Genomic DNA, 122,504 nt, shown 5'->3' with positions numbered 1-122,504 from the left:
CAGAGCGAACTGAAGGGGTAATTTAAAAATGCCATTTTCACCTTCATTAATAACACACAATTATAGGCTACTACATTATAATTTTTATCATTTTCTGGTTCATAAATAATTGAAATTGTACAACAAATTTATTTCTCTGACACGCCCTTAATGTGAAACAGACCTCCCTTTTTAGAATATATTCTAGGTGAGCGATATATATATCCAGTTTCTAGAATCCCCCCACTCCAATGGACATTCCTTAAGAACAACAATGATAATAAATATGAATGTTTAAGTTGCAGTAGCTCAGGTCAACCTCCGTAGTGGAGTGGTTAGCACCACACACTATATGTCAGGGGTCCCGGATTCTATTTCGTTTCGGACATGGATGTTTGTGTTTGTTCCAATGAGAATACAAGAAAACAAAAAAATGACATATGAGAAAATGTTGATAACGGGGGATACTACTGCATAGTGGTATTCCTTAAAAAAAAAAAAGTTGTTTGGGTGCCTGACTACCATGCAAGAGACCCCGGGTTCGATCCTCGGTGGGGGAGAACAGATTTTTTCCACCTGTTGAAGCAGCTCCAGCACCCACCCAGCGTCATATAAAGTGGGTATCTGGAGGAAACTCGGGGAGGGGGGGTAAAGGATGCGAGGGACATGGTGCTCATCACATCACCCCCACCTTCGGCCATGATCAAGAATGTGTGGGGCTCTAACTCCACCCCCTATATACCTTCATGGCGTAGCGCAAAGCACAGGAGAGCACTTTATTTTGTAATAAATATAAATATACGAAGACTTATATTATGTACCTGTAACATAAGTAAAAGACATGTTAGTCTTCACAAAATATGTTATTACAATTAATGATCGATTTGTGTAATTTGGTTGCAAGAAAATTTTCAGCAGAAAGTAACTGTAAAAGTAACTTACAGTTACTTTTGAGGTACATCTAACTGTAACTGAGTTACTTCTTAAAATGAGTGACTGTAACTTTTTTTAAGCAAGTAACTGTAACTAGTTACCTTTTTAAAAGTAACTTTCCGAACACTGGTTATTATATACAGATGCACCACACTCAATCTGAAGTTTGTTTTAACTCCACTTTATGCATAGAGAAGCAAATTGAAATGACCTACAGTTTTAAAGTGGGGTCAGGACCACTGTGTGCCTCTACTGGATATCGAACACAGTACCCTTGGATTACAGGGCAGCAATGCCATCGGTAAGGCCCCTACACACACACTGTATCATGGAATTTCTATTTTCAAACTTGTTGTGAAGTACAAAAACAGAACAAATTGTAGCTCCAGGACTAATTGTCGTAGAGTGATGACATTGGTTTTGTTTTCTTTCTTAAGTGGAGTTAAAATGCATACATTGTGCCTCCCAATAATTAGTGTTAAAGGAAGAGGAAGAAGAAGTTGAAATTTTTCAATAAAAATGACATACCGCCAAATGGCATGGCCCACTGTGAACCCCCCTAACCCCCTCAATAGGCCAAAGTTATGTAGTGTGTGACAACCATGCAAAGTTTCATTGAAATCAGACTGATGCTTCTTGGCTAAAAAAAATAACATTGTGTAAAGCGGCAGTGTAGCCAGCATATGGAACAATATACAGAATTTTGCTTCTAGCATGAACCCTATGGACCAAATTAGGAGGTATGTACGATGACTATGAGGATATGTAATGCCCTTGCTGAAAGGAGAAGGAAAAACTGAAATTACGGCTTTCGGAAATTTTACATAATTATGGAAAATTTTGAACTTTGAGCCTTTGCCCTCGCTTTTCCTCCGGACCCTTAATTGTCTGACGTTACTTAAAATGTTGCTTTTTACTCATTCAGGGTGGCTACTCACCGGGATTTGTCCGTGAATTATTGGCTCCAGGAATTATGCGTGAATTCTATGTGAATTTTTCTCCGTAGACGTGAAAAATGGCAACTTTTATTAATCCCAATCCCATTGAATTTATACATATTTATTAATGCTCTGAGGCACGTTTTTCACAGTTTGGCTTTTATTTTTTATTGAGGAAGTCAGACAGAAGATTATTGCAAGACATCTTGAAGTTGATTAGGTAAATTAGAGAGTGAAATTCATATACAATTAAAGAAAATTCGTAGATTAGTATATCCCATAACATTTGTGCCCTGTGTTTGTAGATGTATTTAGAGTCAAGAGTATGGCAAATGTAAACTCCGCACCTTAAATTAAATATATATACCGTTGAATTGAATTGGAATTTTTGGATAAATTGGAATCACACAGACCCTTTATATTGTTAATATATATGTGTATGTCTGTGTGTGTGTGTGTGTGGTTAGAGGCGGTAATACGTAAGGTTGAAACAGAGAAAACATCTTCTTGTACCCTTGAATTTTAGGAAAGTTCGACTTGAAAACTGGGAATTATACTTGAATTTTGTCAAGGTCCTAAAGTAGCCACCCTGTCATTCTTGCGTATGGAATTTAAATTTTTCAAAAAGGTACAGTGTTTCATCTTCAATTTATCCCATAGTAAGAGAAGTGTATCTAAGGACTTTGAGAAACAGCGCTTCTTTTAACAAAGGAAATATTGTTTTGTAATTCAAATATATAATACTTTTAGAGGTAAACTAATGAACAAATAAGACAGAACTGAAATATAGTGTATAGTTTTCAAGATATGGCGTGTTAATTCTGCTACGTGTTCTGGGCAAATTTCGAACATCGGGCCTTTGCCCTCACTCCCCTCCTGAATCCTTACTTGCCGGACGTTGCTTAAAATGTTGCTTTTTACTCATTCTTGCTTGTAGAATGTAAATTTTTCAAGAAGATGCAGTAGTTTAGAAGTAAGAGTCTATCTTATATTATTATGGGGGGGAACTAAGGAAAACAAAGGATTTTTTTCAAACGGCACTTGTTAATAATAGTAACAATAGTATATTGTTTTGTAATTTGAGTATGTCATACCTTCATGTCTGTACTTGAGACCGTAAATGACAACGGAAATATCGTGTGTAGTTTACAAGAAATGGCATGTTAATTGTTGTGCTGCACTGTTGGCCAACATGTCAACCATCAGGCTGCTAAAGGTTAATCATTCAAAACTAACTCTATGTTATCTTCAGGAACCAATAACTTCTTTATAATTTTAATGCTTTTAGAAATAGTAGCACAAGATTTTCTGTCAAGTGCTCGGTGGTAGACTTTGTATAATTTAATCAGTCATTGTCCAACTGAAAATTTACCAGAGATTATTTGTGGAATTTCCACTTATTTTTGGAAATTAGCCACAGTGTGTTCATTTCATATACTTCCTCAGCATTCCTTCATGTCTACATTCAACCAGTCAAGTAATTTTTTCTTCAAACTTGAGACTTTAGTATAAAAGGTTCCTATGCTCTAAATATATTCACAATTTAAATTGTTTATCTAGAAATATATTTCGGGGGTGTCCGACAAAGTGTCTCAATAATAATAATTTATTTACAATAATTAAATTAAATTAGAATAATATTAATTAAATATGTACATTAATTAATATTGTATTGTTATTGTTACATGAATAAGTAAAAATGTGGTAAAAGAATAGAAAGATAACAGTACATATTCATTATCTAGCTTATGTATAGTTAAGATTGCCAAAATTTGTATTAAAAACAACTGTCCTGGCAAGGAAATAATGTCAAATAGATAATGAATTGAATATTATGGAATATCAAAAAGAAGTTAGATTTATGAAATGTAAAGTTCCTGATTAATATTTTATGGATATTTTCGTAGTGTGCATAGATCTTTGGAACTGTCCTTTAAAACCATATGATCCCAATTTCTTGCCTTCCAATCAGTTCGGCTGTAATCAGTAACCATGGATGTAACAAATGCTAAAAGAGTATATTTTGATTATTTTATTTTAGTACATGGTAAATCTTTCATGGGGGTCCGGACACCCCCTCCCCTAAATATGCCCTTGCCTGCAAGCAAACAATTCTGAAAGGGTAACAGTTACAACTAAGACCATCATTATTTTACCAAGTTTAAATAAATCAGTAAATTAATGTGTTTATTTTAGTATACTTTTTCCATTTGATTCTCCATTTTCCATAAGGCCCTGTAATTTTAAAATAGCTTTGAAAATTTATGAAATTCATTCCTCAAAACATTTCAAGCATGTTGAAGAAACTTTGACATATTCAAAATTAACATAAAACTAATTATGTGTTTTGTCTTTCAGGATCAGACTACTTTTGTTTGTGTTTGCATAGCAGAATTTCTGTCGCTCTATGAAACTGAACGACTTGTACAGGAACTTACAAAATATGGAATTGACACACACAACATTATTGTGAATCAGTTGCTCTTCCCTCAAAAAGGTGGCCCACCATGCAAAATGTGTGCTGCTCGCTGTAAAGTCCAAGAAAAATACCTTGATCAGGTAGGAGGTCATTTTACACTAATAATTGCATCACTGCATGGTCCTTTTTTCGTTAGTATTTCTACATCTTTCATTTTGTTTTTTAGTGCCAATGTAATTTCTTTTCTTATGCATTTTTTAATATAACATGGAAAACAAACATTTGCACATATTACTTTATTTTGAAAAATGAAAAAGTAATTTAAAAAGTGTTCTGATTTAATTACACCACAGTAGTTAAGTAAACTTACTCTACTTTCACAGCATCGAAACTAAAACAGAAATAAAAATTTCACTTTCACTAAAGTGTATCGTACCCAAGGCATTGGGTAGAAGTGACAAGTCTTCTGTTATTCTTAACCTACCAGGAAGCAGACATAGGAATGCTTAATAAATAATGACTGAAACGTTAGGTTATTGACTTGAGAGGCTGTTGTGTAATCAAAGGGGGAAAAGAGGTGGAATCGGCAGAGAGCGGGACAGTTGGCGACTGAGCAAGATGGAGTGAAGATCGGGAAATGAGAGAGCAAGGAATTTGGGGGACGATTATTGAACTGTGGTGCGTGAGCAGAGTGAATTCTGACAGGGAGGTCAGACGTGATAATTGAGATTATTGAGGACAATCTGTGGAAATATGCTTCATCCAAACGTGAGGCAAGTAAGATCCTTTTCCTAATAATGTCCATATCGATTCAGTCATGGAAAGTATAAAACTCATTTATTGTACATGTCGATTCTTGCCATTCTTCTCAAGTGCGAACTCTCGCACATCCCATATTTAGGCCAAGCGAGTGATGAATTTCTGAAGATGATTGATGAATAGCTACGCCACCCAGGAGACAATTCAGGGTCTCTGGTTCGATCCCGATGTAGTATTAACACTACGTTATGAAAGTGTACTCGGTTCTCCCTTATGTATTTTATACATGCAAAAGTTGTGTAATAATTGCAGGCCGAGTATAGCACATGTTGCCAAATTTCCATGATGCCTGTGGAATGTTTTTTCTGTTTATCACTTAAGGACTGCACTATGTCATTCATGGTCTTGAAGCGACATCCTAGTAGAGGATCTTGTAGCTTCCAAAACACCTCATGGGGTTGCTTTAGCACCCCAATCCCAACACTCAAGCAGTTGTCCAACTGAATTGCAACATGGCATCTTGCTTTGTGGTGCAGTACAATTGAATCAGAAGTGTTGGTTGTTTCTGACAAATAGCTGGACAAAGGCGATTCTCCAGAAAGTTACTGTGATACTCAATGTCCATGGTAACTACGTTCGGTACTGTGTGGCAAAGGTAATGACTTTGTAGTCGTAGGCAAAAACAGCATCATTTTAGTGTTGCTAAGTTCTCTGTGACACTTAACAGCATTTCTTTCACATGCAACTTAAATTTTGATGAATGTAATTTGTTCTTTTCGTGAGAATGTTGTTTTAGAGTGCACTACTTAATATGATTAGTCAGCCTAGTGCTGCCACATGTCAATCTGTGGAACTACGACATATCACATGTAGAGGCGGGAATAAAGCCATGATCTGAATCTATGATTAATTGAAGCTACCAGTGAAAAATGGAGGACATATTGTTGAGTAATCACTTTTTAAAAAAATGTTCTTATATTTTACTCTTGCATGTATACAGAGCAGCCTATATCACAAATGTCAAGGAATATAATATATGCAGTGGCATTTTTTTAGAACATCAATTCCATAAGGGTCAGTCAGTCAATGGAAAACAGGCCACCTTGCACGACTTGACGTGTAGATGCTGCAGCTCCATAAAACTGTTGTCCTGTCACTCGCATCACAGGCTTGTGTAAAGCAGTGTGAGTGTCAGCCGTGTGAAGTGCAGATGTGCATGGACTTACCATCCGGCATAACATGGAGGGTAGTAAGCAAGAGCAGCGAGCAGTAGGGTGGTCCATCATAACACAAAAATAAAATTTTCTCTGATTTGAATGCATAGTTGCTAGTTTTGTTCTGTGCAAAATTTTGTGGCAATAGAAAAATATTTATGGGTCGCTCAAACCTCTCAAAAATGTTCCATGCCGTCTATATGAAGTATATGTTAATATCTTGTTATAAAACTTAAAAGAAATATTATAAGTAGGGATGGGACCGATTAATCGGTACTCTATCAGTATCAATATCGGTGTATCAGTAAAATTACCGATTATTTTACCTATCTGATATATCGATAAATATCTGATAATTTAGTGCAAAATTCTGCCATTTTGTTGTAATTTTTATGGATAATTGCCATGCCCTACTTTCTAAAAAATAAATGTCTAAATATTCAACTTCTTTTGCACTGCAGTCACCTTGAAACACACATTTATTAAGGAGGTCAATGAACCTTTCAGGTTCTTCAAGGACCATTTCTAAATTTATATTGGATCAGTAGAATATCGGTAAATTTTATATCGGTATCAGCCAAAATTTCATATCGGCCCATTCCTAATTATAAGTATTATTTCTTAGCGTTCAAATAAATGTATTTAGCTAAGATGAAACAAGTGTTTGAAGCAGACCAACAACAACAGCAACAACAACAACTGCAACAGCAGTATTGATGTCATCCAGTTCATTGTTTCAATTTTGTGTGGTCTTTTCTTGTACAAGTGAAGGTGAAAAGGGAGGGGGGGTGAAGTGTTGCCTTGAATTTGTTCCAACCTTATATTATTATCAAGCATTCGGACAGAATGCTCATGGCAGCTGTTATTGCCACAGCTAATGGCCAGATTCTTGACAGCAGAACACTATTAAGTTTCACACTGAGGCACAAGCGAGCTGTCCATCAAGAAATGATTATATTCAGGTTGACTGATGATCTGTAAGGAACAGGTTTGAGGCCCACTTGCAGTATCTTGGGAGCTCATCTGATTCCAAGGAAAGGCAAGAAATGACAACCAGTCTTAAGGCTTGTGATGAAAACTGGAGTTCAGTATGCATCAAACTGACAAGAGTTCCAAAGCTTAGATATAAAATGTTAATTTGATTTGATAAATTCAGCCTTCCTTTGCACGTTAGGTTTGTGTCCAAGTGTTGATTTCAGGTTCCAAAATGAACCCAAGAGCTGGAGTGGCTCGCACAAATTCTAAAATGTCAAAGCAATCGTTCAGTCACTGAAGGTTGTCAACAATAGTGTTGAACGTTCAGTGGCTCTTATATCCAACTTTAATGAGTCTATAACAAGGAAATAAAGTGAAATGCAGATCCTAATTCAGGTCGTTGGGGACTATGGAAGTCATGTTTCAAACACTTCAAACACCATTTTAAAAATTTAACAACTTCCTTAATAAGTAGAGCCCGGAAGTTCAGGCATTTATTTTTGTTAAAATAGGCAGGCAAAAAGGCATTTATAATGTGGAAAATAGGCACTAAAAATGAAAAAAAAGGCAAAATAAACCGAAAAAATGGCACATTTGGAAGTCGCTTACTTTTATATATAATAATCTGGCAACATGTTAAAATCTACATTGGGAAGAGCATTTCAATTTTCTCCGTCTTGATTGCACATAACTACAAGGTGTTTTTTTAAGTTCTCAACATTCATTGATAGTCGTCTGTCAGAGAGAATATTTCTCATAATAGAAAATGATCTTTCTACTTCGACAGAAGTTATTGGAGGATACAGAAAACAAGCTAATGTAGCTGGACTCATTTTGGTAACAGCATTTTCACCTTTTAGAATATCACAAATTGTTTTCAATTGTTTCAAGTCCTTATTTGCACTCACTACCCGTTTGCACTTTTTCGCAACAGGTGACCCCTTTTCTCCTGGCACTTCCATCATCTGCTGCATAGATTCCTCGAAGATTTTCATGGATGCTATAAGAGTCTCACCTCTTTTTTCTAGCTTTGTAATTGTCTCTGGCAATGCACCATAATGTGCAAAAATAAACGACAGTTCATTCTTCAGTTCTGAATAGCACAGGAGTTTTTCACTTCACGAATTGAAGCCGCTTCATTTTCTGGATGAGCATCGATCACCTCACTGATTTTTTCAAGGTTGTTAGCTGCTGATATCCAGGTTCCCCATCTTGTCAAGACTGGTTGCGGAGGAAAACTAAGCTCAGGCATAACTTCCTGAAATTTTCGGGTTCGAGAGGGAGATTTCAGAAATATCTTCTTTGTGTTCGAAATCAACCTCTCCACTTCAGCAGTCAATCATGCAGAAGGAAATGTTAACCAAAAGGCTATATCCTAACTCAGCATGAAGTACTTTTTTCTCACACTTTTCTCCTTGAGCAATGTTGAAACATGCGTGAGTTCAATATTACTTAAATAAGGCGAAAATTATTCGCGTAATAAACGGAAGAAAAATAAATGCCAACATTTTTTTAAAAAAAAAAATGGTCAAATTTCATTGAAAAAGGCAGAAAAAGGCATTATAATTAAAAATAGGCAGTGGGGTCCCAAATAGGCAAAATGAAAAGGCTTCTAAAACATTCGAAACAACATAATAATCGTATATCCGGAAAAATTTTATCAATATATGCAGTAAATAATAAGAGGCATTTTGCCAAACTTCCGGGCTCTATTAATAAGATTATCTTTGGATTTTAAAGAAGTTGATTTGAAATGAACACCGACTGAATATTTAAATTATCTTAATATTTTCGTAATAAATTGCAATTGTTTAATAAATAATTGTAGCATTGTGATAAAAATTCATCGCATAGTGCAAGTACTACAATTTCTTTATTAATTATTGAATTATATGTATATCCCATATACGTTACATATACATCCTTATGGCAAAACTTCATGTCGCTTGAGGAACTTCTAAATTTTATTCAGTTAGGTAGATTATTTTGCAGTAAAATATGTTTGTGGAAAAGGAACAAAATTACAGGGTGTCTACTGACCTGGAAAACCTGGAATTAGCCTGCAATCTACTTTTGTACCTGGATAACCTGGAAAAAGCCTGGAATTTAACCAGAAACCTGAATTTTTCTCAAAATTACCATTTTCACTGCATATGTCCACTTCGCTTAGGGGCTTACGTTTTGTGAGTACGTGGATGGCGACCACGGGGATACCTGAGCAGAGTCTGTCACTGCCTCCACTTGCATTTTGGGGGGAATGCTGCGATTCAAGGGATTTATTCGTTAATTTTGAGGAAGACAGTGAAAGCTTGTTCCTGGGTAACCAAGTATGTATGACTATGAGTACATTTTGTAAAAATAAAGTAACTTGCTATTCCCCATCCAAGATGAATATGCAGAAACATGTAATTTTATAAATTAACATATGCTTATAATTTTTAGAACTTTTGTAGAAAAAACAAAATGTAAAAAATATACTACTACCAAGGGATATGAATTACACGTCAGTTAAAGGTGAGAACTCAGCTTGCTTTTGTTAGTTACTGCAAATATTTCTCAACTGGCCTTCTGGTAGGGGTTATTAACAATAACAATTTTTCTTTGTTTAAAAAAAATATAGACCTGGAAAATAATATAAATAGACCTGGACAAACCTGGAATTTAAAAACACATTTAGTAGACACCCTGAATTAGCAACTATGTGAAATTCAATTTTTTTTAAAAAAAAAAACACCCTAGTGAGCAGTCAGTGTTTCCTGGTGGCGGAAGGTGTTGGTATGCAAGACATTCACCGTCGGATGATGGCAGGGTATGGGGAACATTGGTGTAGGAGTGGAGTCGGAAGGATGGGGGGGGGAGGCGAAGAAGGAAGAATGTCAGTGCAGGATGAACCATAACCCGGACCATCAGTCACTGTAGCAAATTCAACGTTGAATGTCTCGCGTACTAATGCCTTCTTCCACCACCAAATGCATGACTGCTTGCTCCTCTTCCTTACTGACCTCCATGTAGAGCTGTGCAATATCAATTGGATATTGAATATCGGATATCGACAATACTGATTACATCGATATCCATATCGACTATGCCGATAATATCAATAACGACATCTAAATCAATTGTAGTGTTATCTACAGTAAGAGAATCAGAGAATTGTGTTGTTCTTTGTTGGAAGCAAAACTAATAGCCCCATAACACAATGGCATCTGTAGTTCTTAATCACACTAATTGAGGAACTGAAAATAAGCAAACTTGAATGGTGGTGCTGCATTCGGTACTTGTATTCCGTATGTAGAAGTTAAGTCAACCACAAGGTGGTTTATGATGACAAGTAAAGCGCTCGTTGCGGGTACAGAACTTGGTAGGTGAGTCATGAGATTTTGCTGCTATGTGCAACATCCAATAAAGATTCCTACATCCAGTAAGATTCCTACTTCATAGAACTTGCTGGTTACCTGTGTGTGCTCCATGGGGTTGCTATCGGTACAATACGGGAGATGGCATTTGGGAAAGGCTCGGTCTCAAGTTGTAAATGACTGCCTGGTTCTTGGTCTCGCCTCGATATGTAAACACCGGTCTAGGTCTCGATTTTGTATAAACAACATATATGGCATGTCATTTGTAATAACATTTTTCTGTTCAACACATTGTTTCAACGCTACGAGCAGTGACAACGCAAGGAGAGGCCCAGTCTCCTCCCAGAGAAAACTAGATAAATAAATAAGTGTTCTTTTAGCTTAAATATGAATTGTTGTATGGTGTTTAGAAGTTTTCTGCCTCCCCGCTCATTTTTCTGGCTCTGCTGCTGTCTACACACATTGAAAAACATTTGTTTGCTATGGCTGAAGAAAGAGCATAATAAAGCAAATTTGGTTCAGATAAAACTTTTGAATGTCATGAGGCGATGAGAAGACCGAGAAGGGGCATTTGTGAATCATGCACCATTTTGAACAGTTTGCTGTTGCTAAGTGGCATCAAGCACTACTGAAAGCATGTACAGATCAACATGTATTTTAATACCGACAAATATAAGAATGGCTATACAGACATTTGACGTCGATAATATCGATGCTTCGATATTTTGAAAGTATCAACTCTATATCGATATATTGCACAGCCATCCTCCATGATATGCAAGACAGCAAGTACCTGCATGTCTGTACTTCACGTGACTCGTACTGCTTCACACAAGCCTGCAACCAGAATGCCATAGCTGCGCGTGCACGGAAACATGCTTTAGTATTCTGTGCCTGCAACAGAGGTATATTTCTCAGTGTAGAGGTGCGTACTTGCGAGCAGCAGGAAGTTGAAATGGCTGCTGTAACAGAAAATCCCGCCAAATGCAAGGTGAGGTCGGTGATTATAGTTCTCAACGCAAAAGGACTGAGTGCAGCTGACATTGATCGGGAATTGTGTGCCATTTACGGATCAACAGTAATGAGTGAAGGAAAGGTAAGACAACGATGCCGTGCTTTTTGGGAAGGATGTTCAAATGTTCATGATGATGAGCAAAGCGGCAGGCCTAGTGTTCAGACAGATGCCCTTGTGCAACATGTTGATGAGAAAGTGCGATCCAATCACCGTTTCACCATTACTGATCTAAGCAAGGAGTTTCCTACAGTGTGTGTGTGTGTGTCTGTCTCTCTCTCTCTCTCTCTCCCCTCCCCCCCTCCTGATAAAACATTGCACAGAATTGTAACAGACAATCTGGGTTATCGCAAACTGTGTGTGAGGTTGGTGCCAAAAATGTTGACTGAAATCAGCACGTGTTTTTTGGCCCAGTGGAAGAAGGATGGGGATGACTTGTTTTCTCACATAGTGACTGGAGACGAAACCTGGATATCGTACGTCACTGGTGAGTCGAAGCAGCAATCCATGCAATGGTGTCACTCCGTTTCACCGAAACAACCGAGAAATTCAAGCAAACACCGTCACATTGCAAAATCGTGGCAACCGTGTTTTGGGACCAGAAGGGTGTAATCCTGGTGAATTTTCTGGAACTGGGACGAACCAGCACAGCAGATGTGTATTGCCAAACACTGTCTAATCTGCGACGTGCCATCCAAAACCGGCCAAGAGGAATGTTAAAGGTCTGAAATTCTGCTTATTCATGACAACACCCGCCCACACACAGCTGACCTTACTGTTGCGTCAATTCAAAAATTCCGGAGGAAACTTTTTAATCACCCACCATACAGTCCCGATCTTGCCCAAGTGATTACTTTCTGTTCCTTCGTCTCAAAAAGTGGCTTGCTTCGCAATGTTTCGATGATAATGAATTTCTCAAGACATCAGTTCTCGACTGGCTGAGATCCCTGGCAGCAGATTTCTACGCAGAGGGTCTACGTAAACTTGTTCCATGGTACCAAAAATGCTTGGAGTGTCATGGTGACTATGTAGAATAATAGCCAGGGTTTGCACTTGTATAGCATCAAAATAAAAAAAAAAAAATCTTGCTTGATTTTATTATCTATAATAACCAATCAGCCTGTTTTTTTAAATGCCCCTTGTACTAGGTGGCCTGTTTTCCACTAACTTGCCCTTATAATTAGCTTTAGTGGTCACTTTGGATTAATAAATGACTCCTGTTTCAGATTGCAGACTTGTATGTGGACTTCCATGTAACAAGACTTCCCTTACTTGACCATGAAGTTAGAGGATCCGATGAAGTGAAAAAGTTTTCAGATAACCTCATGGAACCTTATGCACCACAATAACTTTACATGGCAAATAATTTAATTGATTACTGCAATTTGTCTTTCATATGAGGGATGTTTATCTACCTGAACTGAAGAAAGAGTGAACATGTGTGCATCAAATGTGAATGAAATTAACTTTTTTTTTTTTTTTAAATAATGCAATTTGAGTATTAAGTTTTTCTTCTTTTCAAGTTTGAAATACACAAATATTTTAAGTTTTTTTCACCTTAAAATTGCAAAGAATTATCAAAAGTTTATATTCTGTTACTATTTTTGCAGCTTTCTTGAGTAATAGTATTAACATGAGCTTCTTTAATGTGAAAAAGGGGAAGTATGCGAAGTACAGGATGAGAAAAAGTAAATATTTTTTATTATTTTTCTGTAAGTGTGACTTTTTCTACTACATTAATGAAATATTTGCTAAATTTGTGTATGACTAATGGACTCCTTAACATATTATTTGGAAAATGAATTCGTTTTTCTACATTATTAGAATATAAATTTCATCTCTTACTGGATCTGTTTATATATATATGAATGTATATATTGTTTATAAATAGGATATTAATTTTGTAAGTAGTGTGTGTCAAAATTTTTAATATGCAGTAATGAATTTCATAAATTAAGACAAGAAATAAAAATGAAAAATTAGTGAATAGTACTTGTGTGTAAAAGGCTATTAGATGAAAATAAAGTATATTAAGTTTTCAAAAATTATTGTTCATTTCTAATAATTTCACTGGCATGTCAGAAAATATATTGTACAGTGAGAAATGCTATTAATAAATTTAAGATATTATTTTAGTAAATGAATAATGTAAATGATTTTCCCACACTTTTATTTGTGTAGGCTGTGACAGGCCAAATTAGCAGATATCCAAAAGTACATTCAGTGTGTGAAGTGTGACATCCATGGGGTCATACTGCACCATGCTGTACCTCACAGGCAGACAGTCGATGCAGTGTCTGCGTAGCTGGCAATGTGAGGTACTGGAACACCTGCTGTATTCACCGAATGCGTGCCTGTTGATTATGATCTCTACTAAAAAAAATATATCCTATACATTGATTTCCCTTCAAAATTGAATATCAGTCAGTTTTGACCCTAAATTTAAGCCATTTGCATTAGATGTGGTGAAAAAAGATACGGAACATAAAATGTAGCCTGAAATGTACTGAAAACAATGTTTTTTACCCCAGATTTCTATAATTTTTCTTAGCTGAGTTATCATAATTATCGCAACTGTCTGCATAGGCCAAAAATGTTGCAAGTCATGGAACAAAAATGGCTGCCATTTCCAAACGAAGTATAGTTTTAGAAAAATAATGCCTGTTTTGAACTACCTTTGTACAGGGGTTACAATGACAAACAAATGAAAAATTTTAAAAATGGTCGAGCGACCAGTGCTGGACAATTTGGTACGGATTGACCCTGAAATTTTAGGCAATTTCCAAAAATCGTAAAAGTTTCTTTAGAAGGAATAAAAAAACTAAAAAAATATTTTTTGTAGAGAAAGAGCATGTCTTTGCAATGATTTTCAACATCAAAAGTTTTTGGTTCCATCATACCCACATGATGAAAATTCAGGTTTTCGTAACCTAGTTTTCCCACCACAAAAATTAGGCTACAAATCCATTATTAGTCTTTTTATAGGCATTTGTAAAATTTTTTGAGTGCTGATGTATTTTTTTCTGAAATCCTCATTATTTCATTGAACTTTGTGTAAAATTTCAGAGAGATCAGATAATTGGTTAAGGAGAAAAGAAATAAAATATAAGCAAGGGTATCTTGTGTTGAGAGTCTCAAGAGTGACAGACAACACTGATTTGATGACATTTCAAAGTGCTGTAAAAAGAAAACCGTTTGAGATAGAGTGAAAAAAATTTAGGTGGTTTTTTTCAACCATAAAGGAAGGGTGTATAGCAAATTTCATCGAAATCGGAGTTGGTGGGTGTCATGACATCGTTGAAAATGGCTTGGAATGACCCAAAAGGAACCCAAGTCCAGAAATGCATCCAAAAAAGTTTGGGGCTGTCTATAACACCGGAATAAGACAACTGAAAGATGTGGCTTGTAGATTTAATATGGACGTTGCTACAGTGTATCGTAACACACTATGACAAAAACATTAAAGTAGGTGTTCAAAATGGAGGTTTCGATGATGGATAGGACGATGAGGTTCTGTTTCTTGGCCAGCTTGTTTGCGTGATCTAACCTCACTATATTTTTTTCTTGTGGGGTCATGTCAAAAGTGTAGTCTACGAGACACTGGAAGAGAGTGAATGGGACTTGCTGACAAGAATCCTTGCTGCCTGTGATACCGTCAGAACGACTCTATGGATGTTAGAGTGGAGTTTCTTACGATGCTGGGGGACGTCATTACGAACAACTACTGTAACGTTTTCATCGTAGAGTGCTACGATACACTGTAGTAATGTCTGTATTAAATCTGCAAACAGAATCTTAAGTTGTCTTATTCCACTGCCATAGACAGCCCCAAATAGTATTGGCTTGTAACTTTCCTATGATGCATTTCCGGACTGTTCCTAATCTCATATTGGTAATTTAAGGCAAGAATACAAGAGGAAATTGTCAGGATGCCTGTTGCAATGTTAGGTCGTATCATTGGTCAGTCATCTGTTGGATGTTATTTTCAACAAATAACTCAACAATGGCATACTCTGTACTATTCACCAGCTTCACTAAATGTTTCAAAGGTATCTGTTCTCTTTTATTAATCTCCGTTCCAAAATTTCCCATTCTTTTGAGCCACCGTGTATATTTTCTAGTATATTTATAGCACATGTAGGTATATAGTAGAGATGGATGATATCGGAAATTTGATATCATGATATATCAAGAAAATATCAGCACAGACAATACAATATTTTTTATGTATCATGATATTGGGATCGTCTTCACGTATATTGTCAGATATCATGACGATGTATTTCTGATGATACCAGGTGGTTATAATGAAAGTGACGGTGTTCAGAGTGGTACAGCACGGGCTGTAATGAGAGTAGCAGTCTGAAACTTCGTAGATATGATAATGAAGCAATGCGCTCGCGAATTATGCAAAAAAAAAAAAAAAGTTCCAATTCTCGCCACCAGGGTAAAAAATGGCGCTGTAAGCAGTCAAAACGTGGAATTTTCCGTAACTCTGACGTCAAAGTCGTTGACATTGCCTAACCATTGTGTGAGCTCCCTGGTTGTTGTTGGTGACGCTTGTTGCTTTTTTTTTCCTTTAGTGATGTGAATGTTCGCCGAACATTAAAAGTTTGATTTTTCCCGTGTAAAAAGCAATGGCTATTGCGAAGAAAGACCGTGCACTGCTAGTGAAGTTGTTTTACCAGAATGGGAGCAATAGTAACGCTGCACTGTGGAAATATCGCCAACAGAAAGGGCTGAGAAGATGGCCCATGTCAATTAATGGGCTGAAGAAGACGATGATGAAATTCGAGGAAACAGGTGAATTGGGTGTTGCACCAGGGAGAGGAAGGCGGCCCATCCCCGTGGAAGTTGTGGACGAAGTTGCTGTAGCTGTAGCTGACCGTGCAGCACATGCCTCAACTTCTGCAACCAGTGCTAGAGCTGTGGCACGTGAATTGTCACTCCCCTGGTCAACAGTTCGCAAGGTATTGTGGTGCATTTTACACTGGTATCCCTACAAGATTCAAATTGTGCACCAATTGAAACCCCAAGATATTCCACAACGCCGTGAGTTTGCCCATCGGTTTTTGGAACGCATGGAAGTGGATGACATGTGGCCGGGGAATATTCTGTGGACTGACGAGGCGCATTTTACTCTGGTCGGTACAGTGAATACTCAGAACTGTCGCATATGGGGTTCCACTCGTCCACATGTTGTGCAGGAACAACCATTGCACTCAGTTTACGTGACTGCTTGGTGTGGGTTCACTAGCTCCTTCATTCTTGGTCCGTTTTTCTTTGAGGAGATGACACCTCGAGGGCCTGTTAGGTGTACAGTGACATCTGCACGTTATAGGGACCTCCTTGTGCAACACGTGATTCCAGCTTTGCAAGAACGGAACTGTGAACACACCACCATTTTCATGCAAGATGGGGCACCACCACATGTCGCTCGCCACGTGAAAGATTTGCTGCGAGAAACCTTCACTAATGACCGCATCATCTCTAGGCAGTTTCCAGATGATTGGCCTTCCAGATCCCCCGACCTTAATCCATGTGACTTCTGGCTGTGGGGATATTTAAAAGATCGTGTCTATCAGGGACATGTCCGGTCTCTGCCTGATCTGAAAGCTAGCATACAACGACATGTCGCTCAGATTTCACCAGACATGCTTCGAGCAACTGTCGATCATGCCGTGTTACGAATGCAGCATGTTGCTGAATTGGGAGGCCATATTGAACAGTTCTTGTAACCATAGTTCCTAATAAACATGCCAGAATCATTGTTCTCGTGTGTTTGATCTTTCCTGCCTATTTCCTGTAACTATACCACGTTTTGACTGCTTACAGCGCCATTTTTTACCCTGGTGGCGAGAATTGGAACTATTTTTTTTTTTTTTTGCATAATTCGCGAGTGCATTGCTTCATTAGCATATCTACGAAGTTTCAGACTGCTACTCTCATTACAGCCCGTGCTGTACCACTCTGAACACCGTCACTTTAATTATAACCACCTTGTATATCATCTAGTTGCTATCACCAGGCCAAATTTTTTCAATGTCGCTATATATCGTCTAACATTAGTATATAGTATAATCATGGAGGATTTATAATGCACTGTCTTTTGCACCCAGTTTAACCAATGCAGAAGCTGATCAAAGTACTCTTGCATGTCACTACAGTAGAATTGTTCCAGGTCTTGCAGATCAATATCAATCTTAGGGCATTAGAGAATGGAGAACACAGCAGATTATTACGATAATATAATTAAATGCTAGTGTTGTATTCTGAAAATTTGACCTGGTTTACCTTAACAATATTATGTATTGTATATATTTATTAATATATTAATTAGATATAATACAGAAGTTTGGCAACTTCAAAATTTCCAGCAATTTATATGTTCATGAAAAAAGTTGATTTACCAGCAGTAAACCAAATAACCATGGATGCATGCTACAGGTAGATGTTTTTTCTTGCATTTATAACCTCCCCCCCCCACAAACTCACTCACTCGGAACCGCTTGCATACGTGGGATTTTTCCCCGAGGGGACTGGAATTATAAAAGTGGGTATAACATAGCTGCTTTCTAGGTAGGGGCAAAATAAACTATAATATATTTTGTAATCACCACTTAAAATCCTCATTTTAAAAGCTGTTCAAAGATAAAAATGGTAATCGAAATTCTTTTTTTTTTTTTCTTGTTCTTTACTGCTTTCATCCAAAACTTTCAAAATGGGATGTAGTCCCCATGAACTCTCCTGCCCCAATGTCACTGCTTGGGACAACAAAACACAACTGAACTATCACAATGACTGCATGCCACTCGCCTGACAATGAACCGTGCAAAAAAAATCTAAATCTGTAAAGTAATCTGCAAACTCTCTTCTTATATTGAGATGGCAACACTTAATCATGCTGGTGATCTGTATAGAACGCTAGCAGATGGTTTTCCGGAGCTGAGATCGAACCTCCCAGAACGGAGGGGCATGACAGGGGTGTATTCAGGCACTATACGAGGTGGCACAAAAGTGCTATGAAGCCAATAGCCCGGTATACATTTTAACAACGTGTGGTATACATACCATGCTGTAAACTTTTGAGCCTCTTAATGTGAAAAATTTCATTTCACTTCAGTGTGCTATTGAACTCCTTAAATCTATGAAATTTGTCCCTTTTTTCTTTTCATTTTAGCAAATTGATTAAAATGCTCTAGCACTGCAGCACGTATTATGCAGCCACCACTGCAGATAACATAGGAGAAAATGCCACTGGGAAACACAATGGCATGTGTATTAGTATTATTATTATTATGAGTGCCACAGAAATGAATGAAATCCAATGAGTGCAGTATTCACAAAAAGAGATACTGTACCTTCGCACCAAACTGCTGGGAGATTAAACTGGCCAACTTGCATATTGTCAGATGTAGATTAACCTGTTTTTTCTTCGGAAGAATTAATGACCCTTACTGTATGCTCCACTCTGCTTGGTCTCAACAGCACCAGGGGTGGATGGTTGGGTTTGACTTCCAGCTCTCATCACATTCTATGGACTTATCAGAATTTTCCTATGGATACCATTTTTAAACTTTGGTATTTCTCAGGACTTACTGAGTTTTCGTCTGTACAGTTACACCATACAAAACTGCACTGGCAGAGCTATTAACCCTAGTAAGCTAAAGCGTGGTGCTCATGTGGAGCTGTTTTCTTATTTCACCCCCCTTCCACTAATATCTTCCGCTCCCTGTCCGGTCTACATTAATTTGGATCGGAGAGACTAACAGGGAAGTATCGGTGTCCTTTTACAAGTGTTCCTTCAGTGTGTTTTTAATTTTGTGTCATCTGGCAGACGAAACAGTAGTGTCTACGTACACGCAAAACTTTTTTGCTAGAAATGCAAAAAAACAAACTAATGCAGATGCTCAACAACAAGAAAGGAAAATCTGTGCATTCTGACCCTCAAACAAGAGGATGATGACCAGATTCTTCTGCTGCCGTTGCTCCAAAGCCATGTGTGGTGAACAGCGGTCAAAGTGTTGTTTTGAGTGCACCCAAGACTTAATTGTAACATTACATTCCTGCCATGCTATTCATGTATTTTAGAAGTAAAAACTAACTTTTGTAGTAAATAAAATAGTTTTTGCAAAATTTAGGCTGTGTTTTAATACTGAGAAATCAGTAGACCAGGAGACGAATGGTTAGCTTTAACGTTTGGCACAGGACACGTTAGCTTTCTAGGGTTTATGGCATCAACAACAGCCAATCAATAAAATTGGACTTACCAGGTTCCTCCCAGTCTCTCTGTGTGTGTGTATGCAAGTGTGTTGAGAGAGGACAGTGGAACTGGTCTGTCAACCCCTTTCCCTTGAAATCAGCATCATTCCTTTCAATTCAAAAACAAGAGTGGAAAGCTTTGTTATTGTTAATAACTAAGGCCCACATAATTATGTAATTATATGTTTATCCTATTATGATTTTTTGATCATGTTGGTGTTTCATGCCAAATACATTTATTTACATATTTTAGTCCATGAGTACATATATTTCCATATTTCCTGACATTTTCTTATTTAATAAACATTTACAATACTAATCCCTGAAATGACATATGTAATGCCCACATATACAAAATGGAATGAATGGCACAGAACAGTCCGTTTTGAAATTGTTCAGTCCCACAGTTGCTTCTCTGGAAAGTGTGGAAGAATCATGTAGGGTGGGGTTGGGATGTGCAGTGGAGAAAAGAAGTCATCCCTCTTGGAGATAAACCTGGTTTACCATAGAATCTTAAGTATTAACTGGGTGCTAAGTGCAGCAATAGTTACAATGCACTGCAAACTTGTGTATGTAGCAGAAGATATATGCAAGTTTAGATACGCACCATTACTTCATGTGACGCGGAAAGATTATTTAATCAATACAAAGCCCTCTTAACATGATGACATGAAAATTTCAAACATATTTGTTATTCATTGTTTCTTACTCTTGCGGAAATCGTGTATTGGAAAAGCAACAAGAATATGTTAAATATTGTATTTGTGTTGGTTTGTCCTACTGCAGCAATTTATTTTGATAAAAATAAGATGGAAATGCTGGCAACATAATGCTTTTGATGCTACATATTTCTTACTTTTTCAATGCTTTCATTACATATTGTTGGATTTTTGATACATATATATGTTACAAATTTATCTGGACCCTATTAATAACAGTAATAAAGTTCAGTTAGTATTCAAACAGAATAACCAAACTAAAAACTTTGAGAGATCAAAAAATTGAGCATAAAATACAGGAACCATATTATGTTCTCATTCTACCTTATTATGAGAGAGGCCACGCAACATAAACTTTGACGGTAACAGTATGGTATAGGGAAAACACATTTCTTCAAATTTACAGGAGAAAGTACTTACGGAACTGAGTTTCTGTAGACTCGTGGAAGTGTTTTCTCCCTTCGTTCAACTTATTCGGCTGGTAAATCATATATTTTTCGACATTAATGTCTCTCCGATGCACAAAAGCTGTCGCATCCATTACATTCGACTACGTGAACCAAATGTTCTGTACATTCGATGACGTAACCCCCGGTCAGTGTTTCTAAACTCGCCAGTTTTGCCAGAACATGACAATTTTAACTATGCCTAACCTAACAGAACCTAACCTAACCTTGTGTGCATGGATCGTGGGGTTATTTATGAATGGTTTGTGGGGATATCCTGCATGGTTCATGGGGCTATTAGAATGGTTTGTGGGGCTACGCGTGCATGATTCGTGGGGCTATTAATGAATGGTTTGTGTATTTATGATTGGTTTGTGGGGCTATCTGTGAATGGTGTGTGGGGCTACACGTGCATGGTTCATGGGGTTTTCGAACCCGGAAAAAAAATACAGAATGAGTAACACGAAAGTAGGTATTTTTCGGTGAAGAAGGTTGCAAATGCAAACCCACTGATCATGGACAACGCTAGTCAAGATTTCTCCGCCATATTGTGTGTGAGGGGAACGAACAATAATTACTCGATATGTGGAAAATTGAAGCTATTTTCGTGAAAGAAGTGAAATCCCACCTTAAACAATGTTTCACAATGCTTAATAGGTAAGTACGAATGTAAAAAAATGACGAAATGAACGAGTGAAATATCTTTTCCCTATACCATACTGTTACCACTTTGACTAAAGTTATACCAAAATATAATAACTATGCATTGTAGCACACAAATCAACCAATAAAAAAATATTTTTTGAACTTTTAGGGTTCGGTTTTTAAGATTTTTGGTTTATTTAATTTATACAAAATTTCAGAATTTGCAAAAATATGACAACATTTTGAAATCTTTAGAGAGATGTAGATCAAACACTATTTGACCTGAAGAGCTCAAATTAGTGTAATTCTCTTCTTTTTTTAATTAACTTTAGTTTGAAATTGAACAGGACTATTGTTTTGGAATTTTGTACTCATTTTTTTTTTGAAATATATGTTTTAAAGAGATGTGTTGTGCCTTTAAAACACACAATTTTTTGTTACAAATTACAAAATTCAAATACCATAGTCATGTTGCATTTCAAACTACGAGAATGACACCAATTTAAGCTCTCTAGATAAAGTAGTGTTTGATCTACAGCTGTTTAAAGATTTCAAAATGTCATTTTTTTAAAATTATTGAGTTAATAGCTCAAAAGCAAAGCAAAAAAAGGTTAGAATTTAGAAAGTCTCCAATTTCGTTAATTTTCGGTATACTAACTAATTTTGGCGTCCTAATCACGAATCTGTTGTAAAAAACTGGGGGTCACGTCTGGAAATTGTACATTTTGATGAAAAATTGTTTGTTAGCGCCAAAAACCATCCACGGGTAGCTCCACAAACCATCCACGGGTAGCCCCACGAACCACCCATGAGTAGTCCCACAAACCATTGACGTTAGCCCCAAAAACCATCCACGGGTAGCCCCACGAACCATTCATATGAGGTTAGGTTAGGCTCCATTAGCACTCATTTCACCCCTAAATTCATCAAAAAAAAAAAATAGGGATCGTACTAGAATTGAACATCATAAATCATTTTCTTGTAAAATAACGGGATGGTTGGACTCAATGACAGGAGATGACATTTTTGTTCGTAAAACTACGCATATACACCTATATATATAAAAAATTCAATCGGCTTTTTTTCAAATTTTCAGACGTGACCCCCAGTTTTTTTTCAACAGATTCGTGATTAGGAGGTCAAAATTAGTTATTATACCGAAAATTAACAAAATTGGAGACCTTCTCTATATTGTAAATTCGCTCCATAAAAAAATCTATTTTTCAGTTTTTGTCAACTTTACAACTACTATCACTGTATAAAATAATATCAATTTCTGGCATGTCAAGGTTCAGTCCATCGTTTGATTTGACATGGAATGACTGAAATGTAAATATACAAGGGAAAACAGTTGTGCTGAACATCCACTGATCTGGTGGAATGAGTAGAAAAGTATCTCCAAGTATATAAAAATAATAAATTTGGAATAAAATTAGTTTATTTTTATCAGTTTATAATAGTTATTATCTACAATAAAAACCATTATAATTATTCTATTCCTAATCAATAAAATTTTCTGGTGATTCTACTTTCTATCTGAGTGTGAGTGATTAGTTTAACCTTTAAATTGTCAATAGCTTAAACATGACTGACATTGCATGCTTATCAACAATTTCAGATAAAGAAAAATTAAAGACAATTACCGAATGATTAGTCAGACAGCACATAATATGAAACTACGAATGTAGAAAAGAGTAACAGATAAATCAGTGAAACCTCATTATGAATCCAATTTCACTTCTTTAACTTGAAAAACCAAATCACAACTTGCTTTATGTTTTTTCCAATGTTTCACTTGACATTCTCGACCACAATACCACTCTTCTTTACACCGGGAACATTTTTTACTTGCTGGATCTCTACATCTTGCACATCTGTAGTTCTCAGGCATTAGAGCTTCCACAATGTCAAAGTTATAGGTGTCAACTAATCTTTTAGCATGTTCAAATACTTGTGCTTCATCACACTTAAATAGAACTTTAGCTTGATTTTGTGCTATTTCCTCCCATTTATTAGTTCCACTTTCCAAGATGGCTTTTCTTATCTCTGGAATAACTTCCAATAGAGGAAAATGTCGAGGTGGTGGTACATTTGTTATTGATAGTTTGTTTATGTAGTACTTCAAATCTAACATGGGAGGTATTTGATCGATTAGAGCATCATGGAGATAGCCCTGTAGTTTCAATAATTGTTCTTTTCTGAAATCATTGATTTGATAATATGACAAGCATGATGGTCCAAGTAATAGTTGCCGTATGGCTATCCAAGTCTGCCCTTCAGGTTTGATCACTTTAAGTTTGAATGTTGCATCTTCTTCTTCCCATTTTCCATTTTCATAAACAAAAAACTTACCACATTTGTTTTTTCTCCATGGTCGCTTTACTATAAGTTCAGTTAAGAGCAAAAGCACATCGTGAGTTTCATATAATTTCTGTGCTGCACTCAGAGGGAGGCACTGTAAATATTCTGATATGTAGCGTATGATAGAAATGCAACGAATTCCTATATCAAACTTCAGTTTATTACTTTGTAATACAACTTCATCTTTACTGGAACATGGTTCGTTAACTGTATCCACTTCATTAGTATCGAAAACAACCAGTTCTGCAAGTTTTGGCATGCAGTAATCTATAAGATCAATTACACAGTTTTCTAAACACTCGCAACTGTCTTCATGATATAATATAGTTTCCATTAGTGCAACTGCCAATGCTTCATGATAAAGAACCATATAGGGCAGAAAGGTAGTTGTAGGTTCTTCATTTATACTCAAAAGTATTGGAAACACTTTTTCTCTCCAAACAGATATACAAATTGCTTCATGCACAAGAATAGGTATTTTCCCGCATGAAATAAACATTTCTTTTACAACTTCGTTTGCAAGTTTACCCGCTTCATAAGCGGCTTGCAAATTCAATCTTTGTAATCGTTCGTGTGACTGAAACCACCTCGTAGTACCAAGTTCCTCAATATTACTCCGTTCTATGCTTTGAACACAAAGTTCTATTTCTCCAGGTAACATTAAATGTCCAGCACTTGCTTGCATTTTCACAACGTTTATCTAAAAAGAGAGAGAGGAAATTCAAAACTTATACTTGCATGAACTTATTACTGGAGTACACACACCAAACAACTCTACGGTAACTAAGCAACCATATAAATATCAGCGTTGCCAGAGTCATGCGCACAGAATCAGCTATGAGATTACCCTCCTCTTGGTCTGGAAATTGCGATTTTATTTCCGTCCAGAACAGTGGAATTATACACATTTATTATTATAATTCGCGGTAAAACTTTACTCTACCTGAGACAGATTCCTTCAAATTTACAGGAGAAAGTACTTACGCAAATAATTTTCTGTAGCGTTGTTGATGTTCGGGAATGTAGTTTTGATCCATTTTAATGCGAATGCATGTGGTTTTCTACGAAAATCTATTTCCGACGTGCTATTGCTGCTGCCGCCATTTGCTTTCTGCAAGAGAGCACAATACGCGATATTGCTGCTGCTACAAGCCGATGTTGTCCGTATATGCTAAATTGAACGAAAGGAGTGCTAATGGAACCTAACCTAACAGGCCTAACCTAACCTAGTAGGCATACCTCGTCCCCGTAAGTAAGTAAAAAAGTCAAATTAAATTCCTAAAGTGTTTTTAATTTTTTAAAAAATATTTCCGACGCGCTAAACGCGATATTGCTGCTGCTACAAGCCGATGTTGTCCGTATATGCTAAATTGAATGAAAGTAGTGCTAATGGAACATAACCTAACAGGCCTAACCTAACCTAGTAGGCATACCTCGTCCCCGTAAGTAAGAAAAAAAAGTCAATTTAAAATTCCTAAAGTGTTTTTAATTTTTTTTTTTTTTAAATTTTAAACTATGCTTGCCTTACCTAACCTAACATAACGTCAATGGTTTGTTCCTGAGGTGTTTTTTTTTTAAAATTTTGTAATTTTCAGGGTTGCAAGGTGTATGTAATTTATTGCATATGTTCGAGAATAACCAACTTTCTCCTTTGTCGTTAAAAGTGCCTTAGTGTGATAGCCTGAGGTGAAACACGTCTTTTAGTGACACGTGACACCAACAGTGTTGCCAGTGTCCCTCGTAATATTGTGAAAACATCGATTTTTGGAACAGCCCATTTATTCCCTTCTGCAATGTTTTTGAAAATTCGACAAAGTTCTTTTTCTGTCAAATTCAATAGATGGCCATCCAAATTGTTCGTTGGTATTGTGAAATGTTGCAATAATTTACCTTAATGAGTTCTGTGCATCAATACACACGATTTGCAAATATTTTTTTTCCGCCTTTGGCAACACTTTGCTTATTTGTTATTAAAACATGCATGTTCTAACATATGTTTGTCTCTCTAAATTTTCCCAATGTACAGGGCATTCTCTTGGCAGAAAGCGTTTCTTCTCATTCCGTTTCGCTATTCCGTTATACGGTCGTAATCACCGGGTTGCGTGACTTTTCGGACACTCTGTACTTTATGTTGGTAGTCAGCCCTTATTTTGTCATATTTTCCTACCTTTGACGTTCTTATTTTTAGGAATACTGGACAGAAGGGGGATTAACTCCTACCAACCCCTTGGCACGCCACTGGACTCGTGCATTCTTCGTAATTTCCTTGCCACATTTTTTCCCGTCCCGACGTTTGGGGATCTCGCACACCCATCGGCCCTGTTTTTTGGTTCCATTTTGTTGGTCTTGGAAGCACCTCTCTGGCAGCACTGTGGTTTTCTGCTTCTCACATCTCTTGAACACCTTTTAGTGATAAAGCCCCGCCTTTCGTGTATTAACGTAATCGAAAATTACATTTATTGTTACGGTCTTTTTAAGGCTATTAGCAAAAATACATCCAATTTTTGTGGACTCTTACTTCAAGAATAATATTTGTACATAGGAACTTAAGCTTAACATAACAACAAAATATATTCAGGCAAACATTAGAAAACGAAGGGCGGGGCTTGACCAATGAAAGGTATTTGAGAGCTTGAGAGTTGTGCGATAAAAGTCTGAGCACATGTTTTCTTTGATGTTGCCCTGCGACCAATTCTATGTCTTGAGATTGAAACAATTCTTCACCCATTAACGGGTACAATGATTAGGTCGTTAACTAAAAAGTATAGTAAGTAATTGCTTTGCTTAGTAAACTAAGTTGAGTCCATGTACTCTCATATAATCTGTGGATAAAACATAGCTATTTAGTGTCACATAACTTGACGAGTTGTTTTGTGTTTGCGTACTGATAACGGAACGACTTAAGATGACCGGATACCTCTCCGATGTTCTTCATATTTGGCATACTCACTAATTTAGGCCTCCTAATCACGAATCTGGGTACTAATCTGATTAAAATTTCAGTAACCACCAAACGTCTCTAATTCCCTTATTTTCGTATTTTTCACATTGATACTTACGTATTCTCCATTCCTAAGGGTTCTTCAAGTTCGCGTTTCGTTTTTTGCACGCAAATAATCTCAATTTTCGAAATATCGAGTATTTTTATTTTGTTCGCTTTCGCTTGCGTTACACGCGATATGGCGGAGAAATCTTGACTAGCGTAGTCCATGATCAGTGGTTATGCAGTGTTGCAACCTTCTTCATAGAAAAATACCTACTTTCGTGTTACTGATTTTGTATTTTTTTCCAGGTTCGAAAACCCCATGAACCATGCACGGATAGACCCACGAACCATTCATAAATAGCCCCACGAACCATGCACGGCAAGGTTAGGTTAGGTTCTGTTAGGTTAGGGGGAGCGAATTTACAATATAGAGAAAGTCTCCAATTTTGTTAATTTTCGGTATACTAACTAATTTTGACCTCCTAATCACGAATCTGTTGGAAAAAACCGGCGGTCACGTCTGAAAATTTCGATGAATTTAGGGGTGAAATGAGTGCTAATGGAACCTAACCTAACCTCGTGTGAATGGTTCGTGGGGCTACCCGTGGATGGTTTTTGGGGCTAACGTCAATGGTTTGTGGGGCTACCCGTGGATGGTTTTTGGGGCTAACGTCAATGGTTTGTGGGGCTACCCGTGGATGGCTTTTGGCGCTAACGAAAATTTTTGTACAATTTCCAGACGTGACCGCCGGTTTTTTCCAACAGATTCATGATTAGGAGGCCAAAATTAGTTAGTATACCGAAAATTAACGAAATTGGAGACTTTCTCTATATTGTAAATTCTAGCCGGTTAGGGAACATAGTTAAAGTTGTTTTTCAAAATTAGATATTTTTTTCGGGTTCGAAAACCCCACGAACCATTCATAAATTGCCCCACAAACCATTCACGTATAGTCTCACGAACCATTCATAAATAGCCCCACGAACCATGCACGGCAAAGTTAGTTTAGGTTTTGTTAGGTTAGGCAAACAGTTAAATTTGTTTTTCAAAATTAGAAATTTTTTTCGGGTTCTAAAACCCCACGAACTATGCACAGATAGACCCACGAACCATTCATAAATAGCCCCACAAACCATTCACGGATAGCCCCACGAACCATTCATAAATAGCCCCACGAACCATTCACGGATAGCCCCACGAACCATTCATATATAGCCCCATGAACCATTCATAAATAGCCCCACGAACCATTCATAAATAGCACCACGAACCATTCATAAATAGCCCCACCAACCATTCATAAATAGCCTTAGAGATACTGGGCGAATGGGGGGAGGGGGGTTATATCCCCCATCAACCTCACATTGAGCATGCCACTGATCCTGTGCACGTCATGTTGTCGCAAGTTCGTAATCAGAAATGATGAACAGTAACTCACGTTTATTTACGTTCTAGAACTGTTACACAGTTACAAAATCGCATATTTGGAAACACTTACCGGTTGTTACGTCATGAAACCCTCGCAAATATTTGGTTCACGTAGTAGACGAACATCAAGGGAACAGCTTTCGTGCATCGGAGTGACATTAATGTCGAAAATTACATGATTTATCGGCAAAAAAAATTCAACGAGGTGAAAACAAACTTCCAAGACCTTCCTAAAGTATAAATAAACCCATTTCGGTAAGTACTTTTTCCTGTAAATTTGAAGAAATACGTTTTGGGGATACGAAAATTTTACCCAAGTTTGGAAACACTGCACATCAGCTGACGATACTGCATAACAATGACGATAGACAATGTGAGTCAAGATTTGCCCGCCGAATTAGCAACGACCAATAAATAATTATATTGTTAAAAATAAAGCTTTCTTCATGGGAAAAAGAGTGATCCAAAGTTGAAAAATGGGTAACATTATAGTATAAGGGAAACAGATTTCTTCAAATTTACAGCAGAAAGTACTTACGGAAATCATTTTCTGTAGCGTTGTAGAAGTTCGTGAATCTAGTTTTGATCCATTTTAATGCGAAAACCTGTCGTTTTCTGTGAAAATCTGTCCGACACGCTGTTTCTGCTGTCGCCATTTGCTTTCTGCACGAGAGTACAATGTTCCGTGTGTTAAGATGACGCAACCCCATAGTCAGTATTTCAGCCTCGCCGTGTTTTCACTAGAACATGACTTATCGAGTATTTTTAATTTTTTTTTTTTTAACTATGCTTGCCTAACCTAACTTAACCTAACCTAACCTTACGGAAAATGGTTTTTGGGGCTAACGTGAATGGTTTTTGGAGTACTACTTTACTATACCGGAGACACCTATCAATGATTTATTTCACAATTTTTTACATTGCTAACATACTATTCTGCATTGTGGAACATTTCTTTAGGTGAAATGATGATTTTCTAACGAAAATAATGTCTATTTCTTACATTAACGAGTACTTACTGTTGTTCCTTATTTCCCACAAACCATCCACGGGTAGCCCCAAAAACCATCGACGTTGGCCCAAAAATTCACGGTAGCCCCACGACCATCATGGGGACTAGGTATGCCTACTAGGTTAAGTTAGGCCTGTTAGGTTAGGTTCCATTAGCACTACTTTCGTTCAATTTAGCATATACGGACAACATCGGCTTGTAGCAGCAGCAATAGTGTGTATTGTGCTCTCGTGAAGAAAGCAAATGGTGGCAGCAGCAATAGAGCGTCTGAAATAGATTTTCGTGGAAAACCACATGCATTCACATTAAAATGGATCAAAACTACATTCCCGAACATCAACAACGCTACAAAAAATGATTTGTGTAAGTACTTTCTCCTGTAAATTTGAAGAAATCCGTCTCCGGTATAGAAAAGTGTTACCGTTTTTGGGGCTAACGTGAATGGTTTTTGGGGCTAACGTCAATGGTTTGTGGGGCTAACGTCAATGGTTTGTGAGGCTAACGTCAATGGTTTGCGACGTATTAGCATAATTTCAAATCTGGTCACGAAAATAGGTATTTTCCTGTGAACAAGGTTGCAACACTGCGTAAATCAACAAAACACTCGCACAACGTGCCCTGAACCGGTACGCTATCGCCTGCCATAATATGTTACAGAACCGAAATAACAAGTAACAGTAAGTACTCGTAAATGGAAGAAATAGACATTATCGTTGTTAGAAATGCATTAATTCACTTTAGGAAATGTTCCTCATTCCAAAATAGTATGTTAGCAATGTAAAAAATATGATTTATAGGTGTTTCCCTTATACTATAATAGTACTGAAAAATGTTCTGCTATGAATATGAGGTAAATAGAAATGATTTTTTTTTTGAAAATAAACAAGTTATATGTTTCTCCGGCTTACCTAACTGGTACCCAGCCAATTTCTAACATGCCTTTAACAGGGACTCTGTAGATAAAGCTGGGGAGCCGGAGCGGATGCGGGACTGTGATAGCGGTTGGGGGCAGTAGGTCAATTACCCCACGGGTGAAGCCCGGAATCGGTGGGAAATTTGGACTAAAAAATTTCAAACAAAAATATTTTTTTAGTTTAAATTTGCCACCGATTTCGGGACGAAAAACATGAATACACCTTAAAGAATGCTCCGCGAAGCAGATAGGTAAGTAAAAATGTTAAAAATTGACAAAATGAAGAAGTTATAGGTGTCCGGGGATTATCAGATTTTTACCCGAATCTGAAGTTAAAAGTTGTCGGAAAATAAGGCGTTGGTTTTCGGAATGGAAACCGTCGATTTTCGCGAAATTTTTGTTTCACAAGCAACTATATATATATATTAGGGTGATGACTTTTTCATTTTTTTTCTCAAAAATTATTTCCTGTAGCACAAATGGATGAACTTTTGCCTATTAATGACTAAAATGTGGTATATTCCATTGAAATATTGAAAAAGGTCATGCAAAAACCATTTTTAAATTTTATGTATGCCATTTTACCATTTCGTAATATTGTATTAACAATATTTATATATAATATAATTCAGCAAATGGAGTTGTGTAATAATTTATGCACCAGAGAATTGTATGGAATATTCCAGAAAATCATAGAACGCTGTGCGCCGTCCGGCCGGACTGAGATGTCATGGTGACGTAATTACTCGGGAAGCTTCTGTACAGTACTAAAATTTTCTTCAGCTGTTTCGCAGTGTGGTATAAACTGCTATATAAGCGAAGTGTTCAAAGCGGGTAGTTGAGTTTTGAGCTGCTCAGATGAAGAAGCACTTGGTGAGCACGCTTCATCAGGAGAAGTGGAGCATACACTTTGACGGCAAACACATTGATGGCTTTGAATATCAGGCCGTGCTCCTCAAGAATGAAGCAAAATAAATTAAGTTGTCTGTACTCAAATTGAGAGATGAGAAAGCTCAAACAATCGCAGAAGGACTCCAGTATGTGTTAGAGGAGTTCAACCTGTGGGGATCAATTGTGATGATTGTTGCCGACACAACAAACGTTGAATACCGGCAAGAAGACAATCGTTGTTGTTCGGCTGCAGCAAATGTTCGAAGAGAAAGGTTACCCCAAACCCAAGTTCATCAGTTGCCAGCACCATGTGCTGGATCGCGTTCTTCGCATTGTCATGGACAATGAGCTCCATGGTTCGACTAAATCACCAAACATCGAGTACATCTTTGTGCAGGATTTGATGAGCAATTATGATAAATTGAAAGCAGCCTTCAGCAACGGTAAAACTGAGATAAAGGAAACAGGCGGCTGGAGAGAACACATGAAGTTTCTCTACAACTTCAGTCATGTCTTCCGTCACTTCACTGACAGGAATGAGATCCCCTTCGTGAAGTTTCAACAGATCCCAACATCAGCAATGCACGATGTAACTCTCGTGCCATTCTAGCCCTTCTTGCGTTTATTCTGATGCCTGAAATCCGGAACAGGTTGCGTAAAATTTGTTCATTCATTTCCTACTCATGGGCTGACAATTGGTTCAGCAGTCAATTGTTCCGTGCTGAAGATTTTGATGAACTATCTGCAGTTCTGAATGACTACCCAACAGGTCTCAAATGCTTGAAAACCCACTGGAAAACAGATGAATCTCCAATCAACATTGCCCGAAGCAACCAGTGCTGTGAGCGTGCGATCAAAGTTATGCAAGACTTGCACGACTCCTGCCGCAACAAGAACAACCTCCCACTGAGATTCATCCTGTCCAATGACATTATCGTGAATAATTGACTTCCTTGTGTGTTTGATGACCCTATATAAAGTTGTATATATGTGACTCTAAAGCTTGTGTTCAATTTTATATCTGCTTACGGTGACTTCAAAAAATGGGCAAGAAAACTGATAAATAGAATTTTTAAAATCATTTTGTGCGTGAGTTTTTTTTATCTAATTAACTTGAAAGTAAGATTTTATCTAATCTTTAATAAAAGCTCATCAAATTATGATACAGGGAAATGAGGTTGTAAAAAAGTCATCACCCTAATATATATATATTCCTGATACTACCAAGACACAATTTGGTAAGACACTACTTTACGTCCTTTTCCTAAGGAATACGTCTCATACATCGTTGGAAAGCTTATTGTATAAGGAATTGAACAACGTAAATCCCAAAGCGAGGAAAAATTACCTGGAGGAGGAAATCGGTAAAAACCGATGTTGTCCGGATATCCGTAAGTGAACGCGAGGAAATTTTTCGATGATGAAGCACATATTTAGGGGTGAAATGAGTTCTAATGGAACCTAACCTAACAGGCCTAACCTAACCTCGTAGGCATACCTCGTCCCCGTGAATGGTTCGTGGGGCTATCGTGAATGGTTTGTGGGGCTACCCGTGCATGGTTTTTGGGGCTAACATGAATGGTTTGTGGGGATATCGTGAATGGTTAGTGGGGCTATCGTGAACAAAGTGTAAAAAGAAAAAGGTACTTACCCAAAGAGATGCCGGCTGTCTGCAAGCACGGTTTTGAATGATGCACTAAATTACTGTATTACTGGGGATAAACATATTTTACACTATCCACAAGTTTTTTGTAACCTGTTATTCTTCATGCACCATACACATGCACAACACACCGCGAACGCAAAGAAGCAATCACCACGCTTTCACAACGCGGACACAAAGACAAGCCTGCAGTGTTGTTAACAACAATCGGTTACTACCAAAATGCAATAAGGACGTAAAGTAGAGTAGCCCAAATTTTAACTCTGCCTAACCTAACCGAAACTAACCTAACCACACGTCAATGGTTCGCAATTATTTTGCAATTTCTAGATCCTGGTACTACCACGACACGAAATTTTAACTACGTTTGCCTAACCTAACCACATGTCAATGGTTTGTATGGCTAGCGTCAATGGTTCACAATTATTTTGCAATTTGTATACGTTTCCGACAAATTGTAACTTCAGATCCGTCATTGGCAGGCCTCAATTAGTAAGTATGCCAAATATGAAGAAAATCGGAGAGGGGTCCAGTCATCTTAAGTTATACCCTAATAACATTATCGTATTGTTCTGTTTACTAATAACATTTTCGTATTTCACAATTAATTCACGTAACATTCAATTGTAGGACAATTTCTGAAACGAAAAGCAGGACATCCATGGATCTGTATGTACGGGGGAGGATGGCTTGCAGCTATAAATAAAAAGAGCACAGAGTCAAGTGCACCCCTCCCCTCCCTCTTTGACAATTGAAAAGTCATGCTGCTTACATGTCTCCTGAAATATTACACAATTCTCTTTAATCTGTTTTCGGTAACAGTTTAGTATATCGGAAACACATTAAAATCGGATATTTTGTGTTTCACATGGTTCGTACTTACCAATTGTGTATTGCGGAACATAGTTCAAGGTGCCATTATGCTTTTTACACGAAAACAAACAATTTTTATTAATTATGTAGTATCGCCCGAACACCTCTCACTCATTTATTTCGTTAATTTTAGCATTGATACTTACCTATTCTGCATAGCGGAAGATTCATTAAGGTGAAGTTATGCCTTTTTCCATAAAATAGTGTCAACTTTGATATTACGAGTCATTATTTGTCTTCCTTGTTTCGCTTGTCTAACAGACAATATGACGTGTACTCGTCAAGGATCATTGCACGTCGTGCTTGTGTTTTGCTGATTTGCAGTGCGCAAGCAGTGTTTCAAACCTTAATGACAGAAAATTACATACTATTAGGATATTTTTTTTTTTACATGTTTCCATGATTCTTGCATGTTTAGCTCCACGAGCCATGCACGATAAGGTTAGGTTAGGCAAACACAGTTAAAATTTGGGGTCGTACCATTCACGTAAGTTAGTTCAGGTAACATAAAACGTGTGGAAACTCTGACACGTGGTTACGTCATCGAACACAGGCAAATAGCAAGGAAATGGCAACAATCGCCTCTGCTTGTTGGATATATTTCTCAGGAAAAAAAAAGGAATTCCGGGTCAGATAGCTTAAATGATCTAAAGAAAACACCTTTACGAACTTCCACAACGTCAGGGAAATTGATTAAAGAAAGTAGTTTCTTCTGTAAAAGTGAAGAAATCTGTTCGGGCCATACTACATATTTATCCAATTTTTCACATACAGAGTGATTTCTTTGATTCCTTTCCCCACTTCCGTAACACACAATATGGCGGCCACAACTTGATTTACGTTGTGAGTATGCATTGTTTCCAACCTTCTTCACCGAAAAATACCTACTATTGTTTTAGTCACCTGTGGAAATTGTACATTATGCACGGATAGCTGTCGGATAGCCCCATGAACCATTATGCACGGTAACTGATGGATAGCCCCACGAACCAGACCTTCCACCATCTGAAGTCATTCCTGGGCAGCAAGCATTTAGACACTGAGGAAGGAATGAAAACGATCGCGAGTAACTGGCTATCATCACAGGCGGCAGAGTTCTATGAGGAGGGTATCCAAAAACTTGTAGTTCGTTATGATAAATGTTTAAACTGGCAAGGAAATTATGTAGAAAAATAGAGAAGTGTATGTAAATTCAGAAAAGAAATGTTTTTTTGAATTTTTTGGTTTTAGCTACTGGTACAAAGTTGATCTCTGTTTCAGTTTTCAGTAAGGAAATTAATTTGAAAAGGATATACATATATGTTATTGTCCATTTTGTTTTTGGCAGTGCCTTTTTTTTGTTATCACATTAAGGACCAAAAATAAATAGTCTCATTTAACATGCCAGTAATTTAAAAATCACTCAATCAGCGAACATGTATGTTTAACATGTTCTCTGCCACGTCGAACATAATGACAAAACCTGGCACACAACAATCATTCCATGTTGGTCATTATGACTGAAACATGTGGCTTGCAACTTTGTTGCTCCTAGCACACCGTTGGTCACAAGTATAACATATAACAATGATGCACTCAGCACATGACCGAGAAGGTGTGGGGAGTCTGCACGTAAAAGTGCTTTGGCTGTTCTATTTTTTACAGGGAAAAAGCAAAATTTGCGAAATAGAGTCTAATAACCATTTTGGTGCAGGAGGAAAGAATTAGTGGAACCACCCTGGCACAGAGCTTGTAAATTCAGTGATGTGTAATTTTTAAATGTTAAATTTCTAATAATTCTTTGACTAATGGAGTTTTGTGTACTAGGTGTGCAGTCATTCCCAAAATGGACTTTCCACATGCTCAGATGCCAGACTCATGCACAACCCTTCCTCAGAGAAGTGATGCAAGGGGAGCTTGTGAAGATCGTGGATGCAGGCACCTGGAAGAATGAACATATCCTTACTTCACAGCAGGATGTAGGAGTCACTGTCAAGGGGTATTCAAAGAAAGTACTCAATTTCTGCTCCAATAATTATCTTGGATTCTCAGTAAGTTGTTTTTGCAATATCTGCTCCATACTTGCATTAGTAATAAATAAGTTCAGGGTGGCTACTCATAGCGAATTCTGCATGAATTTTTCTTTGTACACATGAAGAATTGCAACTTTTATTAATCCAAATCCCATTGAATTTATACGTATTTCTAAATGCCCTGAGACAAATTATTCACAGTTTAACTTTCATTTTTATCAAGGAAGGAAAAGAAGGATGCTTGGAAAATAAAACAGAATTCTGACAATCTGTTTACTTTGCAGAACAATTTATCTGACAGCCTGGAAGAATATTGCAAGATATATTGATGTTGATTAGTTAATTTCAGTCCAGAATTCTTATAAAATTAATAATTTTTCATTGATTAGTATATCCTGTAACATTTGTGACTGTGTTTGTAGATTTCGAGTCTGAGTATGTGAAGTGGCACACCTTAAATTAAATATTTTAAATATACAATACCGTTTAATTGAATTGAATTAAAATGTTATGAATTTGGATACATTGGAATCATATTGTTAATGTTTGTGTGGGTGATAAGAGTCAGTAACACATGAGGTTGAAATGGAAAGAAACATCTGCTTGTACCATTGAATTTTTGGAAAGCTCACCTTGAACACCAGGAATTTACTTGAATTTTATCATGGTCTTAAAGTAGCCACCCGGATGTTAGATTTCACATCACTACCATAAAGTGAATCTAAACATTTTCTCTATTTTTTTTAATGTCTCTAATTACTTAGTGACGTGCTAGTAGTATAAGAGTTTTGCAAAAAAAAACAAAAAAAAAACAATATTGTGTTACTTGTAAATTGGGGTATTTATCAGCTTATTTACAATTACACCACTTGCATGCAATATATTTCTGTTCGAGCAAGTGTTCTTGGATTACGAGCCAGGTTTAATCGGTGCAACGTTTCTAGCACATACATTCCTCTCATTATCATTCTGGAGACTGATGAGACCACAACTGAAGACCAAGGCCCTACTCCTCTCTGTCAAAGATGACTCGGAACTCCGTATTCCAGAAGTATACCATGTACCCTGTGAGTGTTGGACACCATCAGGGTTCCCACACACCTGGAGAACCTGGAAATCTCAGGGAAATTGAAAAATATTAAAATATTTTGAGTCCTCCTTCGAGGGAGGGATATTATATTTGGAGTTCATGTAGCCGTAACCATATATAGGACATACAGGAGACACCGTTGAACAGCAACGAACAGTGAACATCAGATTATTCCAACCAGGAGAGTCAGGACTAGCAGAACACAGCATTACCTGTGGGCACAGTATTTTATTTTCAGATACAAAAATTGTGGCCAAATGCTCCGGTTACTGGGACCGTCGAGTAAAAGAAGCCGTAGCAATTTCCCTAGAAAGCAGGTACGAAGGATAGTTGGGAAATAAGTTTCCCTCGTCTGCCATCAGCAGAAAGTTTTATTCTGTAGAAATAACATGAAATGAGCAGAGAGAGGCATCATTACACTATTTTTCCATACAGTCCCCAGCAACATTCAGGCACTTGTCATACTGCTGCACAAGTTTCAAGAAACCCTGTTCGTAAATCTGTGTGTCCTGTTTACTGATGAAAAGACTTTGGTTCAATGTTGAGAGGAATCAAAATTTTCATTTTCATTTCCTTTATTTGTCCATCACATGACATACTGGAAATCCCACCCATTCATAGCGAACAACACCTCGCACTTCATCCTTTGTCCACGATTGCAACATACTTCTCAACTATTCCTGTCTTCAACACAGCAGTATGCTGGCAGCCTCTGCAAGGAAAAGGGTGTGCATTGGGCAACAAAAGAACGATGATGCCCATATAACCACAACATATGCCAACCCAAAATTTCCATGCATTCTGGAAATGCACATTCGGGAAACTTTTTTTTTTTTCGACTACCCCTCTTATCAACGGGGACAAGGGACTCCAGCTCAGTCATGCCTGGAATCCACTTCTACGTTAAAGCACGATATCCACCAATAAAACATGAGGATCTAGAGCAAACCGATATGAAGACAGTGTCCAAGCTACTCTCCATCATAGTTATATATTTAACCTCACACTGGTCTCCAATTCTACATTCCCTGAAGATTAGAACAATGTATGTGCTCAAAACATTGCAAGCTAATGGTGATTTACCCCGGCTGGTAACTCGAGAACACTTCTTCGAATCATATCACCATTATAGCTACAATTCCTTCTAATATCCTAACACATTACCATATTTACTCATGTATAATGCACACTTTTTTCCAAAATTTTTGCCCCCAAAAAGTGTGGTGCATATTATGCACGAAATAATTTCTTAATTTTTACGGAACCGTATCATGTTATATATTGTTGTAAAGCTTGAATTCTGCACTGTCTGAATATGGCAATAGTATGCCATTCAAAATGGTGACACTGATTTGCAATGCGGTTGAAATAAGTTCATTACAAAATGAAGGAATGTTCTGATTTTTTATGTACTTTGTATGAAATAAAAGATAAGGAAATAGAAAATAATTAAAATGTATTACTGGCCAATTAATATGACATATGAAGTGTGTAAATGCCTTACTGGAGGAACTCTTGTGCTGCTAGCTGCTAGCTTGAGGGTCCTGAATGTGCCTCCTATAAATGTTTCGTAGTCATACAAAAAGTATATATTTTGAAGTTTTTCTAGAAAAAGTAAAGAGGAAATGAGAAAAAACACTTATAGAAGTTTAAAGGCCATGTGCCACAATTTTTCACTTTGTAATGTAATGTTCTCCTCTTGGTCCACATAAGTTAACAACAGGTGCTTCATTGAATTGGAATGATGTCATTCACTGTTGATCGGCATAGCAACAGCTTTACGACCTACAACTAAGTAAGCCATTTCTTGAACCTGAATTGTACTGTGCATTATATACGAGATATAATTGTTTGTCACTTTTCCCTATCAAAAACCAGGGTGCGTATTATACACGCGTAAATACAATATTTACACATTTTCATAATGCTAATATGTTACTGCTTCGTAATGATGAAAATGATTTCTGCTGGTGTGGGAGTGAGTTGCCAACAAACAAGAGACAATACTTTGGTCAGATGTAGTTACATATTCTCTCCCTCCCCCCCTCTCCCCCATAGCTGCCACTAAGAAGGTTATGTTATTGTTGGATAGAAAAGTTGAATATTTTCCAAGACCCCAAATTTATGCAAATAATTATTTTGAGCAATTTTTTTCAGAACCATCCTGAGGTGATTTCTGCAGGAAAGGAAGCTCTTGATAAATATGGATCAGGATTAAGCTCTGTACGATTTATTTGTGGAACCCAGGATATTCACAAGGTAATTGTGATTGTAAAGTAGATTATGGAAATATAGCACAAGATTGGAAAATCACAGGGTATCCAAATGAAACTTCCCTGATTTCAAATTACAATTGTGAGGAAACTATTCAACATAGAGCATCAAGTGAATCAAAAAGTTTTTTGTGTGGAAGGTTGGTTCGTCACGGAAAATCACATTCCTCAGGTAGTTCGGCTTTGTTCGATTCAGTCTAACATTGCAATAGCAAACTGTTCACATTGTGGTTTGTCTTGTGGCTCCAGCGCCTGAACAATTTGCACTTTGTATGCATGCACACAAAGACCTTTGTGCTGCACCTTGTGAACTGTTGAGCGTAGGATGTTCAGGTCTCGTGACGCTCTGCAAGTGAATTTTGATGTGTTTCTCTTGAAGGCCTTTCTGATCACCTGTACAGTTTCATGAAATGTGCATTTTCTGCCATTCTGCGTGACTGTGTGTTAACATTCTCGGTGGATAGGAACTTGTCATGCTAGTCTTTGATTGTCTGTCTTTACATCTGGTGGCTTCTGTTCAAACTCATCTTTGAATTGTCTTTGGACTGAAATTGGCAGTTTCGTTTTTCCATACCACACAATGCACTGTGCTCTGTTTTGTACTGCTGTCATCATTACTAATTACTCAGCACGTTAATAATAATAAACAAATAAAAAGGAGTTGCTTTATATGATGGTACAAACCGCAAGGCTCTGTGCCAAATAGTTTTCTCATGATTGTAATTTGAAATCAGGGAGGTTTCATGAGGACACCTTGGGCCGGTTGTATAATCATCACTAACTAGAGATCAGATTTGATCTACGATCCGGTAGTGAACTAAGTTCAAGCTTCTATCATGTTGTATAAAGTCAACTGTCGATTTGTCGATCTTAGATCAAATCCTGATCTTGGGTCAAAGAAATACGTTTGGCAACGTGGCAAATCCAGACATGTCGCTAGTGTGCCTCTGATGTTGCCAATTGTCCAACACTGAACAGCAAACATTTTAAAGTCGGTTTCGGAAAATGCATGTATTTAATATTTGAATAAAGAATAAATCTGAGGTGCTGGATGTAGTATATATTCGAACATGTTGCAAATTTAGTAAAATCACGTAAATTAGATACTAAACGGCCATTTATTGCTTGTGCAAGTTCCACATGGATGATTTGTCCTTGAAAACATAAGCAACTATCGGTTCTCGGTTGCAAAGGGGAGAAAATATGCTTGCATAAATAGATTTTTTTAAAAAAATATGTATTTCTTTTTAATGCTAAAAAGAGATATACCAACTTTCTTATACTCGGATTTGGAGCTTTGTTCATGTAAGGAGATGTTTATTATATTTATTTTGTGATTACACGACAACATGTTACAGGTGGACCATTAGTTCCTGTAAGTAATATACGGAATTTTCCTTGCACTTGAATAGCCTACGTTGTGAAATGTAAAATGTGTTTGCATTTTCCCGAATGGAAATAAATATTGAAACAACAGTGACGCTTGTCATCTCGGATGTAAATTATGCACAAAACAAATAATATTCGAAATAAAATATGTGTAATTTATATATCGGGAGAGAAAGCTCTACCAACTAAAATGCAACGTGCTCGGTTCATAAAGCAGTAGATATATATACACTACAAACAAAGTTACATTATCTGTTCCATTCTGCGGACAACATTGAATTGCAATGACACTTGGCTGGATGCAGTAAAGCGAAATGGTAATATTTTTATACTCCCTCTTCATCCCAACGCAAGTTTTACAATGATATCATATCAACAAGAAAATGTAAGCGGGTCTATTTTCGGTTTGTATTAGTGTTGCCCACGAGACGAGACTTTGGCCTGTCTCGTCTCGTGGAAATGCTGTGAAATGCTGTCTCGTCTCGAAAATATTCGTTTGTCAAAGGGACACATCATCAATCTCGTCTCGAATTTTTAAAAGTCTGTCCCGTCTCGTCCCGTGGGCAATACTAGTTTGTATCAACACTCGGTTGTTCTCAAATTACTTTTCTCTGATCGTGCAATTAAACAATGTTAAAATATGCTCTTGCAGTCATTTAAGGCAAATTTCAAGAAAAAAATACAAGTATTTCAAACAGTAAATAACAATGACACACGATATATGGAAAGAAAGAAAAATGGAAGAAACATTTATCATTGTTCACCTCGTTATGCATGCTTCTTTTATTATTATGGAAACGGGATTTTATGAATTGATTCTCCCGTCTTGCTGCATACGTTCACTTGCAACACATTTTACAAACAAATACTCGTTAGTACAGCCATGTTACAACAGCTGATCTACGGTCAATGTCTGCTGATCGGAGAAAAATCATGGATCAACTTTGATCGCAGATCGCAGGGACTGAATCTCAGTTCAACTTTTATACAACACAAAATCGGAGTTCAGCGTGACTGCAGATCAATTTTACTGGCTAATCAAGAATCAACTGTTTTATACAATCGGGCCCTTGTATAACTTGAATGAAGATCATTATTACAGTTTTCTTAGTTTGGATACAAATCTAGGTCAATTTTTTTTTCACCAATTTCTGATTCTATTGTGTAATGAGTTATGGAGTAGATGCATGGCCTAATTAAAAATGGACCCTTCCCCCATGTTTTTAAGTTAATAAAATGTGTGACCTCAATTTGGTATTTGTAAATTCGGAGTAAGGAACATGATCAGTTAATGTTGTTTTGTCAATAGAGGAAGAAAAATTCCACACTTCTGAATACATATTTGCATTTGTTATCAAATCTGTTCCACCAGTTCATCTTCAATCCTCAAAATCAACTTTTATTTAGAATGTTAGAAATGTAAAAACTGACATTTAAATCTCATAAAGTAAGGATGTAAGTGAGTACTCAGAACATCAGAATAGGTAATAGAAGCAGGAAACAGATTATAGCTGTAGCTTCATTAACAGAACCTTCTTAGGATTAAGCTGTTCAAATAAAAATTTCACACACAATACAATATTTGACATCACATATTATAATATGCATCAACTGCTAGATGGGAAAAGAACCCAGATTGTTGCAAAGGACAATGCTAGTGTAGCAGTGTAGGTGGACAAGTGAAGGACCTCACGTTTATTAGCTAAGCTATACAATATTTATTCCTGAACTGTCTGAACACATGCTTCCTATTTTCTTCATATTAATACAGTGGAACCTCAATTTTACGTTTTTCAGTGGACCAAGCTAAAAAAAAAAAATATATTAAAATGCAGGAAAATGTAAAATCAAGGAAAATTTCGTAACGTTTTGCTTTGTTGGGCCCATCAAGATTGAATGTGTAATGTGGGAGAATCTAAAACTGGGGAATGTAAAATTAGGGTTCCACTGTATATTCATATGTAGATAAATCAGGAAAAAAAATGTTACATCAAATGAAAAGAAACCACAGAATGACCTGGTATGAATTGATTATGTATTCTAAGAAGGCTACACACACTTCACTTTTCTACGTAATCGCCAAGACAATTGAGGCATTGATCAAACCGCTGGACCAACTTGATGCCGTCTTGGTAGAAATCATGTCCCTGCTCATACCACTTTGTGACAGTGGATTGGACGTCATCCTCGGATGAGAACCATGTTCCAAACAAATGCGCTTTCAGCTGGGGAAAAGGGAAAAAGTCAGTGAGTGCCAAGTCTGGGGTGTATGGGGGCTGGTTCCACACTTCCCACCTGAAATGTTGCAACAATTGTTGAGTCTGGCGGGCCAGATGGGCTCTTTCATTGACATGAATGAAGATGACACACTCACTCAACATGCCTGGTCGTTTGCATCTGATGGCTTCACGTAACCATGTTAACATATACCTACACCATTTTGCAACATGTCTACTGATAACACTCTCACCATGCACTTCTGTGAGTTGACGATGAATAACCACTGCAGGAACATTCCTCGCCCACAAGAAGCATATGACACTTTGCACTTTCACGGCAGACCAATTCTGCAAGCATCTCACTATTGTGTCAGCTATTATGCCACTGATGATAAATGTAAAGTTGTCGAAACTCGCTACGAGTATATGATACCATGTGTTGCACCTCCGGGTAAACCAATGACTTATCTAGTATTTCATGCATTCACAGAATGCTTGTTGTAACCTTTTTTTCTGATCCATCCATGTATAATTAAATATATCGATGTGTGACTTCATTCTTAGCAATGGAGATCACTGGAGACACAGGGATGTGGCTTTGACAGAAAGCAAGAGGTCAAGGAGAGGAAAGATGGAAGAGACACTTACCTGGCCCAATCAGCGCTGGTTGCCTGCAGGTTCAATGTAGATGACATCACCTTATCCTGACACTTCAGGCATCTTCGGAATACAGGATTGTCTCATGGCACTTAACATGCCCGTACTCTCGGTCATCAGCGATTTGTAAACTTAGTTTATGTTTTATGGAAATGGCAACTTTTACTCTGAAATGTTGTTGACCCTGCAGGTTTTCAGTCGTCTTATATTGTGTTGATTACCTCTAACTGGTGGATGAACCTGATAGCGGCGAAGGAATTTCGCTGCTTTACCAGCAGTATGCTTGTTGTCGGTTGCGTGATTGGGTCAGCATACTGTGTGGAGAGGCAATGTATTATCGTGATTTCCAGTGTTCGCTCAGTCTCCCTCATCTATATATTGGAAGTGTAAAACATTCACCACACTGGAAAAGTTTAAATCTTCACAGGTGCAGTCTGTATGTTTAGTTACAGATTAAAGGTGGCAGAAACGAAAGTGAGTGTTTGATCTGCAGAGTTGCCAGGCCAGAGTAAATATACAGTTAGAATGGAAAAACATTCGAGGCTTGTCGAAAATTGTGGTGGCATGTAAAGAGAATGAATTTTTGGGAATGGCTTTGAGGGGTGGGGATGGGGTTTAGTTCGGAAGTTACTGAATGGTTTTATTCATGTCAGGGTGTCAGGTTGCACTCATAGCTGATATGTATGTCCTCACCCATTTCTGTAGATATATTATGTAAATTCTGTTGCTCTTTCAGGAGTTGGAGGACAAAATAGCAAGATTTCATGGCCGTCAAGATGCTATTCTTTACCCAAGCTGTTTTGATGCTAACGCAGGACTTTTTGAAGCCTTGCTAACTGAAAAAGATGCTGTTATATCTGATGAATTAAATCATGCATCCATAATTGATGGAATCCGCCTGTGCAAAGCAAGGAAACACCGCTTCAAGCACATGGATATGAAAGGTAAGGCAGGGTACCCTTGCATTGAATGGTTAACATAGAAAAATAAAAACAATTTTCATCAAATACACATAAAAATGGCAGAATACAAACCTACAAAATCGTATCTATGTTTAAGGATAATTTTATTGACAAATTAGACACTTCTACAAACACACAATTTATTGCAACTGCAGAAAGTTTTATGGAGGTGAAATGAAAATTTTTACAAAACAATAGGCACAAAACATGACTTAAGTAAAGTTGATGCAGTAATAAAATGTAAAAGAAGCTTTATTCATAAAGAAAAGTAAGGATGCTATTAATTGAAAAGGTGGCACCATCCAAGAACATTGGTTCAATCTACAGAATCATATTTTTAATGAGGAAGGTAAGTAATTCTTCGTGATTAGAGGCATGCAAATTTTGTTTTTGACCAAAACACGAAATGTGACACAGCAAACACACTGCAATCCTCATTTTTCATATTTTTGAAAGATGTGAGGTGCATTTTCTTAATTCACCATTTTTAGCACTGAAATGTCATTTTATATACCACTTTTGATCCCAAAATGTGCCTAAAGTAAGAATCACGAACCTTCCGACCTTCTGTAAACAACCGTCTCACTTCGAGTAACGTATCACTCCGCGCCAGCTGTTCGTGAATGATGCGTCCATCATATGCTGCTCACTCGCAACCTTTAATTTTATGTAACATGGAAAAACGTATTCTTATTTTAACTGATAATCTACATATTGAAGTATAATAAATTTTCTAGAAGTGATTAAATACGTGTTCTTGTTCAAGAATGAACATATTTTTGTACGCCAAAAGTCCCATTTATCTGACACTTGGTTAACAGATCCCCCTTCCCCCCTCCTCTCTCAGTATGACAGCGCCAAAGTTATACGTACAAGAGAGTGAGAGATTCGTTTCAGTAAATTCAAGCCTTTTGGTTTTATTGCTTCCTCTTCCACCAAATTATTGCCCAACATTTTTGACATGTAGAGTATTGTTTTCTCCTTTGTGCAACAAATATACCACCAGTTTTAGCAGAAGCTAAACAAAGATAAGCCGGTGAATAAAAATAGATTGTTGGAGGCACATATTTGTGGTAAATAAAAAAGCAAAATATCGGTACAAAAACGGAGTCAATTTCGGGTTCAAAAGCGGTAAATAAAATCTCATATCGGTGTTATAGCGGTGAATAGATAGAGTTCCTAAGGGTAAAAAAAACAACATAATGGTAACAGTATTGTATGGGCACAACACCTCTCACTTGTTTCTTTTGGCATTAACATTCATACTTACACACCCTGCATTGCGAAAGATTCTTGAAGGTCGGCTTTTGCATTTTTCACATTAACAGTAATTATTGTTCTTGCTTTCTTCACTTCCGTAACACAATATGGCATGCTCTGCCTGAGTTGCATTGTGCATCATCAGTGGGTATGCAGTGTTTCCAACCTTCTTCACTGAAAATTACCTACTATGGATGGATTTTTTTTTCAATTTTAACTATGCTTGCCTAACCTGACCTAACCTCACTGGAAATAGTTCGTGGAGCTATCGGCGAATGGTATGTGGGGCTACGCCAGAAACCATTCACGGATAGCCCCATGAACCATTTCCGATTAGGTTAGGTTCAGTTAGGCAAGCATAGTTAAGGTGAACATAATTTTAAAAACTTGTTCCAAAACAACGAAAACAATGGCATGGTTGGAAACACTGACAGGGAGTTACATCATGAAACGTACACACCAACCAGTACACATAGAGGAAGCAAATAAGAGGAACATCTATTGTGCGTCTGAGACATATTTTTCTTGAAAAACACATGAATTCCCGGTAACGCAGATTCCACGACGAAAGAAAACACATCCACGGACCTTCAACATGCTACAGAATCTCATTTCCGTAAGTAGTTTCGCCTGTAAAAATAAAGAAATACGTTGTGCCCATACGACACTTACCAAAATAACTTCATTTAATATTCAAAATGAAATTGGTCATGCTCAGAGTTACATATCAGAATTGCCCATGCTAAGCGTTAGTTATTAAAACTTCCCAGATTAAAAAAAAAAGTACAGAATATATTATTCAAAATGAAATTGTCCATGCAAAGTTTCTTTGTCTAAAAAATATAATATTTATTATTCACCATAAAATTTGTCCACATTAACAGTTACATAAAGAAAATTTCTTTATATTTAAGAAACACTACATTTATTACAAAGTAAATGTATGGCTAACAGGTATACGAGAGCCTCCTTGATGTAAAAAAAATTCATTCATTATTCACAAAATAATTTGTGGTAACATATAAAATCAGTCAAATCATTTAACAAAAGAAAAATAATCATTTCCCAGAATAAAATTTGTCCACATTAATAGTTACAAAAAAAGCATCTTTGACAGGGAAAGAACATGCATATATTGCTCACAATAAAATTGTTGATCCTAATGGAGATCTTGGGTGAAATAAAGTGATGTGAAAAGCTCCAGGTTTTCTGGCTTCAAAGTTGTCCGCCTATCTGAATGTACACACCCATATGCAGAAAATGCACGTTCGCAATCGACATTGGAGACAGGTACCCAAATGGCCCTTATAGAGGCAAAAGCAAATTCTGGATGATCATCCGTAAGTGCCTTCAGGATGTCTATTGTTTCCACATTGTGCCCTGCCTGTACATCTTTAACGCTATTTTGCAAAGCTGCATAGCCACTAAGAAAATTCTCTTTCTTTACATTACTGAAGAATGGAACTTTTTTGGACAGCATTGCTAAGTTATCATCTACCTTAGTTATTGAAATTGACCTTTTATCAAACAACTTGCCAAGAGTTGATATATAGGTATTGGCTGGGTCATTTAAAATCAACTGCAAGAGTTTGACTCTACATTTTTCTGATGTAAGGCATAACTTGTGTTTTACCGATGCACTTTTTGTTGTGTTTAGTCTACCTAAACACTCCACAAGCCTGTCAGGGAAAATACCTTCTGCTAATTGACCAAATTGTGACACTAGATCCTGTAGTTGGTAGTGTAGTTTATGAACATATGGATATTCCGAACCTTCAAGTGTAGTTATAAGCTTAAAATTCACAGCAGAATGGTCTACCACAAAAAATGCCTGGCACTGTATTACTGTGGCAACATCAGTGTCCTTGGAAAGGTGTTTAAAGTATTCTGCACTAGGACTGTTTTCACAATAGGAACTAAAAAATTCCACAATATCTGTTAGATATTCACACGCATAGCATACAGAACCGTACCACGAATTCCACCTGGTTAACACAGGAGATGGAAATAATTTTGCGTCCTTCTCACCATCTGGATATTTCTTCCTCAGAAACTCTAGGTACGCATGTTTCCTTTTTCTGGTGTTCAGGAGCGATGATTTCGTCTTGGCAATGAACTCATTAAGTTCTGTCAAGTTGGCAGGCCAGAAGTTCCCAACAATATTTAACTTGTGGGCCCAACATTGTACATGCAACAAATCCTCTGAAATTATCACTTTTAAAGTATCTACACATTTTGTCATGTACCGAGCAGAATCACTAACAACACACACAATGTTATCGTATGCAATTTCATATTTCTGCAATATGTCCAAAATAGCCCTGGAACATTCAGTTGCATTAGCATTGTTCAACACTTTTATACCCGCAACATACAGTTTTGTCGATGTTGCCAAGAACACCTTAAAAAGAACTACGAAAACACATCTTCCATTCCTGTCTGTTGTTTCGTCACAGAGAATAGCAACAGGAACATCCTTCATGTTTTCATTGATACCTTCTTCATATTCAGCATGGAGTTTTGGAACATACGTCTGCCTCAAAACTCTTGCTTGTGGTAAGTCACCAGCACCTAGAAAATCAAGTACCCTCTGTTAGGACAATGTAATGTTCAATATGTAGTTGAAGAAACTCAGCCATAAAAAGGAAAAATAACCTTTTAGCATGCGGTTTCAAGCCTAGCTTTGAATAGGACCTGCCATAGTCATCAGCATTCCAGCATAATATGGGTAACTTTTTACACACAAAAAATTTAAGGTTCTAGACATGATATTGGATTAAAATACAAATATATAGAATTATAGAATATCTAGACCACTTCTCGTGTAATGCTCCTACTAACAAAATAGAATAACTAAGTATTTCAGTGCACTAAATGTATAAAATTTAAAGAATAGTGCAGAACTCCTGATCTTGAGCCAAGCCTTGCAAAGATGTAATAGTAATTATGTAGTGAAGTATTTGATGATTTTGCATTTTTGTTCTAAAAAGGTTGAAAAATTGTAAAATAATTAGAAAACCAAAGATTTCTTATATTTTTCATCACTTTTTAGGGACAGGTAATTTACTTTGTGAAAGTAGGGAGGAATTTTTCGATGTACAAGTGATTACTAGCATACAACAGATTTACTGCAAAAAGTGGCTGCAATTTGCATTTTCAACAATACAGGATAAAATTATTTGGTAACAGTTTCATACATCGGAGACATATTTCTTCAATTTTACACAAGGAACTACTTACGGAAATGAGTTTCTCCAAGGTTTACAACGTTCGGCGAGGTATTTTCTTTAATCGTGGAATATATTTGACCGGAAAATGATGTATTTTTCAAGAGAAATACTCACCAATTCAAAATTGCCATTGCTTTCATTTGCTTGCGTTACAACAACCAGATGCTGCGTACGTTTGATGACGTAAGCCCCTGTCAGTGTTTCAACCCCCCTTTTTTTTACTATGCTTGCCTAACATAACCAAACCTAACCTTATCGGAAATGGTTCGTGGGGCTATCGGTCAGCTGCCGTGCATAATGGTTTGTGGGGCTATTCGTATATGGTTCATGGGGCTATACGTCAGCTACCCGTGCATAATGTATAATTTCCACTGGTGACGAACACGACAGTAGGTAATTTTTGATGCAGAAGGTTGAAACACTCCATAGCCACAACATGAGTCAAGATGTGCCCACCATATTGTGTGTTCCGGAAGCGAAGAAAGGAATAAAAAAAAACACTCAGAATGTTAAAAATTGAGATTGTTTTCATGTAAAAAGCATAATGGCACCTTGAACTATGTTCCGCAATACACAAATCGTAAGTACGAACCATGCGAAACACAAAAAATCCGATATTAATGGGTCTCCGATCTATGAAACTGTCACCAATTATTTTGCAATTCTAAATTCCATATATTTGCCAGATTTGCAAGAACCAGTGCAGCTTAAGGAATGGGGGGGAGGGGGGTATCCTGACCTGATTGAAGAAAATTTAAACATTTTCAACTGACATCCATTAAATTGCTCTCTACAATTAACTTGCTGTTACTTGTTAAGGCATCAATGAGGAATTTTTTTTAAAAAAATTGTCACTTTAAGGAAAAAGTTACTATCTTTAGATGATAAATGCATGGTAACAATTATGATAGTAATAAATTTGGAATAAAATTTGTTTACATTATTAGTAAGCAATAGTTATTCTTTCTTAATAATTATAACTGTGGATCCAATTTTCACAATAAACCATGGCTGTAATTTCTTCACATCACTTCCCTCCGTTCCTCATCCCTTCTAATCTTAGAATACATTGAAAAAAAAGGAATGATAATGCAATCACACATGTGTGGTTTATTTTTCTAATCTCAGAATATATCAAATGAAGCAATGATGTTGCAATCGCACATGTGGAGTTTATCTTTCAGCACCATACTCATTATTCGTGGCCAGTGGCGTGCCCAGGATTTTCGAAAGGAGAGGGTTAGGTATACATTTTTTTTAGTAGTCAGTCCTCATTTTGCCATCTTTTCCTGCATTTGATGTTCTTTTTTTTAGGAATACTGGGCCAAAGGGGGGTTATAACCCCCACCAACCCCCCCTTGGGCACGAATGAAAAATGCACAAAAGAAACGAAGTAAAGAACAAAATAATTTTCCACTCTCATATATTTACTGGAGTCACATAGTGGTTTGGATACCACTAAAAACCAGTTCCGATTAGCCCATCTGTGCACAAAGTGGGCTTAAAACAAAACTCAAACAAGGAAAATTTTGTATATTTACAATTTATCCTTACCGTGATAACAAGTACCTTCAAATAAACAGGACTGACAAACAATAAAGAAATCTGAGTTAAGTTATTACGAAGCTAAAATACATTTGGAGATATGCTAAATACATGAAGTCACATGTTAAAAGAAGCTTTTATTTGAAAAAAATTAACGGGAAATTTGTAAAACCATGCTGCTTTGTGACACAGAATCAGAAAATTCGATCGCATCAAGCTGCATGAAAGACGTTATTCATGATGCGTAGTTTTCCTCCAAATGAAAATGATTGACAACGCATAATAAAAAGAGAAATGCATTTTGTTATTACAATTCATGATATATTTGAAGAACACGTTAAATGAACAAAATGTTCTCCCAGGTGACAAAATTGTGGAAAAATCAGAAAAACCATGCTTTTTGTGATGCTGCAACATCAGAAAAACTGATCGTAGGAAGCCGCGGGAATGACGTCATGCTATGATACGTATTTTAGGTGAACAAAACAAGCCTTTTTTAAAAAAATTAAAAATAGCACATCCTTACATTGGTAACAAAGTTTAAACTTAGTGCGCACATGAGTTCTTGTATTTTTGCTGCTGATCGTAACACTTTCTACTACATCGTAATATACAAAACGCTTATCGTAAGATCCTTTTACGGCTAAATACATCGATCTTCCACCTTATTACATTTTATTTTTCTTCATGCTAACTAGTAATTTTAAATTCGCATTCGTTTCTTCATGAAAAAAAAACACTAAATAAAATATTTCGCGATTCCATCAAATACGAAATATGGATTCTCCTAAATATATTTTACTTCACGAGACACAATATCCAATAAGAATCAGGAATGATTACGATTAAGTAAATAAATGGACATGAAAGCTTGTACTCACCAGTGATGTATCGATTCATCCATGTGCGTAATCCAGGGTCATTGAGCTTTTCCAATGGAATATTTGCATGAACGAAGGCATTCACTGTCGACATAATGAAGTCTTCTTTGTCGTTCTTAATTTGTTTCGCATTATGTGCCAATTCTCCAAGAGATACTTGTCGCTTTGTTGGTGAAACACTCTTGTTCGCAGTCTTCTTGTTTTTCACATGTGAGGCACTTTCACGAATATGTTTTATGCACGAATCTTTACGTTTCCAGTCAATTCGAACATTACAAAATTTGCACACCATTATCCGTTTTACTTTATCAAAAATGTAAAAGCCTTCATGAGCAAATTCACGCTCCCGATCAAACACAGTCACGGCTTTCGGCATGGTAATTTCTTACGCTACCAAATCTCGCAGAACAATAACAACACATTCACGCTACTCGCAAGAGTTATGAATGAACGAAAGGGGGTGAGGAGAATGGTTCGAGGTTTCTTGGGGTGGCGTCGTGTATGAGGGCCAATCATAATGGACCACATTATCCAGTGCACTCAAGATTTGGACCAATGAGAGTTGGCATCTTAAACTCTTCTTAGAGAACAAAGAAAAGACAAAATGGCGGAAGCAAAAATAATAGTTTTAACACGAAAAACATGCGATTTTTTATTAAGAAACAATATTTCGTTAATAAACTATTAATTTCGTGTAAAACGTTTCATTTCGTGTTTTCCCGTTCATTTCGCGTTATTTCGCGAATAAATACGGCTGAAAAACATACACACATGTTTAGAAAAATAAAGAAAATAACTTCTAGGCACCCAATAAAATATTTCGTGTTTTCGTCATAAACGAAATATGCATGCCCCTATAGATTGTTTATCTTTCTCTCGGTTTCTTGTGCGCTAGAAAACAAGAAGACGATAATAAGCACATTATTTACGCACGTCTCATGCAAGTAATGTATTTTCTAACCTTGATTCAGCAGTTGAGGCATTTTCGGCGCTAGACATCATCCTGTCACAGTACGGTCTGTCAAATTTGCTTCCCAAAAAAGAACTCAACGTGGCACAAGAGGTGAGTTAACGTCGACTGCTAAAATTGGGGAGATCGTCATCGATCATCACTATCAACATCTTCCCCACAGTGGACAGGACGGCTCTTTGATTGAAAGAATATGAAAGCACCTCGCGTTATATTGCGCTTCTCAAAATCGGTGTACTTGTTTATACGAACAACAACGTGTTTTTTTCGCGGGAATCACAACTTGACCGGTCGTTTTCCTTTCTTTCACCACACCGAAAACACAAAGACGCAGACACACAATTACACTTGGACACCAACTTCACTGCTTGCTCAGGATAGCACCGACACAATGTCACATAAACGTTAAGAACAACCAGCTTCTTGCCACTTTTCAAAAGGCTGTATTTCCGAAAGACTACTCTGAAAACACGGGAGACCTTCCTGTACGCATGGAAGTCGCCATGTTCGAAACTGGCGCTATTTTCTTACTGTTCACGTGATCGATTGTAATTTATACAATAACCACGTATTATTATTATAGACAGAAACCTTTAATGAAAATATATTTTAAAATGTAAAATGCAATGTAATTTACACATTCTTTTTCCATTAGCTTACTTTCATAGAATGGACTACATGATGCGGAAGAAATCCGTTATTAGGCTGTTGCCAACCTCAATACTTCTCACTAAGTCAAGTACAGAAACGGAAGTGGTATGTCGAATGTCGGCATATGATAGTGTGATTTCACATTATCAGTGACGATCCTCCGGGGATGGGGAATTGGTTGGGACACAGGAGTCGGATCTATAATCCAGAGGTGTTTACCATCCGCATGGTGACATCCTCACACTCCAGAATACTTTTGCGGGTGAAGGAAGGCAGGCCGTAGGGTGAGGGAGGTTGATTTAAAATGAACACCTCTCAACAAAGGAGAAGAAAAATGTGACAATATTTAAAAATTCACCCCTATATGTAGCGTACAATAAAATGTGACTGCCTCAAAATATTTCTGTATTCTGCAATCTTCTTTCCCCACTTTTATGCTTCTCTAAGTTGCCGTTTTAGTTTCCCTTAATGTCTTTGCTGCATAATCCAGCATTTTTGAACGAGATGATAAGGACATACGAGTGTGTTTTTGGATGAAGTAACTTTAGAGATGTTGAAGTACACTCTGGAAGTTACTGGAATGTGTGACATTGAGGTGTAGATCGACACGCACATTTGTCATTAGTTACGAGACGATGAGGGATAGGTGATATTTGAATTCCAAATTAGTTAGCCGCCCCCGTGACGGAGTGGTTAGCACATCGCACTACGACGCCAAGGGTCCCGGGTTCGAATCGTGGCCTGGGCATGGATGTTTGTTAATGTCCATTTATCGATTTCATCATATCATCATCATTCATCCCCATCGCAAATTAGCCATAAGTGGCACAAGAGGGGAAGTAAAATAAAGCAAATCAATCAAACCAAATGAGTTATTTCCATTATTTTTATCTAAATAATAATTATTAATTTAGTCAATCAAATCATGTATTAGCTTACTTTCATTATCTATAATAATAAATCATAACACTTTCAAACATGAAATAAATTTAATTAAGAGTTTCAAAACTAATTTATCTCAATGTGTCACATTCTTCTAGCAAGGTTTTTTTTAGTAAAATATGAGAGAAAATTAATCCTTTGTTACAGAACCGTCTTACTCCTGGGGGATAAGATGTAAATTTTGAATTTGATTTTTTAAATTTAGTGTTGCTTTTCTTCCACTTTTGGCTAATCTCCCGACGATGAGAATGAGTGATCGTCAGATGAAATTGATGAAGGGACACTCACAAATAACACCCGAGCCGGAACTTCGGTGATGAGTCTGAAAGTCGGCCACCAGGCAAGATGTACATTTTTAACTTTTTTTTTCCACATAAATTCAATAACTTTCAACAGGTCATCAGTGATACACTGCTTATTCCGCATCTGTTGACAAATGGAATGTTTTTACACCTTGTAGGCGTGATCCTTTATTCACCATAAATAGAAGGGTGATTCCAAAAGTAAGGTTACATGAGCTCTTGAGGACATACTTTATACTACAGGCAGATATATTGATACACAGTACTCTGCTACCGATACTCACTACTTTTCAACATAGTCACCATGTTTGTCTAAACATTTGATCTATCGGTACACCAAGGCATCAATACTGGCATAGAAGAAATCTTTGTCAAGTTCCTGAAGCCATGTCCTGATGGCTTGCTGAACTTCCATATCACCACCATATCACCAAGGAGGTTCTTCAATGGTCCGAAAGGCATTTTTCTCCTGTGTCACATTATGCACTCATGTTTCATCCCACAAATCATCATCTGTTGTGGTTGAGCTTAGCCAACCAGATCGTTGCTCATCTTGCACATCTGTCCTGCCATTATCGAACTCAGTGCACCAAACCCACACCTGTTTCCGTGACATGACATTAGAACCCTACACCTCAACCAGTTGATGATGAATTTCTGCTGGTGAGATGCTCTTTAGTTGCAAAAACCTGATCACACTTCTACGCTTAACCATGTTTCCGTAAATGCAGCCATCTTCCAACTGATATTGCAAGGGTCTGATGCAACATATGTCCCATCTATCGGTTGTGTGATAAAGCTGTGCTCTTCTGCTGAGAGCCTGGCGGTAAATTTGAAGAACAGGAGGAATATGAAACCCTTGAGAGCTCTTGTTACCTTACTTTTTGAATCACCCTTGTACGTGCCCCTACTTATGATGTTAGCCGCCATTCCAATAATGGTGTAGAAGAAGGAGAGATCAGATTCTGCATTGACCTGGAAGTGGAAGAGTAAGTGGCTCGCGACACCTTCGTAGTGTTGAAGGTTTTTTAAATGTTTTATTCTCTACACTTAAACTTTTTAAGACAACTTTAAGAAGACAGCAGCTGATAGTGAATTACTTCCTCCGTCTTCGCTCGATGCTCTTGCATTCATCACATCACACTGTCTCAGATGAGCATAGGCTGGCAAGGTATCGCCTCCACCCTAGTGCCACTAGACCATTTGGTGTTCTTGCAGACAAGATCCTGTCAGCGCTAGGTGTTGACAGTGATATTCCTGGGTTCTCTCCACTCTTCACTCTTGTCTCCCAACTTGTGAATTTCCTGCACCATTCATAGACATGTCTTTAACTCCCCCCCCCTAAATGCAGAAACACCAATGGCTGTAAACCAGCAACGGTTCTTAGAGCTTCGCACGCAGTACCCCAATTTTAATGTGTTTTATACGGATGGATCCAAGTCAGTTGAATCAGTTGGTTGAGCCTTCGCCGTAGACTCTCAATGTTTCAGTTACTCGCTACATCCTGCCTGTTCCATCTATACGCCAGAGTTGTACACCAACCTCAAGGACTTTGATGATGTCATTGGTCTGAGGAAAGTCCTTGTGTGCAGTGATTCGACCAGTGTGCTTCAGACACTGGAATCGCCACATTCCAGGCATCCCATTGTGCAACGCATCTTCCGACGGCTCGTGTCCTTATCTGCCAGTGACGATGTCTGCTTCTGTTGGGTCCCTAACCAAGTGGGCATACAGGGAAACGAAGCAGCCGATGTTGCCACCAAGTCTGCTGATGCACACGGTGTAGTTCAAGTCCACCTTCTGCCAACCTGCAGAATGTTTCGTTGTTGCCTTGTTGACACTTGGCAGGCCGAGTGGGATGAGAAAATGTGGAACAAGCTTCTTGCTATTAAGCCCACCACAGGTGCATGGCATTCCTCGTCCCATCCCTCTCGTCGAGAAGAATTAATTCTTACCAGACTGCATATTGGACACAGCCATCTAATGCATAGTCACTTGCTGCAAGAGCTGGACCCTCGGATGTGTCATGTTTGTAACATTGCTTTAAGTGTTCAGCATATTCTTACTGAATGTGCCAACTTTGCTATCCTCAGACAGACTTTTAACCTTCCCAGCTGTTTGTCAACCCTGTTGGTTGATGACAACAGTGTCTTATCAGATGTTTTTAGATTTTTGTGAAGCGCTGGTCTCTTCCACCATCTGTGAGGAAGATTTTAATACATTCTGACTTTTTAATGTTTTGTGCAGGTCTTTTTACAATCTTGCACTTTTAATTTTTTTCCAAGGGGCTTTTCCACTCTTGGAAATATTGGCGGAAGTCATTTTCTAAAATAGTATTCATTGAGTTTCATTGCTTTTGCTTTCGCTGCCCACATGGACTTGAACTGGGCTCCTTTTAGTGCAGATTTGACCTTGGCGAACAAGAGAAGTCAAGCTAAGGTGAATATGCTTGATGTTTGCTTGCTGGGATATTGTGCTTAGCCCTTGACAGGCAGTGTGCTAGGGTGGCTACTCATCGAGGATTCCTTGCATTCCGGAAATTGTGCATGATTTTTTCTCCGTAGATGTGAAAAAATTGCAGCTTTTATTAATCCAAATCCCATCGTACTTACATCATCATCCTTCGCTGTTTCCTGCCTCTGGCTGGGTAGGCATAGAAGTCAAGCCTCTCCATTTTTTTCTGGTCTTCCACCACTCCTCTCTTTCCACGGTGTTCCAATCTTGTCCTCTTCTCCTAGCACTCTCCACTATCTGCTCTCTCCACCGACATCTTGGTCTCCCCCTTGGCCTTATTCCCACTCCTTGCGTATTGTAAGCTCTTACTGGTAGTCTTTCTGCATCCATCCTCTTCATGTGTCCGAACAATCTCATCTGTGCCTGATCTATTTTGTTCACCACTGCCTGCATCTTGAACAGTTCTCTACACAACTAAATGCGGGAGGAAATTACCAGAGGAATTTCTCTCTAAATCAAATAGTTGTACTTGTTCTGAGCCTACAAAATGGCCATTCATGAAAAGGAATTTTCGTACTAAATTTTGTACTTATTTTGAAGACTTCTAGCATGTTTTTGTTCACTGGACATTATAATTGTCCTTAAGTAGACTCCGAACTTCCCAATAATACACAGAAAAAGAACACACATTCGAATTAAAATAAAATATGTTTTTATTTGTCACTTGAAAATACAGAAGTTTGAGTTTTCAACATAGCTTTCTTAATAGCCACTATTTCCTGCAAAGATTTCTAAATTAAATGGTACCTTATAATATTGTGAAACTGACATGGGAGAAAAGTTTTGCTACTTTTTGCTAGTTTCGGCTAATTTAGCTTCCTTGTGACCACTTGCTCCCATGTAAATGGGTCATCATGCAGCCCTGTACAAAACTTCCTTCAACAAATTGATTGTTTTTGTAGCCAGTTTTCCAAGTTTTGTGAGGAATTTAATATTAACGTGTTGCTAAATGTTCGCACACACAGTCTGTCCAATGAAGTTCTGGTACATGGGAAAGTGTGTGCACAAGTGGAAGGGAAAACGTATACATACATTACTTTTTACAAGAAACCTGTAAAAAAAATCAGGTTATTTTGCTGCCACACCTCATATTCTGTGTTTGTGTATCAATTCATCTCTGTACAATTGTCCTACAACTGCCATATTTTTATTTTGTAACGGAACCATTTCCTTCAATTTAGATTTGGAAATGAAGCTCCGGGAGTGTTCAGATGCCAGATTGAAACTAATTGCAACGGATGGCGTGTTCTCTATGGATGGGGATGTGGCTCCACTCCCAGAAATAGTTAAGTTGGCAAACTCATATAAAGCTGTTGTCTTTGTGGATGAATGCCATGCTACAGGAGTTTTTGGAAAATCAGGGAGGTTAGTACAACAACAATGTTATGATTAGGCAGAGGACTGGTAACCATTAAACATTTTCAAAATATAGGGGCAAAAAGGCACCAAACATTTCTTCAGATACAAAATACAGGGTGTCCCAAACAAAAGTGTACCCAAAGGGTATACTTTTCTTTGTGACACCCTGTACAATGTCAATACAATTAACTTTAAACAAACACACTGAGAAAACCACATTTTAATAGTTGTCAGGTGCATTGCAGTTAATTACCAGCTATATTTTAAAGTTTTTTTTTTGTGTTCTGTGACTGTATTGTGAAAATCTTTCATGAATTGAGGAAATGTTCTTTTAGCTTCGCATGATGTAATTAGGCTGGCCTTAAAATTTATGGTATCCACTGCAAAGTGCCCAGAATGCCAAAAATATCATAAAAAATGAATCTGGAGCTCGCTTGTTTGACCTCTAAATGAATATAAATGTGTAAGATTGAGCAATTTCAAGGAAAATGGACACGTTGGGTCCACAGAATTGATGTGAGGTTGACTTTTTAGCTTTTTTATGCAAGAAGTATAATTTATGACCTATTTCAATAAACACTTCAAATCACAGTAATATAAAGCAAGACACTTGAAGACTGAAATACATTCTCAGAAATAGATTAATTAATAATAATATTTCTTAATAACAATAATGATAATAAATAGTGAAAAGTATAGTTAAAATACATATGTTTAATGCCAGAAAAACAAAGACTTCACATCCAATCACTTTCAAGATAAATTAATGTTTTTTTTAAGGCCATTAAATAATATTTATTCCGATACCTTTCTTTCTCCTTCCTCCTTTAAATGTACTTTGGAAATGTACTTTGGATGTGAATGTGAATATATTGGATGTATTTTCCCAGCGAAGTTCTTTAGTTTATCAATTTTTACTTCTCTCTCTACTTTCGACAAAACTGACACTGTTTTTCAGAGTGCATAGAGTAGAAGAAAATGCAACTACAAACACCTCATTCTTTTCAAGCCAAATGAAATTACTTTTAAAGATAATTATCTTGTATTTGGTGGCAATTTTCATATCTTTAATATACTTTCCTGCAGAACCATGACACATCAACACAAATCTTCTTAACACAATCTTCAGAGATATTTATAGAATCTAACACGAATGGACAAATGCTTAATTTGATCATTTCTCACAAAAGAAAGTTTTGTGGATTTCCATAATGCATCACTGTTAATCCACACGGACAAGCATATGGGTAATAATTTCCTAGGCAATTTTGAAATACAGTGGAAACTTGATAACTCGAACTTGAGGGGAAAAAGAAACAAAATTGAAGTATCAAGGATTTCGACTTATCAAGGTTCGAGTTATTGAGGGCCAATATCGCCAACTTCGAGTTATAGAGGACTAAGCACATTAACAATGATGGTTACATACACGGCAGGGTGGGGGAGTTCAAGTCCCGACACGTTAATCACCTGATATTGTACGTACGCACCCTACACTTCAACTTATTGAGGTCCGTGCTACTTAAACTTCCGAGTTATAGAGGGGATTAGAATTTAACTTCTTTAAGCAGCTTTTGCATTTCGATTCGTTGTACTTGCATTTCCCTCCACTGTACTGCACTCTCCTTGGCTATTATCAACAGATTCCTAAGTTTAAGGGGATAAAATTGATGGATATGGCAAAATAAAGAACAGAGAATTGTAATCCAGCGAGAACCTACAGTATTTAACCAATTTTTAATGATTTTGCAATTTTAGAAGCTCATGCTTCAGAAATGACGAAAATAGTGGTAAAACTTTCCAGTTAGGGAACAAAGAAGGTATTTTAGTGTAATTTCTCAGCCTTGTTACAATAATACAGGGTGTCCGGCTTAGACCTTTAACATTACAAAAGAGCATAACTTTGCAGAGAAACACAATTTTATTACCAGCAGTTGCATTTTGGTAGAAAAACTCATACATTTTTTTGTCCCAGCACCAGCACTTCACACAACTCACACAACCTCGATATCAACCCCCCTGTGGCACGGCAGGTGTCGAACCAATATTCCAATTCCATCCAGATATTCACTAATATTTGAGGGGTCACATTGTTAATCACCTGACGAATTCTGTTACGCAGATCTTCCAAGTTCTCGACAGGCATACTGTAGACTTGGTCCTTGATGAACCCCCAAAAGAAAAAGTCTAGGGGGGGAAAGATCCGACGAGCGTGGAGGCCAAGCAAATGGTTTAGATCCCCTTCCTATACATCTTCTAGGAAAATGCTAATCAAGAAATTCTTGTACAATGATAGCAATCCTAAAGTTATACTGTTTTGTAATGTTAAAGGTCTAAGCCGGACACTCTATACAGGGTGATTCTAAAGGGTCAACTGTATACAGGGTGATTCTAAAGGTATAGTACAAACGAAAACCACAGATACCTCCCATGAAATAATGACGAAAGTTCCCCTTCCACTTTGCCGAGAGATGCCTCCGTGAGGAGCTAGACAACGCCAAAAACGTGTGAAATTGAACTTCACACCTCTGTACAGCCAGTACCAGTGAAGATAGAAAGGCGGAACAAACGAAGTCAAAAGGAACACCAAAGTCGCCCATCCGAAAAACACTAGGCGGCAGCTGCGCAACGCATGCGCATGGGGTTCCACAAAGGAAATAGGAGTGTCCTGCAAGACAAGTGAAGGGAAAGGGTAGCGATCGACAACGGTAGGGACAAAGGAAGCAATGAAGCATGAAGTAACAATTGCACAGCGGGAAACAAACACATGCAGCGCATGGGGAGTCCCCAAACACAGTGGGGAGACACCGCAGCAAGAACAAAGCACGGTTCAACAAAAGAGAAAGAGGACCGGACGGGGAATGGTACCTGTCAAGGAGACAACAAATGCGGGACGAGGGATTCCCCATAGCAGCACCGAGGGGATGTCACACAGAGGTCGTGCGCCAGCAGGACAAACACAGCAACTACGGGCACAGGAGGTTTATTGCCTTGCAAAGGTGCACTTACAGATAGGAATAGTACGTAGTACGTAGTCGTACCCCGGACTGACGTTGTATCAAAAGTTGCTCAAATTGACGACCACCACATTCAATGCAGGCATTGCAGCGTCGCAGGAAATTCTGGCGAACCCTATCAAAAATCCCTGGCATGGTACACACCTCGGCTGATGCTGCAAGTATCCACACTACCAATGTTTCCTTGTCAGGCACCGGGGTCTCCTAGATGAGTGTTTTCACATGGCCTCACAAGAAGAAATCCATTGGTGTGAGGTCAGGCGAACGGGTGGGCCAGGGGACAGGGCCTTCTCTGCCAATCCAGCGCTGTGGGTAGGTATGGTGCAAAAGGGTTCGCACTGTGCCATCAAAATGTGCAGGCGCTCCATCCAATTGAAACCACATACGATGTCGCACGTTGAGGGGTACATCTTCTAGCAGCTCTGGAAGGACTGATGCAAGAAAGGTGCGATAGAGGCGGCCATTTAAACGTGGTGGCAGCAGGTATGGACCGATAATCTGTTCATCGATGATACCTGCCCAGATATTCACTGCAAACTGGGTCTGATGGTGCACCTCGACTGCTGCATGTGGATTTTCATAATCCCACACATGGCTGTTTCGGCAATTGAAGATGCCCTCACGGGTGTATGTTGCCTCGTCCGTGAAAAGCACATGGCGCAAAAAACGGGGATCGTCGGTACAAAACTGCAACAGTCGTTGACAGAATTCCACACATCGTGGGTAATCCCCAGCCTGCAACGTGTGGACTCGCTGTGGATGATAGAGATACAGCAGATCATCATGAAGGACACACCACACTGTCGACTGTGATACTCCCACTGCACGTGCAATGCTACGGGTGCTAGTGGACGGTGTGTCGTCCATGCGAGCAAGTACGTCCTCCTCGACCGCCGCGGTGCGCACATGTCTTGGGTGACCGACATGATGGCCTGCACGTAACACACCCGATTCACCAAGGGTACGGTGCACGTTCGAAAACAACCTGCTGTCGGGTTGTCGCCCCTCCGGATACCGTCCGCGATAAAGGCATGCAGCTGCTCGGCCATTGCCATCTGCAAGGCCGTAGACAAAATGCATGTCCCTCAGTTCTACAAATGTGTAGCGTTCCATGGTACGGTGAGGATAGTGCCAATTATGGAATACTGTACTGCAGTGCACAGGTGGCACACACACACACACACACTGGTCACAACGGCTTCGAAACAACGTACTCAATTGTCGTACGTCAAGCACACCACCACCGCACCGGCTCTTTCACTGACACGCTCCCTGACGCTGCACTTCCAATCAGCCCACACGTCCGCACGGCGCTGTGGTACAATCAGCTGACGTTCCTGAGCCACCCGTGCCTGTGCTCTTCACTACCTGACCACTGCCGTCAGGTGGGGCCATGTACGCTGGGGCCTTGTCATCGTGGAACACATGTAGCATCCTTCATTCTTGCCCCACAACAACATTCTTCTTCACCCACAACACGTACTTCGTCCGTCTTGCTCGAGCCAACGGGGAGCACTACGTATGATCATGTGGTGTTTGTGTACACCAATGTGGGGTAACCCAGCAGTTGAACAGACGTGCATACCCCCACGTAGCTTCATTACACGATTGTCCCACGCAGTTTATCTGTCCAGCCTTGCTCGGCCCGGTCTCACACCCACGCGGCAGTGTGCGGCTGCGGTGGTGTGAGGCCACGCTTGGTTTCGTAGCGGAAGGCTGCGGCCGAGGAGGGACTCAAGTTGTTCGGCTGGGGTTGCGCTCGGAAGCAAGCAGCCGCGTCAAGTCTGGGAACGGTGGACCTGGTGATCGGGATGGAAACATTCCGACCTCGTCCATTAGTGTCGTCCACCGTATGGAGTGGTGGGGTCCGTACGACACTCCAGCAGCCTTTCGCCCGCTCCCACCCAGCGATGTGCCTCCGGCTTCATTTCTAAGAGGCTGATTGGGCCCCATCACGACGTTTGTTACAACGTCAGTACGGGGTACGTGCACCTTTCATTAGCAATAACCTCCTGTGCCCGTAGTTGCTGTGTTTGTCCTGCTGGCGCACGACCTCTGTGTGACATCCCCTCGGTGCTGCTACGGGGAATCCCTCGTCCCGCATTTGTTGTCTCCTTGGCAGGTACCATTCCCCGTCCGGTCCTCTTTCTCTTTTGTTGCACCGTGCTTTGTTCTTGCTGCGGTGTCTCCCCACTGTGTTTTGGGGACTCCCCTTGCACTGCACCGCCAGCGCCGCCATTTCTGCCCCGAACCATGTACGCGTCTGTTGCCTGTCGAGTGTCTCGGACCATTTTGCTTGCATTCTCGGTGTGTTTTTACATCCTACGTCGTCCTCCCGTGGTTCTGCAACCCCGCACTACTTTTCTCGACTGCACTGCTTCAGTCATGGTGTTTGTTTCCCGCTGTGCAATTGTTACTTCATGCTTCATAGCTTCTTTTCTCCCTACCGTTGTCGATCGCTACCCTTTCCCTTCACTTGTCTTGCGGGACACTCCTATTTCCTTTGTGGAACCCCATGCGCATGCGTTGCGCAGCTGCCGCCTAGTGTTTTTCGGATGGGCGACTTTGGTGTTCCTTTTGACTTCGTTTGTTCCGCCTTTCTATCTTCACTGGTACTGGCTGTACAGAGGTGTGAAGTTCATTTTCACACGTTTTTGGCGTTGTCTAGCTCCTCACGGAGGCATCTCTCGGCAAAGTGGAAGGGGAACTTTCGTCTCTATTTCATGGGAGGTATCTGTGGTTTTCGTTTGTACTATACCTTTAGAATCACCCTGTATACAGTTGACCCTTTTTTTGCTGCAATTTTTTAGCTGGATGAAATTACTTCAACTTCATATTAGATTACTGTAAGAGGCACTGATAATGCAAAACAAATGTAATTTTGTTTCAATATACAGAGTATTGGGCATCGCATATGTGCGATGTCAGTGAAATGAGGTAGGCAAAAAACTGTTTTAAAGTAAGATAATCTGTGTAAAATAAACTGTAAGCTTAAGTGTAACCCTATTTCAAATAATAAACATTTTATAATGGAAGAAAATTTGTTTGCCTTTTGTGAAAATGATTTTATTCTCACTGAAACATACAATACTTGCAATTTTTACTCTTTAGAGCAATAGTAGCATTATATACTATGAGCACTAATTGTAGTTTCAATTAGACATCGTATCATGCTGTGCTAACCACTTTATCATTGAGGTTGGCTAATGCTTCACTGAATGTGATCAACTTTCCCAGATACATAGTGTAACGTACTTACCTATATCAGCAATGTAGCATAAATGTGTTAGGACAGATTCTTAGATAGTAAGTTGTAACTGATTCTTTATAGCCCTTTATATGGTACACTAATAAAATTATCATAATTATATATGACTAATAATTAATTAACTATATGACATAATTAATAACTCCAACAAATCAAACCAGAAGTAAATGCCTTGCAGTGTAGTTCCTAGCAGGATATGTGATGAACACTATCACATGTAACACTTGGTTTCAAATATGACAGCGTTCCCAAGTAAAACATTATTGAAAACATGACGTGTGTGTGTGTGTGTGTGTAATAAAAAAGGAAAAAAAACCTACTGCTTTTTGTAGTGTAATAATACCAGCACATGAACACTTATTGTACTGTTTGAAGCAAAATAATGGAAAATGGTACTTCTTTGATGTTAATAACCCAAAAATCAGAAAAAGTTACCATCTTAATATGATTTTAAACATATTTTTGGGGTGTTGCAGATCTACAACGTTAGCGAAAAATGGGTTAAAAGAACATGTGACACATGTTCACCCACCTTCTACATTTTGACCTCAGTGTGTTCAGCAGATGACATGGACTCCATCTACTTATTTAATCATTGTTACCTTTTACTTTTCATCTCCCAGTTGGGTAACTTCACCCTATTTTCTGTAAATTTAATGAAAGTTCCACTTTGTGGAAGCCACTTAGTTGTGATGGTTGCATTTACCACTGACCCTTCCTTCAGCAAAGTTGGGAGCATGGATGTTATCTTCAGACACTCCGTGGCATCACTGTTAAATTACTTCATCCTATGCAGTTGATATCAACTGTAGAAATTCCAATATGAGCATGATAGGTTATTCTCAAGGAGTTGAAACAAACAGCAGTGACATCGGCAGAAAAAGAAAGTAGGGAGGAGAAGAAGGGAGTTTTCGTGAGCAGTTCTCTTCAACATACCAGGCTAGGTTGACTCTTCAACATACCAGGCTAGGTTGATAAATTTGTGACCTCCCCTATGAGATGTGGATATGGCCAACAGTGCTTGGGGGTTGTATTCAACATATTCTCCTCCTAACACAATGCAGTTTTCATATTACTGCTGCAATGCTTGCGGACTTTGCAAGATTGCTCTACAAAGCAAGCCTCTGTCCGATTAATGATGGCATCTGCACCATCAAAATGCATACCCTTCAGAACCATTTGGGAAAGAAATAATAGCCCGATCGTGCCAAGTCTGGGTATATGGCAGATGCTCCTGTATCTGGAACTGCAGCTGCTCCAGTTTGTCCATTGTTTGACGTGCCTTATGGACGGGCACATTTTTGTGGAGAAAGATGACCCCTTTCGCCAGCTTTCTGCATCGCAGCTTTCCTTGAGTGCCACCTTCAGTTTGTCCAGTGGAGATATATAATACCTAGCATTGATGGTTGCACCACATTGGAGCTAATTGGTCAGCAGGATGCCCTCACAATCCCAGAACACCGTTCCTAGATCTTTTGCAGTAGACCACCGTACCCTGGCCTTCTATTGGCATGGAGAACTGCTGTGCCACCATTCTGCTCACTGCTGTTTTGTCATGGGATCGTATCAATACAACCATGTTTTGTCCACCATTACCAGTTGTTGCATAAAACTGGAGATACCTACTTGAAATCGGGCCAAAACATCCATGCACTTCTCCACCCATTCATGCTTCTGATTGGCATTCAAAATTTTGGGAATCCATTTTGCCACACAACCTTCCTCATGCCTAAGTTCTAGGGTGACCATAATATTTTGACCCAAAAATGGGACATCCCAAGGAGATCAGTTTACCTCCTTTCCTGAAAATATCAGTTCAACATAATCATAAAATTATTGTTATTATTAACGTATTGTTGTTATTTATTAAAGCATGGATAAAAGGACAGGATAAACATACAAATATTATTATTATTATTAATAATAATAATAATTATTATTATTAGTAGTAGTAGTATCAAAGACATTATTATCCTCGTAAATTACGCAAAAAAAGGGGTAGAAATCTGTGTTAAAGCATTTGCGTTCAAACGAACGATTTGAATTATTTTTTCAACACATTCAATTTCACATTAATAATGAAAACAAGCACACAAACTATTTTTGGAAGAAAGAAAATGCTTGATAAATGCATTCCGAATATATATAACTATCCTATGAGTTCCACATGAAAGATTTATTATCAATTAGTTTTGTACTTAATATCTACAATATTGTATTTCCAATCTTTGCCACATCTTTCAAATGATATAGCTTAATAAATTAGAATAGACCAGCATATTATTATAGCTTTCTGCATTTTTCTTTTCACTAATAGCGCATATGTTCAGTTGAACTATTCTAATAAATGTTTGGACTTTTTCCTTTAGTTTCTTTTGTGGTGGTACTATAAGTTTGAATTGCAGTTTGAATTAGTTGGTTTAAGTCCATTTTATCCCAGATAGGCTATTAGGGACTGGACCTAAAGTGGGATCCGAACCACTGTGCAATGTGCCTCCCCTGTGTATCGAACCAGGAACCCATTGATTACAAGGCGATGGTTATACCTCACAAGGTCTAAGGTCAGTATTCTGATGGGGTCGCCCCTGGTCGGCATAACCAGAACCGAGCCAATCAGTGCCTTGGAGCTTACAAGCCTTGGCACATAGAATCTAAGAAGAAGAAGAAAAGGCTTCCCAATCACTGCACATGTAAGAGACTTTCACTTTTGAGTTCATGAGACTGCTGGAAGAGCTCTGATTGGTGTGTGTGACCAGCAGTGATGGCAGTTAGTTGCCTTGCCCATGCTGCTGTTGTATGTCCGCCATCCTGGAAAAATCTGAGAGTGGCTGAATTTGTTTACATTTAGTGTGAAAACTTTGTCTTAATTTTTTTTTACTTTTTATGAATGTGAGTGCCTGGAATTGATTGTTCACTGTTAAAAAGTGGTTTTCAAAGCTTTTTTGGGTCTGTAGGCTTGTCAGTGTTTAATTTATCAAAATTTGGAAAATGATTGACCATGTGCTTGGAACAACAGTTTGACCCTGAAAAAGTTTTTTACATAAATTGGGAAGTATTGTATTTTGTTTCATCCCTTTATATATGTACATATATGGGATTGAAGTTAAATTTATAAATAATAAATTTATTTTCTGTCCTAGGTTAAGTTGTTAAAGACTAAAATGCCAAAATAAAATCAGAAATTGCATTGAAAGCTATATGCAAATGTATGTATTGTACAGCCTGCTCTAACATTGGTTGTAATGGTGTTACCACTACGCCATCGGGAAGGCTTGTGGTGATAAATGTAAGTGCCAAAATAATTTAAATTTGCCACTTCACTAATTAGTAATAAGATATAAACTATGAGATTTATATTTTTTGTGTGCATGAATATTTATTAAAGTAATGTTATTTTGTCTTGTAGGGGAACAGAGGAACATTTTGATCTTTATCCCCATATTGATATTATCAATTCAACACTAGGCAAGGCTCTTGGGGGTGCTGCTGGTGGCTACACAACAGGGCCCAAGGAGATAATAGATCTTTTAAGGCAACGTGCACGGCCATATCTTTTCTCAAATTCACTTCCCCCTGCTGTGGTTGGTGCTGCCAATAAGGTAAGTGTTGCAGAGAAAATCAGCGTTAACACGATACTGTCTTACTCCTCGTGTGCTGGAAAATGCAGCATGTATCAAAAGTAGTGCAACCCTAATGTTGATTGATGTTAACATGCAAACTGCAAGAGATATATACATCGGGTTTTGTGTATTATAAAACCGTGTACACCCAACGGCGAAAGAAACCGTAGGCGAATTGTCCACCACCATTTTCATTCAGTCGTAATTACATAATGTGATGATAATGATTTAAAATAAAGATGTCAATAAGAACAATGCCTGCTTTGAACCAACATAGTTTCATTCCTTAAAACAACACAGGATGTAGAATATAGAAGTTCTGAAAATAGCGGTGGACAATTTGCCTACCATTATGTTTACCGTTGACTGTATATTGAGATATAGAAATACTGTGGAACCTCGATATTAGGTATTTTAGGGGGCTAAGCTGAAAAACTTAAAATGCAGGGAAATGTAAAATCAATAAAAATTTGATAACATTTTGCCATGTTGGGGGGCCATCAAAATTAAATGTGTAATGGGGGTTCGACTGTAGATAATTTTCAATTTATTCCATGCAAGAAATTCTATAAATGAATGACTCAAGTTAGACTAGTTTTCTTTTGAGAATGGCCATTCACTTAATGGATTTAGGAATAACCATTTTAAAACAGGGTGTCTACTCACCGGGAATTTCTTGAATTCCATGAATTATGCGTGAATTATTGTTTTCGGGAATTATGAGTAAATTCTGCTTGAATTTTTCCCAATAGAAGTGAAAAATTGCAATTTTTCATTGTTCACTTATTTATTAATGCCCTGAGGCAAGTTTTTCAGTTTAGCTTTCATTTTTATCGAGGAAGGAAAAGAAAAGAAAGCTGCGTGGAAAATAAAACATAATTCTCTCAATCTGTTTGCTTTGTTAGTGTCCTTTGCAGAACAATCTATCTGACATACAAAACATTATTGCAAGATAAGAGATATCTTGAAGTTGATTAGGTAAATTTGAAATTCTTATAAAATTACCAATTTTTCGAAGATTACAACATCCCGTAACATTGTGACAAGTTTGTAGATGTATTTCTTGTCTGAGTACACGAAATGGCAAATGTAAACTCCGCAGCTTAAACTAAATATACTGTTCAATTTCATTGAATTAGAATTTTTGCATACATTGGATTCACACAGACCCTTTATATTGTTCATATATTTGTGTGTGTGTGTGGGGGGGGGAGAGGTGGTAATACAGGTAGAAATAGAGAAAACATGTGCATGTACCCTTGAATTTTTGGAAAGTTCATCTTGAAAACCGGGAATTATACTTGAATTTTATTATGGTCCTGGAGTAGCCACACTGTAAAAGGAAGTAAAAAGGTGACCCTTTTGATCAATGAACCCTTAACAACAATGCTAGGTAACACACCATTCGACCAAGTGGGGAAAAGAAAAATGGAACCCTCTGTCGAAACCCACCTCCACCTGCATACATTATGTTATTAATACTGCATTCCCCCCCCCCCCCCAAAGTATTGAACTATTTTCAGTGACTTTGCACGATTGTTGGAATGTAACAGGGCAACATACAATATTATTTTCATTCACTTTGGGTATTTTGATGAACAGAGCATCCTTCCGAATAAGATTGTTTTTGAAAAAAATTCAAAATTTTTATACTTTTTCTTTTGTTAACTTTCATTATTGGGAGATAAGATGTTTAAATTTCACTACCGCTGAGAGTCCTGTCATTCCACTTATCTGTGATAATAATTAGCTCTCCTTCCAAGATTATTTTTTTGTGCAGGAAAAACGTGTGCTTGATAGCCTCCTGTCCTTGAAGGTTAGCCATCATCAGAAACAGATATCATCCACTAAAGGGTAAAAGTGTTGTTCGCCAGTGGTATTTGTTTAACAGCAGTGAGAAAGTTACACATACTGAAGTTACCTAGAACCATTTTATAGACATCTTTACAACTTTTCACTTTTAATTTCAATTAGGAGTCTTTTTACACAACCCCCTTTTTCAAACTTTAGACATGGATTTTTATTCAAACATAATGTGATGGGTACAAGTAGCATTAGCTGCTAACACGTGCATACCATGTTATTAATACATGTATCTACCAATTTGGGTTGACAACCCTGCCAGAAAGCACGTGCGCATGTGTGGCATACCTACATCTGTGGAGAGTTGGGAGTCCGGCAATGAGTATACCATGGAGCGTTGGCCGGTGCAGACGCAGATTGCGGCGGTGGAACCCTTCATCCATGCAGGCACCGGCACTGCAGAGGATCAACAAAAGTTGCCATGCACCTGTTCCAGAGACGCACAGCATTCTGAGGTGGGGTAGATAATGGAGAGCCGCGACTAATGTTGTGAACCGTCAGTTGCCGTGAAATATGCTCTATTCCACAGGACATGTTGAGCCACGTGTCATGAAAGCCTTCCCACATCATTACGAGCAGTGCACCCAAGCAGAAGGAAGGACATTTAGAGGATGTTATTTTCTAGGTGCACTGATGTCTGTATTATTGTCCATATTACACACTGTATTAAATGCCTATGGGTATATTTCTATTTCATAGCCATATGAAGTTGCTACTTGCACTCACCGTCTTTCCATTGTCATTTGAAGTTGGTAGATACAATATGCACCACCCTGTACATTCATTCACTGAGTCATCTTGACCCAGTCCCCTTTAGAAACATATTTTTATCTCTGTGAAACTATTAATTTCAAGAAAGAGTTGGGTTCATTTTACTTCACATTTTCTGCAACTCTTGGCTAATCACAAAGATGAGTGATGATATGATGAAATTGATTAAGGGACATTCGCAAGGAACAACCATGCTGGGATTTGAACTTGCAACCCTTGACATCATAGTGCACTGTGCCAACTTCTCCGCCACGGAGATCGGCTAATTTCTAGAGAGAGTTGTGCATGGTAATGTTGCGATAGGTGTTTGAACTCCACCTGCTAAACCCCATTCTTTGTTACTTCCTTCCCTGGCTATTAGTGCTAGAGTTTTCATTCAACTTTCAGCGGTCAGTAATTGGCAGCAGTTGTGGTGTCTGTCAAATTGGAGAGATTCATAATAATTAAATTGATATAAATATTGATTACAGACTTGTTGAAATTTTTCACTTGCAGGATTTTGTGAAGACAAGCAATGACAGTCACTTATAGAATGAATTGTGAAAGTTTGCCTTCTTCGTTTCATGTTAATAATGTGAGGAGGAATCATTTACATTAAGGGAACTCTCGACATTAGCAAGTTTATATGGTGCTGGACCACTAGACCAATTTTTTGGAGGGAAGGGGTCGTTACATTACATTGACATGACTACTAGTTTAAATTGCACAAAAATGGCTGTGGGTGACAAGTGAGACTAAAGTATAACCGTGGTGGTTGCTTTTCTACGATTATGATCATAGAAAATAGCCCTATATTGCACATCACCTCTCCCCCTCCTATCTCTGTCACACACACTAACATACACACACACACACACTTGCCTTTTTTTCATTGCTCATGATCTTTCGGATTGTCTTTAATTTACCCGCTTCATTATGTTCATGATTGACTCTAAGTGATAAGCACTATTAACTGCTGATGAAATTTCATTTTAAGTGTTGTTAATATTATTCTTGTTATTTTGCATTTAGGTAATGGATATGTTATTAATTAATTCTCTACTGCCAAGAAGAGTTGCAAGCAACTGTGAGTACTTCCGGTACAGAATGACGAAGGCTGGATTCCAAGTGATGGGGGCCTCACATCCCATTTGTCCCATTTTAATTGGTGACGCTCAATTGGCTAACACATTTGCTAAGGAGATGATAGGTAAGATCTTTCTAGGTGATATTTCAACATAAATATTATTTTTATCATAAATCTTACATAAATGGTGAATATAGCCCAATATTGAATACATATTTATGTACAATAATATATCATGATCTGGGTCGTGTTTTGGAATCAGGAGCAGTACATGTCAAATCAACAAGATTCTCAACCTTACATTTTTTATTCATTCTTGATTGAAATTTGTCACACTGAAAGGACCAGCTGAGTGGGAAAATATGCAAAGTTGCAGGTCCATATCTTTTGTATGTCGAAAGTTACAGGGGTGCAAAATGTGCGATTTTGACATTTTTTTTCAACATCTTGTTAACATTAAATTGCAATATTTCGGCAATCAGGGAATCTCACACATGTTTATATTTTCCAGACTTTTGAATCACCCCGTATTTCTAAAGACTGAGAATGTAAATATCAGCTTCATATATGGTAATTCAAACATTATTGTGTTTATATTTAATTCTCGTTTCTGTTTTACTTTGGAATTATACAGGGTGTCTACTAAATGTCTGTTTTCAAATTCCAGGTTTTTTCCAGGTTTGTCCAAGTCTGTTTATATCATTTTCCAGGTCTATATCCTTTTAAACAAGAAAAGTTCTTATTGTTAATAACCCCTACCAGAAGGCCAGTTGAGAAAAATTTGCAGTAACTAACAAAAGCAAGCTGTGTTCTCACCTTTAATTGGCATGTAATTCCCTTGGTAGTAGTATATTTTTACATTTTGTTTTTACTACAAAAGTTTTAAAAATTATTAATTTAAATTCTAAGCATATGTTAATTTATATAATTACATGTTACTGCTTATTCTTCTTGGATGGGAATGGCCAGTTACACTACAGCAAGAAAGAGGTGAATGGCTGTAGAGGGGCAGTTTAAAACTTTTGGAGCCGAAGGCCATTTTCACAGGTATCCCCCTTGGTGCCCTAACCAATTTTGAGCAAAATGCAGAGTTTCAATTAAATGAGTGTAGATCGGAGGCTAAATTTCCTAGAGAGATGAATGATATACCATTGTATGCGGAATGAACCAGAGATTCAGACTATAAAATTTATGCAAATTCGGCGTATATGTGGTGGGGGAAGGGGAGAACTCCCAAAATTCCAAAATTTCGGAAAAATTGGGTATTTTCCCCCCTCCCCCAAGAAAAAAGTACATGACAGTGTCGACATGCACGTGGAAATTATCGCTGGCATGTAAGGAACACAAAAATATTTGCATTATTATCGTATGACCATTGTAACGTGAGTTGTACCCCCAAAAGGAGTGGTCAACATGCCACTGATTCAAGCTTCAAAATGCAGCGTTACTTTGAAATGACTGTAGCTCAGACGCTAATTGACCTAGAGAGATGAATGATATACCGTTGTACGCGGAATGAATCACAGATTCAGACGATATAAAATTTATGCACATTCGGCATATATATGGAGGGGGGAAGGGGAATCCCCCAAAATATTTTTTTTCTTTGAAAATTTGGGGTTTCCCCCCGTCCCCAAAAAATGGACATGAAAAGGTCAACATGCACATAGAAATTATTGCTGGCATGTAAGAAACAGAAAAAAATTTGCATCATTATCATATGACCAATGTAACGCGAGTTGTACCCCCGAAGTGAAAGGCCTGCATGCCACTGTCTCAAGCTTCGGATTTCAGCGAAATGCAGGGTTACATTGAAATGACTATAGAGGCTAATTGCCCTAGAGAGATGAATGATATACCGTTGTACACACGACTTTTTTTTTCCAAAATCGGTGGACAGTGATTACATGCAGTCAAAGAATGGTCTTGTGTCGTGCTTTCCTTCAAGTCTAGTGCATCCAGCATCCATAGAGTCAACGCTAAAAGCTAATTTTGGTGCACCTTTTCTAAGATGAAACACACTGTTTTTTTGTATAGCTGCTATAATTTTTTTGTATTTACTGTATGCGCTTCATTATTCATGGGTTGCTGACAAAACTGTGTTCGGTTGTATTTAGTTATTTGTAATACAAGAATGTTTTTTTGTTTTTTTGGGGTAGGATGTAACAATTATCAGTTGTGCAGGAGGCCTCCAATTTTCCAAATTACCATAAAATTAAGATTTTTAAAACATTACCTGCATAATTTCAGATCTTTTTCAAAATTTGGAGAGCTTTTTTTTTTTTTTTTTTGTGCATGTAGCAAGAGTGCACGTGAAATGTTCCTACGCCAAGAGACCAACACCTGGGAGAGGCAGTTTATTTTTGCACTCCACTAAAAATATTATTTTAAATTAAAGCACAATATATACCATTCATATATAAAAAGGGATACATTAAATTTCGTATGAAGTAAAGTAAAAAAAGCAAGAAATTTAATGTATCCCTTTTTATATATGAAGTGAGCGATATATGTTGTGCTTTCAATTAAAATAATATTTTTAGTGGAGTGCAAAAATAAACTATTGTCCTTTTTCATTTCCTTTCTGTGAAGGTAAAGTACATTCCATAGCTTGCTTTCACTTGTATCTGGCTTCGCCATTTCACTGACACTCAATACTGTCGTCACTGTCACACAGTTGTGGAATGTCTATCGGTGCAGGTACGAGTCTTGCAACTTAAAAATGATGAGACAGGAGTTTCTCAGGTAAATGTTCGGTCACTGCCGGGGTGAACGTGGTGCAATTGCAAAATACGCACAGAACAAAAAGGGCCAACAGTGATCGGAAAATGGTCAGATCGCTTTGAGAGGAGAGCTGGAGGTCTTAGAGATAGGTGGGGGGGATTGAGAGACTGCATGCTCGAACAGGGTAAGTTTCATCTTCCCTTGTGTTTGCCATTCTCAGTCATGGCGGTTATGGGTCTAGAAAACATGTTTCATTTTGTTATTTAATCTGGTCAGGTTTGTACCTCAAACAGTTCTTTTGGGGAACATGAGTGAGCGAGTGCCGAGCCATTAGGGCCACGACACGCAGTAAAGTTAATACTATTCTAAAAAACTTCATAATAAAAGTCTAAATTAAGCAGATAAGTACGCTTTCAACTCAACAGGCATGGCGCTTACAATGTGTTCGTTACTGCTTAAACCCATATCGAATTGTTCCAACAATCGCTGCATCATACTGCCAACACTCACGGAGGAAAGATAAGGTAGAAGGGTTTCTTTCTTTCCTCTAAGCTGCACCAAATAGACAATTGCTGAATGTTCTGTTTAGGAAAAATCCAGACGTATAAAATATCTTGTCAATAAAGGGACCACGGAAGATTTTTTTTTAAAAGGGGGAAGATTTTGGCTGAAAAACTAGTCAATCAAGGGACCAGAAAGGAAAATGTTTTTACAAAAGGGAATAAAAAGGAATGTGGGCTGAATAAGGGGAAAAAAGGGAAGTCAAAACTATGTAACCTTGTTGGTGGAAGATAATTATCAACACTGTTGTTATTTATTCCACGATCCTTGTTGTAAATAAATAAAAGGAACTCCCTTTAAGGTCCAGTCTAATAATAATCATATTACAAAATCAAACAAAGATATACCGATATGTGATTGCAAGTTAAACTAATCATTTTTATTTTCAGATTCTGGAATCTATGTGGTTGCATTTAGCTATCCAGTGGTTCCCAAGAATAAGGCCCGCGTTCGTGTCCAGATTTCTGCATCTCACATGGAATCAGATATTGACTATGCCGTGAACTGCTTTGTCAATGTTGGCAAGAAACTGAAATTGATTGAATGAAGCATACTCTTTTAGCTCTCTGACAAAATACAACTACTGCGTATAAAACAACGCCATTAATAATTACGTAACTATATTTTCTATATTTGCCAGATTTATATTTTTTATAACTTTTTTTTTCCCTACAGGGTGAACTTTGCTATTTTATGTGTGTAGTCTCATGTTACAGGTTATATTTGTTGCAAAATGATAAAAAAGAAAAAGATAGATTATACCTAACATTTATGTTTCCTACTTGTAAAGATGTAAGAACACTGCATCAATTATGGTCAACAATAAAGATAATATGGTGTGGTTTCTGATGAAAATGATTTATTGAGTCTTTCTCTTGTAGCATTTCTAGGTTTGTGAACTAGGTAGTAAATTCTTCCACTTTTAATATACACTCTTTGTTTTCTTGCTTTCAACTTGAGAACCCACTGTTGATTCTGCTCTTATGAAAATCACTTTTTTCTAAAATTCTTGTGTACAAAATGAATACAATTTACATGTGGATACATTCCAATAAAAAAATGATATTTCTACATGTAATGCATCTCTAAGAAAGATGCAGAAGAAAATATAATGGTGAGTTAAATCAAACTTTAGGAAAAGATTGGGGGGAGGAAGAGGGGAATGTAAAATGTAGTACGAATTGCGACAGTGAAGCACACTGATATTGTGAAAATTATTTGACCTGTCAGAATGTTATCTGCATTTGATTCGTCCTTTTTATAATAGCATATTCAATTAAAGCATGGCTTATGTCTTGTGTGAACATGATTTGTAATAAAGTAATGTAAAAAATCACTAGGGCTCAGCCGATATCTCTTTGTTCAAAATTTTGATTAATACTTGTTTGTAACTATTCCACTGCAATTGTATGAATCAATTTACCAAGATTTTTTGCTTTAAAATATTCAGGAATTACATCAGAATATTAAACTACATATTATGTCATCATAAAATTAAGTTTCCTCACAAAACTGTTGTAGAACAAAAATAAACTTTGATTTTGCATAGTTTCCGGGAAAATTACACTCCGCCAAAGTATCGCATGGCATTTTTGAGGAGGTTGTAAAAGACCAAAAATTCCAGAAAAGTATTGACCGGTATTGGTAAATACAATTCCGACCTATACTTTCCGATACCGATATCTATACATTGGCATTGGTATCTGCTCACCCCAAGAATCACTTATTTCAATTTTGGCATGTATTACCACTTTAGTTCATAATATTTAGTGTGTCCCAATAGTCATCATTATCATGAGGAAGACTGCTTGAAAGATATTGTCTAGGAAGGTAATAATATGTGCCAGACCATAACATCATGATCGACTATTTAATTTATGAACAGCACATATAGGTAAAGTTATGAATTATAGCATTAATTTTGGAACAGATTGAAACCACACAGGTTTCTTTTTCCAAACTTCATTGATGCAAAATGAGAAGTTTGTGAAATACCTGTTATATAAACATTCAGTGTGCGGTTTAGAAATTAGTGAAAAATAAGGTATTTACCAGCATTATTATACAGTCAACTCTCGATTCAACGACCTTTCACAGTTCCCGGGAAAAGGGTCGTTATTTCGAAGGGGTCGTTATTGGAATTTGCACCAATTTTTTTCAGCTTAAAGGGAGCTCAAACGGACACAAAGATGCCTAGAAGATGGTAACACCATTTATCCTGGTAGTTATACAACCTGTTATGCACAGGATGCGTGTTGTGAGAAGGAAAATAGAACATGAAAAAGTTTTCACAAAAGAGAATTTAAAATAATGTTACTTTGTTTCAATTGTGCACAGTCGTTGCTTTTCCAGGAAATTCTTACAATTCTAGTTCATGAGAAACCCGTTTCCACTGAGACCTATGGAAAGGAAAACAATCTCTCCCTTATTGCAAGCGAAACTCGAAGAATCTTGACACCAGTCAGACTGGTGCCAGCAAAAGTCGGGAGATAATCGGGCAGAATGAATGTTGGATTTTATACGGGTTTACTGGAGCATTGTCTGTTACAAGATTAACTGGTAAGACTAGATCTCTCGGGAGAAACAACATAACCTGTCTAGGTACAAAAAAATAAAGGCAGGGCTGTAATTTTCGTTCTGGTTCGGCTGTGTAAAATACATGGTAAAAAAAAAAGTCACTTTTCTTTGCTTCAACCAACTTTATTCACCCTCCTTCCCCATTCAAGGGAGCAGTCCAAACTCCTTCCTTGACTTGCATTGTAATCCAGCGTGAAAAAGGAAACGCGCAACTTTCGATCTGTTTTCACCCAATGCGTATTCTAGGACACGTCATTAAACAGCGTGGCAGTCGATAATCATTCGGGTTTGGAATTGAATTTCACTTTAAACTGTATATTTAGTCCCGATTAGCCCATCAGCATAAAATGAACTGAAAACAAGCTTTATGAAACTGCGCATTTTCACATATCAAAATGGTAGATCCTTATTTACTCTCACGTTAATCGACGATTTAATGTTGGATTTAGGAGTATTCTCGATGTCAAACACCCACCCTTCCAAACGCTTTCCCCTTGAATAATGTCTTTTTAATCGGTCTCAGCGACCATTCCTACATTGAACACTCTTTTTTTTTCCCCTCCACATGAATGGTTCTGAAGAAAAGTAAATTAAATTTACAGTTTTGCTTATTAGAAGGCGCAGAACATGAAGTTATTTTAACTCTTGTTTTGTTTTCTGGAGATCGAATTTCGTTATCGTCAAATCAAAACAGCTTTGCGAGATTCAAAACAATAACTTTTTTCCTTCACGCTGGATGAGTCATCGCTGTTATCGGCAAGCAAGAGCTTTGCAGACGCTAGACAAAACACTGGCGCCAGCTGCATCGTAAAAACAAGGAGACCGGCTGGAAGTTCGAGCAACAGGTGGCGGAAGAGAAAAGTCCCAACATTTTAAAGATAACGCAACTGTCGAAGACGGAACTTTTAACAGCAGTGTAAAGAAGAAAGAAATGACCCTTGCTTTACATTTTACGACGCAACAGACAATAATTCGGGCAATATTTTCTATGCAGACAACAGCATTAAAAAATATATATAATAAATAAATTTTAAAAAAACAACTGAATTCTGCAATTATCAACATTGCCGTGCACACCAGTGGCAGAGTATAAGCTGGGGAAAGGTTAGAGGGTCACCTTTTTTTTTTACTTGTTCTATGGTTTTTGTTCGTTTTCAAGAATATATCCAGAACTGGTTACCCCATTTTAGACGTCAAAGGAAAGGAAGAGGGGTGGGTCCTTTTCCACCCTCGCCTGTAATCAGCCCGCATCAGGAAGAAATCGTGGCTGAAACAATCTGCATTGCCCCCCCCCCCCCTACGTTTGCTGACAGGAAAAGAGGGAGAAGTCAGTCAGCCAACGGAACACTTTTTTGGCAGATATTACGACATCGACACAATTAGGAAAATGTATGAAGTGGGAAACGGGAGTTATGATGCACATAAGAGCGAAGTAAACTTTTGTGGAAACCTGGATGACAACGCATTAAGCGGGTTGACGATCTTTAGTTCACCTATGTGGTTTGATTATCTCTAACAGTTTCGCTTTTTTATGAAGTGTTGCAGGGAACAAAGAACACGTTTTGAATGAAAGCGCTTACCGGAAGTTGTCGGCTACAAGGCCGAGAGTTGCTCACTCACGGGAACCTGCTGAACTCTAGGTCAGAGCTGGACAGATGGGCCAGACTTCCAGGCGCCACACATCTGTATTTTCGAACATTCCTGCGATCTTATCTCTCAACGTGGTGTATTTATCGATGAAAGAGCTTGACCTGCCACACACATTGGCAAAGACTGCAAGTCCAGCAGTCATTTCGGGCTGCTCCCACCCTCCCCTGCGAGTTTTCAGCAGCTCTTAGGACAAGGAAACAAGTCAAGTCGATTTAAAATAACATCCAAGCACATTCGATCTTCTCTTCTCGCGTATCCAAGAGCAAGCGTGACAAAACAAGCCTGGCGCGTTGGGTAGCGGCAGTCTGGTGCGGGGTAACATTGGTGCACTTGAGGGAGGGGAGGTCAGAGGTCATGTGCTATTGGATATCACTCAAGCATGGTGTGGTGGTGTCTATTTTTAGTTCAGACCTAATTGTGAGCAGTAGAGCGCTCGTAAAGGGAATGAGTGGAGAAAAAAACAACGCATTTTTCGGCCGATTTCCTTCAATTTTTCAACTTTTTTTTTTCAAATTTTTCTATCTTTTTCTAAATTTTTCACGGTTCCCGGGAAAAGGCTCGTTACTTCGAGAGGGTCGTTATACCCGGGGTCGTAGAATCGAGAGTTGACTGTAATTGTATCAAAGAATTAAAACACTTTGATTTTTATATAATTATTTATTAGTGAATAAAATTATTTGATTTTTACTTTGCATACAGTGTTGATTGTGTTGAAACAAGTCTAAGCTTCTGTAGTGGTTTGTACATTAAAAAATTATTTTCTATCTGTTCAAGAATACTATATGCACAATACACATATGCTTACTAGTTTTTATGGGTTGCTGGCTGTATACAGTATATTGAATATTTTGTGATAACAACTGTAAGTAATGTAGACCAGTATTTTGTTAAGGATTGAGGAGACATAAAACAAAATCATTTATATTATGCATGAAACCATTAATTGATTTGTGGTAATTATCTCAGACAATTTCTACTACCTTAATCCACCATTTCACTTTTCTAAGTTAAGATTTTCAGTATTGTATTGAGGTATTTTTTCAGAATGAATTGTTAAAATCTAAAATAACAATAGTCACAAAGTCAACAATAACAGAAGAAAAGGTATTTTCGTACACAAATACTGTGTAACCTCGATTTTATGTTTTTCAGGGGACCAAGCTGAAAAACTTTAAAATATGGAAAAATGTAAAATCGAGGAAAATTTATTAACTGTTTACTATGTTGGGACCATCAAGATTGAAAGTATAATGTGCGAAAATGTAAAATCCAGGAACGTAAAATTGGGGTTCCACTGTATATATTAATTCCATGCTTTACTTATATTTGTGTAAAATGTGAGTTTCAACCATGTTTGAGCTGTGATTTAAAAAGTAATTGTGTTAGTTATATTTGCTAGGAAATACAATTTTTGCCTTTGGATTTTGGGGAATATTCTAAATTATGAATGTGTGGTTGTCATGTGGCGTTAACTTTGTATAAGGATTTGGCTTTGATTGAACTCTTGTGTGCATCATTCCAGTGTTCCAGTGTTTCATAACATGAAGTGAGGATGATAAATTTACAATGTCAGAGTTCCTAAAGATCAGATATTTTTAACGAGAAGTTGATCTGACAAAATGTACAGGACTTACGCTGTATGCCTATTCTTCATTCATTCATACATTTACAAATTTTATGAAGTTCATCAACCGGCCTGCTATCTTCTGAAGTTCAGTTAAGCAATATGAGCAGTTTCTGTTGTCTTCAACACTTCGTGCATTTACAAATTTTGTCTGTGTGTCTCTTCCAAATATCATCCAGACTCATTTCAAGCACTATTGGAAGAGAATTATTTTGTGAGGATTGGGATAAGAGAGTTTCAGAGAACTGTGGTCCTTTATTCAGTATTAAATGAGTCGTGGTTGACTTGCATGCAAAATTTTATCATTATCCTGACATCATTCTAATCAATATTCAGCACAAATCGTACAGATATTGTTTTTCAACTACACCAGATAAGAATCTCATTTACGTGAAAAATGCCTACATATATATTATTTTTTAAATATATTTTTACCTTGTGTAGAATTAATTCTTCAATTGTGCGTAGAATAGGTAGGAGATGGGCTAGACTTCTGTTCTCCCGTATTTCCGTGGAACTTCCGTATAAGTTATTATTTTCATTCTCCTAGCTCCTGTATTGACATTCTATGTATTGACATGTTATTTCATTAACGATCGACATTGCAAAATTTTAAATTAATTTTGATGTAATATGAGTTCGGCGGTATAAAACTTCAAGTCAACTGGAAAACGTTGCACGTTTATTAGCCTTCGGGGAGCAGAAGTGATGTCATATCTTGCAGTAGTGGATTGACACTAGATTCATGGTTCTGCACGATCAGTGGACAATTGCATATTGCTTAGGACTAAGCAACATGCAAATTTGTAATTTTTTTTCTGTATTGTGACCTGTAAACTATAGAAAATGTAAATTCTTTTGTTAAATATCCATTCCATTAACATTTTTCTGGAGCAATACTGTGATAAAAATGTATAATATTTGTCACGATTAAATCTCCTGTAAATTCAATGCTGAAAGTTGGAAATCTCCCTTAAATTCATGGCCGAAAGTTGGTCATCCTAGTAAATGTCCAATGTAGTTGAGAAGTCTCTATCAGTTGGTTTTCTGGTACACATACATAAACCTTTAATGATGGCCATTTCCAATGAAATATGTCAATTATAAATAACTTGAATGTTTCGCACAGAAGTTTGAAGTAGAAGTTTTGTGCTTTAAACTTCTATGTGAGCAATGAGCAAGTTGTTTAGAATCCATTATCTCCATCCACGTACCAGAGAACTGATATTTCGAACAGAACATGAGGTGATGCCTTTTCATCATGCTCTGATGGGTCTGTTGTGTACCCTATTGATGCCCCTCTTTACTGAGTTCACATGCTCTGTCATCACTACTAGGTGTAATGACTAGGCTAAAAGGTGGAAAATAAACATATTTGACTACATACATCTAGTACTTCTAGCTTAAGTCATTAACTTATCAATCATCCCATTTTTAAAAATGTGACGTTTGTAATAAGGCCATGAAGGAAAAAAAACTGATTATGGAAGAATATATTTTTAAAAAACACAATGTTTTCATAAATTAGTTCCTACAAATGAAACTATTGACTGTGGTAGAAACTGAAACAGTGGTCCAAAAAATTGTGAATATACTTTTTGTTCACGGTAATATATCAATTTCTTTCTAGCATGAGACTAAACAAGCAATATGTGTGTATTATGATTGACAATTTTTGTCCTTTCTGTGGTAGACACCATGTCAGGTGTCCACAAGAGATTTTGTGTGTTAAAGACCACTTTCATTTATCAAGGAATAGATGACACATGCCACTTGAGAACAACCAGTCAAATGCTACATTTCACACTATAGCCACATGGTTTATATTCAAGCTATGCGTGTCATGTGCTGCTTATCACATGTGAGTGAAAGCACCCTGAACAAACAGGCTGGAAATAATTTACGTTCCGATAGGCTTGACCTGATATTGCTTTTAAGCAATACAGATAGCTATATTCCTACCAGTTTCCATAGCAATCCTTGAACATTGAAGTAATTTAATCAGCATGTTTTTAAATGTTACATATATATCAATTTTTGCTATCAACTTTTGTTTAGTATTTTAATTTTTTGAGGTTTCTGTGGTATATTTCTTCAAAGTATTAGGTTATTTGTTTTTGAACTGGTGATATTATTTTTCTTTTTAAGTCTGGTAATTGTTTTATGTGTATGCATGTTGTTCAATGTTTTCTCTCTATTGTTTTTTTGTTATTACAGTTAAAAAGTATTTTATAGGGCTGAGCCGAAACAACTTTGAACCGATACCGATACTGTTACGGATTCCCACCGATACTGATACGGATACTTGAAAATTGCAATAATTAAAATTTGTTCAAAATATTATGGTGAGTAAATAATCTTCTCCTACATGCATGAATTTACCATTAAATTTTCTTTAGAATATTCAAGAATAACAGAGTATTAAAATTAGATGTTACGTAATAAAAAAATAGAGTTTTCTTTGATAATTTGTGCAAAATAAAGAGGGAGCTTGAATTTTGCATGATTTAAAAAAATATTAGACTCCCTGAAAATGTCGCGTGGAATTTTTGCTGACTCCGTGAAAGACCAAAATGCTGGAAAAGTATCGGCTCGTATTGGTAGGTGAATTCCAACTGATACTTTCCGATACCGATACATTGGCTCAGCCCCACTATCTTATATAGAAGCCTACTCATCGGTGTTGGTTCGATTGTAATACATTATATGTAATAGAATAAGAAAGGGATCCAGAAGGCTAAATCTTCCATATACATTGTATTTATGCAGGTTTTTTGTTCTATTGATAGGTGAAAATAATTTAATACACATGAGGACTCTGCCTCCTGTTAGCTTGCTGGTTAATTTTTATCTTGTCCTGGATTCAATTCCCACACATTTCAGTGGTTCACACCCAGTATTAATCAATCACTTGGTGCATAATGTAAATTTTAATAGACTTGTGAAAATTACAGATTTTCCTAATTCTGTTGTGAACATTCTTACATACGTTATGTAATGGAATGGAAGCCTCCAAAATTTCATTGTTGACCCATTGCAGAGCTACTTGAAAATAAGAGGCAATGGGGCTCGATGCACTGCCTGCACATCACCCAATGAAAATGCCGCTCTGGCAGGCCCTGACCCTTCGAGGGCTGTTGCCCCATGGGTTTAGTTTAGCTTGAAGTTTTACTTTGATTTTGCAAGTTATTGAATGCTCACAAAAATCAATCAGTTGCAAAGCTTATCTCTATTAATACCTTTCATTTGATCTTTCTGATAATGCAGTGTACCATTCAAATTTAGATATATCTATGCCTTGCAAAATTTACTTTTCTATTATTTTTTTTTTTTAAAAAAAGTGTTAATAATGATGTAGCTGCTATTCCACTTAAATGACTATTGGAGTTTGTATGCTACATTTTCATTTTTATTTGAAAATCACAATTAAATGTTGGACATTTTTGTAATTTCAATACAATATAATGTATATACTTAAAGGTACTTATGATAGATAGTGAGTATTGATTCTACATTTCAGGATTCCACTGATCCCTTCATCAGGTTACAAAACTAGGCCAGTGTAACTACACCTTAACTACACTGTCCTAGTTTAGTAACCTGATGAAGGGATCAGTTGAATCCTGAAACTTAGTTTTCATTAAAATCAATACTCACTATCGTAAGTACCTTTAAGTCAGTGGCGAAGCTCCTATGAGGCTTTTGAGGCTTAGCCTACCCAAAAAAATGTTGAAATTAAAATGTTCTTATACCCTGTAACAATCAAAGTTCGTTAAAACGAATTAAACTATGTAATCCGAACGTTTGGTTCCGCCGATCTCGTCAGGCAGGCCAGAAAGAGAGAGCGGGTTCGGGCCGAACTCGGAGGCTTTTGACGAAAAGCCTCGCGTTTAAAAGGCAGCTACAGCATGAGCTCTGTGTACTGGGAGGGGAGGGGAAGGGGAGGGGACCACCGATTCGCTGGGTAAAAGCGGCTAGCCTCAGGACCAAACCTGTTGTGCTTCTTCTCGTGCAAAGTGCGTCCGTCGTTCACGTGCTGCATTGTTGAATGTTAATTTACTTCAAGTGCATCCGCGCGTGTGTTTGTGTGTGTGTCACATAGTGTATTTATGTTATAAAAATATAGTACTGTGAAATTGTGTTGGAAACTCTAAGATGATTTGCAGTAAAATAAATGTAAGTGGACAAGACTTCGTGGCTCTCAGATCCTTAACCTACGAAATATTGGACACACTGACTGTGCAACTGGAAATACGTTTTGGAGATCTTGAAAAGATAAAATTTGTTGAATTGGTAGACCAAAATAGCTTTGGGGAATATAAACTACATTTTCCTGTGATGAAATTAATTAACCTTCTGTCCACATATCCATTTTTCAACAAAGAACGATTAAAAAATGATTTAAAGAATATCTGTGCTGATGAAGAAAAGCATTTACCTCCTGCAGACCTTCTAAAATTCATAGTTAGCAATGATCTTCAAACAATCTACAAAGAAGTAACACAACTTATCAAGTTGGTCTTGACATTCCCAGCTTCCTCCGAAAGAAATATGAGCACCCTCAAGAGAGTAAAAGAAAAATATCTCCGTAATTCAATGAAAAATGAAAGATAAAGTTCTCTCAGTCTCAGTACAATAGCCATTGAAAAAAAAAACTGGTTAAAGAACTTTCTATTGATCAAGGCTTCAAGCAAAGAGGAATTGATACTTTTGCGACCAACAAGAATCGACGCATGAACCTGCTGTATAAAAAAAATATAAGCAGATTTTTCAGCCTACCCAGTATTTACGCCTTAGCTTCGCCACTGCTTTAAGTATATACATTTTATTGTATACTAACTTATTCAACGTGAGTAAGTCGCACAAGCACTAAATGTGAATTGTAATTTCATTCATTGGCTTCTTTTTAAGTTGTGATGCAAAATACATATTAAAAATTATGATACATGTTCAATGTTAATATTATAGTGTGTTCACTCACAGATTCATCAAAGTGAGTCAGGTTATTACAACTGAGATGTGTCCATGACTGTGTTAATATATTTTTGTTGAATAAAGATGCACAAGAAAATCTAGTATTGAAAAATTTTAATGTAGAGAGAGGGAGGATGTATCCTTTGCTCAATCTTTTACATAAATATAGTGTTCAAATGAGATTATATCTTAGTTTTCTGTTATTACTCATAAATATTTGTATTTACTTTATACAGTTGTTTTTATATTTTATATATATTCTTTTATAGTATTCTATTTTTGTAAGTATTTGTTCAGAGGAAGTATTATATGTGTGTCTTCCATATCTAACATGTAAGAAAAAGGTATTATGTAAATGATCTTACATGTGAAATATTACTAAATAAAATAACGTTAAGAGATAGGCTTAATTATTAGTCTGTAGTATTGTTAAGTCTATTCTCAGAAATCATTTTCATGACTTGTATAACTGGATTAAATAATCTGAAGAAAGTATATGGAAATATAATATTTAGCCTGAAATATACTTATCATTTTTACAAAAAAATATACCTTAATAGCTTAACGAAATTCCTAGCCTTTAACACATTCACGCCCAGGTCTGGAGGGCCATTTAAACGGCCAGCCCAGGTATTTTCTGAATCCAAACTTACCTTAAAAAAAATAAAAAATAAAGCTGCCATCTTGAATTTTGGAGTTTTTCAAAATGGCAGCCTGGCTGCAAATGGCACTCTTTCGTAGACTCTTTCAGCCCCGCAGATGGAAACCTGACCTTGTTGAGGGTTCCTGCTGGTGTCCCTTACCGATGAGCCCGCATTGGTCCTCCAAGGGTCGGAACAATTTGTACCGCATCGGATCTCCACTCAAATCACATGGTGCACCCCTTTTTGTTCGCCAATCAATAAACTTTGGGGAAAATGCTAAACGACCTTAGTTTATTTGTTTGTGTATTTTACCTAAAGTGTCAGATACAGTACTGAATGACCATTTTACATCGAAACAGTAACAGCAGAAAAAAATACAATAATAACATCAACAAAATGGAATACAAGATGGCACAGAAAACAAATCAAAATTATACATACATCATTAACAATTTTCTATAACTTTCTGTTGCCAAGAATATGTTCACTTTCGGAGGCAAGTTATTTATTATATGAGCGAGGAAGCCTGTAGAAGGGAGAACCTTGTAGTGGGATTGTGAAAGAGCTTTATGTTGCCGGTTGGCCGTGTGGGGACTTGTAGATGAAATTTGTTGAGCAGAAATTCAGATTTAATTTTGCCATTCATGATTTTCTGCAAAAATGTCATGTCTGCTAATTTGAGACGTGTGTGTGTGTGTGGTGGTTGGTTATTTAAGACTGACATAATATCTGTTTTCTGATGGTTCCTCAGAGAAGGTATTTGTTGGCGAGCAATGGTGAGGAAAATGTCGAGCACAGAATTAATCTAGGAGAGATTAGTTTTTGAAGCCATGGTCCAGATAGGAGAACAGTATTCAAGAATAGGGGTGATAAAGGGATTTGTAAAATATGCTGATGGATGGCTATGTCAGTTATCGATGACTATAAAATATATTACCAAACAGAAAGGAAATGGCAAGAGTTTCGGGTTTGAATCCCAGTGAAGAAACATACTGGATAGGATCTCACTTTAAGCTGTAGGTCTAGTTCCGATTGGGCAGAAAGTGAACGTAAAATGAGACTCAGTAAACTGAAAAAGAAAATAGGAATCCTTCACCCTTTTAAAAAAAGAGATTTTTTGGTTCATCATAAGTAAGATGTTTATAATGTTTATGGGAAAAATTTTATTTGCATTAATTTTTCAACATTTACAATTGTTCACAATCGTTTCATTACTGTTGTTCTTCTGTAGCATTTGTGCTCTCTTCTTTATTGTGTTTGACATCTGAAATCTCGGTGAACTGGTCAGTGTAGCCATATTGCAGCTCTTTTGAATGACGTCATGAACTGACAGGGCCCCCTGGAAAGAAATACAAGAAGTACACGTTAACAGTCTGTCAATCATAGTCTGAATATTTGTACACACGCCTCGTATAGTACTTAGACATCTTGCTTCTTAGCATTTTCAAAAGATACACTTCAATCTACAAGATGGTCTGGGATATCTGCAAAATCATTCAAACTGTTTTAATTAATGAAGATAAACTTCTAACCATGTTGAGAAGGAGTGAAAGAAGCAGCAAAAGAAGTGTCAAAATTTGTAGACTGTACATCAAGATCTGATTATCACGATCATAAAGAATACATTCTGTTTACCTTTTCAGAACACCTACAGAAACCACTAAAAAATACAAAAAATATCGCAAAATTTCTTGCTATAAGATGACTTTTATGCTAATCTGTTCGCTCAATTTCTTTCCAGAGTCCATTACCTGATGACAAGTTGAATATCATCCTGTATTACATACATTAACAATTTTATAAGAAAAGCTAAGAATTATGGAAAACGTTTATCCACAACTTACCTAAGGGGGGCCGGAACCATGCTTCGCGGGGTGACCTCCTGTCTGGTGGCACTTCCTGTGGAGATGGAAAATGAGGTTTTGAGTTCTCACTACTAATAATGGAGACACAAAAAATAAAGTTTATTTTAATAGGAAAGGCTTAAACCTACTTCACAAGAAAATTTCTGACTCCAAAAAGTTTTCAAGTTAAAATAGATCTACAGTAGGGGGGTTAGGAAATGTTGTGGCATTGTAAGTGATCAAATTCTGTACTTAGTGGAAATTTACCCACAGGGGCGAATATTAGGTCTTTATTGAATATTTTAAATCTACTTTATGCACAGTAAGGCTAATCGGAACTGGACCTACAGTTCAAAGTGAGATCTGTACTACGATGTTCCTCCACCTGGAATCGAAAGAAGTGCAGAGACGATGGCAGGCAGAATTTGATATATGGACTCCTTGGGGGATCTTGTGAAAGTTTGTACTACTGCTTCCATCCCTTTTTCATCCGAAACTGATTTCTTCCTGCCACACTGACCCAGATCACACACAGTTCCTTCCCTCTGAAACTTGTTACGTAATTTTGTAATTGTTACACGTGACGGTGGTGCAGTATCAAATTCTGCCCGCCATCGTCTCTGCACTTCTTTCATGGTTTCACATTTCCAAAAACACTTTAAAATCCACTTCCGTTGCTCAACGGAAAGGTTCCCAGCCATCTTGTTAATTACGTGTCACTACTGGCAACTAAAAGAAAAACAAATGAATGGCAACAAGCACTAATCATGACAGATCCAGATCCAAAAAGTTCCATCAGGTTATCTGTAATACTTTCTCTGTTATTAACATTCAAATAGTTTAAACCCCTTTGTGGGACACACTGTATCTACAATTTGTAAAAGAGTGTAATCTGTTACTTACCTAGTTATAGTTGGAAGTGCCGCCTTCCCGCTACTTCGTTCCCTCCGCGTTTGATCAACCGCCAGTGGTTTTCTTCCGTGTGTCTAATGCTGTGTTTTTGCTGCGGGGGGTATATGTCTTGGCAGAGGTCATAGTCGAGACACTCTGCCTCCTCGATGTTCTCAAAATGACATGTACTGACGGGGCCCCCTGAAAAGAAGTAATAGAAATATAGGCTACGTTAACAATTTATCAATTATTGTGTACACACAAACTGTTTTTAACTTTTATTAATGAAGATAAACTTCTAACTGTGATCACAAGGAGTGGAAGAAGGACAGAAGAAAGTGTCAAAATTCCTAGACTCTACACAATATGAAGAATGCATACTGTTTACCTTTTCTGAACACCTACAGAAACCACTAATGATCTCTAAAATATCATAAATTTTGTAGCAGTAAGAAGGCTCCTCATATGCTTTTCTTAACATATGCTAAACTGTCTACCCAATTTGTTCCCAGAGTCCACTACGTGCTACGTGATGATAAGTTGAATATCATCCAGTCGAATGTTACATGCCTTAAGGGTTCTACAGAAAAGCAAAGAATTATGGAAAACGTTTCTCAACAACTTACCTAAGGGGGTCGTAACCATGCTTCGCGGGGTGACCTCCTGTCTGGTGGCACTTCCTGTGGAGATGAAAAATCAGATTTTGAGTTCTCACTCGTAAACATGGCGACTCATGAAATACACTTCAAATCTATGTCACATGAAAATTCTCGACTTCAAAAAAGTTTCAAATTGAAAGAGAACTACTGCAGGGTGGTCAGGAAATGCCGTGGTGCTGTAACTGAATGATCGAATTCTGTACTTAGTGAAAAATTACCTACAGGGTGATGCAGTTTAAAGTGGGATCCGAACCACTATGTGCCTCCACCAGGTGTCGAACCTGAGACCCTTTGATTACAAGGTGACAACGCATTATGAGTTGTATCTCAACAGTTTGCGTATCAGTTGATAGACGCTTTAGTATTGAATGGATGACTTTCTCTGGAACAGAATTTCTAACGTGAGGGTGCCAGTGTATGCCTGCTGAAGATTTTAGTGGGCCACATTTTTAAAGTGCGAATAGCCAAAGCAATCTTTATTGAAAATAGCTACAATTTGTAGGAGTTTATCCTGTAACTCACCTGGATTGGTTTGGAAGTGCCACCCTCCCGCTACTGCGTTGGCCGCTTCCCTTTGTCGGCAGAGAGCATAGTCGAGCCCTCCACCCTTTGGAAGCGGCCTCTATTCGGCGGAGGGCATAGTCGAGCCCTCCGCGACGGGGCCCCCTGGAAAGAAATAAAAGAAATATACATTAACAATTGATCTATCATTGTTTTCAATTTTGTGCATATGCCACACTGAGTACTGTTATTGTTCTATAAAAAAAAACAAAATATCTGTATTCCTGTAAACTTTTTCACTCTTATTCATGAAGGTAGAAAACAAAAACTTCTGATCATGTGCAGAAGAAGTGAAGGAATGAAAGAGAAAATGTGTCCACGTACGCTATATAAAGCACACCACATTACTAAATTCGTAGACTGTACCTAGGTAAATATTGTGCATTTATGGTAATCCAACAGATCATTTTCCCCCTCAATTCATTTCGGCATGTTTCCGGCAAACTGATCAGATCCTGCATTGAAAACATGCTGGATAAGCATTGTGTGAATATTCTTTACGGAAGTGATTCAAGGTCCAATTGAATGCATGATCTATGACCTTCTCCGAACACCTACTACAGAAACCACTAATAAACTTTAACTCTTTCGCTGCGGTCGTCGCATTTATGCACAGCACGCCAGGTGCCTTGCTCTGCGGACGTTGCATTATTGAGAGTTCATATTTCCACTCGCTGCGGGTGTCGCATTTCCGAAGTACGTCACTTTTAGTAGCCTTCTGACATCTGTTGATAGTATTTGGAACTATTTGAACTTGTAGTTTTGTTTTTATCCGTATGATGTCGCTAATTATGCCTCCGTTCAGAATTCTTTGACATACGAGCGTTGAGTGCTCTGACATGTCAGTTTCAAATGCATGTTCGAATGTAAACAACATGGCTTCGTCAAGTCGTCAACACTTGTCTGATAGTGATGTTACTCAACTGTTATTTGCCGACTCAGAATCAGAAGGTGAATATAGTTGTGACGATAATAGCGACAGTTTTTAGGAGACTTCAAGTGATGACAGTGATTGTGTAGTGTCTGATGAAGAATTTGTACCGCCGTCCGTAACATCATGGAGGAGAGTGCAAAACAGCATTGATCTAGGTGCGGGAATTTCAAAATTTCATACCACCAGGGACTACAGATGGTTTGCCAGTGCAAGGAATGACTTTTGTAAGTTCTCTATAACATATTCTGCAATGTAATTTTGTAAAATTATTATTTCTAAAAAAATGTTTTTTTTTTTCAAAATTCCAAAATGTTTCAAAATATCATACCACCAGGGACTACAGAATGGTTTTCCAGTGCAAAGAATCACTTTTGTAAGTTCTCTCTCATATATAATGCAATGTAATTGTGAAAACTATTTGTTTATAAAAATAATATATTTTCGAATTTAATTACGCAGCCAAGGGATATTGTGTGCCAGAGAATTCCGCAGCGAAAGAGTTAAAATATAATTTATAGCATTAAGAAGGCTCCTCATATGCTAAACTTTTTGCCCAAATTCTTCCCAGAGTCCAATACGTGCTACGTCCGAATGTTAAATGCCTTTAGGGCTCTACAAGAAAAGCCGAGAATTATGGAAAAAGTTTGTCAACTTACCTAAGGCAGGCCGGAACAATGTTTCGCGGGGTGACCTCCTGTCTGGTGGCACTTCCTGTGGAGATGGAGAATCAGATTTTGAGTTCTCACTCGTAAACATGGCGACTCATGAAATACACTTCAAATCTATGTCTCATGAAAATTCTCGACTTCAAAAAAGTTTCAAATTGAAAGAGAACTACTGCAGGGTGGTCAGGAAATGCCGTGGTGCTGTAACTGAATGATCGAATTCTGTACTTAGTGAAAAATTACCTACAGGGTGATGCAGTTTAAAGTGGGATCCGAACCACTATGTGCCTCCACCAGGTGTCGAACCTGAGACCCTTTGATTACAAGGTGACAACGCATTATGAGTTGTATCTCAACAGTTTGCGTATCAGTTGATAGACGCTTTAGTATTGAATGGATGACTTTCTCTGGAACAGAATTTCTAACGTGAGGGTGCCAGTGTATGCCTGCTGAAGATTTTAGTGGGCCACATTTTTAAAGTGCGAATAGCCAAAGCAATCTTTATTGAAAATAGCTACAATTTGTAGGAGTTTATCCTGTAACTCACCTGGATTGGTTTGGAAGTGCCACCCTCCCGCTACTGCGTTGGCCGCTTCCCTTTGTCGGCAGAGAGCATAGTCGAGCTCTCCACCCTTTGGAAGCGGCCTCTATTCGGCGGAGGGCATAGTCGAGCCCTCCGCGACGGGGCCCCCTGGAAAGAAATAAAACAAATATACATTAACAATTGATCTATCATTGTTTTCAATTTTGTGCACATACCACACTGAGTACTGTTATTGTTCTATAAAAAACACAAAATATCTGTATTCCTGTACTTTTTCACTCTTATTCATGAAGGTAGAAAATAAAAACTTCTGATCATGTGCAGAAGAAGTGAAGGAATGAAAGAGAAAATATGTCCACGTACACTATACAGGGTGTCATTTTAATGGCGCCCACGGACCACGGAAACGTATGGAGGACATCAAAACAAACAACATTTCTCAGTAACATTTTTCTCGTTGGTGCGTCGTTTCGGCGCTACAGTCGTTCAAAAAAGCCCATTTTGCCGCCTGAATGCTGGCAACCACACACAACATTTGATTGCATTTGTGATGTCATATCCCGTCGTGAAGCGATGCGTTCCAGGGTTGCCAGGAACACGCATACTCTGTGAAAAATGACATAGCTACAATCAGCCACATTATGTACCGTAACACAAAACGAGAAAACACGTTCTGTAACCTAACAGGAAGTAAAGAAACGATACGAAAAATGGTAGATAGAAAATAGAATTCAAGTGGAAGTGGACATATCGAATTTTGTCTCAGCTTACATATTTGCAAATCTAGTTACCAAGTTGGCATCTACAATTTAGTCTATTCACTTCGTGCTTCTGATACTAGTTGTCTGTGACACACTGAACACATGACAAAATAGAAATGAAAGAACTCAAAATTCCAAACGTAAGCAACACATAATATAATGTATATTCAGAGCATTATGAGCCAAGTAGCAAAAATGATTGAAAATACAGGAATATAAGTAGTAGTAATACAAGCTCTAAGACGACTATGTGTTTATCTATGCACCGGATACACATGTAATAGTTTGCATCTGTGAACAGGGCAGTATATTCGGTACTGATTCATCATTATATTGTTACAGTGGTTGTACGTGTTTTAGCCGTAATGTAACAACGTGAACCTCGGATACTTCCGTTATCAGCACAAAAGTACCGCATGGCATCTGGACACAAACCTGAAGATATCAACCTTGCAACGAAATTTACAAATATTTGACATGTAGTTGGGCGTAAACAGCCACATGTAAGCTGTAAGTGCAATAAAATTTATTGTTGTTGATATTTTAGATGTAGGCTGAGACAAAATCCGACATTGACATTTCATTTTGAATAAGTTTTTTACCATTTCTCATATCGTTGGTTCACTTTCCTCTTCCCCTGAGATGACTGCTGATCTTGTGGCTGGTAGGCTATGATGTTCGGTCTGCTGGACGCGTTTCTCGCTTCGTTTTACAGCTAATAATGTGGTTGGTAGTTTATCATTTTTCACAAAATTTGTGTGTTCCTTGCAACCCTACCGTGCGCTGTTTCGCCGCAGGATATCACATCACAGGTACGATCAAATGTTGTGTTGGGTTGCCAGCATCCAGGCGGCAAAACGGTCTTTTTTGAACGGCTGTAGTGTCGAATCGACGCACCAACGAGAAAAATGTTACTGGGAAAAGTTGTTTGTTTTGATGTCCTCTATACGAATCTGTGGTCCGTGGGCGCCATTAAAATGACACCCTGTATAAAGCACACCACATTACTAAATTTGTAGACTGTACCTAGGTAAATATTGTGCATTTATGGTAATCCAACAGATCATTTTCCCCCTCAATTCATTTCGGCATGTTTCCGGCAAACTGATCAGATCCTGCATTGAAAACATGCTGGATAAGTAGGGGCATGCATATTTCGTTTTTGACGAAAAAACGAAATTTGAAAAAACACATTGTAGTGTTAATTTTTCATGTTTTTGAAAGGTGTGAGATGCATTTTGTGACCATGTTTTGTCACGAAATAATGCGAAATGAACTGCAAAAATTGAAATTAACTGTTAAACACGAAATTCGGGGTTTATTCACAGACGCGACACCTTCTGAGGTCTGAATTATCCTGAGAGTTATGCAATTCCCGGAAAATTGATTAATTCTGCTGTTGATATTGGAGAAGCAAAAATGGACTCCTTTACACAGAAATAAACTTAATAATCTTATAACTACATAAATGTGCTATTAGAAGTGAAATATTAATTCTGTGGAATAAGTGTAGTTTTTAAATCAAATTTAGGATTATATTCACAATTTTAAAACCAATATGTCTTTTTATATACCACTTCTCATCCAATTTTTCACCGCTATAACACCGATATTTCATTTTATTTACCACTTTTGAACCCGAAATTTTGCTTTTTTATTTACCAAAAATATGTGCCTCTATGGATAAGCATTGTGTGAATATTCTTTACGGAAGTGATTCAAGGTCCAATTGAATGCATGATCTATGACCTTCTCCGAACACCTACTACAGAAACCACTAATAAACTTTAAAATATAATTTATAGCATTAAGAAGGCTCCTCATATGCTAAACTTTTTGCCCAAATTCTTCCCAGAGTCCAATACATGCTACGTCCGAATGTTAAATGCCTTTAGGGCTCTACAAGAAAAGCCGAGAATTATGGAAAAAGTTTGTCAATTTACCTAAGGCAGGCCGGAACCATGTTTCGCGGGGTGACCTCCTGTCTGGTGGCACTTCCTGTGGAGATGGAGAATCGGATTTTGAGTTCTCACTCGTATACATGGCGACTCATGAAATACACTTCAAATCTATGTCACATGAAAATTCTCGACTTCAAAAAAGTTTCAAATTGAAAGAGAACTACTGCAGGGTGGTCAGGAAATGCCATGCTCCTGTAACTGAATGATCGAATTCTGTATATATATAAAAAAAAAGGTAAAGTGCTCCCTTGTGCTTTACACTACTCCATGGATGCGTGTAGGGGGTGTGGAGTTAAAGCCCCACACTTTCTTCATCACTGCCGAAGGTGGGGGTGATGTGATCAGCATCACGCCCCTGGCTGCCTTTACCCCTTAGAGTTTGCTCCAGGTACCCACTTTGTATGATGCTGGGTGGGTGCCGGAGCTGCTTGAACAGGTGGAAAAAAATCCCGGTTCTTCCCCACCGGAGATCAAACCTGGGTCTCTTGCATGGTAGTCAGATGCACTAATGACTTCAGATCGAATTCTGTACTTAGTGGGAATTTTCGCACAGGCTGACTGAATTGAAAGATTGATTGGATTTTTCTTTTAAGTCCACTTTATTCATAGGAATGCTATTCGGGACTTGACATACAGTTTAAAGTGGGATCCGAACCACTGTGTGCCTCCACCAGGTGTTGAACCTGAGACCCCTTGATTAAAAGGCGACAACGCATTATGAGTTGTATCTCAATAGTTTGCGATGGCAGTTGATAGACGCTTTAGTATTGAGATGGATTACTTTCTCTGGAACAGAATTTCTAACGTGAGGATGCCAGTGTATGCCTGCTGAAGATTTTGGTGATCCACATTTTAAAGTGCGAATAGCCAAAGCAATCTTTAGTGATTAAAGTTGCGTTAAATTTCAAATTGAGACTTTCGGTGATCCAACAATTTGTAGATCACATGAGCAGAACTTCCTGTTACTCTTTTAATCATCTCTCATACGGGAACAGAAAGAAGTATAGGAGTTTGACCAAATAGCTACGATTTATAAAATAGTGTATTCTGTTATTCACCTTGTTATAGTAGGAAGTGCCACCCTCCCGCTAGTCCATTCACCAGAGACCTAGGCGAGGTTGCTTCAGTAAAGGTGCCTCATAGATTCGTTCGCAGCGGTGGGTTTTTGTGCTCATCCTTTTTTGGCGGAGGGCATAGTCGAGCCCTCCGCCATTTACTTCCTTGGCTTGATTTTCCACACCTGAAGACGATACACCACCCTCCTTCCTCCCTCGCTGGCAGTGGTCGCCACCTGGTTCGTTATCCTTAGGAATGAACTCGTCTGTCAGGGCTCCCTCTCCTCCCTTTGTTGTGCTTCGGAAGACCTTTGTGGAGCTATCCTTTGGTAGGGGGGGGGGTTGATGGTGAGAGGGATTGTAGCGGATGGGGGAGAAGCTACAATGGAAAGAAGAAAAAACATGAAAGAAAATGTTCAATTGTTGAATGCTACATTTACTGGATACAGGTAATAAATTACAGTAAATATGGTAAACTCAGATGACTACGTACCTCCTACTGCTTCTTCCTCCTCCTGAGGAGCATGTCGAAGGACCGACGGAGGAGGCCTCTCTTACGCTTCCCACGGTCCCTGAAATCATAAAGAGACGCCGTGTTACATCACCATGAATTCTTCTACTGGCTGATTTGTTGTACAGACAAACAATTCAGAGTTCGATTTCCAGCCCATGTTTTGGATCAATCTCAACGTGATACTGCTACTTGCAATTCTGCTCTTCACTATAATGGAACCGCCACACACATATCACCAAAATCCTTATCTGCAACATCTGTGGGGGATTTTACCTGGGAGAAACATCCACATACCCCAACCTCAAGATCAACGACCACAGCTTCTAGATCCAAAACTTAGACTTCACCGTTGCTTCCATACCAACAATCACAATATCCATTTCAATGACTACCACCAAGAACGACTGCACCGGTCCACCACCTCGGTACGGAAATGATGGGAGAGGGCTTACATATCAGCCATGATTTAAACAACGCCCTTTGGCGTGAATAAGGTTATTCTGCAACTTTCCCAAACATCCCTATATCCACCCTCTCATCCCAATTCCAAAATCCCTATATTTACGCATCACGTTGCGCCACCTCTCTCACAAACCCTACCACTCAGTCTTGGACAGGCTTTGTGAGAGAAGCAGGTTTGCTCCATACAGCTAGGTCGATCAGTCACTTCCATTTCCACCATCTTTCTATGACCGAAGAGGCAGCTATACTGCTATGCTGCTATACCAGGGGTAACAGGTTTGAATTCCCGCCTGAGCATGAATGTTGTTTTTTAATGTTCCTCCATCAATTTCATCATATCATTACTCATCCTCATCATCATTATTAGCCAAAATATGGCAGAAAAGTGGCGCTAAATAACTCAAATTAATAGTCAACATATGTTCATGAATCTATTTATCTATACAACTACAGGACAATAATAGACATACTTAAATACACACGTATGTATATGATAAGCTAATGCTGTACAAGAGTAGAAGAAACAGTGGGTCTAACGAAAAATCTGCCATAGCTAAGGGGGTCCTTTTATAGAAACCATAGGAGTATTTTCAATGACGGACCTGTCCGGGCCGCCCCTGGGCCCTGGTGGGTCCCCGCAATTTGGCCATTTTGTGGGATTTTTCACTCCTAGGCTCGGTGTCTAAAATGAAAACTGGTACATTTTCGGATACCTTGGACCTTGGCCAAAAACATCAGGATAAGGATTTTGGCATGCTTGCCATGGCAACACTCCACCCCCGGCCATCCAAAAAGTGGGATTCGGGAGTGGATGTTGGAAACATGCTGGGAATTTTTTCGAAAATGGCGACATGCGATAAGTCGAGTATGAACTGAATCAGTCTCAGGTTTGGCTACAGGGTAACAAAAAGTTTTTAAAAAATGCATTTTTTACGTGGCCACCGGTTCCGAAAACATGGGTAACTTTGAGAATTTTTGATGCGAGAACCATGACAGATGGAGCAATTCCACTTGACGATTTTAGAAACAGGAGGTTTAGGGCTACCACATGATATTTTTTGTTTTTCTTATACGACCAATAGTAACAGAGCAGCGCCATTTTGAATTTGGCTCTTTTTGATTTCAAAGTCACGTGACAGTAGGTGGAATAGGTTTGTGTTAGGGTTATACTATAACAATGGTGTTCATTATAACTATGGTATATTATAACATTATAACTTACGTGTTCTCCTGCTCATTTGTGATTCTTGATGCTGCTGGTTCAGGTGCAACACATTCTGCGAACTTGTTGCTTAGATCGATTTTCTCGTGATTGAGAGGATTCACATTTAGATCAGGGGTTCTTCCAGTGGCAGATGGCTTAGATACAGGTGTCACACATTCTGGCACTCTGTATATTTAAAGCAGAGAATAAACTATGTATTGAATGATCTCACAAACTATTACAACATAATTGAAGTTTATGAAATTTTTTCTGCTGTTCTATATTTTTAATAGAAAATCTGTTACTACAAATATATAATTACATAATTTATCAGTAAAGAAACATTTAGATCTGGAACAAACTGTAAACAGATTTCTCTACTGTTACTTAGAAACAGACAAGCAGAGATAATAGCTATTTCAATTAATTAAATATGCAACTTACATGGTCTCCTTTCCACTTGTGATTCCTGACAGTGCTGGTTGTGGCACTTGTCTGGCAATACCAGATGTCCCCGGTGGTGCTCTTGTTTCTTTCGCTGTTGGTCTACCTGGGGCTGACATCCTGGATGTCTGAAAAATCACAGTAAAGACAAAACTTGGAATAAATACGAATACTTGTATTCAATAAATCATTATTGTTTGAAATGAAACCCAGCTACACTTATTGTTAGACAACTTAAATATAGTCAACTTACTTTAAATGAAAATTATAATTTACTTTACTGTTAGAAAATCGAAATTATTGAATTCAGTAACCTATTGACTAACTCAAGGGGATTAAAATATATTCTTTAAATGTACAATACAAGTAATGATGATAATGTTTTTTGTTAAGGCTGAGTCGATACCACTTTGAACTGCTACCCATACTGATGTCAATACTCTCACCGATACCGAGGACCTCCCCCTATGGTGCAGTGGTATCATCTTGGCCTGGTAATCAAGTGATCCTGTGTTCGAAACCCTGTGGAGGGACATAGTGGTTCAGAATTCTGATTAGCCTTACTGTGGACTTAAAACCAACTCAATCAATCAATCAATCAATCCCACCGATGCTTGAATATTGCAGTAATTAAAGTTTGTTCCAAATATATATACCACTAATTTTGTACATCAGTTTACCGAAATCATTGTTCTAAAATATTTTAAAATTACATCAGAACATTGAATTTCATGTTATGTTATCACAAAATTAAGTTTTTTTCACACAAAACTTCTTCAAAATGAAAACAAACTTTGATAGTTTCCAGGATGATTAGACTCCACCAAAGTGTCACTCAGCATTTTTTGAGGTATCCATGGAAGAACAAAATGGTGGAAAAGTATTGACAGGTATCGTCAGTAACCTATGCTTTCCGATACCGATGCTATTGGTATCCGCCGATGCCAGTACATCGACATCAGCTCAGCCATGGTTTCTGATCATTGGGGCATAACTTTATTCTGATTTTACGAAACCAAACAGGACAAACTAAAACAGTGAAACAGATCTCTATGAAGGAGTGGTTAGCACCATGCTCCATGATGGCAGGGGTTCTGTGTTTGAATCCTGTCCTGTGTACAGATGTTCTTTGTGAGTGTCCCTCACAAAGATCAATAATTAGAAAACAATCCAAAATAATAATTATTCTCCCCTTTAAGTAACTACTTTTTTAATTTTTTTTAGCAGCGTCGAGCATTTAAAGTTAAAATCGAGAGTGGTGATCAAAATATTTTGGATCTACACATCGAATTCAATTGACCAAAGTTATTTGCCAGCTCTTTTTTCTTAACAAAAATGGTTTGTACGTTTTTAAAGTCACGTCAGAATTTGTCCCAGTCTCTGCTCGCTGTTCAGAGAGCAAGAGTCTGCAGTGTTAGAGAGAAACTAACAACTTGACAGGACAAGAAACTCCTAAGGGAAGGAAACTCCTACTTTAAATTACTTATAGAGTTATATCCTAGTGCTTACTGCAATCTTCTTCTGCATCGTCCTCGTTTCTATTGGGGATTCCAATGGTGGGTGAGGTGACTCAATATCCTTTCCGTCATTACGTGGCAAATTCCTTGTGTCTTCCTTGTTGCACTTCTGCTGGCTTCCATGTGCCTCAAGGGGAGACGTAATCCCTGGTGCTGCTAGCCTATTAAACTTAGCTATAACATTATCTTTCTCTTTCGGCCCCACAATCAATGTACTTCCTGTACCTCTTTTGTCACTGACTGCAGCAGCGGGAAGTGTAGGTGGCTGTGAGAGTTTCAGTGAAGCTAGATGGTCCTGCGCATCCTTAATGGAGTCCATGAGGCGCTGTATTGCAGAGGCTTCAACTTGAACCTAAATGCCAATTAGATGAAAATTTAATTACTTTATGCAGTTTCAGAACTAAAAACATACAAGTTATGCTTGAGAACATTGCATTGATATTTCAAGTTTGTTTCACAATTAGGGGCTCCCCAGATGGCCTAATGGTAACGTCCTCAACCTGTAATAAAGGTGTCCCATTTTCAATACCTGATGGAGGCACATTGCACAGTGGTTCGGATGCTACTTTAAACTGTAAATCCAGTCTCGACTAGTCTCTCTGTACATAAAGTAGACTTGTAACAGCAATTCAAACAAACAAGCAGTAGAAGCTTAAATATTTTGAAATCTATGTAACACCCAGTGCTAAAGATTCAATGAAGTTCCTTAATTTATGTGGGTTATGCACATTTATATCCTGAATATTAGACTGTATTTTATTTAGTTAAAGAATTTAAATTCAAAGTTTATTATTTTTTAAAAAAAAAAAAAAATGGATCCTTTTCGAACAGAGAAGAATGGAACTTTATTTTCTGAATGTGGAACCTAGTGAAGACCTATAATTGTAATGCTAACCCAATCTTCAAATGTATGCATTGTTTTCCAACGTAGTCACCGTAGTTTCTTCCCCACAAGCGAGAGTGCTGACAGGTTATAATTCACTGTGTAGAATGCAGCCTGGGTAAGCCGCAATAGGTGCATTGTAATGTCGCAAGCAACAATCACTTCCCCTAGTTCAACATGCAGTCATTGTTGAAAATTATTTCACTACTCGATCTTATGCAACAGTTACTGAATAATTTGAACCGACATCCTAATGTAAAATCTCCAAATTAGCCTGCATTTCCTGCTTTCGTGAAACCTTGAATGTTATAAATAGAACACATTCAAGTAGAAGGATGTCCATGGGATCTGGCTGAGGGAACAGCAGGCATTTTGGCAGTGTCATGTTAGGAATATTTCACTCAGCTTTTTTTTTTAAAAAAAAAAAACAACAAAAAAAAACGTAACATTCATCCAAGTGTAGTCCTCCACGATAGCGCAGTGGTAGCGTCGTTGCCTTGTAATCAAGGGGTCCCGGGTTCAATACCCGGTGGAGGCACATAGTGGTTCGGATCCCACTTTAAACTAGGTCCAGTCCCGATTAGCCTTACTGTGCATAAAGTGGACAACTCCAAATCAATCAATCAGTCAATTCATCCAAGTGCAACACTGACACATATACTTCGTTGATTTGGTGCCAGGTAGTGCATTTGGTGTCTGAACCATATGCACTACATTCGGGAGTGGTGTGATGTATGATAACGTGGTGCATGCTAATTAAAATGAATGTTGTAAAGATCAGAATTACCTTTATTGGTTTTTTATATTTATTAATTGCTTGCTTGATACACGATGAAAGGATTAATTAGTGTGTGTATTTTTATATGTTATTGCATGTATGTATAAGCACTTGTTTGATTGTGCTTTTACTGGACATTAGATTCCCTCTATGCTTAGCTACCCATTAGGGGTGATGTCTTTCAGAAAGGCCATTGCTGTATAAATTTCCATTGCTACCGAGTGAACGTCCACGGACTCCCACCCCAAATATAAAAAGGCCAGTTGGGCTTAACAGAAAAAGAAAGCAGCTTTTCACCGCCTTTCCTCTAGAGCATTCCGGTCGCCAGGTCGCCATTGGCGACCAAAAGTTTTGGGCTGGCGACTAAAATTTCATTGTTTCAAATGTGTGTCAAACACGCCTTAAGACTTCACCTCTTGAGAGAAACAACAGAAGTTATAGAAGAAATTCTAAAACTCAGTGATTTCCACACTATTAGGTCGTTAGCCAGCAAGCAGTAAGAGCTCTCTTGCAATCATGGAAAGCTGTTGTGACCCATCTTGAACAGGTGGCCTATGGAAAAGACAATGATGGCGCTAAAGCTAAGGATTTGCTGAAAAGTTTGAAGCAATTTAAATTTGTTAAGCTTCTGTACTTCCTTTTGGATTTCTACGGGAAATTGAACCCTTTAAGCCTGGCACGACAAAATAAGAATCTTTTGATTACATATCTGAAAATAAGAATTGAACACTGTATTTCAGTTTTGGCTGACCTGGAATCTAATGTTGGACCAAGCTAACAAGATTTCTTGGACCATGTATCCATTTCAGGGAAGATCAGGGATGTGCAGCTCACAAACATTCAAAACGGAGAGCAAGAGTTTCAGACTGTTAGAGGAAACTTAATTAACAATGCGAAGGTGTACATCACAGAAAGATTGCAATCTGTATCAACAGATGCGATTGCATCTCTGCATGTTTTCGACACCTTGGGTTGGCATCTTCCAGAGTGGTTTCGCTTTCGTTTCAGTAAAGATTTTCTGTTGAAAACGAATCGTTCCCTTGCATTTCCTGCTGCCGAAACATAGCTGCTCGAATGCAGGCTGTTATTCTCTGGACAATGATTCTGTCCCCTGACCAAGTCCAAATTAGCAAAAGGGTGTGGAACTGAAATTTGAATAACTTTGTCTGACAAACGTGCAGATTTTTGAATGGCTGTTGCTTTCTCCGAGGGAGTTCCAAATTATTCTAAAACAGAAAACTATTCTTTTCCACAATAATCACAGACAGGTGAGGACACGTTGTCCTGGTCCTACGGGAATGGATGTACTTGGTCCTGCAAGTGAATAATTACTTCAACGCGAAACAGGTGCTCTTCACATGGACAACGATTAAAGAAAAAACTCATTTGCTAGATTTGTAATTCATTGTATTGCTCTTTCAAAGTAGCTAGGAATTTGACTCGTAATCATTCCTCGAACTCCCTACCTTTGAATGTAATGGGGGGGAGGGTTCGAACCTTCCCCTGGGGGGTCGGGTGCAGACCAGGTGCATCTGGACCCCTCTGACACACCGCTATTTACACCTATGCACTAAATACACCACAAAATCAAGGATGGAAAAATAATTACCTTGTTGTCTAAGTTTGTGATTCTGAGAATTTTTTCCTCTGATCGGTCCGCATTCATTATTTCTGGAAAGAAATTTTTTTCATAACATTGTACAAGTTGTTAAATAAGTTGATATGTCTTACATTAGACTATTTATCTTTACTTATATTAGAAGAACACGTGATAGAGGTAATTAATAATTCATGTACCACCGGACAAGTTCTACTGTCTCTAATTGAGCAGCATGTTAAAATGTTTCCATGCATCCGTGATAATTTACTTAGTACCACTGGTATTTGTGGCTTGTCTTGCAGAGCAAGCATTTCATTTGGAATCTCTTGTTCAAGGGCCAACTCTATTACCAAGAACGAGATTATTTGTGTCCTCTCGCCACCCTAGAAGTCAATCTAATACAACAATAATAAACAAGTTGCAACAAAGACAAAATGGCAATGAAGAAACGTCATAAGGTGATCCACAAGGAGGCTTCAGCCGGTGAGACTGAAGTAAAGTATCAAAATAATTCTGCTGTGAATAGTACCTTAAATAACTTTGTAGGAAAGTAATCTAGAGTAAACTCTCGTGCTGTGCTGTGTGGCTTCTATGATTTGTTGAACAGAGTGTAATCGTTTTTGCATATTTTGTAGCTAGGGCTGTGAGGTTGCGACATCGAAGGACTAAGGTGAGAAAATATGGCATTGTTGCTAACAGGGAGGATTTATAAATGACACCTCAAGGGGCAGATGAGGAGGAAGATTATAACACAGTATTTGATCTCAGCAACCATTCCTCCAGGTCATAAAAGTAGGAGTTTTATCTTGGGTTGGGTCTTCGTAACACTGCTGAAATTTTAAAAGACTGGATAACCTTACACCTTAATTTCAGTCTGCCCTTCTTCACCTGAAATTGCGTGGACAGATTCAATTCTTGATGTCCATAAACATCTTATACCTAAATACCAACACTAAACTACTAAACTGCCTATTATTATTATTAGTGGAAGCAAGCATACATTTTTTCGCCAGCTTCGATGTCAGAGGTCATCGTTTCAAAATGTAGCCTGGGCATGGATGTTCTTCTTCACGAATGTTAATTTCATATCATCACTCATCCTCATCTTCAGGATTAGCCAATAGTGGCGGTTTCCTTCCATTACAATTATGTCTACCAATACATCCATCATCCAGTTGGCACAGATGAATCGAGTTTTGCAACCAGGTGGAAGGTTCAGAAGGGAATAACTGATTTGTCAACATCAAAGATCAGGATACAGATCCCAGTTTTCTGAAATCAGAGTGCCGATATTTTTCAATCTTCGCAGCATTGCGTTCCCTACCCCATGCTTCAATACATTTTCTTTAAGAAATCCAAGTAATACAAGTTGTCTTACCTTCCTCTCTACTGCCATTTTGGTCTAACCTTGCAAGAGACGACTCAAGACTATCAAGACGTGATAGGACACCAGTGACCACTTTAGCATACTGCTTCTCCGCTTTCCGTAACTTTATATCTATCGCTGCCTCGATATCTGCCGCCAGTGTTGTGCCTTTCCTTTTGGGGGGAGTCATCTTGAGGCTCTGAAATGGAAAACATAAAACAGATATTACTACATATTAAAAGTTAAAGAAAATATTAATTAATAAATATGGCATAATTAAATAACTAGAATTATTATTAGTTGATGTGTTGTCCTCCTGTATTTTCCATAAATACAGATAGACTATTTAATGCTTTGTTTAGCAAATAGTCTTTTACAGCTAATGTGTGTTAATTTCGGGGGTGAGTATTTTAATATTGTTTGGGAGGTTATTATAAACCATATTCCAGCTTTCAGTGGTGTATTTTTTTGTTTTAGGGTTTGTTTGTGCTTCTAGTGTTGTTTATGTATTGTACGTGAGTTCTGCTTAGCTACAAGAAACAAGACTTTTCAGATACCTTTCGTTTCGTCACATGTGGTTTATAGGTCAAGAGTCGTGAGTGAGACGTAGTATTTCTCCTGCATGTCGGAAGAATGTTGGGAACCTCTCCTTCAAGAGCATCCCACTCAGGGTCTTCAGGATCCTTTGAAAAGAAGAAATGATTCCTTAGAGCAAACGAGACTCACCACATAAGTACGTGATCTGATTTTCCTAAAAGAAGAAGAGACTGTAGCCACTGGATAAATGCGCTGCTCCCTACTCCCATGTTGCTGGGGTTACAGGTGGCAGACCCCCATGTCTGCCAACTCCCAGTCTTTTTTCCTACCTAATTCCTTTGCACAGTGTTAGCAACCCTTGCATTCTATTTTGCTTCCACTTTTATGACCAGGGCTCTAAACTCGTTGACAAATCATATTTTTTTTTGAGCTTTGGAAACACTGCCAAACCTGATGTCAGTCCGTTTTACTTATATTAGAACTAAAAAAACATTTTTTTGTACTGCATATTTGGTTTGTATGTCACCTTTGAATTTTTTGCCATTTTTATTGCATTTTCTTCATTTCCCCCTCTTGTTGTTTCATGAATTTATATGAATTTGCCAGCACAACGTACATATTTAGATTTCCTGATATTACCAAGCTTACCATTAATCGAAAATACGGTCAATTTTCAACTGAAATGTTTTGCAATGCATTAAATAATTTATTGTAAATTTATTTTTCCTTCCACTTAAAATACTTTGGGTGAAACCTACTTTTAGGTTCCCTTGCTGGCCACTATTATCGCTTTAATTGGTGATTTTAAAGTGTAATTAGTCACAATAGTTATTTAAAATTCACCTTATATGCGCAAAACATGACCGTATTTTCAGATGCTGGCTGACTACTGTTATCGTGTTAGGCTGACTCTGAAAGAACATGAATGACTTACACAGAAAACCATTTTATTGCTTCCCCCCCTTTGCCTCAGTAGTTTAAACCACAATACAACGGCTTTTATCAAATTACTCAACTACTCTCTGGTAGTTTATGAATAACTCTAGTTTTCATTTTGCTACGTCTCTGCCTATTCCCAAGCTCCCGTCAAGCATCCCGCCACCATACAGGAATTCCCACCCCGAGTAGTGACGTCAAAGCAAAGTTCATTACCTGTACATCTGCCATGGAGACAACAGGAGGCGAAGGACTGGTTGCGACGATCTTGCTCTGATATCTTGTGCCCTTGAAGGCATGTGGCGAAGGAAGAATTGCAGTTGAACCCTTCTTGGCAAGTGGCGAAGGGCAGATTGCTTCTCTTTTGCTTTGAGAGGTTGAACCGTCACTAAGTGGTGGGAAGACTGGTGGCGATGGACTGATAGGAACTGTCCCAGCACATTCCACCACAACAGCTCGACTTTTTTCGCTCCATTGTACTTTTTCTGAAACGTTTGGGTTTTCTGATTTCTCTTTATCCTTCATTGATACCTCCTCCACCTATAAATAAATACAGAAGGAAATAAACAAAATGAAGCTAAAGAACAAGAAGTTCTGATATTGGAAAATGGCTGGATAAAAATAACATTAAGTAACGTTGTCACCTCGTAATAAAGGAGTTCCTCCCCCAGTGGAGGGACAGTGGTTCAGGTCTCATTTTAAGCTGTAGGTCTAATCCCAATTAGCATTTCTGAACATCAAGTGGACTTCTAGAATGTCTTACTTACTTACTTACTTCCTCTAGTCCCTTTCTGCCATCATAGCGTAGGGTTGGTTGCCTCGATCCATCTCCTCCATTCCTGTCTGTTTCCCATCATTCTCTTCATCATATTTATTGTCTTATTCCTTTCTCTTCCAATCTTTTCCATTCTGTCTTCAAACATTATCCTTGGTCTTCCTTTACCTCTCCTACCTTGCACATTTACTTCTAGAATTTGCTTTACCTTTTTTTCTTCATTCATTCTGAATACATGTCCCCACCACTTTAGCTGTCTCTTTTCAATTATTTTCTCTAGCGACTCCTGTTCCACTTCTCTTCTTATTCTTTCATTCCTCACTTTATCTCTCCTATTCTTATTAACAGCTCTTCTCAGGTATTTCATTTCACTAGCCTGAATTTTACTCAGATGTTTATCCTGAAGTGGTAAACTTTCCATTCCATATGTTAATGTAGGGACCAGTACTGATTTGTATAGCTGCATTTTTGTCTTTACTGCCACTTCTTTCTTTCCCATTATTGTTTTACTGAACTGATAATATACTGTATTTGCTTTTCTTTTCCTATTTAGGATTTCTTCATCACACCTACCATCACTTGTTATGATGGTTCCTAAATATTCATATTCATCTACTTCCTCCAAGTTCTCGTTTCCATATCTAATTGCTATTTCATGATCTTTTTCTCCTTTTGCCACCTGCATAACTTTACTTTTCTTAATATTAATCTTCATCCCTTTTCTCGCAAGTTCTTCTCCCCATTCTATTACGCTCCTCTGTAAATTGTCTTCACTACTAGCAATTAAGACTATATCATCAGCATATAGCAGTACTTGCAGTTGTACTACTCTCATATTCCAATATCCTATTTGTACTCTTGGGGTTCTTCTTTTGCAAATTTTAGTTATTTCATCCATTACATTAATGAAAAGTAAAGGACTGAGACTATCTCCCTGTTTAATTCCTTTTTCTATTTGAAATTCCTTAGACTCGTTTCCTTCTATTCTTACTATTCCTTTTACATCCTTATATACACTTCTTATTGCTTTAATAAGTTCCTTAGGTACTTCCTTACTTTCTAATGCCTCCCATAGATATTTTCTAGGTACCGAGTCAAATGCCGCTTTCAAATCTAGAAATGCTAAGTATATTCTTTTATTTTTGTCCAGCATTTTCCCCATCATTGTTCTTAATATAAAAATGTGATCTTGAGTCTGTCTCCCAGGTCTAAATCCAGCTTGTTCCTCTTCAAGTTTTCCCTCTATGATTTTTCTCAGCCTCCTTTCCAATATATTCGTATACATCTTATATACCACTGATGATAGACATATTGCTCTATAATTATCACATTCCTTATTACTCCCTTTCTTGTGTACTGGCACAATTATGTTCCTTTTCCACTCTTCTGGTATAGTCTTAGTTCTCCATACTTCCCTTAATATATTCAGTAGTATTTCAGCCATTCTTGGTCCTCCATATTTTATAAGTTCTGGTGCTATTCCATCCCATCCTGCTGCTTTCCCAATTCGTATCCGTTTAATTACTTCTCTCACTTCATTCTCTGTTATCATCATATCTTCTTCTACATGCTCCTCCTCTTCTCTGTTTCTTATTCTCTCATCCTCCTCCTGTTCCTGTTCCTGCTCCTCATCTTGTTCTTGCTCATTTGTCCTATCCTTGAACTTTTCTTCATAGTATTTTCTCCATTCCTCCATCACATTCTCCCTTCCTATGACTAATACATTTTCCTTATTTCTTATAGCTCTTGCTGCTTTTCCCCATTTTCCTTTCAGACTTTTGACCATATTCCAGAACTGCTTTCTATGCTCTACAAAACTTTCTTCAATATCATTTTCAAACTTCTCCCATGATTTTCGCTTTGCCTCCTCTACAGCCAATTTACTCTCATTTCTTTTTTGCACATATATTAACCTATGTTCCTCTGATCTTAATTCTAGGTAATTCTTCCATGCTTTCTTTTTCTCTTTCACTTTCCTCTTTACTTCATCCGTCCACCAATTAGTTCTTTTCCTTTTTGTATTCACCCTAACTTTGCCACATACTTCAATTGCTGCATACAGTATCACTTCCTTAAATTTTTCCCACATACTGTCAATTTCCATTTCTCTTATTTCCAATTCATTCAACCTTTCTTCTACTAATTCCTTATACTGTTTTCTCTTCTCTTCCTTAGCCAGCTGCTTTACTTGTATCTTTTCAAACTTCCTATCTCTTTCTCTATTATTCCTCTTAAATCTTGTTATAGCTATTAGCAGTCTGTGGTCAGTACTCAATTCAGCACCTCGAATTACCTTTACGTCCATAAAGGCATATCGAAGTGCTCTTGCGTAAATTATGTAGTCTATTATACTCTTTGCCTCCCTTCCCTCAGCTTCATAAGTGATTTTATGAATTTTCTTATGCTGGAAAAAGGAGTTTCCTTGTAGCAATTGGTTCTCTACACAGAATTCTATTAATCTTTGTCCGTTTTCATTTGTCACACTTTCCCCTCCATATGGTCCCATACAACCATGTGACCTTTTCCTATTGTTTCCAGTTCTACCATTAAGATCTCCCATCAATATTACCTTCCTATTCTCTTCATTCTCTTTATTCACTACTCTTTGTAATTGAGTATAGAAAACTTCTTTCTCCAATATGTCCTGATCATTTGTCGGGGCATAAACTTGTATTATTGTTATTCTTTCTTGCATTTTCAGTCTAACTACTATTATCCTTGAATTCACTGGTTCCCATGATTCCACCCTTTCTTCCATTTGCTCATTAACTATTATTCCAACTCCCTCCTTAGCTCTTCTTCCTCTACCTACTTCAACATATCTCAGCACATATCCTCTTTCGAGGCACATTATACCACTGCCTTTCTTACTTACTTCACTTAGTCCTAGTACTGCTAGTTTATACTTTTCCATTTCTCCTACAATCTCCACTTCTTTTCCATTAATTGTTTTAATATTCCAAGTTCCAATTCGGATATTCCATTTCCTTGCTTGTCGTCTTCTACTAAATCCATCCTTTCCGAGGCTACCTTTATTTATCTGAATCCGCTAGTTTTAGTCTGGTGTGGGGGATTAGCCCAACGACCAGGCTGATTTTTATTTTCAGGGTTTTCTCCCATATCCTTTGGTGCTCCCACACCCCTGCAAGGCAGCAGTTGGTTTTGGATATTTGACGGAGATATCCAATCCGCTTCTTAGTGGCTCATATTGGCCACTAAGGTCTCATATTTTTATTGCATTTTCTTCATTTCCCCCTCTTGTTGTTTCATGAATTTATATGAATTTGCCAGCACAACGTACATATTTAGATTTCCTGATATTACCAAGCTTACCATTAATCGAAAATACGGTCAATTTTCAACTGAAATGTTTTGCAATGCATTAAATAATTTATTGTAAATTTATTTTTCCTTCCACTTTAAATACTTTGGGTGAAACCTACTTTTAGGTTCCCTTGCTGGCCACTATTATCGCTTTAATTGGTGATTTTAAAGTGTAATTAGTCACAATAGTTATTTAAAATTCACCTTATATGCGCAAAACATGACCGTATTTTCAGATGCTGGCTGACTACTGTTATCGTGTTAGGCTGACTCTGAAAGAACATGAATGACTTACACAGAAAACCATTTTATTGCTTCCCCCCCTTTGCCTCAGTAGTTTAAACCACAATACAACGGCTTTTATCAAATTACTCAACTACTCTCTGGTAGTTTATGAATAACTCTAGTTTTCATTTTGCTACGTCTCTGCCTATTCCCAAGCTCCCGTCAAGCATCCCGCCACCATACAGGAATTCCCACCCCGAGTAGTGACGTCAAAGCAAAGTTCATTACCTGTACATCTGCCATGGAGACAACAGGAGGCGAAGGACTGGTTGCGACGATCTTGCTCTGATATCTTGTGCCCTTGAAGGCATGTGGCGAAGGAAGAATTGCAGTTGAACCCTTCTTGGCAAGTGGCGAAGGGCAGATTGCTTCTCTTTTGCTTTGAGAGGTTGAACCGTCACTAAGTGGTGGGAAGACTGGTGGCGATGGACTGATAGGAACTGTCCCAGCACATTCCACCACAACAGCTCGACTTTTTTCGCTCCATTGTACTTTTTCTGAAACGTTTGGGTTTTCTGATTTCTCTTTATCCTTCATTGATACCTCCTCCACCTATAAATAAATACAGAAGGAAATAAACAAAATGAAGCTAAAGAACAAGAAGTTCTGATATTGGAAAATGGCTGGATAAAAATAACATTAAGTAACGTTGTCACCTCGTAATAAAGGAGTTCCTCCCCCAGTGGAGGGACAGTGGTTCAGGTCTCATTTTAAGCTGTAGGTCTAATCCCAATTAGCATTTCTGAATTAGCATTTCAAGTGGACTTCTAGAATGTCACATTTTTTAAATGTACTTTTTTGTCATTTGTGGCCAATATATTCCAGTTTCTGGCCCAGTTTTAGAATCGTACACTAGGACAGTGTTTGTCGACGGCCATGCAAACAGTTAATTAGATTTGTTGTTTGCGAACTACTATAATCTTAATTTTATATTTCTCAACAAGAGTAAGTATACTGTATGCCATAATTTATTTAATAATTTTAAGGTATCAAATTTAAGAAAATATACATTTTTGAGTACTATGAACTCCATGTTGAAAGTTATATTTCAAATTTAGATGTTAGTGTCTTTGTACATAGATACATAAATGAAAAAGTGAACAAGAAAAATGCAGCCAGATAAGCAAGAGTTGGGAAAGAAGACAACCAAAAAAGTAGTTTTTCCCCGATCTCTCTGAACTCTATGAACCACTCAGCATAGATGGTGCAACTCGACGTGCCTTTCATGCTGTATGTATTATACATTGTCATCGCAAAAGCTAACCGAAATTTTATATGAATTGCTTCCGTGTGGAAGCATGTACATAGCATTTTTGTTAACAAAAATGTTAAAGGAAATGCTTTCGTCTAAAGTAGGTTTAAATCTCAACATGCCATATTGAAAAACTTGGAGGAGATGAACTTACGACACTTCCACGTTTTTATTATCAGTTTTCTTCTAGCATCCTGTGGATATCCCTCAGAGATTTGTGCTGTGTGACTAAGCTGGGCACATGGGAGAGGAAAGAAGAGTGTACAGGATTCTTGTTGGGAAACGTGATGGTATTTAATGAATCCTAAGAGACCAATAGGAAGGCCAAGACGAAGATGGAGGGATAATGTTGAGATTAACCTAAAGGAAATTGGTAGTGAAGGAAAAGATTGGATTGATCTTGCCCAGGGTAGTGACAGGTGGAAGGTGTGTGTTTCTGGAGCCATAAACCTTTGTGTTTAAGAAGGCTAGAGAGTGAGTTTCAGTTAGATTTGGATTGTATGCATCTTATCAGCCTTCACGTATGCTCAACCTTGATGAGTAAGTCTACCTCGCCTGGTGCAGGCATACTAAATAACATGGCCGCAAAGGCATCAACCAAAGTATATACACCCTAGTCGCAAGATTAGAAGTGTGGAAGTCCAGCGATGAATCTTTGTTGTGGCCAGAGAGACTGCTAACCTCCTCACCCAGCCACGTCCTGCGGTACAAGTAGAAGATGGATTGGATCGTCTGCCTCAGATAGTCTGAGCGTCGCTATAGATTGACCACAAGGAAAAAAAAAGAACCTTGGGACGAAAAGTCCCCGTGCAGCTTTCTCGTCTTCCCTCCACCTCGGGCCATAAGGAAACATGGTCCACTCTCCCCCTCCCCTACGGGTACGGTGAACAGGAGTCGAGGGTCTGCGCAGGTTGTTTTGCTCGTGGTTCCACTATAATAGCCTTCCTATTGACCACTAGTATGTGGAGTTCTACTTAGCTACAGAAAGCACGACTCTTCACAAATACCTTGAGTGTTGCAATTGGCACTGAGGCATAAGGACTTAACAAGGCTGCTGCTTCATCTTCCTGCCAGACTCGGTCACTCTGTGAAATGAAGAAATGTTTTGTTAGTTCGTAAGAGACTCACCAAAGAAGTACGTGATTTGAGATTGGTGAAAAATGCCCCGGCAAGGACCAAGAGAATGCTCTGGTTACTGAACGTAGACAATAATTTTAAATCTAAATTTAGTTGCAATCGAAAGCAATTTCACCAAATATATTAATAAGGTCTATCAAAACTTGGAATTTTCGCCTCGAGACTGTTCGCTGCACTTTTTGAGTCTCTCTGCACTCACGTGTCTAGTTGGTTACATGGTGCAACACCGAGTCGTCTACTTTGTTGATTTGGTGTCAAGTAGTGTATTTGGTGTTTGCACCACGTTCCGGAACTGTGTTTGATGTGTGGTCACGTGGTGCATGCTAACTAATGAAATGAACCCTGAAAGCAGCAGACAGGCATTTGTTTAATCTTCTGAACTTGAACACCGCTATTCGTCTACTTGGTTGAACGTCATTTCCTTGCACCAGCCTGACATCGGAACACACCTGCACTACATCGAGTGTCAAAGTGCAGCGAACTAGACGGGGCTAATGCTAACTACCACAGAAGTTCCTTACCAGATTGGCTCTTGAGGAAGAACTTCGCAATGACCGCCTGACAGGACTTCTTTGGCTTCTTCCTGCCTCGTCTTCTGGCAGAAGAAACCTCACGTGTTTCTTTGTTTTGCCGGTAGTTCTACGTTTCATGCACGAGACTAGTGGTCGAGATGGACCTTCCCTCTTCATGTCATCGTCTTCCTGCTTTCTTGTTGAGTCCATTCTTAAATATAGAAGGAAATAAACAAAATAAAGAGACTTGTAGGAAGATGTAGGGATAACGTTGAGATGGACCTATTGGAAATCGGTAAGGATGGAAAAGATTGGATTGATCTTGCCTAGGATAGGGACAGATGGAAGGTTTGTGTTGCTGCGTGTGCATTAACCTAGGTGCGAAATTGTCGAATCTATCAAAATACCGCTCTTATGAAACTGATAAGGCAGATGAGGAATCTAAGAGCAACATCCAGTAATATGGACATTTTTGGCAGAAGCAAAGAACTACTTTCGCTTCACAATGTTGATGCCACAAAACTAACCCCATTGCTTTTCAGTTGGGTCTGGCTGCAGATTCCATACACTTGGTAACGTGATATTGAACTTGATTACATAAAACAAGTGTGAGTCAGGAAGGATCGAATCCAAAATACGGATTCTCCGGTTTTGCTACCCGGATTTGACAATCCCTAGCACAGACTTTGCCGCGGGAATAGGTCGGTGGGAGAGGGGCACTCCAGAACCTCCTGTCTGACTGGACACTGAAACTGTTCCTCGTGGCCTTAAAACACTGCATTGGTGACAGCTCTATAATCCTCTCGTCTTCTTTGAAAATTTAACGGCATACGGGAACAGATCACTTTAGAAATTCACTTTTGCAAGACTCTTCTTCAGGCTACCGAATTGGACAGGGTGATAAATCCATCTAAAATAAAAGCGCGCATATACGTGACATCACAACGAGACCATTTTTTCCACAACAGTCACTTAATGTATAGCGTTTACTATCAACCTTATTTCATATTCTTTGAAACGGGAAAAACCTTTTATTTCCAACACTTCCTTTGTCTCCTAATCCACAGTTAGCGTTTCAGAGACTGGTTCTATTTAAAACAGAACATTTTGCGTAATAAAGTCTATAATACAATTGCCCTGCTTGGAAGCGCTTTGTGTAAACTTATTACCCGAAATAAAGCAGATTTACATTGTAAAGTGCCTATAAGAATGACACTAGCTGTGCTCGATGGCGAAATCGATGTCCAGTCAATCGATGGGGCTAAAAAGCTGAAATAAAAGTAAAAGTTCCAGAGCGTAATCTTGGACTCCCTCCAAATAGAACCAAATTATCATTCGACAATTTCTAATGATACACGTCATCGTGCATGTAGCGATAAACACATGTAATTACAAACATTGGTTAGTCGCTTGTTTTACATTAAGTCTCAAACCTCAAATCTCCTTATTATTGGAATTATATTTCTACTTATTTTATTTCAGGCTAATTTGACAGTCTGTGAAGTTTTGAAAACTCCATTAATATTTTGAACACTACGCTTACCTTGCTACAATGAAAAGTATTCTGCAATGAGGAAAAAGCGCGTGAACTGAGTTGTCTTTTTTGCTATGAGAAATATTCTGCAATGTGAAAAAGCGCGTGATCTGTTTTTTTTTTGCTATGAGAAATATTCTGCAATGAGAAAAGGCGTGTGAAGGGTTTCTTTGTTGACCGCAGTCTGACTTTTTAGCGTTACCATGGATGCACTTTAGTTCAACAATGGTATTTCACATTGCATTATGGGTTTTTCGAACACACCTTGCAAGATGTCGCTAGTGATAATTGTCGTGGGTGCAATCGAGTAGTTTTCCATCCCATAAAAAATGTAGCCAGGATTCGATCCCCGGCCGGTTCAAATCCGGGAACTTTTATAACGATGGAAGCGGCCCCGGCGCCCACCCAGCGTCGAATAACATGAATACCTGGGGGAAACCCTGGGTGGTAAAGGCGCTGATCACATCACCCCCACTCACGACCGGATCAAGAAAGTGTGGGGCGTTACCCCCACACCCCCTATACGCCTTCATGGCGTGGTGCTAAGCACAGGGGAGCACTTTACCTTTTTTTTTGCCAGGACTATTTTACTATCTCTAAAAGAACTCTCTATTACTTTAATCGTTTGATTAACAAAAACACACTTAACATGTAAATTTTAATAAACCTGAAAATTTTACGCCTATGATTATTGTCGGTGTGGTCGAACATGAACTATGAAGATTGCAGGTTCGATTCACGGTGTGGTTCGGATCCCACTTTAAATTGTGGGTCCAGTCACGATTAGCCTATCGGAGCCTAAAAGTGGACTTAAAACTCAATAAGCCATTCAGGAAGAGTGAAGTGAACGAGGCACGGTTTCCGCGACGTACAAGAAATGTAGCTGGCCATCTGACATGGCTGAAATCATATACGGCGGGAGGGAGGTAGGAGGGGCAGGGTTGTGCAATTAGCTACACGTTAAAAGAAAAAACTACACGACACCTAAATTAAGCGTAAAAACACGTATAAAACGTAAATTCAACGTTGGAGGAACCCGAAGCTCTGCGGGTCTCCCTTATCGCACAGCACTACGGCAACCTTGGGTTCGGACATCAGACGAGGAATGCCTACGTTGTTAGGTTTGGTTCTAGTAGCATAACTACAATCAGAATTTATTATTTAGGCTAAGATAATTAAACGTAGCTAGCCTTGCCTAACAACTTAGGCATTTAGCCTAACAATAAAATAGGGACGTCGTTAGGGGGGGGGGGCGGGGGCACTGGCCCCCGAAACGTTCACGTGGCTCCGGCAAACAGTTCTAGATTTAGTGAAAATTTTACTTTCATGACAATTATTGCAAAATAGTGTCAGTAAATTCTGCTTTCAGTTTGAAACACTGATCTTGAATTTGAGTGGAACGAACCCCTAACAATGAATTTCTCATTTTCCTTGTTCTTGCTATAGTGGATGTCAGTGTAGGAACCTTGTACTTCGATGTTTCTCGGAATTTGAGGGAGCGGTCTTTCCACCCCTCGCAGCAGGGGAGGCGCCAGAAAATGTTGACCGGGTGGGCAGGATCCATATATTGATAAATTAGGGTGGGCAGATATAGAGTATATATATATATGTGTGTGAGTGTGTGTGTGCGTGTGTGTCTGTGTGTGTGTGAGAGAGAAAGAGTTTTCTTTCCTTCTTTCTTCCTCCCCTCTCTCCTTCCTCCTTCTTCTCTCCTCTTTCTCTCTTTGCGGGGGGGGGGATGGGCACCCCTGGGTGGCCAAGGAGCGAGAGAAGAGCTTTTCTCCTCTCTTTCTTGAGAGAGAGAGAGAGAGAGAGAGAGAGAGAAAGAAAGAGAAGAAAGAAGGAAAGTAAAAGGAAAGAAAGAACGAGAGAGAGAGAGAAAGAGAGAGAGAGAGAGACTGACTCTCTCTCTCTTTCTTGAAAAAGAAGAAAGAAAGAACTTTCTCTCCCTCGATCTCTCTCTCTCTTTGAGAAAGAGAAAGAAGAGAAAAATGAGGGGTCTTCCATCCGGGATGGCCTCCCCCTTCCCCGTTAGGGAGAGAGGAATGAATGTGAGAGAGAGAGAGAGAGAGAGGAATGAAAGAGAGAGGGGGGCTGGTGGGGGTTAAAAGAGAGAGAGAGAGGAATGAAAGAGAGAGAGAGATAGAAAGGAAGAAGGAAAGGTTTCCTTCTTTCTTTCTTCTTGTTCTTTCTTTCTTTTCTTTTTCCTTCTTCCTCCAATTGAAAGAAAAGGAAGGATAAAGAGAGAGAGTCCTTCTCTCTCTCTCTCTCACTCAGGAAGAGAGAAGGAAAGAGAGAGAAAGAGCGGGGGCGCCTGGGACAAGAAAAGAGAGAGAGAGATGACGGAAGGAAAGAAGGAAGGAATGAAATAAAGAAATAAACGAGAGAGAGAGAGAGAGAGGAGGGGAGGAGAGAGAGAGTAGGGAAAGAAGAAAAAAGAAAGAATCTCTCTCTCTCTGAGAGAGTGAAACGTCCTCTCCCTGGGGACTCGTTCCCTCTCGATTTCTTTCTCTCTCTTCACTTTCTCTTTTTCTTATCCACCCCCTGCCGTCTCCTTTTTCCTACTAATGAGAGAGAGAGAGAGAGAGAAAAGAGAAAAGAAAGGAGGCCCTACCCCACCCTTCCCTTCTCTCCTTCTTTCTTTCCTTCCTTCTTTCTCATTTCTCTCTCTCTCTCTCTTTCTTTCTCTACCTCTCTCTTTCTTTCTTTCTTTCTTTCTTTCTCTCCTCTCTTTTTCTCTCTCTCTCTAAGAAGGAAAGGGAGAAAGAAAGAAAAAGAGAGAAAGAGAGAGAGAGAAAAAGAGAGTTCTTTCTTTTACTTATCTCTCTCTCTCTCTCTCTCTCTCTCCTAAGGAGAGAAAGAAGGGAGGGGCCCAGAGAGAGAGAGAGAGAGAGAGAGAGAGAGAGAGAGAGAGAGAGAGAGAGAGAGAGAGAGAGAACCCCGCTCCCTTTTTTCCAATTTGGAAGGAAGAGAAAACGAAAGAGAAAAAAAGGAGAAGAAAGAAGGGAAGAAAGAAGGAAATTTTCTTACTTTCCATCTTTCTTTCTTTCTAAATTTCTTTTTCTTCTTTCTTTCTTTCCTTCTTTCTCGCTCTCTCCATTCTCTCTCTCTCCCTCCTCCTTCTTTTTTGAAAGAAGGAAAGAAAGAAAGAGAAAGAAGGAAAGAAGAAAAGAAAGAGAATGAAGGGGAGGAAGCCTCTCTCTCTCTTTCTCACTCTCTCACTCCTTTCTCTCTCTCTCTCTCTCTCTTAAGAAAGAAAAGAGGAAAGAGAAGAAAGGGGAAGGCGGAGAGAGAAAGAAAGAAGGAAAGAAAAGAGGAGAAAGAGAGAGAAGGGGGAATATATTTTTCTCTCACTCTCTTCTCTCCCTATCTCAAAGAGAGAGAGGGGGGGGGGAGGAGGAGACGGAGGAAAGAAAGAAAGAAAAGAAAAAGAAAGATAATCCTTCTTTCTTTCTTTCCTTCCTTCCTTTCTCTCTCTCTCTCTCTCCCTATGGGTCCCGGCAGGGGTGCAAAAAAGAGAAGAGAGAGAGAGAGAGAGAATTCGAGGGGGGGGGGGGCTGACGGAAGGAAGGAAAGAAAGAAAGAAATAACTTTCCTTCCTTCTTTTTCTCTTTCTCTCTCTCCCCCTCTCTTAAAAAGAGAGAGAGAGAGAGAGGCACTTTATTAAAGCTTTAAAGTTAGTTTCACTCATTTTATCAGTGTATGATCACTTATCCTACACATCGGAGAAAGAGACCGCCAGAATTTTATTTCGGGGAGGTTCATCCCTTATCAGCAGCCTCCAACTACAGGCGAAAAAGGTAGGGGAGGAGGAAGAAGCCCTGAAGATGAATTTCTCAGTATACTACAACTTATTACCTTATCCTGCTAAGGAAGGTAGAATTAATTACCATTGTACAATATTTCCAATCCTGCTGTTCTGACAAATGCCAGAAGTAACTTGGGGCCGCTCTTCTTGTGTGACATGGGGGGGATACAGTTGCCTTTGTTCAGTAAACTGATATTGTTGTCCAACTCAGTCGATTCAGTTACTTTTTACATCCTGCGTGTTCCAGCTACACGGCGAACTGTATGCAGTCCTGCAGGCACTTGATTTTGCTGACGTTCATGCTCTGAGGAAAGCCCTTGTTTACACTGATGAGTATGTAAGTTATGCCTTGTTTCCATGTTTAATAAAAACACTAAAATGCTGACCAAGGCAAAATTTATTGTAAAATATACACTATAAACGTATCGTTTCCACCCTCTAATAGGGTCTTCTTCAGACAAACATTCACAGTAAATTGATCTAAAGATCCAACCATCTTCTTATATATAAGCCGTGTCCGAAAGGTGAAAGACCATACTTCAAGCAAGCATCCTCCGAGTATGCTCTTGCAGTGCGGTCTCCAAGTCTGGGACTGGAAGTGAAAGTCTTTCAAATTGCACTTCGACTGCAGCGCCAAATACGATCAGTAGATAAAACTGAGTACTAGTTGTTTTCCCCACGTTTTAAACACTTGTTTTTCACCATAGAAATCACGTAGCATTTTCAAATGTTCGTACACATACATTTCTACACCCTATAAGAACTTTAACCAACAACTTGGTGACCCATAACGTATATTTAACGCATGTTGCTGGCTTTCTATCTCCGCGATTTTAAACAAATGAACAACGAGTGTGGATATCACGTGACCTAGTCAGCAACCATCTGTGCTGCGAGCTGCGTACTTGTGTGCTTCCGTTCTTGGCGCTTTCGAGCTGTACTAGGTGACGTCATTTCCGTCAAGACATACTTCAAGTATCTACTTTGTGCCCTTCGAACAGAATGTTACACTCGCAGCACAGGGTCCATACGCAAGACATAGGAAGGCGCCAGTCCATATCTTCAGACATTTCCTGTCAGCAATTCCTGAGTGTAGAGTCTCCCGACAGGTGATTGACAGGTATTTGTTGAGAGTCTGTGCCTTATCAGTTCTTCCACATCTTGTCGTGGACAGATTCCTTATCTCCTGGACTCCTTCCCTCCTATTTTCTTTCTTCATTTTACTTCTTTCTTCTTTCCTCCTTCCTTTCTCGCATCCTTTCCACTCTTTCTAACACTCCTTTCCATTCTTTGTTGATCTTCAGTCCCCCAATCTAGTTCATATTGTCTTCTCCTTTTTCTCAATTTCCTTGGCGTATTTCCACTTCCTCACTAGTCCTTTCTTCTCCCTCTCTATCCTCCTAGCCTTATCCCATTCTATATCATGTCCCGTTTCTCTCGTGTGCTTGAATATCGCATTTCTCTCTCTCTTTAGTCTTACGTCATCCATATATTGCTTCAACCTGTCTTTCAATCTTTCTTTGTTTCCCCTGTGTACACACTGTCACATTCTTTGCACTGAACCTCATAGATAATCCTTTTCCTCTTCCTCTTCCATGTGTTCTTCCTCCTTCTTGTTTTCTATTCTTAAAATACTGCTGCCTCCCTTTCTGTACGTTCTTATGCTTTCTATCCTAAGTACTTTGCTTCTTCTCTTTGGCCTTCCCCATACTCCTTATGCCAAACCACCAGTGGCGGAGCGTTATTGAATTCCCGGCGTTCCCTGATTTAAAATTGGTAAAAAATTCGTGAATGCTGTAAATAAAAAGTTAAACATTACTAATTATATGTGTTTGAGCTATATGGCATTATAATAGCTATTTATCTCGGTACGCCAAGAACGCTCCACCAAACAGCTCTCGTTATAGCATTTTTATAACGCCTTTGCTGGTCGGACGTCGGGGAGGTTTGGCGTACAGGACTCTGCCTTCATGGAGGGAAATAAAACATTAAAATACTGACCAAGGCAGAAATTTATTCTATAAAAAGAAGACTCTGTTAGAGGGTGGGAACCTTACCTTTTTTAATGTATATATTTTTTATACAATAAATTTCTGCCTTGGTCAGTATTTAAATGTTTTATTAACATGCAAGTAAGGCTTAACAGTGTTACCATGGAAGGAAAGCTTGGATCTCTACAGTAGGCGAGGGCTCTCTCATACGCTGGCGTACGGAGGAACCTGATTGGTTCTAGGCCTCACGTGACCCTTCCTGCTTTCCGATGCAGACGACATTCTGGTTCTTCTCGTTCGTGCTGTGTGGTGCTATTCTACAATACGCAATATGACTCATGTAGCTTTACCAAAGTCCAATATATAACTTGTTTGTGCAATTTATCGCACAAACAGCGATGTTTATTAAAGACTTAAAATCAACACAGGTTTCGTCAGAGTTTTCAATCCTCGCGGTATGAAAGGTTAGAAACAGAGACTATATTTATTCATGGGCTAAGTTCAGCCACTTAACCCGCAAAAACTAATATATCATTAAGAAAGTTTATTTGTTCGTTAATATCTAAATCCTTTATATTTTGTCAATGAAAATGTTTAGCATTCGGTTCCAAACTCTTGACATCGAATGATCTCTGGACACAACGTGATGTATGTCAGGCAGTAGTCTAATCTGCACTCTTACGTAAGCAGAGTGTACGATAGGTGGATCATCCGCCAACTTCTGTGGCCGAGTGGTTAGCATGGGTATTCTTTGTGAGTGTCCCTTCAACTTCATCAATATCATCACTTATAATATTCATCTTCGCGATTAGCCAAAAGTGGCAGAAAAGCGAAGTAAGATAAACCAAATCAATCAATAGTTATATCATCCACAATAATAAGGAGTCTACTATTGTTTTAGATGCGCTTATGATTCTGGTAGGTTTTTTAATGACTTGCGTCATGCCGAAAGGTTTCCTTCGTTAGCTGGGTGTACTGAGAGAAACAAAATATTGTTATGCTACACATGTGCTACCTTTTGGGCAAAAGTCTCCGAATGGCATATGATGTTCTGAGTTGAACAACTTAATTAAAAACAGCTATAGAACTCCAGTGTTACAAACCTTTGTTGCATAGTGAGACATCTCATTTGCTAGCTTTTAAATATGCATGGATCATGTTTTATCGGAAGCCGGGCAACTTCAGGCAACAAAACACAATGAAATTGTACTTTCAAATAGACAATACTTATATCGAATGATCCACCCAGTGGGTATCTGGAGGAAACTCTGTGTGCTTAAGGCAGTCAGGTGCCTGATGCTGATCACATCACTCCCACCTTCGGCCGTGGTAAGAAAGCGTGGGGCTATAACTTCACACCACCTGTACGT

General features: G+C 38.2%; 2 protein-coding genes, 1 long non-coding RNA gene and 1 pseudogene across 3 annotated transcripts; 2 read left to right on the top strand and 2 right to left on the bottom strand.

Moving 5' to 3' along the window:
- The first annotated feature begins 4,214 nt into the window (after window positions 1-4,214).
- Window positions 4,215-13,061, top strand: LOC145991178 (ATPase ASNA1 homolog). Its single transcript, XM_083127074.1, has 2 exons — window positions 4,215-4,409; window positions 12,812-13,061. Exons 1-2 carry the CDS (start codon window positions 4,365-4,367, stop codon window positions 12,932-12,934), a joined length of 168 nt encoding a protein of 55 aa, XP_082983200.1. The 5' UTR covers window positions 4,215-4,364; the 3' UTR covers window positions 12,935-13,061.
- Window positions 13,062-23,160: 10,099 nt separating this feature from the next.
- On the bottom strand, window positions 23,161-24,790 carry LOC145991123 (zinc finger MYND domain-containing protein 10 pseudogene; annotated as a pseudogene).
- Window positions 24,791-26,667: 1,877 nt separating this feature from the next.
- Window positions 26,668-75,789, top strand: LOC145994834 (2-amino-3-ketobutyrate coenzyme A ligase, mitochondrial-like). The gene is made up of 8 exons (XM_083131189.1): window positions 26,668-26,785; window positions 35,592-35,815; window positions 39,045-39,146; window positions 44,162-44,369; window positions 57,864-58,047; window positions 67,733-67,925; window positions 71,592-71,769; window positions 75,321-75,789. Exons 1-8 carry the CDS (start codon window positions 26,758-26,760, stop codon window positions 75,476-75,478), a joined length of 1,275 nt encoding a protein of 424 aa, XP_082987315.1. The 5' UTR covers window positions 26,668-26,757; the 3' UTR covers window positions 75,479-75,789.
- Window positions 75,790-87,636: 11,847 nt separating this feature from the next.
- On the bottom strand, window positions 87,637-92,051 carry LOC145991056 (uncharacterized). Its single transcript, XR_014442004.1, has 6 exons — window positions 91,946-92,051; window positions 90,317-90,460; window positions 89,762-89,815; window positions 89,148-89,336; window positions 88,245-88,299; window positions 87,637-87,739 (listed from the first exon to the last, which is right to left on the bottom strand). It is a non-coding gene; the product is annotated as an uncharacterized LOC145991056 (long non-coding RNA).
- Between the last annotated feature and the right edge of the window lie 30,453 nt (window positions 92,052-122,504).

Source organism: Lepisma saccharinum, chromosome 1 (genome assembly GCF_977018435.1).
Source record: "Lepisma saccharinum chromosome 1, izLepSacc3.1, whole genome shotgun sequence".
In the NCBI taxonomy this organism is placed as follows: Eukaryota; Metazoa; Arthropoda; class Insecta; order Zygentoma; family Lepismatidae; genus Lepisma; species Lepisma saccharinum.
Note: the sequence above shows the minus strand (reverse complement) of the source record. Positions and strands in the feature narration are given on the sequence as shown.

Coding starts and splice junctions, on each gene's coding strand:
- LOC145991178 (XM_083127074.1), top strand. CDS start 4,365: ATGTGTGCTGCTCGCTGTAAAGTCCAAGAAAAATACCTTGATCAG. Junction 4,410..12,811: donor AAGAAAAATACCTTGATCAG/GTAGGAGGTCAT, acceptor CTCCTGTTTCAG/ATTGCAGACTTGTATGTGGA.
- LOC145994834 (XM_083131189.1), top strand. CDS start 26,758: ATGATTAGGTCGTTAACTAAAAAGTATA. Junction 35,816..39,044: donor ATAATTATCTTGGATTCTCA/GTAAGTTGTTTT, acceptor AATTTTTTTCAG/AACCATCCTGAGGTGATTTC. Junction 71,770..75,320: donor ATTTGCTAAGGAGATGATAG/GTAAGATCTTTC, acceptor TTTTATTTTCAG/ATTCTGGAATCTATGTGGTT.